Source organism: Sorex fumeus, unplaced genomic scaffold (genome assembly GCF_029834395.1).
Source record: "Sorex fumeus unplaced genomic scaffold, SorFum_2.1 ptg000063l, whole genome shotgun sequence".
NCBI lineage: Eukaryota > Metazoa > Chordata > Mammalia > Eulipotyphla > Soricidae > Sorex > Sorex fumeus.
In genome coordinates this window covers 12695385-12839563 of record NW_026606120.1, presented here as the reverse complement: position 1 = coordinate 12839563, position 144179 = coordinate 12695385, and the positions used below count along the sequence as shown (strand labels likewise).

Genomic DNA, 144179 nt, shown 5'->3' with positions numbered 1-144179 from the left:
TAACAGTATCTTTGGTTCATGCTAACAACAGTGTCCTGATATGTGAGGTATGCTGTGGGGGTGGGGTGGGGGGAGGGAAACTGGGGACACTGGTGTTAGGAAATGTACACTAGTGAAGGAACCGGTGTTGGAACATTGTATGACCAAACCCAATCATGAACAACTTTGTAACAGTGTATCTCACAGTGATTCAACTAAAAAAATAATAAAGATTTTAAAAAGAAAGAAAGCAAATGGGGCCAGAGTACAGCAGGTAATGCATGGGCATAGAACCACAGCTGACTTGGGTTCAATGCCCAGCACCAAAAAATAAACAAAATGGCTAAAACGGTATTTGGGGGGTGAAGGTGTGGGGGGGGCTACACCTGGTGATGCTCAGGGGTAATTACTGGCTCTGCACTCAGGAATCACTTCTGACAGGCTCAGGGGACCATTATTTGGTGCTGGGATAGAACCTGGGTTGGCCACATGCAAGGGAAGTGCCCTCCCCATTGTACTATGGCTGTGACATATTCTTTTATTTTTAAAAAATTTTTTTAAAGTTGTTCACAATATTTGATTACATGTAATATTCAAACACCAATCCGACCAATTCCACCACCATTACACCTTCCCAACACCATATTTCCATCCAGAATCCCAAACCCTGGCCCCAAAGCAGAACTGGAATAATTTATTTGGTATTGTTTGTTATGAATAATCCACTAACAATAAGACAAGAAAGGTTTCTTAGAGGAAAATGTGTAAAGATTGTTGTATTTCACCCAGGGCCATTATGCCCTTCTTTAAGAGATTAGTAACATGTTAAAGTTGAGTCTTGCGTGTATATATATATATATATATATATATATATATATATATATATATATATATATAACTTGTCACTTGTCATCCCGTTGATCATCAATTTATTTGCGCGAGCACCAGTAATGACTCCATTCATCCCTGTCATATGCTAGTGTAGCCCAATGGCGTACTGGGGGCTCTTTCAAGGTCAGGGTAGTGAGGCCTGTTATTGTTAGTTTTTGGCATATCGAATATGCCACAGGTATCTTGCCAGGTTCTGTATAAATATATATCTGTATAAATATATTTCCCCCTAAGATTGGTTGTCCTCTACTTTAAATCTTATCAAATGTGGTATGCTACCCTTGGTATATTGGTGGTGTAAAATATGAAATGTAGAATAGATTCACTCATGGGTGAGACTCGTCCGAGCATGTGGAGAGAGACTGTGAGCATGGCAGAAATTGAGTTCTGGAGGTTTTTGGCTGCCGGGGCTGAGTCCCTTAGGGCAGAGAGAGGTCTCACCTGCCCCCTCCGGGTTACCCCAAATGAAACAGCCTGGCACGGGGTCCAGCAGCATGGCTGTGGTGTCTCATTTTGTGTTCTCTTCCAAAAGATTTACAATGATTCTCTGGATCATGGCCATTGATGAGATTATATGGCGCCAGTGGCAGCTTTATGGGTGTGACTGCCAAGCTACCAGAAAAGGGGGGAGATGGGGGAGGACACCTATTCCTGGTTCCATTGAGCCTGGAGTTTTCAGTTACAAGTCCCACATACCTGGGTTTTTCTGCGGATATACTCATAGGTGAGGCTCATCCTAGCATGTGGAGAGTGGTCCAACCCATTATTTATTATTGTACACGCTGACTTCCTATGCAGACACACACACATACACACACACAGTGCACACACAGTGCACCCCCTATTCTCACTCGAGCACTGTCTCCCCAGTTCCTCCCTTAGCTATTTAGCTGTGCCAGTCCAATGGAACCCCCTGCCTCCCCTCTTTCCAGGGAAACTTCCATTCCATACCTGTGACAACCAGGGACATGAGCCTCTCCAACAAGAATGCCAGCACCAGGATTTGGAGACCAAGAACCCTGGAACATTGGCCAACACCTTTCGTGAGATGGGTTTGCAAGAACTCCTCAACAGTTGTTTGTGAGTTGACCGATTTTCGTTCCCATAATTCAGGGAGAAAGCAGCAGCTCAGGCTTTCGTGGACATGGTCCTGCCAGAGTGGCTTTTGTCCTTTGTTCCTCACATGACAGGATGTGCTCACTGCATCAACTTGTCATGCATACTCATGTCCATAATGATTACAAGAAGTCTCCACAAGAGAGGGACTTCAAAACAGCAGAATAGGAAACCCCAGACCTTGATTTTCCCCAGAGACAACCAACTGAATGGTGATATATGGCCCCCAAAGCCTTTATGGGACCCCATAAATATTTGAAACAGGCAAGAAGTTGAGGGCCCTTAGTTCTTCCTCCAACCACATGTACAAGAAAAAGTACCCAGCATGCATTTTTCCTCCAAAAAAGAAAGAATGGGGGTGTTTGCAACATTCCAGTTTTGGGGAGAGCGCTATCCTGGGCAGGGGTTCTGGTGGGTCCTGCCTGGTTGAACATGCTGATGGAACCAGCAGGCTGTGACGGCCCAAGGTGAGAAAAGAACTTGGAAACTTGAGGTGACAAAGAATGTGAAGTACCAGAGACAGGCGCCAGAGGGAGCAAGAGAATGCATGCTTCTAAAAAAAAAGAAAGAAAAGAAAAAAGAAAACCGGAACCTTAATTGGGACACTAGGGTTGCAGGGGTGCACACAGAGAAGAAACATCTCCAGAAAAGGTTGGAGAGACTCTTCGAGTCTCTAATCGTCTTTCCCGTATAAAAGGAATCTGACAAGATCTCTTTGTTCCCTGACCTCCAGCCAAAAAGCACACGAAGGAACAGGAAAATACAGCCCAAAGGGGAGATGGGGGTGGTCCCCAGAAACCAATACCTCACTCAGAAAGAATCCAGAATAGTCCCATTAAAAGAGTCCAATGTGCTATGAAAGAATACAGAGATAGTAGGGCTGGAGTGATGATAGTACAGTGGGTAGGGCGTTTGCCTTGCACGTGCCTGACCTGGGTTCAATCCCCAGCATCCCATATGGTCCCCCACGCACTGCTAGGAGTAATTCCTGAGTACAGAGCCAGAAGTAACCCCTGTGCATCTCAGGGTATGACCCAAAAAGCAAAAGGAAAAAAGAATACAGAGAAAAAAATTAAACAGAATCATGGAAATGACACCTGAACAAAAAAGGGGATATAGACAGAGACCACCAAAACTGCAAAGACAGACTAGCCATGGGTCTGGGAGAGATGGAAGAGCCGGGAGATCTGCTCCCCCACAGACACACACCTAAATAATAACTGGGAGATCAAACTATCCGAGATTTCACGTGTTACTGGAGAAGCTTGTAAACTTGTCGGGGTGGGCATAAAAGACCATGTTCTCCAAACACTGGGCCTACTTGTCGGTTGCTTCTGACCACGGAGACACACATAAAGAAGTGGGCAGCAGTTACTTAAACAGACTCCCAACACTGAAGCAGCTTCTAAGATATATAAAGGATCTGTGACCGGGTGGGGAATGTACACTGGTGAAGGGACAGATGTCGGAACATTGTATGACTGAAACCCAATCATAAACAACTTTATAAGTGTATATCTCACAGTGTTTTAATTTAAAAAAGGGGGGGGTAGAATTAATTTTTTTAAAAAGGAGATTCATAAATAAATCTTGAAAGAGATAGATAAGCTGCAGAGATTCCTCCAGACCCGTGCCAGGCTGAGTCTCATCCGGAGCACCCCAAAGGAGGGCAGGTGAGTCCACAATCTGCCCAAACAGAGCCCCAACGGCTGAAAACCTCCATAACCCAATTGCCGCCATGCTCACAGCTGGCTCCATAGGCTTGGGACGAGCCTCATCCAGGAATGAGTCTTGAAAAACTCAAGTATGTAGATTTTGTGACCGAAATCTCCAGGCTGTCATGGAGTTGGGGAATGGGTGAACTCCTCCCATTCCCCTCTTCTTCCAGGATTCAATCATGCCTCTGGTGCCATATAAGCTCTTTCAAAGGCCATGATCCATTCATAAATAAATTTCAAAAGATATCAACAAGCTGCAGAGATGCCTCTGGATGCCAATGTCACCATTCAGTAAAAAATTCAGTAAAAAATTTAACTCCAGCTGTATTACCTCAACTCAAAATTTTATAATTCACAGCCACATAACATCTCAGTAAGCTGGTAGTAAGAGCTTGGCCCCAAAACCAACAATAAACCAATGATATACCAGGTGTACCACACCACATTGAATGGGATGTAAAGTAGAAGGAACCAATTTCAATTAAGAAAATATTAACACACAAGGCTTAGCCTGTAACAACATGCTAGTAATCTTATATACAAGGGCTTAATGGTTCCAGGATGAGATACTACAATCTTCACACACTTCCTTCTAATAAAGGCCTTTATGATCATTTTTAGTGAATTATTAATAATAAACAATACAAAATAAATTATTTAGGGCCTACTATTGGGGTAGGCTTGGGTGGTGGTTGGAAAAATTGGAAATAATGGTGGTGGGATTGGTATTGGAATATTGAATGTAATAAATCATTGTGAACAACTTTATAAAAACAAAATAAAAAATTTTAAAGGCCCAATGTCCTTTTTATTCCCTATATTTACCATTTCCCCTTCTATGAGTTAGATATAAAACATAAGGATATTTTAAAAGTTACTGCATATATACAGATTAAGAAGTGACCTTACTTACAGCCAAAGAGATAGTACAGTGGGTAGCATGCTTGCCTTACACACAGCTGACCCAGCATCACCTATGGTCCCCCAATCCCTTCCAGGAGTGATTGCTGAGCACAGAGTCAGGAATAATCTTTGAGCACTGCTGGGTGTGTGCCCCTTCCACCAAAATATGAAGTGACTTTACTGCCCAGAGAAAACCTCTGAAAAGACCTGTTAATACTTAAGTTTACAGTTCAGATTGATCCTTGACACAGCATTGTCTGTAGCACTGTCCTCCCACTGTTCATCGATTTGCTTGAGCGGGCACCAGTAATGTCTCCATTGTGAGACTTGTTACTGTTTTTGGCATATTGAATATGCCTTGGGGAGCTTGCCAGGCTCTTCTGTGAGGGCAGGATACTCTAGGTAGCTTGCTGGGCTCTCCAAGAGGGATGGAGGAATCGAACCTGGGTCGGCCACGTGCAAGGCAAACGCCCTACCCACTGTGCTATCACTCCAGCCCTCTTAACACAGAGGGGGGAAAAGATACTCAGACAAAAGAATAATGAAATTCACAATAACAAGTAACTGGAAAGAAAAATGGGATGCAAAGGCAGGAATGATCAGGGAGAAGAAAGAATTAACGAACTTGAGGATGGCACCATAGGAATTAGTGACCCTGAGGAACTGAAAGGAAATGAAAAAATTGAAACAAGCCTAAGGGGCCTGTGAGACCCCACCAAGAGAGCAGCATAAGCACTGTGGGTGCTCGTAAGAGGAGAGAAATGAGAGAGGTGCAGCGGATATTTTGAGAAATGATGGCTGACACTTTTACAGATTTGATGCAAAGACATGGGACATCCTAGAAGCTCAGAGAACTTTCACATAAAATGAACACTGGAAAAATACACATTGAAACTTCAGAAGGATACACGTTTAAATACATGACATCATTCCTCAGCTAAAAACAACAGACTTCTGGCAGTTTCTTCGCAGAAACTTGAGGTCATAAAGCGGTAGGAAAATTAATTGTCCAAGTGCTAAAAGAAAAAAGAAATTTTCAACCAACAATCCTGTAGCAGGCAGGAAAAACCATCCTCAAAGGAAAAAAAAGGAGAAACAATAGCATGCCAGATTGGACAAAACTGAGAATGGGGGCCAGAGAGATGGTACAGTAGGTAGGGCACTTACTCTGAACATGGATGACCATGCTGATCGACTCATATGGTCTCCCATGTCCCACCAAGAGTGACCCCTGCGCACAGAGCAGCAGTAAGAGTGTGTCCCCAAAATCAACAATAACAAACTGAGGCTGTCTGTGACCACTAGGCTTTCCCTTAATAAAATGCTCAAGCGAGGCATGAAGGCATAAGAAAAAAGACGTTCCACCTGACTTGAAGGCAATTAAAGCAATCAGGATATCAATAAATGCATGAGCATCTTTGGACCCCTCCACCCACTCATATGTTTCTTTGAATCTTTTATTTAACAAGCAGCAAACTGTGACATGTGTCGTCCCAGTTCTCATGAAAACTCACTTCTGTTCTCTGTACTCTCCTTTCCTCCTCCACTCAGGCATAGGTTCTACAGGGTGGAATTACTATTTTGGTTTTTTTTATAATTTGTTTTGTATGTCTTTTTTGTATATTTTTGTATGTATTGTTGTCTTAGGGCCACAAATGGTCATGCTCCTGACTCTGCATTCAGGAATCACTCCTGGGTGGAACTTGTGTACCTTGTGCAATGCCAGGGATCGAACCTGGGCCGGCTGTGTACAAGGTAAGCATCCTAACCTACAGTACTCTCTCCAGCGAAAATTTTATAGCAGTCGCTCCCAACAATATCTTTGCTCTGTATATGATTGAATAAATGAAAAACTGAAAAGATAGTTAATAATCTAAAAGTCACTAATAGTGTAACTTTGTAGCTCCAAAATTTTTTTGGACATAATTAAGACAGTAATGCACTTCGTGGAATTATTACTTGGTGTTTCGGGGCATATAATGTATAACAAAGGAATTTTATAAACCAACAATTGAAGGAAGTAGAACGAAGTTATTGGGAAGTAGACATTGATTTTTTTTTTTGCAGTTCTGGGGATCCAACCCAGGGTCTTTATTCATGTGAGGCATGTGATCTGTCTGTAAGCCTAGCCAAAACTGGAGACATTTTCTATGTCACTAAAATCATACTGCTATCAGGTTAAAATGTGAGTAACTTTTTTTGTAACTAAATATAACCCTGGTGGTAGTCACAAGGAAAGCAGCTTCTGTATCTACACAAAAAGACATTTAAACATTTCACTACAGAAATAAACACAAAGCAGAAGAATAGCAATGCAGAAAATCTGGGACAAAAATACTGTAATGGTTGAAGACTTAGGGGTCAGTGAACCTCTTTCTTGTTCAGGATATAGAGCAACACCCCATATCCCCTAGCCCACCCAGAAACCTCTCAGCAAAAAAAAAAAAAAGACCCGGAACTGAGCAAAACATTTCCTCCCTGATCACACGGCACCTGAAGTAAAACTAAATTTTAGGGTTTTTAGGTGAAATACAAAGTTAGCAAGACATGTGTCCCTTTCTGCATTTTTAATTCTGGGCCGTGGTGAGAGCAGGTCCCTCCACGTCGCTCCCAGAGGAGCCTCCAGGCTCTGTGTGCTCATGTCTTTGAGAGTTTTCTCCACTGTGTCCTTTGAGGCTGAGGCATCTTCCAGGGAGACAAGGGAGTGAGTTCACTGGACAGTGCCAGTTCCTGGTCAGGAGCACCTCTAGGCAAGAGCTAAGCAAGTCCCAGTGCATGTATGTTCATATAAATGTATATATGTATATATGTGTGTGTATATACGTACATATAAATGTATAAATGTATATGAGTGCATATGTGGGTATATGTGTGCGTGTGTGTACATGTGTGCATGTGCATATACATGTGTATATATGTGCATGTGTGCATGTCTGTATGTGTGCATATGTGTGTATATGTGTGTGCATGTGCATGTTTGTATATGCATATGTGTGTTTGCATATGCATATGTGTATATACATGTGTGTATGTGTTTATATGTGTGTGCATATATGTGTATATGTGTGTGTACGTGTATGTGCATGTGTGTATGCATTTTGAACTCCTTAGAAGAATGACAAGCAAGAGGCTTCAGGGACATCACTCAACTCTCTCTGTGACAAAATCCTTCCCAGGCAGGAGCTCAGGGCCCCCAACATTGAAAGGAGCCTGCGAGATTACTGTGAGAGACGGGAATGCTGGTCTTCTGGGCCCCTTTCGGCATTTTCTGTGCACCAGAGAGAAACACACAGAGTTGCTCAGATACACACTAAAGAGGGCCCCTCACAAGCACAGCGGCCTGTCCGCGAGAGACTATAATTGGGACCCCCGTGGGGTTTTGTCTCCAAGACCTGTGGCAGCATAAAGGCTGTGGCGCGCCTCACAGGCAACCCTGTGGCCTTGCTGAGTGTGTGTGTGTGGCATGAAGCTCCGCTGAGGCCCAGCCATCAGAGCTGGTGACGTGATGGTAACAGAAGAGAAACTCTGAAGGGCGGATAAAGAATGGGGAGAAAATGCCAGACAAGGAGTCTGTCAGCTTTCACTGTGTGGGAGATTCAAAACAAGCAGCCAGAAAGTGCAGAGAGGTGAATGGTCTCCTGCTGGCTACGGGTGGTGGGTCTCTGCCCTCGCCCACAGAGCAGCAGCAGAGGGGGCAAAGCTGCATCCGAATGCCTCTACCTGGACCAAACCCCACGGCCTGCATTGGCCACATGACTACACAGGCCCAGGCCCACACAGCCCACATAGGCCCAAGCTGGCCTAAACTGACCAACTGATCCATGTTGACCCACACTGGCCACACTGGCCACACTGGCCCTTGCGGACCCTACTGGCTGCACTAGCTCATACGGGCCAGAAGCTCATACTGTCTCATACTTGTTCACATTGACCACATGACCAAACTGTCTCCATTAACCTGAGGTCCACACTTGTCCAGACCCTGGATTCCATGACTGGAATCCACTTCTTGTTGACCCCTCCCAACCTGCAGGAACCCATGGCACCATGACATCTGGGAGAGCACAACATCAGAGAGTCAATGAGGCGTTCCTCTGGGCAGCTCTGTACAGGGTGGCGGGCAGTGTGCTCGGGGCCCCACAGGCCACCTCAACAACAGTAACCACAATGACCTGTGCCCCGTCAGCCTCTCAGGGCTGGGCCTCTGCCATTCCCAACTGCACAAACTCGGCCAGGAACTCTTCCCCCGTAAAAGGTCGCAGAGTGGCCCACACAGTCGGGGGGTTTGAATATTTATTGTGAGCTCCCATATTCTCCCCCAGGACTGACAAAGATTGCAATTATCTTGTTCCCGCTGGAAACTCGGGGCTGTCACCTCTTTCACAGGGCTGGTGGGAAAGGAGAGTTTCTTTAACTCGCTTTGCCCTGGGACGCAATTACCACCTCATTCAGGGCCCTTTGTGGCCACCTAATCTGGCCGATTATGCACGGGTGACATGGCCACAAAGCACATGACTGACGTACCTGACAGCTCTGTCTGGGACAGGGCCGTCACAAAGACGAACGCGGGTCCTTTGTGAGGTGCTGGGAGGAAAGGGGAGGCGCTGACATCTTTCCTTGACCCCACTGTGTCCTTGGGTAGCCGTGTGGCACTGAACACCCAGAGGGAGTCGGCGGGATCGCCCTGGCACGCGCCTGCCTGACCATTCAGCTGCACACGAGGAAACAGCAAGACCTGGGGCGGGGGCTGGAGAGTTGGATTCACTTAGGTCTGGGGTGCAATTACCACCTCACTGGGAGTCACCTGAGGGGGGGGTCCTGCCTCCCCCACCAGGCTGTTGGTGAGAACCTCACTGGGAACCACCACTGCAGGTCCTCTTCCTCAGGGCCCCAAGGAGAAGTTTCTGGATGGCAGAGCCGCTGCATGGTGCTTTGGACTGGACATCCTCTCTGACTCCTGGTTCCATGTCAAAGCACAGAAACAACACCTACCTGTTCTTCATAAGAAGCACACCCCTTCCTGTGACATCTCCTGCTTCTCTGCACAATGCGCTCTTACTTCCTAACATCTAATCCTTCTTAGCACTTATTTTTCTTACCAAAAAGGATCACACCATAAAAATGGTTTACGGGGCTGGAGCAATAGCACAGTGGGTAGGGCATTTGCCTTGCATGCGGCCGACCCGGGTTCAAGTCCCAGCATCCCATATGGTCCCCTGAGTGCAGAGCCAGGAGTAACCCCTGTGCATTGCTGGGTGTGACCCAAGAAGAAAAAAAAAAACAATGGTTTACAAGGTGCCTTTCCCCTTTCTTTTCTCCTCAACCATTTTCACATGATTTAGGTTTCTGGTCACTGACCTTTAATTGATTTTAGTGAACATGTAACAACAGGGCAACCAAGAGCATGTGCAAGGGAGTAGCTTTTCCTGCCTGTCCTCTCCCACCCCCTTCCCTGCCCTCCCTTCCCTCTCCTCTCCCTTCTTTTCCCTACCTCTCCTCTCTTCTCCACCTTTATTCCCTCCTCTTCTCTCCTTTTTCTCTCTCCTCTCCCCTATTCTCCTCGCTTCTCCCCGCCTCTCCTTTATTCTCTCCTTCCTCTCCCCCTCTCCTCTCCTTTCTCCCTTCCCCCCCACTCCTTTATTCCCCTCCTTCACCTCCCCCTCGTGACCCTCCTTTCCTCTCCCTACTCCTATTTTCCTCTCTTCTCTCTTCTTTTCGCCTCTCTCTCTCTCTCTCTCTTTCTCTCTCTCTCTCTCTCTCTCTCTCTCTCTCTCTCTCTCTCTCTCTCTCTCCTCTCTCCTTTGATTCTCTCCTCTCCCTTTCTCTATCCCTCACCCCATAGGTCTGTGACTCAGGGCCACTCCACCCACCAGCCTGAGCTCTCTTTAGCTCTGCGGAAGCCCCCCGCCACCCCTATATAACCTAACTCAGTAGGCTGTTAATGTTTCAGCCTTTTATCCCTTGTTTCATTTTTGTCATTACTTGGTGATGGGCTAGAGTGATAGAACAGTGGCTAGGGCATTTGCCTTGCATGCACTGACCTGGCTAACCCGAGTTCGATTCCTTCACCTTCGATTCCTCCGCCCCTCTTGGAGAGCCCGGCAAGCTATGGAGAGTATCTTGCCCGCAGGGCAAAGCCTGGCAAGCTACCCGTGACGTATTTGATATGCCAAACACAGTAACAACAAGTCTCTCACAATGAAGACGTTACTGGTGCCTGCTCAAGAAAATCAATGAACAACAGGAGGACAAGGACAGTCACAGTAACATTACTTGATAGTGGTACCTGCTGGTGCACCAAATGGTGGAGGAGGCTTTGGTTATTTGACCCCCGTGAATGGTTTTATAAGGGATGCTGGGCACAGTGGGACCCTGGCAGAGAAGTTGGCCCTTGGGAGCAAGGTTTTTAGAGGGATGTGGTCTCACCCCTACAGCCCTAGTGGACTGGTGGATGGAAAGTTCCACATTCATGGATCAGCTACTGACCACCTCATCAGTGAGAGTGAGCGACCAAACTGCTTAGTGCTGGACAGGGCTGACTCCCATTTTGGAAGTTATTGGGGAAAGTCACAGAGAAAGAGCGGATGCTGAGTCCTGCCCAACTTCTGCCTTCAGCTCACTCATTTCACAGGGGTTGCTTTCAAGAAACTCATGAGAAATGTCAAAGTTGGTTAAAGTTTTGTTTGGGGCAGAGGTGTTCTTGAAACCATCCTTGTATTTAAACCATAAGCCCAGATATATTGAAAAGAACCAATTTTTTCCTAAAACTACATTTTAACTTATAACATGAGCCTTTAAGAAAATATTATGATCTATGCTTATTAGCTTCATAGCATGAGTTTTATTACTAGCATGGGTATTCATGTCTTATTTGTTGAGATTCATTTCCATATTGCTATATTTGTAAAGACAAACAAGCAATTAAAATGTGTCTGATATCACTCATATGTGGTATTTAGAATAACTGGATGAGGGAATGAAATGTTTTAAAGGGCTGTGGGAATGTGTCTGTTTTAAAGGGGGGGATGATCCTATAGGCCAAGGATCAACCTTGGCCCCAAGGTATAGGCAGGAGAAGGAAAGAAAGAGTGGAGGGAGGGCAGAAGAGACAGATGAGAAACAATGGGACCCAGATCAGGGGATTGAGGTACAAAGGTGTTAAGGAATGACAGAGCCAAATATCCAAACCACAGAGTCTAGAACACTGAAATAAAGAGGCCCAAACTTTACCAACCAAACTCAGAAAGATGCCTGTCATGAGGGCAGGCTGGAGACAGGGATGGGGGGGGCAGGCAGGGAGGAGGGGGAAATAAGGGAGGAGGGAGGTTGGAACATGAGGGAATTTGACACAGGTGATGGGGAAAAGTGCTGCAAAACTGTATGTCTAAAACTATGAATAACTGAAAACCACAGTGCCCTCATTAAAAATGGGCTGTGGGAATGTGTCTGTTTCAAACACCTTAGTTATTTCATAGAAAAAGTGTGAGGATGCATGAGAATGAATTGGCTGAAGAACCCAGGTATTGGACCGCGTGGTCGCATTCACAGCCACGTGACACATCATAAGACACACCCTACCCACTTAATCACTTAACTTCCCATTAGTCGTCGATTTGCTCGAGCGGGCGCCAGTAAAGTCTCCATTTGTGCCTGTCGCGTGCTAGTGTAGCCCAATGGCATCTGTTAGCTCCGGGAACATGAAGAGCCTCAAACTGATCGTTCATGATCTTGACGAAGAAGCCTGACCATCTGGTAGGCGGGCGGCCACGCGGTCTTTTGACATCCCGTGGAATCCAGTCGGTAACAGCTCTAGTCCAGCGGTCGTCTTTAAATCTCATTACGTGACCAGCCCATCTGATTTTTGACACCTTGGCAAATGAGACAGCGTCCCTGATTCTTGATCGTCGACGGATGTCGGAACTCCGGATTCTTTCTCTCATTTGAGTGAAACGTGATATTCCAAGCATAGCTCTTTCTATTCTTCTTTGGGAGACCTGAATAGCATTCTCATCTTGTTTGCGTAGGGCCCAGGTCTCTGAGGCATATGTTAATGCAAGAAGAACAGTGGAATCAAAGAGATGTGCCCGGAGCCGGAGGTTCTTCGTCCTCTTAGCTATTTCTTCGATGTTCTTGAAGGCGTTCCAAGCCGCTCTCTTCCTCCTGCGCAGCTCGGGTGCCAGGTCATTTGTCATGTTGACTTCTCGACCTAGGTACACATAGCTGTTGCATTCAGAGATGGTCGTTCCGTTGAGAGCGAATGGGGCATCAGGAACAAGGCTGTTTCTCATAAATATTGTCTTCATAAGATTCAGCTGTAGTCCTACCTTTCCACACTCACGGTCAAAGTCGGTCAGCATTTGTGCCGCTTGGCTGATGTTTGGTGTTATTAAAACAATGTCATCAGCAAAGCGGAGGTGGTGTAGTTGCCGACCATCTATCTTCACTCCCATTCCTTCCCATTCCAGTCGTCGCATGATGTTCTTGAGAGTGGCACTGAAGAGTTTCGGTGAAATAGTATCACCCTGCCGAACCCCTCTCTTGACATCAACGATCACTTCTTTGTAGAATGGTGAGATTCTGGTAGTGAATCCGCAATACAGCTCACGGAGGATCTTGGTGTATTGGGCTTGAATGCCCTGATTGGCTAGGGCTTCAATGACCGCTTCCGTCTCAACAGAATCAAAGGCCTTCTTTAAATCAATGAACGTTAAACAGAGCGGCATCTTGAACTCCCGAGAAACCTCAATGAGCTTGGTTATCATGTGGATATGGTCGATGGTGCTGAATCCTTTGTGGAACCCGGCTTGCTCGCATGGTTGTCCTTCATCTAGTGTTCTGCCAATCCTATTTAGGATGACTCGAGTGAACAATTTGTAGATGACAGACAATAGGCAGATCGGGCGATAGTTGCCAATGTCATGGATGTCTCCCTTCTTGAACAGTAGTACGGTCCTGCTGGTTTTCCATTGGGACGGAACCTTGCATTCAGACAGGTAGCGAGTGAAGAGCCGAGCCAGTGTATTGATGAGTACTGACGGCAGGTTCTTCAGGTGTTCAGGTCTTATCTTGTCTGGGCCGGGTGCTGTTTGTTTCTTTACCGACGAAATGGCGTGTCGGATTTCGGAAGGGAGAACGTTGGGAACGACATATCCATTCTGTGGAATTTGGTATGTCGGCAAGTGGACATGGCTATCGAAGAGATTTGAGTAGAAGTCATGGATAATCTTCTCCATTGCCATTCTGGAGGATGTGATGGATCCATCAGGACGTCGGAGGGCAGTTATCTTGGTCTTGTAGTTGGCGAAGGACAGGCGGGCCTTACGAATACTTTTCTCAGCTTCTGCCGCATCTACCAGTACTTCTGCTCTTCTCTCTTTGAGTTCTTCCTTGATTGCATCTCTGCACTGCTTTGCGAGCTCGGACAATAGCTTGCGGTTGCCTGAGGCATGCGCCAAACCACGCTGGTGAATTAGTTCAAGAGTTTTCGAAGACAGGCGATTTTTTGTGGCTGTCTCTCTCTTGGCGTTCCTCGCACATTCATGGAGGTGCTGAACCAGTTGATAGTATTCCTCGTCAATGTTGTCAACAATGGCATCTTCCCATGTTGCCGCAATAGTGTCAGAGTTCCCAGTTGGTGGTCGTTCTGGGAGTTCTCTTTTTGAACTTTGCAGCCCTTTCTCCCCGCTCTGTGAAGTAGAATTTTGCACAAAGGAGACAGTGGTCTGATCCCGTTCGAAATTTTGCGACAACAGCGACATCAGTCAGGCAAAACCGTTGATTGAATATGATGTGGTCTATTTCATTGTGGAATCGTCCACCGGGAGACTCCCATGTCCAATGTTTAGATTCTGCCTTCTGGAACTGTGAGTTACCATGGATGGTCTTGGTCGACATGATGAACTCAGACTCACTCCCTACCCATCCTCCATAAATACCACACCACATTTGATGGGGTTCAAATAATAGGTAACAAGTCATAGAGGGAAATATATATATATATGAATATATACATAGAGTCATATATATAAACGAAAGCTCACATCACTCAACCTTTAACAACATGTTAGTGATATTCTAAAGAATGTCTTAATGGACCTGCCAAAATAGAAAAATCTTCACACTATCTCCTCTATGGATACTTTTTAATAGCATTTTCAGCGGTTTTCCATAAGAGACAATACAAAATATATCTTTTCCGTTGTGCTTTAGGACAGGGCTTAGGGCTTGGGATGGAACTATCCCAAATTTGGTGGTGGGAAGGTGTAATGATGGTGGGATTGGTGTTTGAATATTAACAGTAATCAAATATTGTAAATCTCCTTATAAAAAAAAGAAAAAAAAGAAGAACCGAGGTATGCAGGTTTTGTGGCTGAAATCTCCAGGCTCACACTCAGTCGGGAATGGACCTCTCCTCCCATTTCCCTGTACTTCCGGGTCCCTGGCAGACATGCCTACAAACTGCCTCTGGGCACCATATAAGCTCACTGACAGCCATGACCCAAAGACTCACAAATAAATCTCGCAAGAGAGCAACACCCTGCAGAGATGCCTCCAGACTCCAAAATCAGTTAAAAATTTAACTCCAGCTCCAGAACCCACCCATTTTAAAATTTTAGAATTCCTTGAGCGCATGGAACATCTCATACTCTACACCACTGATACACCAAGAGTAGCACACCACATTTGATGGGATGTAAGGTAGAAGGCAACTGATCTTGATAAAATATATACATATACATATATAGAAGGCCCTCCCATTGTTCATCGATTTGCTCGAGCGGGCCCAGTAACATCTCCATTGGAGATTTTGTTGTTACTGTGTTTGGCATATCGAATACATCACGGGTGGCTTGCCAGGCTCTGCCGTGCGGGCGAGATACTCTCGGTAGCTTGCCGGGCTCTCCGAGAGGGGTGGAGGAATTGAACTCGGGTTGGCCATGTTGGCCGCTTGTAAGGCAAATGCCCTACCACTGTGCTATTGCATATATAAGGCTCAACCTGTAACAACATATTAGTGATCTCTAACATGGGGCTTAATGGCTCCAAAGTGATATACAACACTTTTCACACACTTTCCTATAAGGAAATATTTTTGGATCATTTTTAGTCAATTATTCATAACAAGCAATACAAAATAAATTATTTAGCATCTGCTTTTGGGGCAGGATTGGGTGGTAGTGGGAAAATTCTAAATAATGGTGGTGATTAGGTGTAACGATGATGGGATCAGTGTTGAAATATTGAATATAATAAACTATTATACATGATTTTATAAACTATAAAATTTTATAAAAATAATTTTTTTAAAGTATGCAGGGCTGGAGCAATAGTACAGTGGGTAGGGAGTTTGTCTTGCACATGACTGACCTAGGTTTGATCCCCAGCATTTCATATGATCCCTCAAGTACTGCTTTCAAGCTTTCAGGTTTGAATTTCAGTCACACAATGATCAAACACTCATCCCTCCACCAGTGCACATTTTCTACCAGCAGTGTCCCCAGTATCCCCCCACCCCATCCCACTCCTCCCCCTGCCTCTATGCGGATAATTTACCCGATACTCTCTACTTTTGGGCATTATGGTTTGCAACTATAGATACTGAGAGGCTATCACGTTTGGTTCTTTAACTACTTTCAGTACACATCTGCCATCCAGAACGATCCCTCCAACCATCATTGACTTAGTGATCCCTTCTCTATTCCAGCTGCCTTCTCCCCCAGCTCATGAGCCAGGCTTCCAGCTATGAAGCAATATTCCTGGCCCTTGTGTCTACTGTCTTGGGTGTCAGTCTCATGTTATTTTATATTTCACAAACGAGTGCAGTCATTCTATGCCTGTTCCCTCTCTCTTTCGGACTCATTTCACTTAGCATTATACTCTCCATGACCATACACTTATAAGCAAATTTCATGACTTCATCTTTCATAACAGCTGCATAGTATGCCATTGTGGAGATGTACCAAAGTTTCTTTAACCAGCTGTCTGTTCTCGGGCACTCATGTTGTTTACAGCTTCTGGCTATTGTGAACAGTGCTGCAATGAACATGCAGGTGCAGATATCATTTCTATTGTTTTTGCACCCTCAGGATATATTCCCAGAAGTGGTATTATGGGGTCATATGGAAGCTCAATTTTCAGTTTTTGAAGGAATGCCCATATTGTTTTCCAAAAAGTCTGGATCAGTCAGCATTTCCACCAACAGTGAAAGAGCATCCCTTTCTCCCCACATTGGTGCCAGCCCTGGTCATTCTTGTTCTTTTTGATGTGTGCCAGTCTCTGTGGTTTGAGATGGCATCTCATTGTTGTTTTGATTTGCATCTTCCTGATGATTAGCAATGAAGAGCATTTTTTCATGTGCCTTTTGGCCATTTGTATTTCTTTTTTTAATGAAACTTCTGTTCATTTCTTTCCCCATTTTTAAAAATGGGGTTGGAGGTTTATTTCTTGTACAATTCTACTAGTGTCTTTGTACAATTCTACTAGTGTCTTATATGTCCTGGATATTAACCCCTTATCAGATGGATATTGGGTAAATATTCTTTCCCATTCTGTGGGCTCGCTCTGAATCTTGGTCACTGTTTCCATTGAGGTGCAGAAGCTTCTTAGTTTAATGTAGTCCCATTTGTTTATGTTTGCACTTGCTTGGTCATCCTTAAAGATGCTTTCAGCTTCAGTGTCATGGAGGGTTCTGCCTACAGGACTTTTCTCTTATGTGATAGCATTTAATTAAGATTCCTTTTTTTTAAAACATAGTGATTACAGTCACCAACTGAATCTAGTTTAAGTCACAGAGGAGTTTGGTATATAATGGAGCAGGTGTGTAGCTGTAGGTAGGACAGAAGCCAGGAGAGACAGAAAAGGAGGGATTGGCCACTCACTTGGTGACTTCTTCAATCTGATGGTTTCTTGTCTCTGTTATTCTCTTCCTTTTAACAATGCATCTTTCCAAATCATCTTTCTCCTTTGTGCATCCTCATTAATATCTCTATTCTCCTCTGTATGGGCTTCAAAGTTTCCCCCAGTTTGTCATTTGTCTTTTCATTATGAGTCTGCCTTTTTCCCACTCAGAAAACTTTAATATGTCTGCAGTTGAATCCTTTCAATCCTGCTTATGGCTTGGTGTTTGTTATAATCAGCACTTTATGGCTGAAATTGCTTTTTCGGTATTTTCTTCTGAAAGTTTCATTTTATTCTGAGTATATGACATCCCAAAGATGTATTGGAGTAACCTATCCTTTATTCCCCCTAAAATACCCCCTTGACCATGCTAGCAAATTTCTGCATGCATTGGGATCTCTCTGAAATCTGTTCTCTCACACTCCTCTTTTTCCAAGTTATCCAGGTTGTTCTAATGTTGTTAGGATTTTACACAGAGTTACACCGTCAACCTCTGCATACAAATTTCTGCCACCTGAGAGGAGATACAGCTCCTGGCAGGTGGACAATGAAACTGGAGCCTCCTGTTGTCTGGTGCCTCTGGAATTTCTGAGCAGCAGATTCCAGCCAGCAGAAGGCTTTCCTTGGGCAGGAGGCTGAGTCCTGAGGCAGACACCTGGAGACAGAGAGCCCAGGACAATGTCTCACTTGTGGGGGAGGAAGAGGGTAAGGAAGCATGAAGTATTCTTCTGCTCCCCCACTTTTTTTAGAGGGGTATGTCTGCCCCATCCTCATTCTCAGAAGACTTGATCAACTTCCAACCAGCACTGTCCTGGGTGTGTGTGTGCGTGTGTGTGTGTGTGTGTGTGTGTGTGTGTGTGTGTGTGTGTTAGGGCAGTGGCGGGGGTGGGGGTTGCTCCTATCATTCTCAATTCACATTCCCACTTAAAACCATTTAGGCACCATTTATTGTTACAAAGCTATTTCAATAGAAATTAGGGAGAACTGATAGATTTCAAATCGCCTTCAAAATGCAACAGATGTAATCCTAACAAGCTCCCCGTTTGCACACCCCATTGGGATAATGAGAAAAGTGGCATTTGAGAACCAACTGCTTAGAATTCATGCATGGAACACTGTAGTGGTTTTAATTATTGTTATGCCCTGTCCTCAGAAAATTCTAGTTGAGGGGTTGGACAGATAGTACAGTGGTTAGAGCATTTGTCTTGCACATGGCAGACCTGGGTTTGATCCCAACATACTATGTGGTCCCCTGAGCACTACCAGGAGTAATTCCTGAGTGCAGATCCAGAAATAACCCCAAAGCATTGCTGGATGTGTGGCCCTAAACCACCACCACACCTCCCCCCCCCCAAAAAAAAAAATTCTAGTTGAGTTAAAAAGACATGTAGTTGCAATAATGTATGTATGAAAGTATTAACAATATTGCAAACAATGGTACCTTATAAAGATGAGGGGGGACATTTAAAGACACAAAAATAAGAAAATAAAAAGAAAATTAAAAATAAAAAATGAAGAAAAGGAAGGAAGACTTATAACCACGGTGTTTAAATAAAGTAAGAGTTTAAATAAAGAAAGGAAGGAAAGAAAGATAATAAAAAGAGTTTTAATTAAAATCCTAATAAAGATACATGGTACATGTAGGCTTGGGAGTTACACCCCCAGTGAACTCGGGGGCTATTCCCTGGGGAAGCGAATAAGAGGGCCAAAAAGTGGGTAGGGAATCAGACTGATGAAAGATTCTCGAAGGCTGAGTCAGAGCAGGGAGGCTACGGGTGGAGGGGCAACTGCAGGCTCAGCTGAAAAGGCAACAAGGCAGAAGGCTTGGTGGCAGTGTGTGTGAGGAGGCCGTGGGCATGCATGGAGGAACAGCAGAGCCTGGTGCTGCGCAGATGAGTCAGTTCTGGGGAAAAAGCGACCTCAGCAATAGGGACTGAAAAGCTCTCGCACAAGCAGATGCTTGCGGTTCCTCCCATTCAGATCTCATTCTAGAGAGTCAATCCAGGGCCAGGGCACTTGCCTGCATACAGCCAAGCCCAGTTTCATCTCGAGCACTGCTTGGGCTCCTCCACGAGTGACCCCTGAGCACAGCCGAGTGCTCCCCAACACCATTCCCCACTCCCCCACCCCAAATATAAACAAATATCCAGTCACATTACTGTATCCTCTTCTTGTCTATCTTTTTAAGGGGATTCTCGTGGATTCCCATCTGAACCATTCCATCACCTACCACCCACTCCTCCCTCACCGTTCCCACCCCATGCCCTGGGGGCCACAGCAGGGTCTGACATTCCAGACTCCTGCACAGTCAGGGAGTCTCCCTTAGCACAACTCATTCTGGACTTGAACTATGAAGGGATTATGTTAAGGCAGCGTCCACCCAGCTCTTCCTTATTATAGTAGCTATATTCATAATAGCTTCCTTGCAATAGGAAGGCAGAGAAGTCCAAGCATGTGTCTGTGTTCCACAAGCCTTAGTACGCTGGGCACAAGGCTGGTTCCAAGGACTCTTCTCTTTGAATGGAGGGGACCTGGCAGCAAAGGACGCTCAGAACTCACCTACTCAGGAGGGGCCCCCCCCAGGGCCTGCCTGGGGATGCTCACCACGAGGGATGGAACTTGGGGGAGATGCACCCAGAGACGGACACACCTGTGGAAGAGCAAATGACAGGATACCAGAGGATACCAGGCCCACCATAGACTCTGTCCCTCCTTCCCTGCCTGGTGCCTACTCAGGTGTGCTTTGGGAGTTTGTTTTAAAAAATTTTTCTGGAGTTTGGGCCACACCTGTGCTCAAGGCTCACTCCTGGCTCTGCACTTAGAGAACATTCCTGATGGGCGGGGTGGGTGGGTGGGGAGGGGTAATATGGGGCACCAGGAATTGAACTGAGGTTGGCTACTGGCAAGATTAACACCTTACCTGCTGTTCTATTACTCCAGACCTCTCTGAAGAGTCCAACATAGACATTTCCAAAGAAACTGCTGGGGATCTGGCTTCCAAGACTGAAAATAGATGCTCTGCCTTTAGAGGCAGCCCTCTCTGAAACTCCTTTTGGATAATCTGGTTCCTGGTCCCCAGCTTCCTTCCACCTCCCTGTAGTCTGACATCCCCTCTGAACACATCCAGAGGAAAATGGGTCTTTCATGTCCACCTTGAAAACTTTCAGCAGGTAGAGCGTTTGTCTTGCATGCAGTCAATTCAGGTTCAATCCACAGCACCCCATATGGTCCCCCAAGCATTGCCAGGCTTGTCATTCCTGAGTGCACAGCCAGGAGTAAACCCAGAGCATAGTCAGGCAGGACCCAAAAAGAAAACAATAAACAAAACATCACCCAAACTTTCAGGATTGGGGTCAGGGAGATAGCATAGGGGTCATAGCTGCTCGGTCCAGCCCTGGCACTGCATGTCCTCCCCCTCCCTCTCTCCCCAGCATTGCCAAGTGAACCCGTCATGCAGGCCCCAAGCAACACATCTTCAGGCCCAGCACTGAACCACCAACCCAATGGCTGAACACCCCTGAGCACAGAGCACTGCTTGGAAGACCCCTTCCCCTCAAATGAAGACTTTCTGGAGTTCAATTTCACATCGAGCAAAGTGCTCAGGCATATTCTACACAGGGTCATTTTTGGCAACAACCAAACAGGAAAATCTGACCCAATTAAACAGTAAGGAAGTGACGTCATGAAGGAAGTTGCCCTGGCACTCCCTGTTCTCCCTCCCTGCTTGAGGACAAATACAAGATCTATCTTTCGGGGTGGGGTGGGGGTGTAGCTAGAGATATAAACTAAAAGAAATGAAAATGATGCTGAGGACTAAATTTCCTACCTGGTTCCTCAGTGCCGTGTTCTGTGCTCAGTGCTGCTCAGCTGTCAACTTCTGGGGTCCTGTGAGGGGTGTCGGGCCACCGCTATCTCCATCCCAGATAGCACACCCTGTTGGAGCAGGCTGAACCCTCAAGGGACAAAATATGACAAAAAAGGTGACACTGACTTCAAGGGACAAAATATGACAAAAAAGGTGACACTGACTTCAAGGGACAAAATATGACAAAAAAGGTGACACTGACTTCTGTCTTTTTAGTGTTCAGTAATCTTTAAATGTTCAATCACCGTCTGGGCCAGGATGATAAGTACAGCAGGTAGGGTACTTGCCTTGTAAGCAACTGATCCAAGTCTAATCCCTGGTACCCCATATGGTCCCTGAACCCCACCTGGAGCCAGGAGTGGGCCCCAAGCACTTCTGGCTGTGGCACAGAAACAAAAACAATTTACGGGCTAGAGTGATAGCATAGTGGGTAGGGCGTCTGCCTTGCACATGGCTGACTCGGGTTTGATTCTCAGCATCCCATATGGTCCCCTGAGCAACTGCCAGGAGTGATTCCTGAGTGCAAAGCCAGGAGTAACTCCTGAGTACCACCGGGTGTGACCCTAAAAGCAAAATAATAACTAAAAAACAAGAACAAGTTAGGTCACCTTTTAAATGCGTGCACACTTATAAATGGATTTTCAGCTTGCTCTTCAAGCCCTTGAACACATCTCTTGCTTGCTCGTCAATCTGGTTCCACTGCTTCCCTCTTTTCACTCTGGAGTAGCCTGTGTTCTCTTCCAATTATGTACTTCTCCCTCTTCCCCCTCACATCTTTCTAAGTAAGTTTCAATAAAAACTACATTGCTTCACCAAAAAAGTAAAACTTCTAGGGAGGGTTCTTGGTTCAAATATATCTAGATCTTTCCCTGGGCATGAAGTTTTTTGTTGTTGCTGTTGTTTTGGCCACAACCAGCAGTGCTCAGGAGCTCCTCCTGGCTCTGTGCTCAGGGATCTTTCCTGGTGGTGCTTGGGGGAACCACATGATACCAGGGATGGAATTAAGATTGGCCACATGCAAGACCAGCACCTTAACCCCCATGATATCTTTCCATCCCCACAAAATTAAGCATTTAAAGATAAAACAAAGCAAGGGCAGTCTGTTTCATTTACATGTAAAAGAGATTTTGTTTATTCAACAAGGTTTGCTCAGGGGCTCCCTCCAATTGTAGGGGTTGTGTCCTATCTTCACAGTGCTGGGGACTGAACCGGGGCCTCCCCCAGGCAAAGCTTACACATGAGCATCTGCACTACGTCCCTGGCTTCTGAGTTTCTTTGAGATGAGTAGTTGTTGGATCATTGAGGTTTTTGGTAGTTTTTAACCAATGTGTCTGATTTGTGTGTGTGCGCCAGATGCTGTCTTTTTTTTTTAAGCACCTCACTGTGTGGCCATTGCTGCCTAGATTACCGGAAGCCTGATGACTTCAATTATCAGCCTTTATGGTCTCAGCGCGAGAGGGTGAGGAATCTAAGCTCTAATGAGCCAGGGATGATCTGAGGCCCTCTGTAGACAGTCTTTCCCAGACTGACATCAGGGGACTGGCCAGGACTAGGGTTTTCCTGAAAGCTCAGAGTGTTGGGGCCGACTAGGCTGTCAGGATGAGCCCATGTAGATTGTCCCACAAATGGGCAGGAACACAGGACCCGTGAAAATGGACGCGATTACTTGTGTGCCCTGACTGGTTTGGATGAGGTTGAACGTCTCTTTCTTTTTAAGCTGCCTTCAGTAAATAACATAAATTTCAGTATACTGAAATAGTCAGTCTTCCTCTTCTCACAGATTCCAGGTGCTTGCCCAGCCTGTCTTTGACATGCAGATCCCAGGTGCTTGTTCAGCTTGTCTTTGGTATGCCTAGGTACTTGTAACCCAGGAAAGCTTTCAGCTTTGTATTTCTTTCCAGAGGCAGAAAATCAGACTTGCAGACATAAGGAAACAATGTATGCTTTACTGACTCAATGTTCTCTCTGATGGCGTCACTGTATCGAGCCCTTGAGTTATATATGGTACGATGGTAATAAAAGGAGACCTCAAGATGCACTACCTTTTGTCACAGGGTCTGAGTGAACACATGATCCTCCATGAAAAATAATTTCTCTGGTATTCCTTGTCTCAGTACCTCCAACTGAACAAATATTCACACAACACAGAGGAAAAGGAACCACTTTCCAGCTCTTTCAACAGGTTGGCTGGCAAGATTCACTTCCTGCCGGTCAGTAAAACAGTCCCTCAGCTACTGACTGGTCCCCCTGGATTCTATGGCACATGGCTCTTCTCAGGAGAGCAGCTTGTTTCAACTAAAGCCAGGGAGTGGGATCGAAGCAACAGTACAGGAGGAAGGGTTCCTGCCTTGTGCTTGGCCAACCCCATTTCGATCCCTGAGACCTTTTATGGTCCTTTGAGCCCCACCAGGAGTGATCCTGAGCACAGAGCCAGGAGCAAGTCCTGAGCACTGCTGGGTATGACCCAGCAAATAAAGCCAGTGAGAGACTGGAAGCTGGAATTCAATGTTTTAAAATTTTATCATGAAGCCATACTTCACTGAGACTGAGGTCGTGCTATTGGGTAGAAGCAGGTTTGAAGCAGGTTTGAGTGTGTGTAGGGGGTCACTCAGGATCATAAAGAGCAGGAGGAGGGGCTCCCGAGGGTGATCGATTGTATGAGACGCTTTGACACCGGTGCTGCATTTTGTGTTCATTACCTCACCCCTAGGTGTGAGCCACTGGTGGGGCAGACAAGGTCACACTAATACTCCTTATTACCAAAGCTGCTATTTTAAGAATGCCACAGCTCTGAGCATTTGGGACATGGTCTGCTCATTTTCTTCTCCAGAGTTGTAGAGAAAATGCATAGGAACACAAAAGCATCTGACTCAGCCTTCTATAAAGTAACTAGACTGCTTGCTTCCACTAAATGAGTATGTCACTAGCCTGCTGACAACGACAGATGTAACGATATGTTCAGAAATTCAGTTCTTTCGGATTTGGAGGTTGAGATATCTGGGGTTCATGGTTAGTGATACTGCAGGGGTGACTTGGCAAGAAGTGAGCCTGGGATGGGCAGGAACTCAGCTGGCATTTTGAAATTCAATAAAAGCTGACTAACAACCTGCAAAGATACCACTTGATTACAATATAAAAAGTAAAATGTCTCGTAGATGCCAAATGAGGGGGCTGTTGGAGCCAGGGACCAACAATATGAAATCTGTTTATGTTAACCAAGTCGAGTGTTCAGAACGTGTGGCAGCCAAGACATGTAAGAACCAATAAGCTAATGTGGTCTACATTAAAGTCGATATGTCTTTTAAATATAAACACAAAATATAGATACAAAAATAAATCTCATCTAGAGAAATGCTGGGAAAATTACTTAGCTCAGGAAAAAATATTTCTATCAGACATCTATGAAATAATTATCTAATTCTACCTTTTCTAATGAGAATCTACACAAAAATTCCAAAGACCGAATTGAAAAGGAAGGAAAGCCATTGAAGAAATGGCTCCAAGAGAACAAATACATATTTATGAGAAACAGTCCAATTTAATTACACCCAGAGATGGTGTCCTATCAAACAAATGCATTGTGCATACAAAATCATCCCTACCTCTAAGTGTAACTGAAGACTAAAAACAGATGCCCTCTTAGCCAGTCTCATTTCTGGACTAATTAAATCAGTAATGAGACCCATTAATCATTCCCGAGTTCTAGAGAACTTCAGGGCTGGTCTGCTGAATGTCTGGCCTCTCTGACAAGCAGAACTGTGTGTCAAACATGCTCACCCAGTTGGGAACCAGATTTTTGATCTGAGATTGCTGGTTTTTCCACTAGGACTTTTCAAAGCACACACACAAATGCATGTTGACTTTTCTCTATTTCTTTTTAAAATGGTTTCTGTTTTGTGCCACCAGGTCCCCAAAATTCAGGGAAAAAAAATCAAAGTTTGGCTTGCAGTTCCCACTCTTTCCAACTTCTTTGATCCATTTGGTGAATCCTTGACTTGTGTGTTCATCCACCCCAGGTCTGGCCATCCTTTCACCTCTATGGGCTCAGCGGTGTCAATGCTAGCCATCCAGCAGGATGAAGAGCCTGGAGACTGCAGGGTGACCGTCTCACTTCCCTAACTAAAGGGCATGACTCGACACAACTGCCAACAATGAAAAGTTGACTGTGCAGAGAAACCGCGGTTGCCTGGCACATGCAGAAAGCACTTGACGAACACTGTGGTTATGAGGAAGCCCAAGGTGATGCCCACCGGGAGCGGTGAGAGTGGGCAGAGCAGTGAACACACACCCGACCCAGACCGTGAACAAGTCCGGAGTGTGGTAGTCTGCTGTCCAGGTTGGGAACTTTCTGCAGAATGGGGATGCAGGTGTGTGTGCCCACGCTTATGTTCTAGAGAGCAAGGTGAGCAGGTAGAGAAGAGCAATATGCAAATGAAGCAGTGTGGGAGGTTTATGATAGGAATTTATGTATCTCTGATTTTAAAACTGATTTATAGAATGGATTTAAAAGAGATGACTTGGATTGTGGGGAAAGTTTTAAAAAGATGTCCACCCTGTCTGAACTGGGGATGCGCTTCCCCATTTTAAGCTCAGAGAATGCCAGCAGGGAACGCTGCTGCAGCAAATTGTATAATTCCACACTGGGAAGATGCCGTCATGTGTGTCAAAACCACCATGCATTAATGCCCGATAAAAACAGGCTCTGGGACCCTTGAGCTTTGTCTATGGCTTCGAATGCTGTCTGAACTCACTGATCTGATCGGCAGAGTAATAAAGACCTTGTTCCCCCGCCAGGAACTGTCTCGGACTGCCTGATTCACTGATCACCCTGTTACAACAGGGTGAAGAGTGAGGGGGTTACCTTGGAAAAGACGGAGGGTCGGGTCAGCAGAGGCAGCATGGATGCAGCCCTCCCTGAGAGAACCTGGAGAGCATGAGCAGTCGGGGGCTTCGTGCTAGCAGAGGTGAGTGCCACACTGGAACTGCTGGAGGGATGGGAGCGGGTATCTGAAGGGTCAGAGGGTGAGTTAGGCCGCAGAGGGAGGCAGGACCCACATAAGGATGAAGACAGGATGGGATTCCCGGGGCAGATGCTGGGGCAGGCTTCCAGCTGCAGGTGATGCAATTATATAAATAAAGGAGCTTGGTTCTGGTGGACAGTTTCAAGAATGCAAACTATGTTCAGGTGGGGAAGAGGTTCAAGAGTCCAGAGCAGAAGCAGCCATCTGGTGAGATGACTCTAGGATGTGAAGTAGAACAAATACACTTAGGAATCAATAAACCAGTCATTCTAACCAATGTTGTTTAAAAGGCAGTATTAGGGGCTAGAGCTATAGTGTTATTGTGGGGAGGGCATCTGTCTGGCACACAGCTGACCCGGGTTCGATCCCTGGTATCCCATATAGTCCCCGAGCACCGTGAGGAGTAACTCCCGAGCATCAATGGGTGTGATGCTCCTCTCTCCCACAAAGAAGGTAATATTACTGGGGGAAGGGGAATAAAATAAAGGCGATATTACTGTTTTATAAGTTTGAGGCTGATGGTTGTCCAGTAAAACCATATTTGATATACAAAGTGTATATCAGGACTAGGACTGGAAGGGGGCAAGACCAGTGAATTTAACAATTGTGTTAACTTCTAAAAAATGTTTTCCAACTTGATTTCTAGAATTTCTAAAGCAAAAGAAAAATTATGTGGGAAAAGACACAGGAAATGGTTTCTTCAACTCAAGCTCACAATCCCTGGTTTGAATAAATGAATGGTTCATGTCAATCAGGACACTTTAGACACAGTTCCCAGTTTGTGCTCCATCCATAATATCCAATTGAAGAGAGAAATGGTACAGCAGGTAGGATGCTTGCCTTGCATGCTGTTGATCCAGGTTTGATCCCCAGCACCATATATGGTCCCCCTAAGCCCCACCAATAGTGATTCTTGAGCACAGAGCCAGGAGTAAATCCTGAACATCACTGAGTGTGGCAGAAAAAAAAAAAAGCAATGGTGATTAAATTATGTATGGGATCAGATGTGGGGGCTGTTATAGCGACCCTCCCCCCCCCACACACACACTCACACATACCTCAACACACACACTAAACACAGTCTGAGATTCTGTTGCTTCAGTGGAGACAGCCGGGGCTCAGAAAATTTTAATGGCTGAAAAGCAATTAGTGAACATATTCCTCCTGGGTGAAACCAGATCACCAAGGCACCTTCTCTACCTCCACATGTGCCAAAGCTCAAGAGTTGACACTGGGGGCTGGAGTGATAGCACAGCGGGTAGGACGTTTGCCTTGCACGTGGCCGACCTGAGTTCAATTCCCAGCATCCCATATGGTCCCCTGAGCACCGCCAGGAGTATTTCCTGAGTGCAAAGTCAGGAGTAACCCCTGTGCATTGCTGGGTGTGACCCAAAAAGAAAAAAAAAATCAAGAGTTGATACAAGAAGAGCTCGTCTGTCCCCTGAGCAACTCTTTCACCGTATCCCTCCCTCCTGCTGCATCTCACTGGCTGCCCACTGCAAACTGTCCCTTCTAGGCTGGATTCTGGGTACTTGCCCTGACTCAGTTCCAAGACAAGCACCATCTTAAACTCTATCAACCTTACCAGTGGATCTGTGCTTCTCCCCACCCTCGAAAAAAGCAATTTCTTTGAAAGGAAGTTTTCCCTTTTACTCCAGGCAACTTGTAAAAGACAGAAGGAACAGAGAAGGAATTTCTTGGGGAAAACAAAACTAATGAAGGAGAGAAAAGGCAAAGAACAGATGTTGGAGCTTGGAAATGATTAGCAAAATAAAGCAACATTCTGATTTCTGCAAAAAACCATTTTAAAAAAAGCTAAGTTTTGTGCAAATTAGGTTTATTTCTGATGTGCCACATTAAAATATATGCCACATTTATTAAAAAGATCATAATCAATACATAAATAAAATTCTCTTCTCCCTGTAAAAGTTAAGTATAATACTGTAGCTACATACATGATATTTGTAGTCGTCAGCATTAGCTTCTCAGAAAAAAAATAGGAACTAACTATACCTATCTAACTTATCATACAAAATATATACAGATAAAGCATAATTGTAGTGTAAGACAAAGTTACCAAAATATAACTTTTGCTGTTTCCATAAAATGTATTAATTCTTTCCAAGCGCTTCACCAAAGAGCCGAATAGCGATACTCTTGTTTTCATCTGTTTGAATAACGAGCAAAGCATCAAATTTGCCCGCCGACTTCGGTTTGAACTGTATAGGCATGTTGATGTAATGCTGGGCTCTGGAAGAGAAGAGAAATGTCAGGAGCATGACTTCAAGCAAGCACATGCCGGCCACAGTGTGCAGTGGCCGTGGCAGAGAACCAAACTTCCACCGAAAAGAACCTGGTCAGGGGAGACTCAGTTTTCCTTTAGCTCTCATTGGGGAAGAAGACAACCCTAGATCCAGGCTGTGCTACATGCAGTCCCCAACAGAAGGGAGTGAATGGAAGAGGTAAAGAGGGGTCCCCTTCCTCAGACAGCAAACCCAAATGGGGTGAAAGAGCAACGTGGCCTGGTGATCAACAGGAAGAGAGTAGTACAGATTTTTGTTCTGAAATTCACGGGAAACTTAACTGAGAAACCTTTTGGAAAACTTACTTTCAGATTATATTGTGCCAGGTAATGAGGGCCTTATACTGAAAAAAGGCTGTTTTTCTTCATAAAATGAAGTCCCTGAATTTTTAAGACTACACTGTGACTGCTGTGGTCAATCAGACCCCCATTTTATCACAGCCTGTGAGATGTCCTCCAAGCTCAGACTGGGGTTTAAGGGAGTATTTTATAGCTTTTAGACTTTCCTCAGAATGAAGAGGTTGTTCATCCTTATTGCAACCTCAAAGGTATGTTTTTAGGCCTGGGATTGTTTGATTTTAGTTTTGGGGCCCACGCCTGGCTGTGCTCAGTGCTGCCTCCTGGCTCTGTGCTCAGGGATCACTCCTGAGAGTGCTCAGGAGACCATATGGTATGCTGGGGATTGAATCCGGGTTGGCAGTGAGCAACACGGGCTCTACCCACTATATTATTGTGCCAGTCCTCAGAGGTATGTTTTCAAAGGTCAACCATTGGAATGATACACACTTTTGTTTGCTGATTAAATCCCCGGCGTTAGCTTTTGGGTGCACAGTAGCATAGACGACTAGACATTCTGGAAATATTTAATATTTTAAAGCCTGTTTCTCCAGGAATGCGCAACACACAAAGTCTGTTTGTTATTAGACCCATTTTCCCATGTGACATAAAAAAAAAGTGGTATCCAGTCCATGAAATTTCCAACTATAGCTGTTTCTTTTGTGTTAGAATTTTAGTTCCAAGAGTAATGTAGTACTGTTTGCCAACTTAAAGGACCATTTTGTAATTTATGAATCACTAATATAGTATCTGGAAACAAATCGTTAGAAGATCCCATTCCCAAACAAATCTCTAGAATCCCATGGTTCTATCAGCGGCCAGAGTAATAGTATAGAGGGGAGGTGTTTGTTTGCACTTGGCCGACCTGGGTTGGATCCTCAGCATCCCATAAGGTCCCCCAGTACTGTCAGGAGTAACTCCTGAGTGAGAAGCCAAGAGAAACCCCTGAGTAATGCCAGGTGTGATCCAAAACAAACAAACAACAAACAAAAGAACGGTTCTATATTCAACCGAGGAACTGGGAACTATTGGGCTACTTCTCCCACCACCGCCCCCCCCCCCCCCCCCCCCGCTGCCTACCAGTCCCCCAGCCCCCCACTACCAGCAATTTCTTTTTCTTTTGGAGCTGAGGAAACAAGTGACAACAGTGTATAGTGTACAAAGTTACTGTCCTTCCACCACCACTAAAATGGCCCAGACTCTACCACTGTGCGGTGGCATTTTTAAAGTATATTGGGGCAGTGGTAACAATACTAACAAGACTACAATAAATATAAAAAATATTGTATTAATCATGTCATCACAAGCTCTACTTCTTTAAATTGTTATGGGAAACTCCTGCTGTGCTCAGGGTGGGGGCCACACACATACAAGCCTGAGCCACATTCCTGGTCCCCATTGCCTTCACATGTAAAGAATAACCTAAGTATGATTTAAGAAAAGAATCATGACCTAAGAAAAGAATCACGATGTGCTATATAACACTAAATAATCAATTTTCTTGATTTTAAATATTTTGATAGTTAAAAAAAAAATAAAATCCACAGGGGCCAGAGAGATAGTACAGCAGGTAGGGCACTTGTCTTGCATGCTGTCAAACTGGGGGTTGATTCCCAGCATCGCATATGGTCTACTGAGCACCACCAGAAATGATCTCTGAGTGCAGAGCCAGTAGTAAACACTAAGCACTGGAGAGTGAGTGTGGCCCCCAAACAAAAAAAATTTTTAAAAAATATTAGCACAATCAAGTTTCTGTGATTCAGAGAAATGGAAAAGGAACCAAGTCCTTGGTTCCTGCATGTCAGTGAGGAGTGATGGAGTCATGAGCATGAGCGCTTGGCAGTGCCGTGCTTCCCCAGCCCAGCAGAGGAAAACACTGTGCTATGAAGTCTCAGTCGAGAAAAAAAGATAATGTAATAGGTGAATGGAAGGGGCCTTTCCAAGGCACATTTGGAAGATGAGCGTGTTCTTCTTAAAGAAATGAGAAAGTGGTAACTGCTTAAGACCCCCTAGGATCCAACAACTCCTTCTCCCTGTTACTCTGTGATCTAGCACTTTCAGTGAGCTGAGGGACACAAGCTAAGCTGGCTCACAGCACCCCCTTTTCAAGAAACAACAAATTAACCAGTGAAGAACCACCCTAGAAGTCTTCAATGAACAAACAGGAAGCGCCCCCCAAATGACCACACCCCAGGCTACTACAACGGCCCTGTGTCATTCCAGTGCCTTCCCACCAGGGGGCAGCATCGCCTACTTGGTGCAACAGCTCTGGAGGAACTTGTAAGGATGTTTTTAGAACAGTCTCTGAATACTAAGATGAAAGACATTACAGTAATCAAATGGCTTAACTAAAGATTTAATCACTTAATCACTTAACTTCCCGTTAGTCGTCGATTTGCTCGAGCGGGCGCCAGTAACGTCTCCATTTGTCCCTGTCGCGTGCTAGTGTAGCCCAATGGCATCTCTTCGCTCCGGGAACATGGAGGGCCTCAAACCGATCGTTCATGACCTTGACAAAGAAGTCTGACCATCTGGTAGGTGGGCGGCCACGCGGTCTCTTGACATCCCGTGGAATCCAATCAGTAACAGCTCTAGTCCAACGGTCGTCTTTAAATCTCATTACGTGACCAGCCCATCTGATTTTCGACACCTTGGCAAATGAGACAGCGTCCCTGATCCTTGATCGTCGACGGATGTCAGAACTCCGGATTCGTTCTCTCATTTGAGTGAAACGTGATATTCCAAGCATAGCTCTTTCTATTCTTCTTTGGGAGACCTGAATGGCGTTCTCATCTTGTTTGCGTAGGGCCCAGGTCTCTGAGGCATATGTTAATGCAGGAAGAACAGTGGAATCAAAGAGATGTGCCCGGAGCCGGAGGTTCTTCGTCCTCTTAGCTATTTCTTCGACGTTCTTGAAGGCGTTCCAAGCCGCTCTCTTCCTCCTGCGCAGCTCGGGTGCCAGGTCATTTGTCATGTTGACCTCTCGACCTAGGTACACATAGCTGTTGCATTCGGAGATGGTCGTTCCATTGAGAGCGAATGGGGCGTCAGGAACAAGGCTGTTTCTCATAAACATTGTCTTCGTAAGATTCAGCTGTAGTCCTACCTTTCCACACTCACGGTCAAAGTCGGCCAGCATTTGTGCCGCTTGGCTGATGTTTGGTGTTATTAAAACAATGTCATCAGCAAAGCGGAGGTGGTGTAGTTGCCGACCATCTATCTTCACTCCCATTCCTTTCCATTCCAGTCGTCGCATGATGTTCTCGAGGGTGGCACTGAAGAGTTTTGGTGAAATGGTATCACCCTGCCGCACCCCTCTCTTGACATCAACGATCACTTCTTTGTAGAATGGTGAGATCCTGGTAGTGAATCCGCAATACAGCTCACGGAGGATCCTGATGTATTGGGCTTGAATGCCCTGATTGGCTAGGGCTTCAATGACCGCTTCCGTCTCAACAGAATCAAAGGCCTTCTTTAAATCAATGAACGTTAAGCAGAGCGGCATCTTGGACTCCCGAGAAACCTCAATGAGTTTGGTTATCGTGTGGATATGGTCGATGGTGCTGAATCCTTTGCGGAACCCTGCTTGCTCACATGGTTGTCCTTCATCTAGTGTTCTGCCAATCCTATTCAGGATGACTCGAGTGAACAACTTGTAGATGACAGACAATAGGCAGATCGGGCGATAGTTGCCAATGTCATGGATGTCTCCCTTCTTGAACAGTAGTACGGTCCTGCTGGTTTTCCATTGAGATGGAACCTTGCATTCAGACAGGTAGCGAGTGAAGAGCCGAGCCAGTGTATTGATGAGTACTGACGGCAGGTTCTTCAGGTGTTCAGGTCTGACCTTGTCTGGGCCGGGTGCTGTTTGCTTCTTTACTGACGAAATGGCGTGTCGGATTTCGGAAGGGAGAACGTTGGGAACGACATACCCATCCTGTGGAATTTGGTATGTCGGCAAGTGGACATGGCTATCGAAGAGATTTGAGTAGAAGTCATGGATAATCTTCTCCATTGCCGTTCTGGAGGATGTGATGGATCCATCAGGACGTCGGAGGGCAGTCATCTTGGTCTTATAGTTGGCGAAGGACAGGCGGGCGTTACGAATACTTTTCCCGGCTTCTGCCGCATCTACCAGTACTTCTGCTCTTCTCTCTTTGAGGTTTTCCTTGATCGCATCTCTGCACTGCTTTGCAAGCTCGGACGTTAGCTTGCGGTTGCCTGAGGCATGCGCCAAACCACGCTGGCGAATTAGCTCAAGAGTTTTCGAAGATAGGCGACTTTTTGTGGCTATCTCTCTCTTGGCGTTCCTCGCACATTCATGGAGGTGCTGAACCAGTCGATCGTATTCCTCGTCAATGTTGTCAACAATGGCATCTTCCCATGTTGCCGCAATAGTACCAAAGAGTTCCCAGTTGGTGGTCGTTCTGGGAGTTCTCTTTTTGAACTTTGCAGCCCTTTCTCCCCGCTCTGTGAAGTAGAATTTTGCACGAAGGAGACGGTGGTCCGATCCCGTTCGAAATTTTGGGACAACAGCGACATCAGTCAGGCAAAACCGTCGATTGAATATGATGTGGTCTATTTCGTTGTGGAATCGTCCACCGGGAGACTCCCATGTCCATCGTTTAGATTCTGCCTTCTGGAACTGTGAGTTACCATGAATGGTCTTGGTCGACATGATGAACTCAGACAGTCTCTCACCCTGTTCGTTCCATTCTAGGCCATGGGTTCCGATGTGAAGTTCTTCAGCTGATCTTCTCGGTCCTATCTTGGCATTAAAATCACCCACAATGATCTTGTAGAAGGTGTGGTCTTCTTTATAGAACTTCTCTAGCTCCATGTAGAACTTCTCGATTTCTCTTTCATCATAATGAGATGTTGGTGCGTAGACAACGAAGATAGAAACTGCAGGCAGTGAGCCACATCTATTCAAATGTAAACGTCCGATTCGGATTGCTAGGCATTCGAATGAATCAATGCTCTTGGCCAAGTTTGTGTTGACAAGGACACCGACGCCTCCAACACCTCTTTTATCGCATGTTCCGAGGAACAATTCTTCTCCAGTGTCGAAAACGGCATGGTGAGATTCGTGTCTTCTTGTCTCGGTCAGACCAATGATGTCGTACTTGATCATTCGCGCTTGTACCATCAGGTCCTCGATGGATGCATCTGATGCTAGCGTACGTGCATTGAAAGTACAGACGATCATTTTTGTCTTCCTTCGTTGTGGCAGCCTAGGTTGGCCTTGAGATTTTGTCGGCCTCTCCTTTCTCATCCTTCTCAGTGCTGCCATGTCGGTGAAGCCTTCAGGGTCAGGTGAATGAGACCAGTTGTAGTTACTGGTTTTGGCATATCGAATACACAGCGGATAGCTTGCCAGGCTCTTCCGTGCGGGCGGAATACTCTCGGTAGCTTGCCAGTCTTTCCGAGAGGTATAGAGGCTTTTGGGGTGACCTCTAATCACCCTACTAATCACCTCTAATCACACTACTTCCACTACCCAGCCGTCGCCACACTCCAGGACGCTTTCCGGACCCGCGCGGCAGCTCCGGCCGAGACCCACGCACAACTGAAGACCCACAGAACAAGGGATCGAATTGTGCACAGGAGACCCACCCTACCCAGATAAATACCCCACTGGCAGACTTCCACTCTCGACACTACTTCCACTACCCAGCCGTCGCCACACTCCAGGACGCTTTCCGGACCCGCGCGGCAGCTCCGGCCGAGACCCACGCACAACTGAAGACCCACAGAACAAGGTAAGCGGAACTCTCTGAGACCTTGGACTCCAGGCTCGGCGGACCCAGGGACAGAGCTTCTCTGCTTGCTCCCACCACCACAGGTGACAAAGGGATTCTAATCAGGAGCCCCACCCTACCCTGCCCTGTCTGCTTCCATCAACCACCCAGGGATCGAATTGTGCACAGGAGACCCACCCTACCCAGATAAATACCCCACTGGCAGACTTCCACTCTCGACACTACTTCCACTACCCAGCCGTCGCCACACTCCAGGACGCTTTCCGGACCCGCGCGGCAGCTCCGGCCGAGACCCACGCACAACTGAAGACCCACAGAACAAGGTAAGCGGAACTCTCTGAGACCTTGGACTCCAGGCTCGGCGGACCCAGGGACAGAGCTTCTCTGCTTGCTCCCACCACCACAGGTGACAAAGGGATTCTAATCAGGAGCCCCACCCTACCCTGCCCTGTCTGCTTCCATCAACCACCCAGGGACCGAATTGTGCACAGGAGACCCACCCTACCCAGATAAATACCCCACTGGCAGACTTCCACTCTCGACACTACTTCCACTACCCAGCCGTCGCCACACTCCAGGACGCTTTCCGGACCCGCGCGGCAGCTCCGGCCGAGACCCACGCACAACTGAAGACCCACAGAACAAGGTAAGCGGAACTCTCTGAGACCTTGGACTCCAGGCTCGGCGGACCCAGGGACAGAGCTTCTCTGCTTGCTCCCACCACCACAGGTGACAAAGGGATTCTAATCAGGAGCCCCACCCTACCCTGCCCTGTCTGCTTCCATCAACCACCCAGGGATCGAATTGTGCACAGGAGACCCACCCTACCCAGATAAATACCCCACTGGCAGACTTCCACTCTCGACACTACTTCCACTACCCAGCCGTCGCCACACTCCAGGACGCTTTCCGGACCCGCGCGGCAGCTCCGGCCGAGACCCACGCACAACTGAAGACCCACAGAACAAGGTAAGCGGAACTCTCTGAGACCTTGGACTCCAGGCTCGGCGGACCCAGGGACAGAGCTTCTCTGCTTGCTCCCACCACCACAGGTGACAAAGGGATTCTAATCAGGAGCCCCACCCTACCCTGCCCTGTCTGCTTCCATCAACCACCCAGGGATCGAATTGTGCACAGGAGACCCACCCTACCCAGATAAATACCCCACTGGCAGACTTCCACTCTCGACACTACTTCCACTACCCAGCCGTCGCCACACTCCAGGACGCTTTCCGGACCCGCGCGGCAGCTCCGGCCGAGACCCACGCACAACTGAAGACCCACAGAACAAGGTAAGCGGAACTCTCTGAGACCTTGGACTCCAGGCTCGGCGGACCCAGGGACAGAGCTTCTCTGCTTGCTCCCACCACCACAGGTGACAAAGGGATTCTAATCAGGAGCCCCACCCTACCCTGCCCTGTCTGCTTCCATCAACCACCCAGGGATCGAATTGTGCACAGGAGACCCACCCTACCCAGATAAATACCCCACTGGCAGACTTCCACTCTCGACACTACTTCCACTACCCAGCCGTCGCCACACTCCAGGACGCTTTCCGGACCCGCGCGGCAGCTCCGGCCGAGACCCACGCACAACTGAAGACCCACAGAACAAGGTAAGCGGAACTCTCTGAGACCTTGGACTCCAGGCTCGGCGGACCCAGGGACAGAGCTTCTCTGCTTGCTCCCACCACCACAGGTGACAAAGGGATTCTAATCAGGAGCCCCACCCTACCCTGCCCTGTCTGCTTCCATCAACCACCCAGGGATCGAATTGTGCACAGGAGACCCACCCTACCCAGATAAATACCCCACTGGCAGACTTCCACTCTCGACACTACTTCCACTACCCAGCCGTCGCCACACTCCAGGACGCTTTCCGGACCCGCGCGGCAGCTCCGGCCGAGACCCACGCACAACTGAAGACCCACAGAACAAGGTAAGCGGAACTCTCTGAGACCTTGGACTCCAGGCTCGGCGGACCCAGGGACAGAGCTTCTCTGCTTGCTCCCACCACCACAGGTGACAAAGGGATTCTAATCAGGAGCCCCACCCTACCCTGCCCTGTCTGCTTCCATCAACCACCCAGGGATCGAATTGTGCACAGGAGACCCACCCTACCCAGATAAATACCCCACTGGCAGACTTCCACTCTCGACACTACTTCCACTACCCAGCCGTCGCCACACTCCAGGACGCTTTCCGGACCCGCGCGGCAGCTCCGGCCGAGACCCACGCACAACTGAAGACCCACAGAACAAGGTAAGCGGAACTCTCTGAGACCTTGGACTCCAGGCTCGGCGGACCCAGGGACAGAGCTTCTCTGCTTGCTCCCACCACCACAGGTGACAAAGGGATTCTAATCAGGAGCCCCACCCTACCCTGCCCTGTCTGCTTCCATCAACCACCCAGGGATCGAATTGTGCACAGGAGACCCACCCTACCCAGATAAATACCCCACTGGCAGACTTCCACTCTCGACACTACTTCCACTACCCAGCCGTCGCCACACTCCAGGACGCTTTCCGGACCCGCGCGGCAGCTCCGGCCGAGACCCACGCACAACTGAAGACCCACAGAACAAGGTAAGCGGAACTCTCTGAGACCTTGGACTCCAGGCTCGGCGGACCCAGGGACAGAGCTTCTCTGCTTGCTCCCACCACCACAGGTGACAAAGGGATTCTAATCAGGAGCCCCACCCTACCCTGCCCTGTCTGCTTCCATCAACCACCCAGGGATCGAATTGTGCACAGGAGACCCACCCTACCCAGATAAATACCCCACTGGCAGACTTCCACTCTCGACACTACTTCCACTACCCAGCCGTCGCCACACTCCAGGACGCTTTCCGGACCCGCGCGGCAGCTCCGGCCGAGACCCACGCACAACTGAAGACCCACAGAACAAGGTAAGCGGAACTCTCTGAGACCTTGGACTCCAGGCTCGGCGGACCCAGGGACAGAGCTTCTCTGCTTGCTCCCACCACCACAGGTGACAAAGGGATTCTAATCAGGAGCCCCACCCTACCCTGCCCTGTCTGCTTCCATCAACCACCCAGGGATCGAATTGTGCACAGGAGACCCACCCTACCCAGATAAATACCCCACTGGCAGACTTCCACTCTCGACACTACTTCCACTACCCAGCCGTCGCCACACTCCAGGACGCTTTCCGGACCCGCGCGGCAGCTCCGGCCGAGACCCACGCACAACTGAAGACCCACAGAACAAGGTAAGCGGAACTCTCTGAGACCTTGGACTCCAGGCTCGGCGGACCCAGGGACAGAGCTTCTCTGCTTGCTCCCACCACCACAGGTGACAAAGGGATTCTAATCAGGAGCCCCACCCTACCCTGCCCTGTCTGCTTCCATCAACCACCCAGGGATCGAATTGTGCACAGGAGACCCACCCTACCCAGATAAATACCCCACTGGCAGACTTCCACTCTCGACACTACTTCCACTACCCAGCCGTCGCCACACTCCAGGACGCTTTCCGGACCCGCGCGGCAGCTCCGGCCGAGACCCACGCACAACTGAAGACCCACAGAACAAGGTAAGCGGAACTCTCTGAGACCTTGGACTCCAGGCTCGGCGGACCCAGGGACAGAGCTTCTCTGCTTGCTCCCACCACCACAGGTGACAAAGGGATTCTAATCAGGAGCCCCACCCTACCCTGCCCTGTCTGCTTCCATCAACCACCCAGGGATCGAATTGTGCACAGGAGACCCACCCTACCCAGATAAATACCCCACTGGCAGACTTCCACTCTCGACACTACTTCCACTACCCAGCCGTCGCCACACTCCAGGACGCTTTCCGGACCCGCGCGGCAGCTCCGGCCGAGACCCACGCACAACTGAAGACCCACAGAACAAGGTAAGCGGAACTCTCTGAGACCTTGGACTCCAGGCTCGGCGGACCCAGGGACAGAGCTTCTCTGCTTGCTCCCACCACCACAGGTGACAAAGGGATTCTAATCAGGAGCCCCACCCTACCCTGCCCTGTCTGCTTCCATCAACCACCCAGGGATCGAATTGTGCACAGGAGACCCACCCTACCCAGATAAATACCCCACTGGCAGACTTCCACTCTCGACACTACTTCCACTACCCAGCCGTCGCCACACTCCAGGACGCTTTCCGGACCCGCGCGGCAGCTCCGGCCGAGACCCACGCACAACTGAAGACCCACAGAACAAGGTAAGCGGAACTCTCTGAGACCTTGGACTCCAGGCTCGGCGGACCCAGGGACAGAGCTTCTCTGCTTGCTCCCACCACCACAGGTGACAAAGGGATTCTAATCAGGAGCCCCACCCTACCCTGCCCTGTCTGCTTCCATCAACCACCCAGGGATCGAATTGTGCACAGGAGACCCACCCTACCCAGATAAATACCCCACTGGCAGACTTCCACTCTCGACACTACTTCCACTACCCAGCCGTCGCCACACTCCAGGACGCTTTCCGGACCCGCGCGGCAGCTCCGGCCGAGACCCACGCACAACTGAAGACCCACAGAACAAGGTAAGCGGAACTCTCTGAGACCTTGGACTCCAGGCTCGGCGGACCCAGGGACAGAGCTTCTCTGCTTGCTCCCACCACCACAGGTGACAAAGGGATTCTAATCAGGAGCCCCACCCTACCCTGCCCTGTCTGCTTCCATCAACCACCCAGGGATCGAATTGTGCACAGGAGACCCACCCTACCCAGATAAATACCCCACTGGCAGACTTCCACTCTCGACACTACTTCCACTACCCAGCCGTCGCCACACTCCAGGACGCTTTCCGGACCCGCGCGGCAGCTCCGGCCGAGACCCACGCACAACTGAAGACCCACAGAACAAGGTAAGCGGAACTCTCTGAGACCTTGGACTCCAGGCTCGGCGGACCCAGGGACAGAGCTTCTCTGCTTGCTCCCACCACCACAGGTGACAAAGGGATTCTAATCAGGAGCCCCACCCTACCCTGCCCTGTCTGCTTCCATCAACCACCCAGGGATCGAATTGTGCACAGGAGACCCACCCTACCCAGATAAATACCCCACTGGCAGACTTCCACTCTCGACACTACTTCCACTACCCAGCCGTCGCCACACTCCAGGACGCTTTCCGGACCCGCGCGGCAGCTCCGGCCGAGACCCACGCACAACTGAAGACCCACAGAACAAGGTAAGCGGAACTCTCTGAGACCTTGGACTCCAGGCTCGGCGGACCCAGGGACAGAGCTTCTCTGCTTGCTCCCACCACCACAGGTGACAAAGGGATTCTAATCAGGAGCCCCACCCTACCCTGCCCTGTCTGCTTCCATCAACCACCCAGGGATCGAATTGTGCACAGGAGACCCACCCTACCCAGATAAATACCCCACTGGCAGACTTCCACTCTCGACACTACTTCCACTACCCAGCCGTCGCCACACTCCAGGACGCTTTCTGGACCCGCGCGGCCGCAAGCGGCCGCGCGACACATCATAAGACACTAAATACCCGTCTTCTGGAATTGTTGTACCATATTTGATAGGGTTCAAATATGGTAACACCTACAACTAAAGATTTAAAGATAAAATTATCCATTATTACATCCAATAGAACCCCCTGTTGGGTTTATTATTAAATCTAATAGTACCTAAAACTTAGAAACAACAGTGATGCGGTCAGAGCAATGGTACAGCGGGCAGGGCATTTGCCTTGCATGTGGCTGATGTGGTTAGATTCCTGCGTGGTCTCCTAAGCATCACCGCCAGAAGTTATATCCTGAGTGCAGAGTCGGGAGTAACCCCTGAACATTGCCGGTGTGACCCAAACCCCATCACCCGACAACCCCCCCACTCCGCCGCCAAAGGAAACAACAGTGACAATCCAGTTTGAGATATCAACCTAAATGTACATCACCAGGAAAAAGGAGAAAGAAAATTAGTAAAGATAAGAAATTGAAACCCTGCTATAATAAAAACATAAAGCATTCGAAGAATGAAAACCAGAAAAAGAACATTGAAAAAAAAGTTCCCCATTTGGCAGGGAGAGGTGGGATCGATCAGGACAGGGACCACTATGACACTCTGGAAGAGGACCAGGAGCTAAAAGGAGATAAAGTGACAAGCATGATGCCCCATCAGTGACAGCATGGTGTCTGAAAGAGGGAAAAAAAGAATAAAGTGCCTGCCACAGAGGCTGGCTGCAGGGGTGGGAGGGAAACTGGGGCTCTGGGGGAGGGACGTGTATATGGATGAAGGGAGTGGGGTTGGAACATTCAAAGCCTGAAACCCAATCATGAATAACTTTGTAACTCATGGCGATTCAATACTTTTTTTTAAACTTCCCCATTAATCTGGGACAGTCTTGTCTCAAGCAATGAAAATCTAAAAAAACAAACAAAAAATTCTAACAAAAATAAATAAATAAGAAAATTTAAGTCCCCAATTCTCAGCATTGTGAAAATAACATTTAAAGAGGAAATTGTGAAAGTAAACATTTAAAGAGGAAATTATTCTAAAGTGAATCACAAAATAAAGTTCCATGTTTTTATTTTTTGGGGGGGTAACTGAAAAAATATCAGGAATCATAAGCTGAATTTAAAATACTGCCCCAAATTCAGGCTGCTCTACAGAGGGTGTCACACAGACTCCTTATCACCTGCTCTACAGATTCACAAGTGGGGGCTTTGCGCTCTGCTGTTGATGACAAAGAGGGATACAAGAGAAGATCCCAATTCCCTATGAAAGTGGAAAGCTTGATGTCTTGGAAACAAAGCATTGAACATTGTGATATATAACAAACTTACCTCAAGGAGTATTTTGAATGTTTGACATAGAAGGGTTCTCTGGGGCTTAAAAACTTCAGCTGGAATTTATAGGAAACGTACAAAGTTAGGCAAATTAGATATTTGAACATAAATAAAACATTCCATGCATTTAATTAAGGGTAGATTTTATAAATATAAGAGCAAGACAAATGTTCATAGGATAAAAACACATTTAGGAGAATTCGAATAAGAATTTATACTAGTTGTGACTAGTCAGTGTACCAGATATATCTGGATATGACAGAAGTGAAAATAAATAAAAAGTTTTAAAAGTGAAAAATATAAAATATTTTCCACTTTCAGTTATGAGGTTTTTTGTTTTTTTTTTTTAAATACAGCACTAAGGCCACTGGAACATTAACTCATTATTACAACTTTAACATAATCCATAAATTAAAAAACAACTTACTGGTGACCATGAAAATGGTTATCAAATAGGGGAGAACATTCTAATGAGACACGTTAATATTTCTAATAACTTACCATATGCGTAATAAAGGAATTATTTCGCAGATTTATTTTTAACGTCTTTGACTCCCCAACTCGAGTTGGCAAAAAGCAATACACGTCTTTTGGGGCATAAACTCCACGGTGAGTCAAGTCAAGCTGACTGCTTTGGAAAAAGATTTGAAAGTTACCACCTAAAATGCACAGTAATTAAACCACTGATATGTATGACAAAGTGCTGCTTTAGTTTGCTTTTAGTCACGACTTAGAGCAATGTTGACGGTGGGCGTCTGCTCTTTCTCAGAGCAGCCGGCAGCTCCCTTAGTAAGGCTCCCTAATGTGGTGCAATGATAACTTGCATAATAGCAGCAAGTTATCACTTTCACCTCAGAGCAGTCTTTCTTCATTGTTACAAGGAGACTGACTCCTCTGAGTCTGTGTCACAAACTCTGGCCTTTAGCAGCACTTGGTAGCAGTCATTTCTTCTTGCCTTGGCTTCCTGCATCCACACTGCTGACTTGCCCTTCTCCTCAGTCCAGGCAGGCTCACATCCACATGCTCATACACGGGGCTCCTATCCCACAAGGGCTGGGCATGGATGGACATCCCTAACTGCTCACACCACACTCTTTCAGAGACCTTCTCACCCCAGGGAAGACTGTCCCCTCACATCACATGGATTCCCAGATTAGTATCTTAGCTCAAACCGAGTCTCTGGGGACCATACCTACATAGCCAGACACCTCTCAACTATCTCCTCTTCGAACTCAATGAGAAACTTATACTCCCCTTTTCCGGAATAGCACCCAGGAGCCCACTTTTATCTATCCACTGGAGTCCTTCATCTTTCCTTCCTCTATACTTGCCAAATTTGTTCATCTCTCTTCTTCTCAGACTTGACCATAGTCTTGAATTTTTACTACAGCCTCTAATTCATCTTAACATGTCCACTTTTGCCTCCTCCTAATCAGAGAGACTACAGGTGGAAAGATTTTCCATAAATACTGGAATCATGAAGATGATACCAACTGATCTTCCCAGAGTTCTGGGCTGAGAACTCTGGAGTCTTCTCAAAATGGGGGGCGGGGGGGGGGGGGTTCAGAAAGGGTCCCCTTTCTGCCTGGAGACCCAGAAATCCACAGCCATACTCGACATCCTCTGATATAGAAACGGCCCAGCTCCACAACTGAATCTTATAAAACTGCCACGCCACCAAATTGTTCCAGATCCAAGGCTCCAGGACACCTCCAAATTTCATAGTACTGTCAGCCCAGTAGGATTACAGCAAATCTGATGGAAAGTTGCACGGAAGACCACCAAGCTCAACGAGCCTAAACAATAACACAGAAGGCTCAACTAACACTAACCAGCACAGCAGATCCTCAGACAATGACCTCGAAACATCACTGTGAGGTAGAACAATTATCACAAGTTGACTGATTGACCCCAGATTTGATAACTCCATTTACATTTGTGTTGTAACAAACAATATGAAGTAAATTTGATTGCCCCTGCAAGGGGGCAGGCTAGGGTGCTGAGTGGGAAACTGGGAATAGCAGAGGAGGGAAGGACACACTTATGGTGGGATTGGTGTTGGAACATTTAATTCCCGAAACAACTAATTATGAGTAACTTGGTAAATAAGAGTTTCAATTTTTTGAAAAAAAGATAAAATGAAACATGTATTTACTAGGTGATCCAGCAATTCTAATTCAGCTATTCACACCCCAATCTAAAGACAAGGTCAAGAAGATATCTAAAGGCTAGTGTTCTTGTGAGGGGAACAAGTGCGATCACCAAAGGACCACCAGGATAGACCTTTAAACAGGGAGTTGTGACTTGCTCCTGAGCAATGCTGGGTGTCACCCCAAATATATATATACATATAAATATAAATATATATATATTTGGAAAAGCAGCTTCATTCATATCTCCAAATAAGAAGCTACCAAGATATGAACAGGATCCCAAAAAATGTTATGTTAAGTAAAAGAAGACACAAAGAATGTGTATGTATATGAAATTCGAGCAAAGCCAATCTATGGCAGTAGACTGGGGTGAGAGTGGGTGTTGACTGAAAAAAAAAATGTAAGAATTAAGAGGTGAAAGAAAACTTCTCTATCTTGGTTGGAATGGTAATACATGTAAACTCAGATGTAGTAACTGAATATTCTACTGAATACACACATCAATAACAAATCCTTAAGAATGACAAAAATCAACATACTTAGGTATGACAGCGGAGGTTTCCGACACTGCTCTTCTTTGCGGCTTAACTAAATTATCTATTTTAATGAGACTACTCGTGGAGCTGGATGATTTTACAGGCTTGTTTTCTGCTTTGACACTCTGTTTAAAAAAAGATCATGGGGTGAGGGAGGAGAAATAATCACTCTAAGTGATAATACAAGCCTTTACCTACTTCTATTTCCTTCGTAATTTTTAAAAAGGAAACTTAAGGCTTCCCTCTGCCCGCCCCCCTCCACACACACATACACACATACACACACACTTAAATTTAACATGGATTTCAGAGACAAACCCAGACCTCAAACATACCAATCAAGAGACAAGTGAGAAAATGAAAATTATAGGGCTGTACTACAGAACCACTGAGATTAAAATAACACTGGGGAAATATCCACATTTTCAGCCCAGTTTATCAGATCACAGTTTCAGTTTGCTGAAAACAGACAGAAAGACAGACACACACACACACACATACACACACACAACTGACTTGAATTCAGTGTAACACAAACCTGTCCAGTAAGCTGAAATCTTAAGGTGTGTTTCATATGAGACTCTTTAAGGGGGTGACACTCAACATCCCAAAATTGGGCATAGTCCCCTCGATCTCTGGGCAAAAATGTGATGGAGACCTACAAAAACAATACACCCCAGAAAAAAAATGTAGACGGTGAGAATCACACACAAGCAAATCACATTTATTGCTATTACAAGATATACTTCCATTTGCTGGTATGAAAAATTAAGGACAAAAAATGTTTTTACATGGGCTAGCTTTGCCACTAATTGAAAAAGAATCCAAATAATTCACTTTTGAGTGGGAGGGTTGCAATGCCAGATCCCAAACCCATTCTCTTTTCATGGCAGATAAGAGGAATGTTTATATAAAAGAAGTTACCTAAAAATTGTAAGACTAAACAATGTTAAGATCTCAGTGAGGACCCACCAAGCCCTGAAAAATAATCTTTCACTCTGGTGCTACAGAACCCTCTGCTGGCCAACTGGCAAAGGAAGAACTAATAAAGGGGACCAAAAGAATACATAGTAAGGATGCAGAAAAAAGGTAGCACAAGTCACATACTAATAACTCCAATGAACTACAGAATGTTGTCATAACCAGTTACCTTTTATAGACAGACCTCAAGTCCAGGGACACAACCTCTAAAAAAGCTCAAGAATGATTACAGTGTCGCATTTTAAGAAGTCTGCCAGTGTTGAGTTTTCTTTATAAGAAGTGTTAAAGTGTTACAATGCTGGGCCAGGAGAGCACACAAGGAGCTGGAGCCTGAGTTCAGTCCCCACTACTAGGCGGTCTCGAGAGGACTTAGATGGGAGAATCCCCTGAGATCACTGGGGCAGATCACTCTCTGCCTCCTGCAAAAAGCACTGACAACTAGTTAGGTGAACAGTTCATCTTTTGAGTCTGGACTTGACACTGACATTTAAGTGAAGTGACTTCTGCCAAACCTGAACATAAGAAGCAATGCAGGCAGCAGGCCCATGAGCAGGAAGGCAAAAGCAAGAAGAAAATCAGTGGCTGACAAGATGAGGTCGTTAAAATTAGAGAATGACCAGGCTGCAGCAATAGTGTAGTGGGTATGTTGCTTGCTTTGCACGCTTCCAACCTGGATTTAATCCCTGGCACTACCTATGGTTCCGTATGCACTACCAGGAGCAAGCCCTGTCCACAGAAGCAGGAGTAAGCTCCAAGTATCGCCAAATGTGGCCAAAATCCAAAACAAAAAATTTGAGTATGACAATGTTACAGATGAAATGGACATTGAGAGCACGCAGAAAGAAAAGGAAACAGCCAAGTCCTCCTTGAAAAGTTTCAAATGATTTAGAGCCCCTGGGGATGAACATATCATATATTCTACAAATCCCATTTACACCTTCATCCAACAATCAAAAACTAAGTCTAAAGGAAGGAGGAAAAAACCAAAAACTATGACTTGTTCTACACTGGGGACATAATGAGAAATTACACATTCATGAGCTTCTTTAAACACAGATCAACTGAACAATGTTGAAAAAGGGATTGTATTTCTTACTTTAATAGGTTATAACTGAGATATTTACTTTTTGAATCACTACTGTATTCATCAATAATTATGCTATTTAATAATTCTTCCCCCAACAGTCAATCCTCTGGGTTAAAATCAGATGCAACATGTCAGGCTAGTCAGCACTATGACCTTAACCCTCTGAGCTGTGAGGCAAAGGTAAGGCTCACCTTTTGGATGCCATGGCTCTCCAGTATGCCAGAAATAGGGGAGCAGATGAATGCAGCATAGGTAGCTCTGAAAACATCTCCACTCTCATCAACTCCCTTTAAGACATCATTTAAAATGAGGATGTTAGGCTCATTTATATGGAAAATCAAGTAAATTAGTGTATCAATTCTTAAGTATGCACTGGGACCACAGAACCTTACCCAGGTAAGGCATGCATTCTCCCACTGAACTTCACCCCAAATTCCAAGACTTCAGTTTTTAAAAACAATGAATAAAGTTTACGGATGAAAACAAATAAATCTGAGGTGATTATTACTGACCTTGACATAAGGTGGAGCTAAAGATGACAGATGCCACTTCACTTCTGTGTTACCACGATTCTCAAGTTCCAGACAATTTTCTAAAAGGAATAGATGTGTAACAACTCAAACTCTTGGGGAAGCAAGTGACCAACACATCACTGAGATAATTACGATGACCACAAAATAATCTAATCATTAGGTTAGTATGAGTCCAAGAAAAGTTACATTACTTTCTAACAAACACAAGTGTGATTAACAAACTAGTTTCGATCTAATAAAATGCAATTATGAGATTATGGAAAGGCATTTTTCTTGGGGGAAGGCAGAGATGGGGTGTTTGGGGGCCATATCTGCTGTGCTCAGGACTCACTCTTGACTCTGTGCCCAGAGAATTACTCTGGCAGTTCTAAGACTGAACTGGGATCAGTAGGGTTCAAGGCAAATGCTTAAGTTCCCTGTACTATTTCTCTGGCCCATGAGCTTGACAGACATGCCATCTGTAGTTCTATGTTCATTGTAGCACTATTCACAATAGTCAGAATCTGTAAACAAATCGAGTGCCTGAGAACAGATGCATTAATAAAGAAACTATGGTACATCTACACAATGGAATACTATGCAGCCACCAGGAAAAATGAAGCTACAAAATTCACTTATAAGTGGATGGACATGAAGAGTATCATGCTGAGCGAAATGAGTCAGAGGGAGAGGAAAAGACATAGAATGATTGCACTCACTTGTAGGGTATAAAAAAATAAACAGTATAAGACTAATACCCAAGGACAGTAGAACAAGGAATGGAGGACTGGTTCACTGTTAGAAGTTTGCCACAAGTGTGGGGGAGAGGGCAGTTAGGACAGAGAAGGGACCATTATGAAATGACAGTTGGAAATAATTACAAACGATAATGCAAGGAAGGCAGGAAGGCAGAAAGGTAGGCAGGAAGGTAGGCAGGAAGGGAAAGGGAAAGGGAAAAGGAAAGGGAAAGGGAAAGGGGAAAGGATCCCAAGTCCTTTCTATTAGGTCCCATGTACAACTTTTGTCAATGACACTGAGTTGTCAATGGCGGGGGTGGAGACTAAAAACAGTCATCTGAGGACACCGAGTATGCCAGTAGATAACAGGATATACTGAGTGATTTACGAATATTATTTTACTTATTCCTCAATCTATGTGTTAACAACAATAGTCATTTTCAAACAGGGAAACTGAGAAAGTTTATTTACCCACTCTAGACACCCCAAATTACACTAGTTAGAAACAGAGCCAGTTTCTAATCACTTTTCTCTCCTCTTTGGCTATTTATTAGTTCTTCTCATCAAATATATAGTAAGAATTGGATAGGAATGGTTCTAACCAACAAAATGAAAGGTTCTTGGAATATCACTTGATCACTTGACTTCCCATTAATCATCAATTTGCTCAAGTGGGCGCCAGTAATGTCTCCATTTGTCCCTGTCGCATGCTAGTGTAGCCCAATGGTGTCTGTTCGTTCTAGGAACATGAAGAGCCTCAAACCGATGGTTCAGGGTCTTGACGAAGAAGTCTGACCATCTTGTAGGTGGGTGGCCATGTGATCTTTTGACATCCCATGGAATCCAGTCGGTAATGGCTCTAGTCTAGCGGTCGTCTCCAATTCGCATTACATGTCCAGTCCATCAGATTTTCAAAGTCTTCGCAAATGAGACAGCGTCCCTGATTCTTGACCATCAACAGAGGTTGGAACTCCGGATTCCTTCTCTCATTTGAGTGAAATGTGATACTCCAAGCAAAGTTCTTTCAATTCCTCTTTGGGAGACCCGAATAGAGTTTTGATCCTGTTTTCTTAGGGCCCAGGTCTCTGAGGCGTATGTTAATGCAGGAAAAACAGTGGAATCGAAGAGATGTGCCTGGAGCCGGAGGTTCTTCATCCTCTTAGCTATTTCTTTGACATTCCTGAAGGCGTTCCAAGCTGTTCTCTTCCTCCTGCGCAACTCAGGTGCCAGGTCATTCGTCATGTTGACTTCTCCACCTAGGTACACATAACTATTGCATTCGGAGATGTTTGTCCCATTGAGAGTGAATGGAACATCAGGAACAAGACCGTTTCTCATAAACATTGTCTTCATGAGATTCAGCTGTAGTCAGACCTTTCCACACTCACAGTTGAAGTCGGCCAGCATTTGTGCTGCTTGGCTAATGTTTGGTGTTATTAGAACGATGTCATCAGCAAAACGGAGGTAGTGTAGTTGCCGACTGTCTATCTTCACTCCCATTCCTTCCCATTCCAGTCGTTGCATGATGTTCTCGAGGGTGGCACTGAAGAGTTTCAGTGAAATGGTATCACCCTGCTGAACCCCTCTCTTGACATGGATGATCACATCTTTGTAGAATGGTGAGATCCTGGTAGTGAATCCGCAATACAGCTCACAGAGGATCCTGATGTATTGAGTTTGAATGCCCTCATTGGCGAGGGCTTCAAAGACCGCTTACATCTCAACAGAATCAAAGGCCTTCTTTAAATCAATGAACGTTAGACAGAGTGGCATCTTGAACTCCCGAGAAACCTCAATAAGCTTGGTTATCGTGTGGATATGGCCAATCATGCTGAATCCTTTTCGGAAACCAGCTTGCTCACATGGTTGTCCTTCATGTAGTGTTCTGCCAATCCTATTCAGGATGATTCGAGTAAACAGCTTGTAGATGACAGAAAATAGGCAGATTGGGGGATAGTTGCTAATGTCGTGGATGTCTCCCTTCTTGTACAGTAGTACAGTCCTGCTGGTTTTCCATTGGGATGGAACCTTGCATTTAGACAGGTAGCGCATGAAGAGCCGAGCCAGCGTATTGATGAGTACGGATGGCAGGTTCTTCAGGTCTGACCTTGTCTGGGCCAGGTGCTGTTCGTTTCTTTACCGATGAAATGGCGTGTCGGATTTCAGAAGGGAGAACGTTGGGAATGACATATCCATCCTGTGGAATTTGGTATGTCGGCAGGTGGACGTGGCTATGGAAGAGATCTGAGTAGAAGTCATAGATAATCTTCTCCATTGCCCTTCTGGAAGATGTGATAGATCCATCAGGACGTCGAAGGGCAGCCATCTTGGTCTTTTAGTTGGTGAAGGACAGGCAGGCGTTACCAATGCTTTTCCTGGCTTCTGCCGCATCTACCAGCACTTCTGCTCTTCTCTCTTCCTGTATCACATGTCTGCACTGCTTTGCGAGCTCGGACGTTAGCTTGTGGTTGCCTGAGGCAAACCACATTGGAGAATAAGCTCGAGTTTTCGAAGACAGGCGTTTTTTGTGGCCATCTTTCTCTTGGTGTTGCTCGCACAATCATGGAGGTGTTGAACCAGTCAATCGTATTCCTCATCAATGTTGTCAAGGACGGCATCTTCCCATGTTGCAACAATAGTACCAAAGAGCTCCCAGTTGGTGGTCGTTCTGGGAGTTCTCTTCTTAAACTTTGCAGCCCTTTCTCCCTGCTGTGAAGTAGAATTTTGCACGAAGGAAAAAGTAGTCCGATCCCGTTTGGAATTTTGGGACAACAGTGACATCGGTCAGGCAAAATCATCAATTAAATATGATGTGGTGAATTTTGTTGTGGAACCATCCACCGGCAAACTCCCATGTCCAATTTTTAGATTCGGCCTTCTGAAACTGTGAGTTACCATGGATGGTCTCGGTTGACATGATGAACTTAGACAGTCTCTCACCCTGTTCGTTCCATTCTAGGCCATGGGTCCCGGTCCTATCTTGACATTAAAATCACGGACAATGATCTTGTAGAAGGTGTGGTCTACTGTATAGAACTTCTCCAACTCCATGTAGAACTTCTCAATTTCTCCTTCATCATAACTGGATGTTGGTGCATAGACAACGAAGATAGAAACTGCAGGCAGTGAGCCACATCTATTCACGTGTAATCGTCCAATTCGGGTTGTTAGGCACTCGAATGAATCAATGCTCATGGCCAAGTTCCTGTTGACAAGGACACTGACGCCTCTTTTATCACATGTTCCGAGGAACAGTTCTTCTTCAGTGTCGAAAAGTGTGATGTGATTTATGCCATCTTGTCTTGGTCAGACCAATGATGTCGTACTTGATCTTTTGCACTTGTACCATCAGGTCCTTGATGGATGCATCTGATGCCAGCGTACGTGCATTGCAAGTACGATCATTTTTGTCTTTCTTCGTTTTTGCAGCCTAGTTCGGCCTTGAGATTTTATCGGCCTCTCCTTCCACATCCTCCTCAACACTGCCATATTGGTGACTCCTTCAGAGTCGGGGGAATGAGACCCTTGTAATCTTGGAATATAGCAATATTAAATACCGAGGTTTAACTTTAACTATTTTTGAGTCCTCCAAATCCAGCCATAACTGATGCGACTATCGCACAGCAGGTAGGGCGTTCGCCTTACAAGCGGCCAACATGGCCGACCCGAGTTCGATTCCTCCGCCCCTCTCGGAGAGCCCGGCAAGCTACCGAGAGTATTCGATATGCCAGACACAGTAACAACAAAGTCTCCAATGGAGACGTTACTGGACCCGCTCGAGCAAATCGACGATCAACGGGAGGGCCTTTACCTTTACCTTTATCAGGATGATTACATTAGCTCCTGAATGGGGGAAATTGGTATCTGTAATAACTATGGGAAATTACAAAAATAACATAGACCATATCAGATTATTCATTGCATAACCTAATACAATACCTGAAGTGTTACCAGGTTCTGTTGTAGGAAAAGTAACACTCTTGTTTCTTATTTCAACTTTTGTGGAAGGTGGTTTTGGCAGTAATTTTGTCAGATGACTAAGAGCTCCTGTGTTCATGATTCCAAATGAGGGAGTGGAGAAACGAGTGAGTTCTTCTTGTGCCAAGTCTTCTCGAATCTGAACTTTCACAACTTTCTGAAATGAGCCAGCAAAAGAATTACACATAAATATATCTATGATATTTAGCAACAATTCTTATCTTTAAATTCCTACTTTAGATAAGAGGCCAAACAAATGAAACACAAAAAACCTTAAAAATACTTTTCAGACCTCAGAGTAAATCTTTGATTATATCCCCTCTTTCTGCCAACACCCTTTCCTTTCTTGTAGAGACAAATTAGAAACCTGACAATGACTTTCATGAGAGAAAAAGGCTTTGAGACCCCACTCTGCACTTTTTTTTAAATTTTATTTTTATAAAGTAGTTCACAATATTTGATTACATTTAATATTACATTTAATATTGCTGCTACAGAGCAATCTCACCACCAATCTCACCACCATTACACCCTCCCACCACCACATTTTGAAGGTTTCCATCCCAAACTCAACCCCTCCCCCAAAGCAGAACTGAAATAACTTATTTCATATTGTTTGTTATGAATAAACTGCTGAAAATGTTCCAAAAACTTTCCTTAGAGGAAAGTATGTGAAGACTGTTGTATTTCACCCAGGGGCCATTAAGCCCTTCTATAAGAGATTACTAATATGTTGTTGAGCCTTGTGTGCATATATATACATATATAAACATATTTCTAAGATTGGTTGCCTTCTACTTTAAACCCCATCAAATGTGGCATGCTACTCTTGAAGTATGAATGATGTGAGGTATGAGCTGCTGCGCGGCTGCATCCAGGGATAAGTTTACTCGTGGGTGAGGCTTGTCCGAAGGTATGGAGAGTGGCTGTGAGCATGACGGAGGTTGAGTTCTGGAGGTTTCTGGCTGCTGGGGCTAGGTCCCTTGGGGCGAAGGGATCTTACCTGTCCCCCTGCAGGGTGCCCCAAATGAAACTTCCTGGCCCGGGGCCCATGTATGGCATGTCATTTTATGCTCTCTTCTGAGAGAGGCCCACTCTGCACTCTTGACCAATCTCAGCCCATTCCTGGAGAATAATTCTTTCTACTCACTAATAGGAAAGCTTGATTTCAAATGCTCTCAGATCTCCATTAAATACACCTGGGGTTGAAAACACCTTCACTTCATTTCTCACTCCTGAGTACTAGTACGAACTTAAGCTGCAAAAAAGAGAAATGTTGCTAACAAACGCTTTAAAAAGTACCTTCTGTCCATTGTCACAGTGTACGTAGATCACGCCATTCCAAGGGATCATTGACTGGTTTGTGGATAAGGAGGAATTAGGACTCACAAGAATTTGTAATTTACTCCTTTAAAAAAAGAATTTAATAATGAACATGAAGAATGCTCTGTAGCAGCAATAATCACAATCTAATCCCATGGCTAACAAAAAGGTAAGTGGAGGAAACCTATCAATTAAGGGCAAATCTTATGAAAACCAACCATGCCAGGGAAATTCTATTTTAAAAGCAATTCAAAATAAAATTTTGCAGCAAAAGACCAATACTCAACAACTCTGAGCCACATGGCAATTAAGAATGATTTATAGTACAAAAGAGTAACAGCTATGAAACTGAAAGAAAAAGGAAGATGGAAAAGGAAAGAAAAATTGTTTCCTTTGTACCCAGTTGCAAATTTTTTCTGTTGTTCACAGTTACCTTCACGCATCATAGAATCCAAGAGTTTTAAATTTGGACAATGCAATCATATTTGTGATATGAAAAAAATTCCCAAGTATAAACGGTAATCTGATACACATCAAAAACAGCTGAGCAAGGTAAGTTTCCATCACTAATAGTGAAACACATGTGAAAACCCCGTCCTATCATTTCCTTATCTTTATAAACTTAATAAGTAAATGCTTAACGGATAGCAATATTTTATTACAGTGACCTAACCGTGATTTAAGCTCAGTCTTAGTCAAATAAATGCTCCTAAAATGCATACAATTTCACAGATAAATAAACTTCACCTTGGTCTTCTGCAAAACTGATCATTGCAAATATAAAGCAATTTTCAGATGAAGCCCCCTAAGAATATGTAGAGTTGTAGCTATTAAAAATCAGCAGAGGGCAGCTGCTCGTCAACATTTGGCCCCTGAGACTTACTTCTCTCTTAGGATATTCTTTGTGGAAAACAGCAAACTAGGTTACGGCTCAGATATACTAAAAATCAGGAAGTTTTTTCTTGAAATTTTATCCTTTAGACAAAACCAGGAGAACAAATGAGCCAAACCCAGTGGCTGCTGACATTTACAGACACCCCCCCACCCCCCCTAAATGTACGACTGAACTCCTTCGTTCATAATTTTGTAGGCACAGAGCCATGCCTGATGTCTCTCGCTCCAGGAAAACTTTCCCATCTCATACCTCTCTCTTTACCCTTTTAAATTAAACCACAACTGGTTGTACAAATGCAATGGCCCAAGCTTCACCTATGGTGGTCTCACAGGATCACTTGTGGCACGCTGTACCCGACTAAGCACAGTGCAAAATTCTACAGAATCAATTAAAACAACTTATTAAGCATGATACCCACACCAGCCTACGATATGACTAGCACCCAGAAAAAGGAAGTCACACTTACTCTGGAGAGATAAATCCATGCTGCGGAGTTACTGTAAGGCAATGTGCTGGCCAGTACAGCTCAAATCTCAGTAACCTAGTAGAATGATTTAAAATCTGGAAATGCCCCGTCCTTGCCAGGTCACCTAGGATTTATCAGATAAACCAAGTATTACTAAACTTACATTTAGCACTAGTAGAAAGGCCAAATGTAAACAGCAAAAATAAATTATACTAGTGTGTTATTGAGGAATTTCAAATCCCTGGTAAGCCAAGACCATTTGCTTACTCCTGGAAAAGTATCATGGTACTGAAAAAAAGTGCCAATCCTAAACAAAATCAGAAAGAAAAAGGAAATTCAGAAGTAAGTAGTTATCACCGACCTCACCTTGGAGCCATATACAGGTACAAAATTTGCTCCTACTCTAAAACCACACCATACAGAACAACAGAGGCCATTGCCCAGTGAGCACTATGGGGCAGGGAATGTGGTGGAGGGAAGGGTCGGCCATAGGAGGGCTGGGAGTTAACTGAGGAACGCAGCCTTACAGGCCTCTGGTTAAGAACCCTGCTCTGAACAAGTCTGAGCCAGGCCTCTAGGCCAGTGCTGTGGCGGTCACTGAGGCAGGACATCCATCTGTATAACCAACAAGAGTCCCAGAAGCAGAAGGACAGCTTGGGTTCCCAGGGGGCATTTCAGCAGAACCAGCCCAGATACTCACTTGGAGACGGGACCACCAAAATTAGGTGTTCAGGTTGGACAGTCAACGTTTCTTCAGGGTCAGACTTATCCTGAGGCGGGTGAACAGCTTGAGAAAGTGGAGAGCCTTGAGGACCTTTAACCGGTAAAACATCCAAGGAAATACTGCCACCATGTTTCCCGGAACTGTCAGATGAAGAGGAAAGGAGTGTGCAAATGAGAGAAATGAAACATGAGGAAAAGCAGATTACATCACGGTTTTATTAATTTTTCATAAATTAACATTTATATAAGACTAAAAATATCACTATCACCCCATTGTTCATCGATTTGCTCAAGCAGGCGCCAGTAACGTCTCTATTCCTACCTGTCATGTGCTAGTGTAGCCTGATGGCATATTGGGGGCTCTTTCAGGATCAGAGGAATGACGACCATCATTGTTACTGTTTTTGGCACATCGCGTATGCCACGGGTAGCTTGCTATGCTCTGCCATAACTAAAAATATACTGTGTATTTTTAAGTGAATAAAAATCCTTCACAAATACTGTATACACTAATTATATAAATGGTAAAAAAAATGTCATTTTGGTCAAATAGTAAGAAACTTTAACTAGAACACTCAGTTAATTTCTTCCTGCTCCTGATGTCTGCATACCATCTGAAGTTTCAAAGAATTACTAGACCACTACCCAATATGAAGAATTTAAAGAAACTGAAAAACTCTGAATGGAGCCTAAACTACAATAGTATACATGAATATTAATATCTTAATGCCCTATTCTTGATGGGCTTACCATGGGCCTGTATGAAAGCATTTAGGGAATTTAAAAGTTAGCAGGCCTTCACTTTACTCATAAATGGCTCAGAAGTTACAAATACTTTTTTTTAAAAAAAGGCAAATGTGACAATATGTTATATAACAAAGTTAAGTCTGAAGTAGATGAAATATACTGTATATCATTTAAAAATTTTTCTTGGAGTGTGAAATTATTTCAACTTAAACTGAAAAATAAAGGTGAAATAATAAACATTTTGTAACAAAAATAAAAGCGGAGCGGGAAAGATCAACTCTAATTTGAATCAAATCATCTCAAAATCTGATGAAAGGCTTTAATCTTACCTTTGAGATTCTAAACTAGCTCTGGTGGAAAACTTTACAAATTCTCTTCTGGAAACAGAATCTTTAAATTCTCCAATTACTGAAAGCACCATTTTACGCATATTTCCATAAAAGAGCTGGATGTCATTAGGTCGCTGGGGAAAATCATACACTGAAACAGAAAATAATATTTGAGATAAATAAGCTTTATATAATCACTCAGTATTCATAAACTTAAAGAGTGCCCCAGCAATGTTATATTCCTGGGTGAGAAGTAGCGTTTTGGGGGTATGGTGCCACCAGCAGGTCAATCTGTACCTGTGAGGCAAGTGCATCAGCAGCCTGATGGCGCCTTCAGACTTCCAAATATCCCAAAATTGCTGCTGTGCCTTTGGCCAGACCCCAAAAACTTGGGGCAAAGTTTACCAAGAAAGTAAACAGCCAAAAGTTAGGTATGTGGGAGACACACACACAAACCACCATCGGCTCAGCTATATAATTGGAGGCATGGTCTCTCTGGTTCCTGATTGAACTGCTTAATGGCCATGATCCCTGGGACTCAGAAACAAATCTCGAAACCCAACGGCATTTGGCAGAAATGCGTCGGTCCAGTCCCTATAGTAAGTTACAGGAGCTGGGCCACCCCAGGTGGGAATAGGTTTCGTGCCTTCGCCTGTTCCCCCTGGAGGCCTAGTGGTCACCATCTTCCAGAGGCCACTGAACAGTCAGGTTTGGGCCCGCAGTGACGAGACACGTGGGGCCTCATGGGATGGGGGTGGAGCTAGCCCTGTCCTCCCTGTCCCAACAAGACCCCGAGTATCCGCCCATGAATGGCCTCTCTGGCTCCTGATCAAGCTGCTTAACGGCCATGATGCCAGAGACTCAAAACAAATCTCTAAACGCAGCAGCATTTGGCAGAAATGCATCGAGACTGCACAGTAGGTTACTGTTGCCGGGCCACCCCAGCGGGGAAATGGTGCTGTCCCTCCGCCTGCTCCCCCTTGGCAGCTCGGTGGCCGCCATCCGCCAGAGGCCACTGGACAGTCAGGTTTGGGCCCACAGTGACAACACACGCGGGGCCTCACGGAATGGGTGTGAAGCCAGCCTCTTCCTCCTCACCCCAACGAGAACCAAGTTGCCGCCAACGACTGGCCTCTCTGGCTCCTGATCAAGATATTTAATGGCCATGATTCAAGAGACTCAGAAACAAATCGCAGAACCCATCAGCTTTTGGCAGAAATGCATCCAGTCCCTGCAATAGGTTACCGGCACTGGGCCACTCCAGGTGGGAATAGGTTTCGTGCTTTGGCCTATTCCCCCTGGCAGCCCAGTGGCCGCTATCCTCCAGAGGCCACTGGACAGTCAGGTTTGGGCCTGCAGAGATGAGACACGCGGGGCCTCATGGGATGGGGGTGGAGCCGGCCCTTTCCTGCCCGTCACAACGAGACCCTGAGTTGTCGCCCACAAACCTCTCTGGCCCTGATCAAGCTGCTTAACAGCCATGATCCCAGAGACTCAGAAAGAAATCTTGAAACCAGCGGCTTTTGGCAGAAATGCATCTGGACTGCGCAGTAGGTTACTGTCACCGGGGCACCCCAGGGGCGAAAGGGTGCTGTCCCTCCACCTGCTCTCCCTTGGCGGCTCAGTGGACGCCATCCGCCAGAGGCCATTGGACACTCAGGTTGGGGCCTGCAGTGACGAGACAGACGGGGCCTCACGGGATGGGGGTGGAGCCGACCCTTTCCTCCCCACCCCAACAAGACCCTGAGTTGCCGCCCACGAACGGCCTCTCTGGCTCCTGATCAAGCTGCTTAATGGCGATGATACCAGAGACTAAGAAACAAATCTTGGAAGTCAGTGGCTTTTGGCAGAAATGTGTTCGGACCCCGCAGTAGGTTACTGTCACCAGGCTATTTCAGGGGGAAAAGGGTGCTGTCCCTCTGCCTGCTCCCCCTAGGCGGCTCAGTGGCCGCCATCCTCCAGAGGCCATTGGACAGTCAGGTTTGGGCCATCACTAAGGGCCATCATCCAAGAGACTCGGAACAAATCTCGGAACCCAGCAGGTTTCGGCAGAAATCCCTCCAGACTTAATTGTTAAAATTTCAAAATTTCAAAATTGTGCGGCCACTACTGCAGCCACACAACATCATGTTATTCATAACTAGCAATAGAAAACAACTTGTCTACTGTTGCCTTTTCAGCAGATCTGAGTGTTGGGGTAAAATCCCAAATAATAATGGTGGGTCTGGTGTCAAAATATTGAATGTAATCAAAATAGAGAGTAATGTGGAAATCATCTGCCCCACAGGTAGGGGGAGGGTGTAGGATGGGGGTATACTGGAGTATTGGGGGGTGGAGAATGGGCCTTGGTGAAGGTACAGGTGTTTCATTGTATGACTGAGACTTAAACCCGAAAGCTTTGTAACTACTCTCACGGTGATTCAATAAATGAAATTATAAAACATGAAAAAAAAAAAGGTGGAGTTCATGCCCAATTCAATCAGCTAATCAGTGGCTGAATAAATAGCAGTACTACTACATTAAAAAAAAAAAAAGAAGTAGTGTTTTATTCTTAATGATGATGACAGCGTGAAGTGGACACAGCAGCTCAGCCTCATGTCCGGCTCTTGCCCTAGACCAGAATGCTGCTAACTTATCTCTGACCTTCGCCAATTCAGTCTTCTTAAGTATAATATGGAGTGACAATCTACTCAGGGGTTGCTGTGAGCATATGGAATAAGTGTATTTATGAAAGGCATGTGGTAACAAGCATGTGTATAAATGCATACTGTGGCCAGATCCTGTTCTAATTTCTTTGTGTATAGAAACCTAGTTTCAAAACTCTGAGATAGGTATATTCTTACCTCAAAGATGAAGAATCTGCAGCACAGAGTCAAAGGGATACAATTTATAAGTGGTAGTTCACAGATACTGCAATTCATGCAAACCTAAAAACTAGGCCGCTCTACAAACTAAATATTGTAGGCAGATAAATTTTTATTATCTGTATTGCAAACTTTATAGGGAAGGCCTAACAGGGGAGGGGGGGGGGAGGGAGGGAGAGGGAGAGAGAGAGAGGGAGAGAGAGAGAAAGAAACAGAGAGAGAGAGAGAGAGAGAGAGAGAGATGCTTGTGAGAGAGAGAGAGAGAGAGAGAGAGAGAGAGAGATGCTTGCCATTGTGGCAGGCAGTACAATGGGGTGCGGGAGGGAAACTGGGACCATTGGTGGTAGAAAAAGTACATTGGTGAAGGGATGTGTGATGAAACCTTATATGACTAAAATCCCATCATGAACATTTGTAAATGTGTATATTACTGTGATTCAATTAAAAAAAAATAAATTAGAATCTGGTGACCATGAGCTTCTACAAGCATGGCTCTGGCATGCGGGTCCCAGGACATTTTTTCCAAACTGCAATGGAGCCACCCCGGCTCCCAGGCAACTTCTGATTACGGAAGTCATGCCCATAACTCACCCCCCAGCACCATCTTACAGCACACAGCAACAAAAAAGAAAACCGGCTGTAGGATCCCACAGCTCCCGGAGAATGCTACGGGCCCCAGAACCGATATCACCGGGAGGTCCCAGATGGGGTAGGTGCTGCCGTTCCGCCTTCTCCAGATGGAATCCCGGTGACCATGAGCTTCTACAAGCATGGCTCTGGCATGCGGGTACCAGGACATTTTTTCCTAACCGCACGGCATGCAAAGTGATCAATGGAAAGTAAATCATCCAACACAACACCCAGAAGGAGAGAGAGAACAAAGGGGAATGCCCTGCCACAGAGGCAAGGTGGGATGGGTGGGATGGGGGGTGGGAGGGATACTGGGATCCGTGGTGGTGGGAAATGGGCACTGGTGGAGGGATGGGTATTTGATCATTGTATAATTGAAATCCAAGCACAAAATTTTTAAGTTTACAACTGTACCTCATGGTGTCTCACTAACAAAAATTAGAAAAAATAAATTAAAAATAAACATTTCATTCATTCATTCATTCATCATCCTGTTAATCGTCGATTGCCTCGAGCAGGCCCCAGTAACGTCTCTTTCATCCTAGCCCTGAGATTATATTCAAGGCTTTTTAGGAGAATGAGACCCATCATTGTTACTGGTATTTGGCATATTTGGTGCGCCACGGGGAGTTTGCCAGACTCTGCCCTGTGGGCAGGCTATATTCGATAGCCTGCAAGTTTGTCCAGAGTAGGAATGAGATAATGAGAAATATAAAAATAGAAAAATAAACATTGTAGGTAAATTAAAATATTACTGGAGCTGCACATCTCTCTATCAAAGCATAAAACGAAAAAATTTATACAAGCTATACAGAGATTAAAAATTACAAAAAAATGGAAATCTAAATTTCAAAAACACACAGTGTCATTTTAAATTGATAACAATCAAAATACCCAACCATTAAGTCAACTGCTAAAAATATGCTACTAAGCACGTATTTGGAAGAGGGTAAAATACTTGTGATTGCAGTATATTCTAGCAAATATTACTCAAATTGTTCAAATAACCATAAGTTCAACTGCAACAGACATATCGGTGAACTATTAACCAATACAAAACAGGCGGAACTGACTCTTCCCATAGCTGAGAGATGCTGCTCCAGACAATACAAAAATTCTCTCAAGGAAGCCAGTAATCCTGAGGGGAAAGTTGTCACTCCCCATTTGATCTCAAATCTCAATTCAATCCTGTCTTTGATGGGTGACATCATCAGCAGGTTATTTGAGTTCTTGATTGAAATTGTCCCTGAGTGCAGAACCAGGAGTAAGCCTGAACACTGGCCAGCTGTGACCCAAACACAAATAAAACATTCCATTATTCTTGGATCTCTAGATTAAAATCTCACTTCTTGCTATTATATGCAATACTGGAAAATCTATTATATGCAATATAAGAAAATCTGCTCAGATAATTTTATATGTCTGAATATCCACATATATTTGTCACTGAGGGATCACTCCTATCGTTGCTCAGGGAACCACATAGAGCCTGGAATTGAACCACTGTTAACTACATACAAGCTAACAGTGAACAAGCTCCTGTTGTTCATCGATCTGCTCAAGCGGGCCCAGTAACGTCTCCATTGTGACACTTGTTACTGTGTTTGGCATATCAAATACGTCACGGGTAGCTTGCCAGGCTTTGCCATGAGGGCGAGATACTCTCAGTAGCTTGCCAGGCTCTCCAAGGGCGTAGGAATCGAACCTGGGTCAGCTAGGTCAGCTGCGTTCAAGGCAAACACCCTACCCACTGTGCTATTGCTCCAACCCGCATATATTTGTATCAGTAATAAATATTAGATATTTGAATTGTTTAGATCCAACAGGGAAACAGATTGCAGAAATTCCACACCATCTATTTTAGGTTATGGAAGGAGTGGACATTTGGGTCACACTGGGTCATGCTCAGGGCTTGCTTCTGACTCTTTGCTGAGGGATCACTCCTATCGTTGCTCAGGGAACCACATAGAACCTGGAATTGAACCACTGTTAACTACATACAAGCTAACCCCTATACTCTTTCCACCCCTTATTTTGGGGGTCACATACTACACGTTCCCATATACACATTCACTACTTCCTGCATGAGTTGTAAAGTAAGCATAACAGCAAACAAAATTCAAATAAAATAGCGGAAAAGCAAATGGCAAATGAAATTCAAAGTTTATAATCATTAAATTCTAAATAGTAATTCATTTGAGTTTAGTAAGAGATCTACTCATAGAAGAGATGCAATAATATCTAACCTATACATAGAAGAACTCTCATTTGACCTCATAACAACCCTGCATGAACAAGAAGTTCAAAAAGGAAAGTTTCAGCACAGAACCCATACAATCACATCATAGAGCTATGCCCTAATCCAGCCTAATGCCATTATCTACACTTAACGCTCTTGAAATCGATGAATCTAAATAATACTACAAATGATCCATGTCATTTGATTTCTGAAAATTCTTAATTTCGAGGAGAAAAATTAAAACTGTTTAAAGTATGTTTGAGTTCTTACCTTCAGTTACAAGTAGCTCATCTTCAAATGTTTCAGCAAAATCAATGTTATGTAGCATGTTGTTTTCTGGAAGTATTTGTTCTAGAATCTCTGGTTTATGCAACAGGGCTCTGTCAATAGATTTTTATTTGAATGTGGTCCCATATATAAAATTATCTTAATAATATTTTTAAACGTTTTTAAAAATTAAAAAAAATCATGAATTAGTTACGAAATTATTTATGATGAGTTTCAGGTGCATAGTGTTTCACCAATCCCTTCACCAGTACCCACTTCCCTCAAATCCTACAAATAGCATGAATGCATTTGTTCATCTTAGACCCTAATATAAGCAAGTTTAAAAAGATGATGTTTTGGAAGTTCCTTTGTTTTTAATTTCCTTTTCATATTGTTTTATTATTTTTAATTTTTTTATTGTAGAAAGTAGTTCACAATATCTGATTATACTTAATATTCAAACACCAATTTCACCACCATTACACCTTCCCACCACCATATTTCAGATGTTTTCAACCCAAACCTCAACTCCTGCTCCAAAGCAGAACCGAAATAATATATTTTGTATTGTTATAAAAAACGCTGGAGGCTGGAGTGATAGTGTTTGCCTTGCACGCGGCCAATCCGGATTCGATTCCCAGCATCCCATATGGTCCCCTGAGCACTGCCAGGTGTAATTCCTGAGTGCAGAACCAGGAGTAACCCTGAGCATTGCTGGGTGTGACCCAAAAAGCAAAAAACAAACAAACAAACAAAAAAAAACCCGCTGAAAATACTACAAAAAGGTTTCCTTAGAGGAGAGCGTGTGAAGATTGTTGTATTTCACCAACGGGCCATTAGCCCTTCTGTAGGGTAAAACTTTTTTGTCCTTCCTCAGGTAGCTTAGATTTATCGGGTCACACCCATCCCAGTCTCATTCTTTTGTTTATTTGTAACTACTTCTCTATGCTCTCTTCCCCAAACAGTTAATCAGCTTATTCCCCTAATCAATTTCTGTTAATTTGTAAGGTTAGATCTTTCTAGAACACTGAACTTATATTGTAAGTTAATATTGCCTTTCTCCTCTATGTCTTTTGAATAGTTTACCTTAAAGCAATGTCCTTTTGTATCGACACAAGAAGACAATATATGCTTTTGTAACTTGGGATTTAACTGGCTCCGAATATTATTCATTCCTGGGCATCTGCTTTCTCAACTTAAGCCTCAGTTGCCCTCACTTCCTAGCGCCCCCAAAAGCAGAGTCCCGACGAGGGACAGGATGGAACCAGGGCAAGTGGTAAGCTATGTGCTACCCTGGCATCGAGATAGGCCTGGCCAAAGTGCCACAATTCTTAACTATAAGTTAAGAGGTTGATCATGACAAATGCTGTGATGATCCAAAAGTAATGACGAGACTATGACGCTGCTGGGATAGCAAAGACTAATCTGGTCTGAGCACTGTAGTCTGAGATAGAGATGACCCCAGGAGAGCAATTTTATAAGCTTAATGCATCTCTGTGTCCATACAAAATGATTAATATTATGAGTGCTTATATTGTTGGACAAGGAGAGGAGAAACACCACCTTGGGTGGGTGGTCCTGCTGAAAGAGAATCTGTCCTAGAAGCAGCATCCCCTCAGGGGAAGAAGTTTAACCCTACTGATTGTGACCACACCTATGTGTAAGCCCAGCCCCTCAAGGTTGTGGGGATTTAACTTGACTGTAATGATGGGTCTCATTCTCCTAACCCTGAAAGAACCTTGAATATGGCACTTTTTAAAAAATCTCAAGGCTAGGACGAAGGAGATGTTACTGGGGCCTGCTCGAGGCAATCGACAAACAACAGGATGGTCCTGATAGTGATCGTAAGAGGGGGCTAGGAGAGAAGATCAGGATCAAGATACAGAGCCAGAGCCAGGAAAGAGGGGTTCCAGATCAGGGGCCGAGAGAGGAGAGAGAGAAACAGAAGTGAACAGGGATGAGAATGGAATAAACAGCATCTGATCCATCAACTGGCGTGGCCCTCACTTCCTCAGCTGTGTGCTTCAGGGCCCAGGCCCACCCCGAACGTGGGCGGCTAGGGGCAGAGCCATTGGGGCCTTCCCCTGGCCGCCCTTAAAGATTTTTACACCCTTCTATAAGAGATGACTAACATATTGTTGAAGGTTGAGTCTTGTATGCTTTTATACACACACACACACACACACATGCCTGTAGAAAAAAAATATTCCCCTCTAAGACTGGTTGTCTCCTACTTTGAATCCCATCAAATGTGGTGTTATACTCTTGGAGTATGGGTAGGATGTGTGGTATGAAGTGTCGTGTGGTAGCAAATGCGGCCACATGGTTGGACAGTCCTTTGAAAAGTGATACATGGTAGTATATAATTACCAATTTTATTTTGATGTTATCGAAACAGAACTACAGAGCAAGAGAAGAGAGAGGAATAAAATTAGATTCTTTTCAGGTTTTACATTTTCATAATTTTTAATAATCTGTCATAATTAGAAACTTGTCTCAGGAAAAAATATGCCAAGAAAATGATACAAATCAGACGGGAATTAAACTATCATGTATCTTTGGTTATTTCTCCTCTTGCAGAGAATCTTTGTGATAAGAGAACTAAAAATTTTTCCTGTAATATTCAAATTTTCAGAAGAAATTTTGTTACTAGAAATTTTTAGCAGAGTTGTTCAAAAATATTCTGTGTCTATGCCCAATAGAGAAAACAAATAAAACAAAATGCCTATTAGCCTAATTTCTCCGAATATTAATTTTAATTCCTAAAATACTCAACTGCAAATAAAATCACCTTCAAAGTTGAGTAGTATGCCTGAACATACAAATAGAAAATGAACATCAAAATTCATTTTAGGTACACCCCCACCCCCAAACTGTGAGTTAATGACTTCCTGCAAACAAATGAAACACCTTGAGCTTTATTTGTTTTATGTGCAAATTCTCTAAACTAGGAAACTGTAGGATAACACTGGTTTGTCCTTTCTCCCTTGCCACAGGGAGCTTAGGTTTATTGGGTTACCCCCAACAGTGCTCTTGAGTCACTCCCATTTCTTTCCTTATCTTTCCTACCTCTTTGTGCTCTGCTTCCACAACCACTCTATCACCTTTTCCCTCTAATCAGACTCTGTTAACTTGTAAGGTCAGATCTTTCTAAGGACATTGAACTTGTATTACAAGTTAAATATTGCCTTTCTCCTTCCCTTATGTCTTTTGCATAGTTACTACAGAATAATGTTCTTTTTGTATAGACACAGGAAGACAGTTAATATTCTGCTTTTTTGTAACTTGGGAGTTAACTGACTCCAAATAATAGTCACTCCTGGGCATCTGCTTTCTCAATTTATGCCTCAGTTGCCCTTAGTTCTTAGCACCCCAAAAGCAAGGTCCCGACGAGAGACTGGATGGCCCAGGGCAAGCTGTGAACTACCCTGGCATCGAAATGGGCCAGGTCAAAATACCATAATACCTTAACTATAAGTTAAGAGCATGATCATGAACAAATTCTGTCATAATCCAAAAAGTAACAACTGAATTAGGACCCTGCTAGGATTAGGAAAGACTAATCTGGCCTGAGCACTGTAGTCTGAGATCTATAGCGAGATGGCCCCAGGAGAGCAATCCCATAAGCTTAAAGTATCTCTTACTATGTCCATACAAAATGACTAATATTATAAATGTTTATATGTTTTTTGGGCTAAGGAAAGGAGAAACACACCCATTGGTGAAATTTCACTCCTGGGTGGGTTGTCTTACTGAGTTTGCCCTAGAAGCTTTCCCTGAGAGAAGGACTTTACCTCTGCTGATTATATGACCACACCTACATGTAATTATTACCCCAACCTGCATGATTTGGGATTTAACTAAGGCTATAAGAGTAGGCTGAGGGAAGTAGATGCAGAAGGAGAATCCAGGAGAAGTATGAAGGAGCAGGATCCAAGAGGAGGATGAGAGGGATCGAGGAAAGAGAAGATCCGGGGGAGAATGGAGATGAGATTGGAATAATCTGTAGTTGATACCAACTAGCCTGGCCCTCATTCCCTCCTTCGTCTGCCTATCGCCACTGGCCACTCCAGGTGGGGGAAGCAGTGTGAGAGACCCACTGTGGCCATTCGTATTTATTTTTTGATTACACAGGAAACAAAATCAGTAATACAAGAAGTTTGAATTCAGCATATAAGCATATCACCAATGTTTAAATCACATCTAGACATAAATTTGATAATGCTTCCAATTAATCTATATTTTAATTGGTGTACCACATTTTCTAGACTTGGCTAGTTGCATTAAATATCCTACACATTTCTAGTATCACTTGATCCTTTTAAATAATTCACAATATTCCTAAAAAATTCCAAGTAATGTGTGTTTATTCAATATACTATTTCAGAAATCTTACATCTTTTCTAAAATCGATGGTCCTAACACAGTCTGAGGCTCATATTTGAGTAAACAGAAAGAGGATTAATGTGTGTCTCAAAAAGAAGATACAGTGAGTGAGAGAGCTCGGGCTCCAGAGATCCAGAGTCAGAGCCAGAAGGAGAGAGCTTCCAAGACTGGGGCCCAGGAGAGAAGGAGGCAGAGAAAGACAGGAGTGAAGAGGATTGGAATAAACTACTATTGATATAGACCGGCCTGGCCCCCGTTTTTTCTTCCGTCTGCCCTTGGCCAACAGCCGTTCCGATCCAGGCCACACACAGTGGCTCAAGAGCACCGAACGCAGGCGGTGAAACAGTGCCGTCCAGTGAGCCCGTGAACATACAACCTTCGGCGTGATAAGATTTTACAACAGTGCAAGAAAATACAGAAAATGAATTTCCTACAGGTATTTCATTCTCATATTATGTAGCTCACATTATGTAGCCACACCAATTTCACCATGATAAAAGATTATTCATTTACTGACTCATAAGTAGTGAAATATAATTTATAAACTCCAAATTCCAATTTATTTAGCCTTCATTTTTACTGAATTATCATCTTAGGGACCTTACCTTCGAAACCGCTGCCTTAAAATTTCATCTCCACTAAAGAAGTATATTGTTGACATTTCTGTTGTAGTTTGATAATTACATTCTCGGTCTGATGGGTTATATATTATAGTGACATCCTGATGTCAAGAGAAAAACGAAATCAAGAGTGAATATTAAATACTCTCCTAAATAGTCCACATAGACATAAATGCACATGTGCAACATAAGATTAGGCATTTCTATTATTTTCAATTAATAGTGTAGCTTTTAGTCACAAAAAACACATACAAATCATTAACTTAAAAATGAATCCATTTCTATTTTTTTCCTTTTTTATCATTGGACTAGACAGAGCTTGCTGGTGTACCATGCTAGTGTGGCAAGGCATGAGCACCAGCCCTTTGAGTTCTCTAGCCCCAAGTTCCTGTTTCCAATCTAAATGAGTTCATATCTAATAATAAATGTCTAGAATAACAATATATAATGTTATATTAAAGTCTAATTAAGGTTCTTAACAAATAATCTAAAAACAAGTTATTTACTAAATAAGAGACTTTCATACTTACTTCCTGTGTTCTTTCCTTGAGCACAAATTTATTGGGAAGAATACTTAACACTTGAGGATCCAGCAAAAGTTTTTTCTGAGAATCCTTAAAACCTACTACTTTAACAAAAGCTGCCCGAGAACCAGTGTTACGAACAGAAAAAACAACTCTGCATTCTTGGCCAGGTATTAGATCTTTCACTGTTACCATGTAGCTGTCCGATAATTTTTTAACATTTTCCAAAATAAGATTACTTGTTCCTCCGTAGCCAGACAAAGGTATCTAAAAGCACAGCATATATACATTCAAAATTACTTTTATGTAAACAGAAACATAATTGTAGTCTGAGAAGAAAACACAGATTTAATACAATTCAAGTCACTAATCTTTATGTACTCTTGCTCAGAGTTAGCCCACACCTCCTGTCCAGCAACAGATTTAAGAGAAAATACAAATCAGAGAATTGTGAACTCATGTTCTTTCCAGTACAGAATCATTAATTAGAGGATGAAGGAAAAATTTTAAAGATTAGTTCAGACATGGTTGCTTAAGAAGTGTTCGGGTGAAGCATGCTGATGCATTTGAAATGCATACAAAACTGATGAATGTTTTCGAGGTGTGATTTAAAAGTAAAACTATAATCTAGACTATGTGACTTCACCATGTAATTCCATTAAATTTTCAGTAATTCTTAACTTTCAACATGAAGTATTGGGGCATGAGGGTGAGTGGGGATGGGTGGAGTGCGGTGGTGGAATAGATCCTGGTAGTGTTTGGCCTAGTATAGACAGCAGGCAGCATGCAAAAGGGACCACACAGATGCCAATAACTCTAACCAGTCTGACTCTGGAAGCAAAGGTGCAGACTGAGCCAGGCTTGGAGGTGCCAAACGTCACTGTTCAGTGGCCAGATTGCTTTCAAGAGTCTATTAGAAGAGTGCTATCAGAAACCAGGATCCACAGAATAAACTGCAAACGAAATCTAGGAAATCAGGGCACTCCTAGATAAAAACAATTTTCATACCCTTTAAAATGCATCCCTTGGAGGGAGCCCAAAACTAAATACATTCTTTCAAATATTATTTCATGCCTAATCACATAGGTCCCAAAGAATCCTTTCACAAACTAGAAGACATCAATGACGTATTTAAGTTTATTATGTGCTTAATCCAAATACCTTGAAAATTAAATGCTGGTTCCTCATAAATGTGTTGGCTTGCCTTTTGATACAAATTAATAAAGGGCATCAAATATAAAGCACCCACAAATGCTCTAATGCTCACTCATTAAAAGTGAGCTCTGCTAAATTTCAAGTGACATAAGTATTATCTACTTATCTACTTTGCTTAAGTCTAATAATCATATATAACTAATAAGCAGATTTCAGAAAAAGAATGAAGAGATCTAATTAATACTAATATATCCAAAATTTCAAGAAAAATTTCAGGAAAAACCAATACTTCCTATGGACCTTGGCATTAAGGACATTTCGTGTGGTTCTCTTGGGGGGTCATCTTCAGTAGCCACAATCCCAGTCTCTACTCACTACAGACCAGTCACACCCCCTTTCCTGCCCACAATTCTGAAAATCAAAAATGCCTCACAAAGTTTCCAAAGCTCTCTGCCTCTGGTGAGAACTACCAGCTACTGCCTAAACAAATCACAGTGGAATTATAGTCAGATGCCTGGATACAAATATGCCTGCACCAATTCCTGGCACTGAAGGCATGTGACCAGGGTAGGCATTTCTCTAGGCCTCAGTATCTAGGTGTATAAAATGGAGAGAAGGACATGAGTTCCAGAGTTGTTTCCAAAATGGACACAATTATCCACAGTGAATGAGTACATTGCTGAAACAGCATGCAATAAATATGTTTTGATTGCAGGCCTATCATCCTTTATAGTATATGAATTACAAAGCACTTCATTGGTTCTTCAGACTAAAACAAGAAGATGAACTGGCAAGCAGCAGCAGCATTTCAGATCAGAGGCTGACATGACAAATGCAGGGTGAGTATGAAGACATCTCATCCCTGGAGAACAGTGTACTGGTACTGACCCAATAAGCTAATTTCACAGACATATCATTATTAAATCAAGCCTTTTTGTGAGATGAAAGTCATACACAATTGTTGACTTGGGTCCTCAGTCAACCTATCTGAGAAAAGACAGGGAACCACCTACCACATTACAACTTCCACTAAAGTACTGATCTCTCTCATTAGGATATCAGTTTTGGCATGGCTCAAAACTGTGACTTAATTAGGACTTCTCCAGAAACAAAAATAGCCTCAAAATCTTGGCTGGCAGACCTAGATGCAAATTTCATGATTCCATCTTTTCGAACAGCAGCATAGATTTCCATTGTGTAGATGCACCAAAGTTTTTTAAACCAGTCATCTGTTCTTGGGTACTCGGGTTTTTTCCAGATTCTGGCTATTGTAAACAGTGCTGCCACAGAGGTGGGGTGGGGTGAAGGGGACGGGCAGGGGTGCTGAAAGGGATGCTGGGACCATTGGTGGTGGAAAATGGACACTGGTGGAGGGATGGGTACTAGACCATTGTATGACTGAAACACAAGCATGGAAGTTTGTAAGTCTGTAAATGTACCTCACGGTGATTCACTAATAAGGTAAAGGTAAAGGCCCTCCCGTTGATCGTCGATTTGCTCGAGCGGGCCCAGTAACGTCTCCATTGGAGACTTTGTTGTTACTGTGTTTGACATATCGAATACTCTCGGTAGCTTGCCAGGCTCTCCGAGAGGGGCGGAGGAATCGAACTCAGGTCGGCCATGTTGGCCACTTGTAAGGCAAACGCCCGACCCGCTGTGCTATCGCTCCAAATTAAAAAAAAATTCTTGACTGGTAAACCTTAAATTCATCAAAACATACTCCTGAGGGTCTGAAAAAAATGTTGTTTTTGAGCCATACCTGGTGGTGCTCAGGGCTCCCTCCTGGTGGGGCTTAGGGGACCACATCGGATGTCCATATAGGATGAACCCTGGTTGGCCACAGGCAAATCAAGTGTTTTACCCACTATACTATTAGTTCTGGTCCCAAAGTTTAGCTTTTATGTAGCAGGTTTCATTTCTATCTCACTTTACCTGACAGCACCCTTCTCAATGAATTTTCACGATAGCACAGTGGGTAGGGTATTTGCCTTGCACATGGCCGACCTGGGTTTGATTCCTCCGTCCCTCTCGGAGAGCCTGGCAAGCAACCGAGAGTATCCCGCCCGCACAGCAGTGCCTGGCGAGCAAGCTCCCTGTATAATACTCGATATGCCAAAAACAGTAACAACAAGTTTCACAATAGAGATGTTACTGGTGCCCACTTGACCAAAACGATGAACAACGGGAGGACAGTGCTACCGTGCATATTTTACCATGCTCTGAATACATCCATAAAAATGACTTAAACGTCTTTAAAAAAAATAAAACAGGTTAGGTAGGGAAGAAGCAAAACATAGAAACACTCATTTTGTGTCCTGCAAAGAGTGTCCAATAAAAAAATCCCCAGAACTGAAAGAATGTAATTTACTCAGAAGAGACAAGCTAATGAAACTCCCAGACAGATTCATCGCTGGGCTTAGAACACTGGGGTTTTCTCAGGATGGGGGGTAGGCCAAGTACCCGCTTTCCTAAGTCCCAGCAGCCCCTCCCACACCCCACATCCTCTGGTATATAAAAAACCTAGCCTCACTGCTTCATATCCCATTTTTGATGAGATGCCACGCTGCCAAATCATCCCAGTTCTACAGCTGCTCTAGCACATAGTCACATATGCACAAACCTCCAAATTTCACAACAGGGACAGTCATGTAGGAGTGTAGGAAGTTATATGGGAAAGCTGCGTAGAAGACCACGAAGCTCAATAAGCAAAACCAGTGACACAGAAGGTTCAATTAGTAACAAATATCTCAGTAAATCCTCAATGATTTTAATAACAACATTGTGAGATCTAAAAATTTTCACAAATTTTCTTTTAGTATTTTTTGATCTCTTCGATTCCACTGTTCTTCCTTCATTAACATACACCTCAGAGACCGGGGCCCTACGAAAGCAGGATGAGAACACTATTCCGGTCTCCCAAAGAGGAATCGAAAGAGCTATGCTTGGAGTAAATTGCTTCATTCAAATGAGAGAAAGAATCCGGAGTTCCGACCTCCATCGACAATCAAGAATCAGGGACGCTGTCTCATTTGCCAAGGCGTCAAAAATCAGATGGGCTGGACACCAAATGAGATTTGGAGTCAACTGCTGGACTAGGGCCATTATCGACTGGATTCCATGGGATGTCAAAAGACCGTGTGGCCACCCACCTACAAGATGGTCAGACTTCTTTATCAAGACACTGAATGATCAGTTTGAGGCTCTTCATGTTCCTAGAATAAGCAGACACCATTGGGCTACACTAGCACGCGACAGGGACAAATGGAGTCGTTACTGGTGCCCACTTGAGCAAATCGATGAGTAACGGGATGTCAAGTGATCAAGTGATTTTTTGATGATTCCATTTTGCTGTAACAAGCAATATAAAATTAATTGTTTTTTCCCAATAAGGGAAAAGGCTTGACAGGTGGATGGGAAACTAGAGATACTGGTGGAGGGAAGGTCACCATGGTGGTGGGATTGGTGCTGGAACACTGAATGTCTCAAACAACAGTATTATGATCTATTTTGTAAACCGCAGTGTTTAAATAAAGTTAAAAAAATTTTTTTCAAAAGAATGCAGCTCAGAATAACAGCATCTTAGTCCCACCCCTGTCCCATTTGCCAGCCTCCTGCCTGAGGTTTCTCCAGCCCAGCTGATTAAGAGACCTTAAGGGCGTGAAGAGAGCCCTTCTTTCACTGTCCCCTAATCAAATACTGAACCTGAGACTTCTGTTTCTTCAGCCTCACAATGAAGACACCAATCTTACATGGAAGGCCTCAATCCAGGGCTATCCCTCATTGTCTCAGGGGCTGAGTCAAATACTCAGAGCACTCTCACAGGAGTGAGCTACAAAGATTCACCGGAGTATAGTGAGGAAGTGGCACAAGAGCCCACCAAACTGAAGAAAACCAATCATCCTGAAGGTGCTCCCAGCACCAACCAGCTCCAGGAACACTCAGATAGATTTTAGGGACACCAGGATGCAGCTCAAAGAAATGATGATACTTGTCATTTGTCACTTGTCATCCCGTTGATATCTGATTTGCTTGAGCGGGCGCCAGTCGTCCATTCGTCCCTGTTGAGTCCCAGTGTAGCCCAATGGCATCTGCTCGCTCCAGGAACACCGAAGAGTCTCAATCCTTTTGTTTAGGTTTTGACGAAAAAGTCTGACCATCTCGTAGGTGGGCAGCCATATGTCCTTTTGACATCCTGTGGAATCCAGTAGGTAACAGTTCTAGTCCAGTGGTCATCTCTAAATTGCATTTTGTGTTTGGCCCATCTGATTTTCGACAACTTGGCAAACGAGACAGTGTCCCTGATTCTTGATCATCGACGGAGGTCGGAACACCAGATTCCTTCTCTCACTTGAGTGAAGTGTGATACTCCAAGCATAGCTCTTTCGATTCCTCTTTGGGATATCTGAATAGCGTTCTCGTCCTGTTTTCGTAGGGCCCAAATCTCTGAGGAGTATGTTAGTGCAGGAAGAACTAACATTCAATGATATTCGTGTTCATATTCATATCGATATTCATATTCTATATGAATAAATGAACATTCATTCGATGATACAGATACAAAAAAAATGTTCTCAGAAATGAGAAAACTAAGACCAAATGTGATAAAACTAAAGGGTATGGCAAGTGAAGTTAAAACAAAAACAATGAGTAAAATGGGTACATTTCAAAATTCTCTAACTAAAATGAATCTTAAAAAGCATTAGAAGAGACTTGTTACCCACAGGAATGCAATGATGCCTGCTTTTATAAGATGACACTTCTATAAAATATATAGTGATTTCCTAACTAGCTTGTAATCTAGATAATCACATGTTTTGACTGACAAAAGAAGTAGTGTGTATATAATTTGCCACTATTAAATCAATAGTTATGATATATCATTAACTCTATGGGAGGTAAAAAAAAGGAAAAAGAAAGCAGTAAAATTATCTTACTGTAAACTTAATGCCTGGTTGAGATCGAATCCCAAGATTCTTAATTTCCAGTTTAGCCAGCATACAGGATAATCGAGTAGGTGTAAATAACACAGAAATATTAATGTCTTCCTTTGGACGAATTCTGATCTCACAGTTACTGGTCAATCGCTCTTCAGAACCAAAAGTGTGTTGGAGCTACAATATAAAAATAATTACTGAATAAACCAGAGCAGGAACACACACACACACACACACACACACACACACACACACACACACACACCCTGACCATTAACACAAGCTCTTCAAAGACGAGTAAGATAAAAACGGTTTGCAAATATAAGTATTCTAGAGACCTACAAACCTGGAAGCAGTCTTGATCTTGTCCTCTAATCACCAATCGTAAATGCTGGGTCTCAGAGGCAGAATTATTTCTTAAAGTCAGTTTCTGAAGCCTAGAAACAATGATGTATTTTATATGGGGGTTCCCTCCATAAACATTACCACACATATAACAAGTAAAGCCAGTCAAACCCAGCTGTAATGTCCAGAGAAAGACTGATTGCATGTGCTTTCTAGGGAGCTTAGATATGACTCTTCCCACTCCTGGCAGGCTTAAGACTTGGGCCTAAGCAACAGTACAGGGTAAGGTGCTTGCCTTACATGTAGCCAACCCAAGGCCAATGCCTGGCACCCCATTTGGTCTCCAAGTCCCTCCAGGAGTAATCTGACAGACTTCATGTTCGTTCCCTGCATACATCTGCTAGACAAGAAGGATGTCCAAGAGCCTCCAGAGGGAAATGGAGGCAAGAAATGAAAAGAGGTAGCCTGGAGGTCCCTCACTTACAGACTGTGCTAGGCCCCTGTCCAATCTAAAAGTCTAAAAAGAATGCCCACTGCCAAGTTTAAAAGCATGACAGCATACTCGACAATGCCCCTAATTATTACCTTCATGAATACAATTTTTAATTTAAAAACAAAGTAAGTTTAGCACTAGTTTGTCTTAGATGAGCTATGAGCTTTCAGTCTGGCATGGCCTCAGTGGAGCAGGTCAATCTTAAGAATAGTTGTATTAGTCATTTATTATAAGCAGAAACACAAGGTGGGGAATTCTATCAGGAATAATTTAGGGATGATGTGAAGTTCTTTTCCTCTACCACCCAGTAGATCATGCTTTTCTTTCCTTAACACCTCTCCTGAGTCTACTGGGAATGGCCATGCTTGCTCTGCAATGAGAGTGTGCCCTGATCTCTGAGACAGCATCATGAGGAAGCCCCGGGTCCATGCCCTGATCTGAGTATAAGGAAGTGTACAGGCTACAAGAGACCCTCCAGGGGCTACTGTTATGGTGACTCTGCCTCACTTTCCATATGAGGCATTTCCTACTACAGCCCTTTAAACCCTACTCAGAGCTAATAAAAAGGTAAAGGTCCTCCCGTTGTTCGTCGATTTGCTCGAGCGGACCCAGTAATGTCTCCATTGGAGACTTTGTTGTTACTGTGTTTGGCATACCGAATACGTCACGGGGAGCTTGCCAGGCTCTGCCATGCAGGCGAGATACTCTCGGTAGCTTGCCGGGCTCTCCGAGAGGGGCGGAGGAATCGAACTCGGGTCGGCCATGTTGGCTGCGTGCAAGGCAAACGCCCTACCGCTGTGCTATCGCTCTCGCCCTACCATTTATACAGAAGACTATATAAATGGTTAAGCAGATGGATAAAATCTAAAAAAGTAGGATGGGGACTTGGAGAGATAAATTCCAAAGGTTAGAGGGTGAGTTTAGCACTCTTCATACTGGAATATATAAGGCACCTTAAACCCTTACTACTTTCTGTGCAGAAAATACAGTCTCTATCAGAACTCTTATACTAATACTCTTCGCATTCACCAACTAACTAGTAAACTCCTAAAAAGAATACATTATTTCTTCCTCCTATATACTAGAAAAGAAATGCAAATATTATTAATTACCAAATTTTTGTAATTAGCATCGAATTCATCAGAAACTTTAAAAAAAAATTCACAACTTTTTCTCTTTTTATTTGGGGGCAAAGCACGAACACCCAACTGTGCTCAGGGCTTCCTCCTGGTTCTCTGCTCAGGGATCACTCCTGGCAGTTCTCCAGGGACCATTTGAGATATCGGGGATCAAACGCAGGTAGGGCACTTGCAAGGCAAGTACTCACTGTACTATCGCTCAGACCCTCCATTGCTTTTTAAACAGAGGTGAAAATTGTCATTAAAAACTTAAAGGTTAGGATAGAAATTATGTTGTGGTTATAATGAACATAATGGAGGTAACAGTGACATGTTCCTGTGCAGAGTTAGGGATATACTCACTGTGTTATACCAAGAGGGACACCTCCCCAAGTCAGAAACTGCTTGTTGGATAAAATGGATGGAACAACTGAACAGCCCGGTTCTGATGTCGGAGGGTTGGTTCCCAAAGACACTACTTCCCCTTTCAAGGCTACTTCATACTGAGGTCCAAAGGGTTGCACAAATATCTTTAGGACCCTAACAGAGAAAACAATGTAAACTGAAACCCCAGAATGCAAGTCTTCAGGCAATTATTTCTCAATATGCATTATTTATCCGAGACATGAAACTAGGTATGGAGGTTATGATGCTGTTCCCTGCTCAGAGCTTCTAGTCAAGAGGAGAAGACAGGGGAGGAAAGGGCAGGTCAGAAAGCCAGCTCCATGGCAGAAAAAGGAGTTCATGGGCTACAGGAAGACCAGTAAGCAGTGCTGATGGGAAACGTGAGGAGCACTAAGGAAAGCATCTCAGTGAAGGAATAGAGCCAGTCAAGTTGCAGGAGGGCTTCAGAGGTATAAGTATCGGCATGTGTGCAGGACAATGCTTCTCTGATGGTCACAAAGCATGAGTATACAAAGGCATTCCCTAACCTTCCATAACCACTGAGTCAGGAGAGTGAACTTCTCAGGTGTAGGACCCAAACTCAACTAGTCATGACAGGGGTGCTCTGACCAATGGAGGATTGACTTGTGATTTACCACAGGCCTGAAGCAAGAAGGAAAAGGAGAAGGATCTTAAATGAACACCTACTTAACCAGTGGTGTCATTGGAAAGGAAACACTCAGAAAATTAAAGTCGTCATTATTACTTGTGTCAGAAATTATTTGCAAACAAGGATTTCTAAACTTCTTAATAGGTGGTTTAAGGTATTTTTATAAGAAAAAAGCAAAACTGAGGCTAAACTAAAGAGGTTAAACAGCTATCCCCTTTATTAGATGAGTCTAAGTAAAGGATTTACTGTGATTTCAAGGGCATCTAACAGAGTGACTTGATAGATGAGTGAAAACATGTTATTACCTTTCCTCACAGGGTTTGGGGTCCTTAGGAGTAAACGAAACTAGAACATCATATTCTTCTCCAGGTTTAAGGAAGAGCTTCTCTGGATCCACTGAAAAGTCACTTCCTTGATCTGAGATCTAAATATTTATATAATTTTAACTGTATGATGACTTATACAATATAGTTTTTACTCATTTGCTTTCTTATGTGCTTTTCCTATTTACTGATAGCTTTCTGCCACCCTCCTCCCCCCTTACCATTCCTCCCACCTGTCAACAAATGCTCTACCTTGTCTTGCTCTCTTGTTGGGCACTGTTCCTCCTTCCTCTTCCATATCAAACTTACATCCACCTCATCCCAAAGTGCCATCTTCGTTACCTTCTCTTCCATCCTCAGATTAATGTCTACCTGTGTGGTTCACTCTCGTCCATGTCCACCCAACATCACACATACAAATCTTTCAGGAACCAAAGTAGAATTTAGTTCTGTTTGCTAGCTGTCAAAGTTACCACTTCTCACCATTTTATCCTAACACAGCAACCAGCTCTGAAAGCACTTAACCAGATGCTTTCTCAGCTCCCTACAATACTTTCACACAGTAGGTGAGCAGATACCAAGAAAAGGCTTGGTACAGCACCCTGACACAAATCCTTACCTTGATATCTAAGGAAACACCAATATTTCCAGCATTTTTCAAAGGTAAGTGCTGTTTTGTTGAAGAAGTCACACTGGCAAACAAATGCATAGTCTGGAGGATAGAGTAAACCGGGTCTTTAGAACAGTGTCAGGATTAGAATGAAATCAACCAGAATACAATATAATGGCAAAGAGTTGAGGTACCTGTAGGTCTTTTGGAGCATGTATCCTAGCTATTCCGGTTCTTGCTCGAAGAGCAACACTTTTAATGACTGGTGTTGGGTTTGGGCTATCAACTTCTATATCAACACTTGCCAGGAATTCCTCGGCTGAGTCCAGAACCTCTACAGAAATGCATTCTTTTAGTACAAATACAAGTTATTTAATTCTAAATTTCCTTAGTGTCCTAATACTATGACCAAGAAATCACAAGAAAATTTTAGAAAGATTTTCTAACGTATTTACTTGGGCTGGGGGCCACACCCACAGTCCTCAGGGGCTTTTATCACACTGAGCTCAGTAGTGTTCTCTGGCTACACTGGGGATTCAAACTGGGACTGCCATATGCAAGGCAAACGCCTTATCCCCGACACTCTCTCTGGCCATCAAGATGATTTTTTTTTATTCACAGAACAGCTACATGCAAAAAAAAATGAGCTCAAACCTCTATCTAAGACCATGCACAAAAGTCAGATCAAAATGGATTAAAGACCTCAACATCGGAACAGAATTCAGAAGGCACATGGAAGAAAGGGTAGGCAAAACCCCTCCACAATATTGATAGCTAAAGCTATCTTCAAAGATGAAATGCACTGACCAAGCAAGTGGAAGCAAAGATAAACAAATGGGACAACTTTAAACCAAGAAGCTTCTACAACTCAAAAGAAATAGTGAGGCCAGATAATCTTGTCATCAGCCACCATCCAGATCACACGGCTACTTCTCCCGGGAGGGAGCATAACATGAGGCCCCTATAGTCATGTCACCAAACTCTGCGTCAGGCTGTTCCACTCTGGGCGCCCCAGAGGAGGACGGGTGAGAGCTCTACCTGCCCCAAGGGACCCAGCTCCAGCAGCCAAAAACCTCCACAACCCAGCCACTACCATACTCAAGGCCGCTCCCCACACGCTCAGGCAGAGCCTCACATATAAATGAACATATTCTTAGACAGCGTAATACATCATAAGACACTCTCTACCCATTCTCCCATAATTACCACAGCATATGGTGGGGTTCAGATAATGGGCAACAAATCATAGAGGAAAATATATATGTGTGTGTATATATATATGTATGTATGTATGCATATATACATATTTTCAGATAGATATACCAAAGCTCACATCACCCAAACTTTAACAACGTGTTATTGATATCCTGTAGAATGTCTTAATGGCTCCTGCCAAAGTAGAACAATCTTCACACTGTTTCCTATATGAACACTTTTTTGTAAGCATGGTCAGCAGTTCTTCATAACAGACAATACGAAATATATTATTTCGGTTGTGTTTTGGGAGAGATTGGGGCTTGGGATGGAAACATCCCGAATTTGGTGGTGGGAAGGTGTAATGGTGGTGGGATTGGTGTTTGTTTGAATATTAAATGTAATCAAATATTGTGAACTAACTTATAAAATTAAAAAAATTAAAAAAAAAACTAGTGACCAGAATACAAAAATAGCCTACGGAATGGGAAAAGGTATTCAACCAACACCCTTCTGCTAAGGGGTTAATATCATAGATATACAAGGTAATGGTTGAATTCTACAAGAAAAAATCATCCAACCCCATCAGAAAATGGGGCAATGAAATGAACAGAAACTTTCTCAGAGATGAAATTAGAATGGCCAAAAGGCACATGAAAAAATGCTCTTCATCACTATCATCAGGGAGATGCAAATCAAAACAACAATGAGATATCATCTCATACCACAGTGACTGACACACATCCAAAAGAACAAGAGTATTCAGTGCTGGCGCGGATGTGGGGAAAAAAGGGATTCTCTTTCATTGTTGGTGGGAATGCCGACTGGTTCAGCCTTTCTGGCAAACAATATGGACATTCCTCAAAAATTAGAAACTGAGTTCTTATTTGACCCAGCAATACCACTTCTGGGAATAAGCCCTAGGGACTCCCCCCCCCCCAAAAAAAAAAACAGCAGAAACACTATCTACAATCCTATGTTCATTACAGCACTATTCACCATAGCTAGTACTGGAAACAACCTGAGTGCTCAACAACAGACAAAGGGATAAAGAAAATATGGCACATCTACGTAGTGGAATACTATGCAACTGTTAGGAAAAATGAAGTAATGAAATTTGACTATAAATGGATGAGTATAGGAGAGTATCATGTTGAGTGAGTCAAGAGAGCGACAGATATAGAATGACTGCATTTACTTATAAGGTAAAGGTAAAGGCCCTCCCGTTGATCGTCGATTTGCTCGAGCGGGCCCAGTAACGTCTCCATTGGAGACTTTGTTGTTACTGTGTCTGGCATATCCAATACTCTCGGTAGCTTGCCGGGCTCTCCGAGAGGGGCGGAGGAATCGAACTCGGGTCGGCCATGTTGGCCGCTTGTAAGGCGAACGCCCTACCCGCTGTGCTATCGCTCCAGCCCATAAGGGATGCTAGGAATCGAACCCAGGTCAGCCACGTGTGAGACAAATGCCCTACCCGCTGTACTATGGCTCCAGTCCCATTTACTTATAGTATACAAAATATAAATACATAATATAAATACATTATATATAATATCTACTTATCTATACACACATACACATATATATACATATATATGAAGACTAATATCCACAGCCAGGGAAAACAAAGGACTGGTCAACAGTTGGAATTAACCACAAGTGTGTGTGGGGCAGAGGGTAGGTAAGATAGAGAAGGGAACAGTAGGACAGTAATAGCTGGAAATGATCATGTTGGATAAGAACTGAGCGCTAAAAGTAGGTAAAGGGATATTCCTGATAAACTTTCAGTATCTGTATTGCAAACCACAAAACGCCCCAAACAGGGGGCGGGGGGGGGGGGGTGGAGAGCGAGAGAGAGAGAGAGAGAGAGAGAGAGAGAGAGAGAGAGGAAAAGTGCCTGGGATCATGGCCATTAAGCGGCTCAATCAGTAGCCAGAGGGCTTGTTCATGGGCTGCGACTCAGGGTCTCTTAGGGGTGCGGGTGGGGGAGTGGGAAAGGGCTGGCTCCACCCCCATCCCATGAGGCCCCATTTCTTATCACCGTGGTTCCCTACCTGGCTGTCCATAGGCCTCTGGAAGATGGTGGCGACCGAGGTGGGGTTTATGGTTATGTGAGGGAAACTGGGACACTGTTGCTGGGAAATGTATTGTGGTAGAAGGATGGGTGTTGGAACAATGTATGGCTGAAACCTAATCATAAACAGCTTTATAAGGGTCTATCTCACAGTGATTCAATAAAAAAAATTTTTTGAAAGAATATCTCAAAAGAAACACAATCCAAAAGTAAATAAGTAAATAAAATCACAGAAGAGGAGTGAATGGAGAAGAAAAAGACAAGAAAAACATCTACATCTTGATCAAATCAAGAAAAAATTTCCAGAAGTTCTCAGAGGAGCCTATTTGGATTATTCACATTTACATGGACCGGACCCCCCACAAATAATATCAATATCTGAAAAACTACTCAAGTATTTACATTTACTGACAATATTTACTCAATTTTGTAGTTCATTTAACTATAGAGCAATACAATTTACCCCAAACATAAACAAGGTACCTGAAGAACTAATCTGCTTCTTTGGACTATGAAAAAGAACCCAAACTGTCTGAGATTCTGGATCCTGTAAAAATTAGAAAAAAAAAAAGTTAATATACACTGGCATTAGAAAGACTAAGATGTAAGATTATTTCTACTGTGCTTTTTTGCATCCTCGGGATATATTCCAAGAAGTGGTATTGCGGGGTCATACGGAAGCTCAATTTCAAGTTTTTGAAGGACTGTCCATATTGTTTTCCAGAAATGTTGGACTAGTGGGCATTCCCACCAACAGTGAAAGAGTGTCCCTTTTCCCCCACATCCACGCCAGCACTGGTTGCTTTTGTTCTTTTGAATGTGTGCCAGTCTCTGTGGAGTGAAATGATATCTCATTGTTGTTTTGATTTGCACATTCCTGATGGCTAGCGATGTGGAGCAATTTCTCATGTGCCTTTTGGCCATTTGTATTTCTTTTTTGAGGAAACTTTTGTTCATTTCAAACCATAAAGGTAAAGGTAAAGGCCCTCCCGTTGATTGTCGATTTGCTCGAGCGGGCCCAGTAACGTCTCCATTGGAGATTTTGTTGTTACTGTGTTTGGCATATCAAATACATCACGGGTGGCTTGCCAGGCTCTGCCGTGTGGGCGAGATCCCATAATGCCCAAAAGTAGAGAGAGATTATGGGGAATACTGTCTGCCATGGAGGCAGGGGAAGGGTGGGAAAGGGGGCTATACTGGGGATATTGGTGGTGGGAATGTACACTGGTGGAGGGATGGGTGTTTGATCACTGTGTGATTGTAACCCAAACGTGAAAGCTTGTAACTATCTCACGGTGATTCTGATTCAATAAAATTTTTTAAAAAATGATATAAGATTAAACGAAAAGCTCTCTGGCTACTGATTGAGCTATTTAATGGCCATGATCCCAGAGACTTAGAAAAAAATCTCAGAACCCAGTAGCTTTTGGGCCAAATATGTCTGGACTTCACATTAGGTTTCCACAGACCACCCCAGGTGGGAACAGGTTTTGTGCCTTGGCCTATTCCCCCTGGCGGCTCGGTCGCCACCATCTTCTGGAGGCCTATGGACAGCCAGGTAGGGAACCACAGTAACGAGAAACACTGGGCCTCATGGGATGGAGGTGGAGCCAGCCCTTTCCTACCTCCCAACCCCCACCCCTAAAGACCTGGAGTCGCAGCCCATGAACGAGCCCTCTGGCAACTGATTGAGCTGCTTAATAGCCATGATCCCAGAGACTCAGAAACAAATCTCGGAACCCAGCAGCATTGGGCAGAAATCCTCTAGATTTAATTATGAAAACTTCAGAATTCCAAAATTGTGTGGCATCTTTCACAGCTGCAAGACACCATATGCAATTCATAATCAGCAACAGAAAAAAAATGTCTAGTGTTGCCTTTTCAGCAGATTTGAGTATTGGGGTAAAATACCAAATAATAATGGTGGGTCTGGTGTCAAAATCTTGAATGTAATCAAAGTAGAGAGAGAGTAATGTGGAAATCATCTGCCCCACAGGTAGGAAGAGGGTGTGAGATGGGGGGTATTCTGGGGTTTTTGGTAGTGGAAAACGTGCACTGCTGAAAGGATGGGTGTTTCATCATTGTATGACTGAGACTTAAACTGAAAAATTTCTAACTGCTCTCATGGTGAATCAATCAATCAATCAATCAATAAAAAGATATAAGATTAAGATACTCAGAAAGGAAATCTAATTCAGAACCTTTAATTCTAGGGTCCGGAGTGATAGTACAGTGGGTAGAGAGTTTGCTTTGCATGCAGCTGACCCGGGTTTGATCCCCAGCATCCCATATGGTCCCCCAAGCACCGTCAGGAGTGATTCCTGAGTGCAGAGCCAGAAGTAACCCCTGAGCATCACTGGGTGTGACCCAAAAAGAAAAAAAAAAACCACAACCTTAAATTCTAAACCAGTTGTTGCATCTGCCCCACTCACCTGCCCCTCAGAACTAGCAGGCATCATGAGGTTGATGACTGAAGGGGTTGCCAGCTGGGCAAGTACATCAGCATAAGGAGCAGCTTTCAGAGAAGCAAGGATGGGATCCTTGGACAACGTGAAGCAGCGCCAGGCTAAGGCATTCTGTTCGAAAGAGAAGTATCAAAGGTTAGAGAGACAGCACAGCAGGTAAAGTGACTGTCTTGCATGCAGCCAACCTGAATTCACTCGCCAGCATCCCATATGGTGATCCCTGAACATAAAGCCAGGAGTAAGCCCTGAGCACTGCCAGGTGTGGTCAAACACCAAGACCCAAAAAGAAAGAGAACTATCGGTTTCTGAAATGCCAATAGAGAAATGCTGCTGCAGTGTAAATTTGCTGAAAATTTACTAACAAAAGGATTAGCACTGTAGCACTGTCTGTAGCACTGCCTTCCCGTTGTTCACCAATTTGTTCGAATGGGCCCAGTAACGTCTCCATTGTGATACTTGTTACTGTGTTTGGCATATCGAATATGTCACAGGGAGCTTGCTGTGAGGGTGAGATACTCTCAGTAGCCTGCCGGGCTCTCCCAGAGGGGCGGAGGAATCGAGCCCGGGTCTGCCGGGTTAGCCGAGAGCAAGGCAAATGCCCTACCTGATGTGCTATCGCTCAAGAATTTTATTTTTATTTTATTTTGTTTATTATTATTATTATTATTATTATTATTATTATTATTTTGCTTTTGGGGTCACACCTGGCGATGCACAGGGGTTCCTCCTGATTCTGCACTCAGGAGTTACTCCTGGCGGTGCTCAGGGGACCATATGGGATGCTGGGAATCGAACCCGGGTCAGCCGCGTGCAAGGCAAACACCCTACCCGCTGTGCTATCTCTCCAGCCCCTCGCTCAAGAATTTTAAATGTGTCAATCTCAGAGGCATATGAGCCATAAAAGGCTTCTAACTGTATGTGCATACTTACAGCATTAATTAGAAGTCTAATTGGCACAGAGGCATGTGTCTTGTTTATAAGTTTTAACGGGAGAGCTTTCCAGCCTCCATATATTATGTCGCCAAAATCAAGACCATCTTTCTTTTCTGTTTCCACCTAGATATGAAAAAGGCAAAACAAGCACAAGGCATGGTTATTGAAAGAGCATGTTAATGCCCCAACTTATATTCAGGCTGCCATCACAGCCAGCCAGCATTAAAAGTAAAAGAGTCAATGCCTTCCCAAGTATTTATAACTGCTATTTTCCACAAAAGCAAATACTAAATTCTTTCTCTGAGGTTGTCTATGCAGCCACACCTCATAGAAAAGACTTTTTGGCTAAACTTAATATAGAAATCTTTAACAATGTACAATAAATAGCAGACTATATTCATTGGCTTTGTTACAGAGTATGGAATGCAACATAATATTTAAAAGCACATAATTATAGAAATCTTATCATTTCCACTTCCCATATGAATCATTAGTTCTGCAACTACTAAGTGAGCTTCTATTGTGTGCCCAGGATTATTACTTAGCAGAAAACACTGTTTAATGTCATTCTGCTTGATAGACAGCAAGTACACCTGCATAAGACAACAAAAATCATTTTAAATGTTGGAATATTAAGAATTGAAGAACCTAGGTAAATCTTGATAGTAACTGTGGCACATTTTCCTACAAATTCACTTTCTCCCAAAGATAACTTCAAAGGTAAACAGACTTCATTAAAACCACCAACTATGACCAAGTTCGTCTAAATAGTTACCTCTATCATGGGGGCCTCAGCAATAGCTGTGAGAACAACTCTGCTTGCCAAGGCTTCTGCTTGCATTATTGTGTCAGCATCAGCTGAAAACCGCCAAGAGGCAACACTGAATATACATCTGAAAATTCCAGCACTGCACGGTATGAAAAGTATTTTCATGTCTTCTGTGGCATAAGGTCGAATGATGGCTTTATTCTTGAAAACTAAACAAGGATGTGTGGAAAGATCCACCTTAAAGAGAGAGCCACATGGTTAAGAAATGGCTCCACATGGAAAAACCAGAAATAGAATCAACTAGTTTAAAATCCCTTTTCCAAATCACCAGAATTATCACTAATAACCTCTTTGTAAATATCCAAGTCTTATTCATTACCTATAAACTACCATTAATCAAATGATAAAGACTTATGAAGATACGTTGAAACTTAAAGTCTCCAGGCTATTTTAAAGCAACTGGTTATCTGCCCCATCACTTTTCTTAAAAAGGGCTCAGTAGACGGCCCAAGTACCTACCAATGCTGGGTGCAACCAGCTTAGACTGATTGACAAGGTCCTTGTCAAGTCTACTAGTCTCCGGATTCCACACTCCAATCAGCCTCCCTTTAGTCTCAATGAAACCCATCCCTTTGACTTCACTCCCAGAGGCAATCACATTCCCTGCATACCCCTAAAACAGGTTCTGAATCCATCTCTTTCCAACCAAACTCCTCTCCTTCACTCACCTGCTTTTCATCTAATCTTGGGAGCAGAGAGGAAAGGTTAGGAGAAGAAGAGAGAAAGAATAGGATTTCATTTTTCCAGGTAAATAAGATCATTATTATAACTATTACTAGGAACTCTGAGGTAAATTCCTCCACTGCAGTGTAAGCAGTCTCAGGCCAGAAGCTGCTGCCCATACTTCCTGCTCCCCACACTCACTGAAGCTCACAGGGTCACACAATTAGGGAAGGAGACTTACAGAGTACAGAACTTCAGTCTGTGTAAATCAATTCAGAAACCTGGCCAGGAGCAATGCTAAAATTGTCATCCCAAGTTTTTTAATTTTTTTTTAAAAGATTGTATTAAAATATGATCAGATACGTTAGTTTAAAAAAAAACACCACTAAAATAAAAGAGAAACAGAAGATCCATGCATGCCATAGAGGCAGGCTGGGGGTGGGCGGGAGGGAAATAGGACACTAGTGGTGGGAAATGTACACTGATGAAGTGATGGGTGTTAGAACATTGTATGACTGAAACCCAATCATGAACAACTTTGTAATTGTGTATCTCATAGTGATTCAATTTTAAAAAGGAAAAAAAGAAAAAAAAAATAGACTCCACTTAGTAAATGAAGCACAGGTCTCCAAGACAGCTTTTTCTGGTTTTTTTTGTTTTGTTTTGTTTTGTTTCTATATTAACTTATATTCAATCACATTTACAAAACTGAACAGGATCCGAAAAATTCATGGCTTTATGTGATTTAAATTGTAGCACTAAAAGCACATTTATATGATATTATAATAATGAAATAAAGTGATTAAAAAAAATATTGACTTTTCATCTCTTACATTCAAAGAACAAAAGGGAGACCAGGAAAAAGGTGCCATTTTTGATATTACACAAGGCACAAAGAAACCTGGAGGGTAGAGGCGGATATTCCCCAGCATAAAAGGAAGCGCTAGTAAAAAGGGGGGGGAGAATTAAATTAGAATCAATGAAATAGTTAAGGGGTATAGGGCACTCAATGTGCACTCTGCCAAACTATTCGATCCCCACCATCACATATGATCTTCTGAGCACCGTCAGGAGTGATTCCTGAGCACAGAGGTAGGAATAAGACCTGAGCACTGCCAAGTGTGGCCCAAAGCAAAACAAAAGAAATTAAAAGCTAAGTCAGAGGGAGAAGAGATTAAAAGAAAAACAACAACAACAACAAAAAGCTTACCTTTTCATTATTAATACTAACACTGAGAACCCCAATGCTGACCTGTAGCCAGCGGTCAGTGGGATTCAGCAAACTGAGGACAGTCTGTGAAGCAATGCCAAGACAGCATGCATGAGGAAACTTCAATTCTTCAGGCACTCTAACTTTCCCTGGATAAGAACAAAACACAACCAAAATAAGAGTCGTGTCAAATACCCAACTATAAGCACAGTAAGCTAAAAGGAACTTTCGGATTATCTGTTTAGATAGAGGTATACCTGTATATAAAGAAACTTAAATATGATGCTAGAATACATGAAGTGTATGCATAAAATTTTAAACAGAACATTATTCTTACAGTAATATTATATAATCTTTGAATTTTAACTATCATCAAATATTTTGTATTATATTAGAATATTATATGTATATTATTTGAGAATATTTTGTATATTATGTTAGTTTTTGAGCACAGTATTATTTATTTGGTTTGGGGGCCTCACCTTGTAGTGTTCAGGGATCACTCCTGGCTCTACGCTCAGGGATCAGGGATCTCTCCTTGCTGGTTTGGGGAACCTTCTCAGGTACCAGAAATTGAACCCACATCAGTCACATGCAAGGGAAATGCCTATCTGCTGTACTATTGCTCTAGCCCATAGAACTATTTATGAATTTAAGAGAAAAAGATACTGTATTGGGTATTATTTTTATGATACTCGCTGAAGTTTTAGTTTACAGCTTTTCTAAAATTTTTATTGAATATCTGTGAGAAAAACAATTACAAATCTGTTCATGATTGGGTTTCAGTCAATGATCCAATACTCATCCCTCCACCAGTATACATTTCCCACCACCAATGTCCCCCGTTTCCCTATCTCCTAACCCTCCCACCCCCCACCCCCCACCAGCCTGCCTCTATGGCAGGTACCTTTTTTCTCTCTCTCCCCATTTGTACATTACAGTTTGCAATACAGGTACTAAAAGGTCATCATGTTTGTTCAGGGCATTTAGTATTATCGGGACAGTAAGGTTGGAGTAGCTTTTTTAACTGGCTTTCAGCTTTGGGGTATGGACATGACCGCTGAGGCTGGAAGTACAAAGATATAGCACATCCTGATCCTAAGAAGGTCTGGAGATTTCAGTCACAAAATCTGCATACCAGAATGTTCAGCAGATTGTATCTCAGTGAGGACTGTCCTGTCCTGAGATGGAGTCCAGCCGTGGGCATGGCTAGCTGAAATTTTATCAGTTGCTTTATAGTAGATCAAAGACAATTTGTTCTTCCTAAATTGCTAAGTTTGCACCCTACATGGATACTGATTTTGTTGCAGGCTCTCTTTGCATATGACCATGTGACCATACAATTGTTCTACCAGGGATGATTTATGACGAACAGATACTATACATTGCTATAATAAGACTCACTCTATCTCTTGCAAACCACAACACCCTAAAGGAAAGACAGAGTAAAAAGGAATGCCCTGCCACAAAGGCGTCGTGGGGTGGGGGATGGAGTGGGGGGGGGTGGGAGGATTACTGGGATCATTGGTGGTGGAGAATGGGCACTGGGGAGGGAGGGGTACTTGATCAATGTATAACTGAAACCCAAGCATGAATGTTTCTAAGTCTACAACTGTACCTCATGGTGTTTCACTAATAAAAAGAAAACTCACTCTATCTTGATTTATATAGGAATGGCTTGACATGTAAAAGCAACAGGGTGTAACTCCCTGTTTAGGAGGTGAGGTACTTGCCCTGCAAGGAGCTGCAACAATTTAATCCTGGTTCAAATCTACTATCAGGAATAGCCCCTGAACACTGAGAACTTATAACATAAGGCTCAACTATTTAGCTATCCTTACATGAGATAGAATTTCCTTGAGAAGAAAAAGGACAGAAGATGGCACCAGGAGTGGTTTGCACAGCACCCAGTCAAAGGATTCTCAGCCACGAATAGGCACCTTCCCATGGACAGGAAAGGAAGCAGGCATCTGTCATGCCCTCAAAATCCAAACTCCTAAAAACTGATGGGAAACTGAAAGGGCAAGGACTTCTGTAGGAAGCTGATTGAAGCTGGCCACCCCCGGTCTTTCAACCCATCCCAGGGCAAAGCAAGCAGGAGCATTCATCCATGCATATTTCATATTTTTCTAAGATCACTTCAGGGAACTATATGGCAGCCTGTATCTGAAAATTCAGGATAGAGGAAAAAACATACAAGAAACTCAAAGCAACTAGTATCTCATAACTCCTCGGAGCTAGTTTTGCAGTTTCTGCAAATTCCAATTTTTTTTTCATAACTCGTTGGAGCTAGTGTTGCAGTTTCTGAAAATTTCAATTTTTTTTTTTAAACAAGAGGAGGATCAGAGGAAATTGTTAACAGTAAGCGAAAATAGAAAGAAAAAAAAGTGTCTTACCAGACTCCGAAATCACTTCTGAATCCCAGCGTTCAACAGCATAATTTGCACCAACAGACTGCACGGGCAAATGGTTTGCTGTACTTAGGAGATTCTGATCTAAGGTATGAGAATACAAGTCACAAACGGAGGAGGACCCCAGGAGTCCAGAGCTGACATTTTGTCCAAGACAGATCCCCAGGGCCACTGAGTTGTGCACCTGCTCCCCTGTGACGGGAGGGTAGGGGCAGCTTCCCAGCAATCCACAGACAGCACTGCTGCTGGCGTGGCACAGAGGCAGAGCAGCATTTCCAGTAGAAGGAACTGCACCCAAATACTTCAGGGCAAAAGGAAGTGTGGGGACAGGATGCTGAGTGGAAAGTGCGGGGACCTCAGTGGGCACACCCTGCCTCTGAGGTATAGCATCTGGCCCCACCGTGCTGAGCAGAGAGGGACAGTGACTCCCAGGGGCCGTGGTATCAAGAGTCTGGCCACTTGGCAAATTGTGGGCGGCTGATGAGTCGTTATTTTTTGGCCCTTCCTCCACAGACACTGGCAGTGATGGAGTCGGATGTGCTGGCCCTGGCCTTGCAGGGTGGCCGAGGCCAGCTCTACTCTGGACCACTTGGTTGACCTCTTCACTGGGGTCAGAGGTCACACCCACAGCAACCATCTCAGAGTTGGCTCCACTTTCCAAGGTAAGAGTTTTCCTCAATCTCAAGGCAGGTTTCAGAGCTTCAGATTGGCTCTTCAGGAGAGGAGTGGCACCCACTTTGTCCACATCCTCATTCTTCTGGAGAGGCAGTGCTAAGGCTCCTTGTCCTCCACTTGAAAATGAAACTTCATCTCTGAATTTTTCCACACCCTGTTCCTCCAATGGGACTGGACCAGCTCGAATAAATGTGGTGCTCAACTCACTGGTGATGTTACTCTGAGTCTTAATTAAAAAAAAAAAAAATTCCAGTTTAGAGCATTGCAAATTCAAATAACCCTGATATCATCTCAACAAACATCATAAAGAAATCTACATGGTATTAACACATACACACACACACACACACACACACACACACACACACACACTCAGTTTAAACAAAGAAAAGCAGTTTTATAGCTGTGAAACCAGAATCAGAATTAGAAAACTTACTCATTTTTTTTCTTTTGTGGACAGAGCATTTGAGGCTATACTGTGCAGTGCAACTGGGTGACTCTCAGCTCTTTGTCCAGAAATGAAACCCTAGAAGTGCTCAGGAGACCACACGTGGTACCGGGGATCAAAGCAGGGTTGGCTGCAAGGCAAGCACCTGACCTCTGGCACTCTCTCCTGCCCCTTAGTTTGCATAAGTAATATTATGTGGAAACTAAAGGAGATGTAAGCCAATATATCTCTGAAAAATGTACATAGATAAAAGACCAAAGGAAGTAATTTTGTGTAAAATTTAAAGAATTTGGGGAAGATAAACTGATGGTAAAAAATGGAATTAAATTGATTTAAAAAAGAAAAGAAAATGATGGGGAACAGAAGAACTTTCAAATGATATTGACATGTTAGCAATCAACAAAAAGCTGTCCACTAACTCTTCCATCCACTGTCCATACCATTGCAGATGCACTGAAAAAGACTAATTTTGAATGTACACTAAGTCTTTTCCTTTGTCTAGTTAACAGTTTTGTGTTCTTCATAAAAAATAAAATAAAATAAAATAAAATAAAATAAAATAAAAAGTAGTAGCTCTAGACCAGGGCTTCTAAAACTTTTATTACTCATGACCTCTTTTCGCCTAAAAAAATTCTTACATAACCCCAGGCATACAGTTGTAACATATACTTATTATACATCACAAAGAAATCTATTTGGGGGGGGGGGGAGAATAAATACAGCAGGTATGGTGCTTGTCTTGCATGTGACTGACCAGACCTGAGTTTGATCCCTGGCCTCCCGTACAGTCCTCTGAGCTCACCAGGAGTGATCCCTGAGTGCTGAACCAGGAGTAAGTCTGGAGCACCTCTGGGTGTGACCCCAAAACAAAATCAAACTTGAAACAAATTTTAAGATTTTTCATGATCTCCACATTGTTATCAACTACATACCCACAGTTCAAGAAGTCTAGAGAGAGAGTTTAATAGGCTGAGCACATGTTTTTTATACAGGAGGACCAGGTTTGATCATGGCACCATCAAGTTCCTAAGCACTCCTGGGAGCAAACCCGAGCACCACTGGGTATGGCCAAAAACAAACAAAAAAGCAGGTAGGTGCTGATCAATATTGATATGTTCATTTCTTTATAAAATATATTTTTAAAATTATATGAATATATATATAAATGATACAAAGAAAATTTATATAATTCACCTTAGGGGCGGGCTGGAGTGATAGCACAGCAGTAGGGCATTTGCCTTGCACACGGCTGACCCAGCAGACCTGAGTTCGATTCCTCCGCCCCTCTTGGAGAGACGGCAAGCTACTGAGAGTATCTCGCTCGAACAACAAAGCCTGACAAGCTACCCATGACGTATTCGATATGCCAAACACAGTAACAACAAGTCTCACGATGGAGACGTTACTGGACCCACTCGAGCAAATCGATGAATAACAGGAGGACAGTACTACCTTAGGGGTGATATCTCCAGCTCTGTAGGGCAGAGCAGCTTGAGTATACAAATTCAGAAGAACTGTTAACCCTTACTGATTATTCATGGTAGGTGGTTTGGAAAGAATTCCTGGATCAAAGTTTTAAAAACAAAATATACTGAAAAACAAAACCCAAATTATCTTGACAGTCATCAGTATCAATGACAACAAGAGAATGTATGTACTAAGTTGTGACTTATTAGTGGCAGCCCTGTCCTCATACACACACCCCTCATGCTTTCTCCTTACAGATGAAAAAAAAAATATGCTGGGGGAGTTCATAAGGTGTCAAAAAGAGAAAAGGTCATCACCACTATGCTAATAACACAGGAACCCCGTATCTAACCACATCATCAAAAGACAACTTTCAGGGAAATGGGAGTGATGGTTTGTTTAACAGGGTATCATATATTTAGAACTTAATGGTTATATCGCTGTAAGTTATAAGTCATAAAAAAAAGTTACACTTGCAAGACAAGCATAAAGGTTTTTCTTTTTAAAATCTAGTGTTTCCTATATAAATCTCTCTGATCTACTTCTCTTTCATCTCCACCACTGTTGGATACCATTGGTTTGTCCTTGCTTCTCCAAAGGGAGCATAGGTTTATTGAATTATTCCCACAACAGTGCTCTAAGGCATACCCAATTCCACCAGGCACTAATAATCCTATATTGCTTTTGAGTGATTTAGCAATGTCCTTTTGTATAGACACAGGATGACGTTGATGCTATGCTTTTGTAACATGGGAGTTACTTGACTCCAAAATAATATTTACTCCTGGGCATCCATACTTACCTGACTTAAACCTCGGTTGCCCTTACTGCTTAACACCTCCCAGAAGCAGGTCCCAGCAAGGGACAAGGATGGAATGAGGGCAAGCCACAAGCAACCCTTGTATTGAAAAGAGACAAGCTAAGCACCATAAGTATAATAAATTAAGAGCACAGTCACGGAACAAACTCTGTCATGACCCAGAAAGAAGTAACTGAATAAGGACCCTGATGGGTTTAGGAAAGACTAACCTGGCCTGAGAACTGTAGTCTGGGATATATAGCGAGATGTACCCAGGAAGAGCCAACCTTTAAGCTACTTATTTCTCTTACTGTGTTTATACAAACTGACTAGAAATATTAGTCATGGTCACGGTCCTCCCGCTGTTCATCGATTTGCACAAGCGGGCCCAGTAACATCGTGAGACTTGTTACTGTGTTTGGCATATAGAATACATCCTGGGTAGCTTGCCAGGCTTTGCCATGCGGGCGAGATACTCTCGGTAGCTTGCCGGGCTCTCTGAGGGGGTGGAGGAATCGAATTCGGGTCAGCCATGTTGGCTGCATGTAAGGTAAACGCCTTACCCGCTGTGCTATCGCTCCAGCCCAGAAATACTAGTAAGAAGTAAATTTACTATGATTGTTTAAATGGATTACTAGCTGATGAAAGGAGAAAGCAATACTCCCTAGATGGGATCCTACTCTTGAGCTGATCTCCTAATAATCTAGGGTGCTGAACCCTCAGATGAGATTTTGTCCTTGAGTTAATCTCCTAGAACTTCCCCTGAAGGAGTGGCTTGATATCTTTCTGTTGTTATGACAATGTTCAACCCCAACTATGTGTACCCCCACCCTTCATGATTTCTATATAACTGTGCTGTAAGGAGTGAGGAGAGAGAGAGATCTAACTATGCTGGGGAAGAAATAACTATGCTGTGAAGGAAGAAGTAACTATATTGTAAGAGAGAAGCAGGAGAATGAAGCTGTAAGAGAAGGAGAAGAAATAAACAGACCCTGATTACTAACCAGCCTGGGGCCCTGTTCCTCCACTCCCCTATTCCTCTACCCTTTGTCACCGTGGGCCAGCCAGAACAGTTATCAGCCACCAAATGCTCGAATGCTCTTGTCCCTCACGCCCAAGCTCTCTGAACTCACAAACCACCACCATTCCGAGTCCAAGCCCACACTGCCTCTCACCTGACCCATAATAGCAGCACCCTGTCATATCCTGATTCTAATCTGCCTCCACCCCACTCCATGCTTCCTATCCTTACTGCTACTGGAATGCACTCTCAGAACACAGACACAGAGGCTAGAGAGATAGCACAGCAGGCAAGGTACTTGCCCTGCACACAGCTAACTTGGGTTCATCCACTGCACCCCAAATGGTCCCCTGATACACAATGGAAGTGATTCCTGAGCATAGTACCAGGAATAAGCCCTGAGCACTACAAGATGTGACCAAAAAAGCAAACAAAAAAGAACACCGACACAGCATGTCAGTGTTCCCGGTTCCAGTCTGCAAACTACTCAGCAATACAGCTGCATTTCTTCACTTTCCTAAGTACACAACTCTTGCAATCCCTCATATGCAATCTCTATGCATTGTGTATTTTATAGTTCTGGACCTTCCCCACTGGTTTCTAAATTATCCTGCAAATTAGGCCTCCTATATATTCCTCTCATAAATCATTGCTGACCCATCACCACTCAGTCAATTTGGAATTACCACCCCAGGTAATTTTTAGTTACCTCCTTCTGAATCCTCACAGCAAGCCCTAGTCTGATGTACTTCATTACAGTGTATTCGCAGCTGTCGTCCACCACAATGAGAACTACTATAGAGCAGATAATTAAATGTTTGTACCTCTATGCGTACAAACACAAACATATACACTTTAAAGGTAAAATCAACAGGGGCCAGAGAGATAGTGTAGCAGATAGAGCACTTGTCTTATACACAGTCAACCCGGGTTCAATCCCCAGCATCTCATCCCTGAGCACCACCAGGAGTGATTCCTGAGTGCACAGCCTGGAAAAAACCAAACCACCCTCTACCCACCCACCCCCCCTCCCCACCCCCAAAAAATGGTAAAAAGCAACAGAAATTATATTCAGGCCTGAATATCAGTGTGAGTCCAACCCAGTTATCATTAACAACTGGCAGTTTTGCTCAAAATGACCAAAGCGTTGCCCACCTTGCGGTCCTCAAGACCCAGGGGTGTGACTGTGTTGGGCGACGTGCTCTCCCAGTCGGACACGTACGTCAGGCGCATTGAAGGGCATGGCTCACTCTCACGGGCAGACCTCTGAGGAGGAGCAGCTGAATCGAAAGACTCCAAGGCACACCTGAAAGAAAGAACGGCCAGTGATGGAGCCCTCATTCCTTGACATCATTTTCACCAAGGAAACAGCACTGCTGTTTGCTGCTTGACTCCAACCCTGCTAGTCTCCATCAGGCTCTGCTCTAGGTAGCACACCCAACTCGGCCACAAATTTATGTTTCAGCCCTTAGTATCTAAAATTGTAAAGCATATTCCTGTTGAGTGAAGCATATCTGGGGGGCCAAACATAAAAAATAATGGGACACATTCATGAAAAGATCCTATTTATATGGAAGATATGTGCCTTGGTATGAAAACATAGCAATATTAATGATTCATTCACTAAAAATTTATTAAACATTTGATTTAAAAAAAAAAAGGCAAGCAGCAAGCTTCCTGTACTTGGGTCAGTCAGACTGAAAATCTGAACACAGATTAGATCAAAACCAGCCAAGGCAAACAGAAACAAAGATCAGTGATGTGTAAGCCAGTTACTCCTAGGTTACCTGACACCCAATAGGCAAAAGATTAACCCTCTTCCAGCTCTTGCCCCTTTGGAGAAGCCCCTGATCTCCCTCCTATTTCTCTAAACTATTCTGCTTCAAAAAGTAATCTTTGGGGGGTGGATAAACAGTACATCAGATAGGACGCTTTCCTTGCAGGTGGATGCTGACCCAGGTTTGATCTCCGGCACTCCATGTGGTCCCTAAGCACCACCAGGAGTACTTCTTGAGGGCAGAGCTGGGAGTAACCCCCTAAGCATCACCAGGTATGGCCCAAAACAACAACTACAGCACTGTCCTCCCCGTTGTCCATCGATTTGCTTAAGCAAGCCCAGTAATGTCTCCATCGTGAGACTTGTTGTTACTATGTTTGACATATCAAATATGTCATGGTTAGCTTGCCAGGCTTTGCTGTGCAGGTAAGATACTCTCAGTAGCTTGCCAGGCTCTCCGAGAGGGGCGGAGGAATCGAACCCGGGTCAGCCGGGCAGGTCGCATGCAAGGCAAACGCCCTACCGCTGTGCTATCACTCCAGCACAACAACAACAACAACAAAAAACAGAAGACCTTTTAAGGGTAGCCATATATCCAAAACACAGACTCAATAAAACTGAAAACATGAGTCCTAAGCAGGACTGCTACTGAATTATTGTATGCCTAAAAGTCAACTATCAGTAACTTTGTAAATCATTGGCTTTTTAATAAAAATTTTAAAAAATAAAATAAAATAATTTAAAAACAAATTATTTTTGCATACGAGAGCCTTAAAATGTCTTATTCCTGACCTGATAATTTCACTTTAAGATATCTTAAACAATCAATAATCAAAACACAGAATTTTAGTGGCCATTTCAGTATCACTAAAATGGCAGAAAACTAAGTTTCCAGTAGCAGTATCAAATACACCAAGACTGATCCATTATGCAGTCTGTAACATTACTAATGTTCCTTTCAAAAAGAAAACTGGTATGGTTTATAGGGGGGGAAATAAAATCAAGCAATCTATAAAAATGCACCCAAAAATGTCAAAATTTATGAAACAGTTATCATTGTTCCCTTTAAGAGTTCAAACTATAGATGATTTTCTTCATTTTCCTCCTACTTTTCCTACCCTGACCGTGTAACTATTTTATTATTTTTTAAAGGGAGGTAATTACCTACCCTGGTAAACTTGTTCCAGAAGTCTCACTTGGAGAAGAATGACTCAGTGGTAAAGTGGAAGGTCTGAAGCTGTCCAGTTCATCCTCTGAGATGCACACACCATGCTTGGAAGAGTTGTTCTTCAAGTCTATGAAAAATGTGTATTTTCCAATGAGAAAAGAAAAACAACATAATTATATTGTACAGCTTTGTGCATATGATCAATTCCTTCGATACTTACCAACAATTTTGGGTGAGAGTATGGACTGTTTATCAAAAGCCACATGCTTTTCACTGTTGCTTATTTCATTGACATGCTCATTTTGCCGCTGCTCTTTTCCACTTTTATTCTGAAACTCTTCACATAACCAGAGGGAAGCTATTCTGGAACTTCTTTCTAATGAAGTACTATTAGAGGATGGAATAGACACTGAGGTAGTAGCTTTTTCACCAGTACCAATAGATGGCACTCTGTGGTCAATGAGCTGTGTCATTCCGTCCCCCTTTGTACTCTCCCTCTCACTTGTATTTGCAGGACCTGAAGGCTCTACTGTTCTCAGTGTTTCCTGGCTCTTGCTCTGTCCATTTCCACCATGAGAAGTAGCTGCTGTGTTTTCTCCTGATTTCCTTGTACTTACATCAGCAGCCCCTAGGTGCACTGAAGAAATCTCCTGTACAGACTGTTCTTTAGGCAAAGATAAGTTCCAAATACTGGACACACCAGCTCTTGAAAAGTTTTCCAGTCCACCTTCATATCTACTAACTTCCGTTTTTTTAAGGTATTTCTCCATATCAAATACATTGGATCCATTGCTTCTTTCTAAATCATTAGGCAAGAAAGAAGACAAAGTAGAACAATCCTTTGGTTTATCATCGTCCTGAAAATTCTCCTCTCTGGGTTTATTTGAGAGTGCCTTAATCATGGCAGCAAACTGGAAAGGATCAGTGCTCACTGATGCATTTGCAATGGCTGAGGCAATGGTGCTTATCCTAAGCACAGAATCATCACCATCATCTAGCTTGCTTTTGTCTCTTCGGGGTTTGCTACTTATGAAGAAAGTGTCCTAGAAATTGAGAAAATATACAGCAGGTAAGTTAGCCTCAGTTCCAGACACAGGCCTATCTCTACAACTTCTTATTTACAAATGCTATCTAAGAGTGAACAGCAGTGCAATTGGAACTGACGAGCACCGAGCGCGCTGCCAAGTGATAGGGATGAGGGGCTCTGGGAAATGGAGTGCAGAGACCCTACTGGCATCTGAGCTCAGAGAGGAACTCTATGATGCCAATGATGATGACCATCTGAAGGGAAAAAAAAAAAAATCAAATGATTTTCCAAAATGGGATCCCATGGCTCTGCAATTGGTGCGACATTTTATTAAGCAATTTGGATTCCTACTTTTTAAACAAAGATGTAACCTCAGAATAACAGGTGCCTATAGCAGATCTGCCTCAGACGAAACTGTAGAGCAATGTCTTATTCAGAGGAAAAGAACGCATCTCAAGATATGCTTAGGAAGGAAAAAAAGCCAGCTGCTGGCTAGGCTCTCTTCTTTGACCTGGGCTGTGCATGGTGCCCAAGCTGTGACAAGTCATTGGTTGTAAATTTGCTTTATAAACTCTTATATGCTTATTATGCATTAATATAGGTGTTTTGTTTTGTTTGGGGAGAGGGCTCATCCAGCAATGCTCAGGGCTTACTCTTGGGATCACTTCTGGTGGGCTCAGGGGACCAGGGATGCTGGGGATTGAACCTGGGTCAGCTGTGTGTAAGGCACCCAACCCTACTCACTGTACTATTGCTCCAGCCCCATGAAGGTTTTTTTTATTATTATTTTTTGCTTTGGGGGTCACACCCAGTGATGCACAGGGGTTATTCCTGGCTCATGTACTCGGGAATCACTTCTGGCAGTGCTCAGGGGACCATATGGGATGCTGGGAATTGAACCTGGGTTGGCTACATGCAAGGCTAACGCCCTACCAGCTGTGTTATTGCTCCAGCCCCCAATTAAAGTATTTTTAAAAGAAATCTTGTACTTGAAATAAAACTGAAACCAGGAAAAAATGGTTACAGATTTTTCATGTTACCTTATCCTGACCATAATGAGAACTATAGTTTTACTTTTTCTTCATAAAAAGGCTTAAAATACCTCTGTTCTGCCTTTCTGGGTAGTCAGTGTCACATCGTTTTCATCCACTTGAGAATCAGTCTCCAGATCTTCAGCCTGAAGTGTAACTGATCCTTCACTTGGTTGGGACCTGGATCGTTCATGTGCATCTCCTATAGAAAACATAGAATATTCAATTGAAATCTCTATGCTCTCAGTGGTATTCAACCTTTTCCCACATGTGAAACAGAAAAGATTGGGCCGGCCACTGACAACCACTGCTGTACCTCACAGCACGGATCTGTAAAATGAGAACAAGCAGCATAATAAACTGTCAGGGAAGAGGTTCTTAGATCCTAAATATCAGTCTTCTTCATAAAAACTGCTTAAATGGGCACTAAGACCAAAGACCAAAGCAATGTTGATTTGGCTCAATTCCATAAATCAAAACACTGAAAAAAGATTGTGGATTTCAGTATTTTCCCTTGCAAATATTGACATTTAAAATTCTGGGCTTTCAGGGTTAGGGAGATAGCTCAACAGGTAGGAGTGCATACCTTGTAGGCAGGGGTCTCTGAGTTTGATTCCTGGCATAACAAGGCACCCCAAAGCACCACCAGGTATTGCTCTGATGGCTCTAGTCCCTTTGCCTCTACTTGGGAATGCACCACCATAGCCCCCACCCACACACACACAACTGAGCTTTAAGATTTTAACAAATGCTACACTGAAACTCTTTACAATAACAGAAAATTAGCTAACCATCTACATGGAATCTCTTAAAACAAATTCCCTTTAAATTATTAGAATTATTAGAATATTTAAATTATTTTAAGTATTAGAATGAATATCCTTTAAAAATCTGGAGCATATGGCTGTTCTCCACATTTCCTTCACAAAAAAGGCTTAAAACACCTCTGTTCTGCCTTTCTGGGTAGTCAATATCACATCGTTTTCATCAACCTCTTAATATTTTAAGAGGTTTAAGGCCAAGAGTTACCCAATGAATGAATTCGCAGAAAACCCAGGTATGCAGGGCTTGTGACCGAAAACTCCGGGTTCAACTAAACAGGCAATGGGTGACCTCCCCCAATATCCCCATTTCTGGCAACTTGGCAGTCACACCCACAAGCCACCTCTGGCTGGTGCCAGATAATCTCATCAATAGCCATGATTCAGAGACTCGTATAAATCTTTTGAAAGAGAGCATAAAACGACACACCATAGCCAAACCACTGGACCCCACGCCAGGCTGTTTCATTTGGAGCAACCAGAGAGGGGCGGGTGAGACCGCTCCCCGCCCCAAGGGACCCAGCCCCCTCAGCTGAAAACCTCCAGAACTCAACTGCCACCATGCTCACAGCACTCTCCACAAGCTCAGGCCGAGCCTCACCCATGAGTGAACCTATTCCTGGACCACACAGCCACGAATCTTCTCATATCTCACAGCACTAATATTCCAAGAGCAGTGCACCACATTTGATGGGGTTTAAACTAGAAGGCAATCAATCTTAGAAATATGTTTTTACAGGTATATATATATGCAATATATACATATATATGCACACAAGGCTCAACCTTTAACATGTTAGTAACCTCTTATAGAAGGGCTTAATGGCCCCTGTATGAAATACAACAATCTTCACACCCTTTCCTCTAAAGAAACTTTCTTGGATTATTTTCAGCTGTTTATTCATGAAAAACAATACAATATATTGTTTTACTTCTGCTTTGGGGCAGGGGTTGGGGTTCTGGAAGGAAATATCCGAAATCTGGTGATGGGAAGGTGTAATGGTGATGAGATTGGTGTTTGAATATTAAAAGTAATCAAATATTGTGAACTATTTTATAAAAATAAAATAAAATTTTTAAAAAGTGTCTGGAACACATCTTACCTAATTTTGTATGATCTGTAACACCAGGCACTATAATAGCAAAAAGTAGGTAAATATTTCTGATCATTGAAAAACATTAAGAGTTTCATTTTAAAGATTTGATTTTACAAATCTGTCATATTTAGATTTATTATAGTCCTCTTTAATTAAAAGTCTAAGTTAGAAACACCTCTGTAACTCACTATTAACTCACTATTTAATTAGGCCAAAGTTAACCAGCCAATTATCTGTATGAACTTTGTTTTTTAATGGAAGGATTCGGGTATGTTTTGGGATAATTTGTTCCCACTTTAGATTGAAAAGGCAATGCAGAGTAATATAAAAATTAAATTTAAAAAAACAAAGCATGTTTCATACTCACCCAGCCACTAACTTACTTAAGTCTGAAAATAAAAATGAGTAAAATCAAGTCTCCATTACCTGAGATTTGCTCCTGACCAAGCTGACTTGTTTCTTTTTCCAACTCACTTCCAGATAGAACCGATTTCCTTATTAAAGCCACAGGCTCTCTCATCTCCGGTGACGTTATGAAATAACCAAATGATGGCTACAAATCAAACATGTGGATAATTTCTTTAGTATTCAGATCTTAACAACCCTTAATTTAACAACTGCAACAAAATCATTCTGTTCTTTCCACTTAAGTTACTAGAGATTTAAAAAAAAAAAAAAACAGGCAGAGTCTTTTATTTCCTTCTTGCTATCTTTGATCTTTAGAACTAATACTGTCAATGTTGCTTGTACTAAGAAATCCAAATTAAAACAAACCTGAAATGACACTTCTTTCCTCTAATCATCGAGTACCGAGAACGTCAGGGACTATTAATCATCAGTGACATGTTGGTGAGAAAATAAAAAAAATTTTCTGCCTTCATGGAACTTGCAACATGTAAATATTTTTGTTTTTTGAATATTTTAAAAAATATTTTCAAGCACATGCTTGAAAATCTTTATGAAGATTAGTATGTCACTACTGACTTAGAGAATAGATTCAGAAAGACTTACATTCAAGGAAATTGATAAAGGTTAACAAATGCCTATTTGCTTATCTTAAATTTTTTTCATATAGAAAATCTTAATCTATGAACTTGAACAAAAGTAGTATTTCATACCTATCACCAAAACAGAAATTCTGGTTAGGGTATATACCTATTTTCCATGGTTTCGTTTCACAGTTAAGCTTTAAAAGTAAATTGTGAATTCCAACACTCTAGTTGTTATTTTAAATTATTAGGAGTTCTAGTTTGAATAACCACTCCCTCCATGAACCATAACTCACTCCCTATTACTGGGATCTAATTTTAAGTTCATTAACTCCACCTCCAAAATAAACCGTGCTTTTTCTGTTTCATCCTGTTTTCTGAAGGCTCTACCTACTTCCCCAGTGCCCTGAGGCTTCACTGACCAGCACGCCAATGCCTGGGGCCTCCAGTGACCTCCTCTCTTGTCTAGAAATGCATTTGAGCACCATGGTCAGGTTTATTTCAATTCTTTTGAAAGAAACACGGGTCCTATAAGGGCCCCTTACAATCTGGGCCACTCATACTTCAAGTCCACCTACCCCTCACATTCCACTGCCATCCCCAGTAGTTCGAAAAGCCCGCTTTCTCTTCCTGAGACCTTTCCTTATATAGCACCCCTTGCAGGGAATAGGTTTCCTCTAGATCTTTTGGTGTCTGCCCTTCCTCATTATTCAGGACCTAACTCAGTGTAGTTACCCTCACAGAACCCTGAGCACCATCACAAAAATAACCAGGAGATAGTCCTGCAGTTGAGATGCATGCATGCGCCCCAATCTGGGTATGATCCCCAGCACCACAATGACCCCCCCAAGCATGGGGGAGTATAGTCCTAGAGGCTCTCAAATATTATCACACATGGCCCTAAGGCCTCTGAGAGTCCCTGGAGTGGTTCTGGTGGTTGCCAGCACTGCAGGGCCTGAACAACACCACATACCTTAGGCCTGAGCACTGAACCAGCAATCCAGTTGCCCAGGTATCATTAGGAATGACCCCAGGGCTCCCTAAGCACCATTTGGAAACCCCCTACCCATGCCAAAAAAATAAAATGACTCCTTCTCACACTATCCTTCATAGTATATACCACTACTGATTAGTTTTTAATTTTTACATCTATTACATCTCATTAAGCTGAAACACTACTATATTTCACACTTTTAAAATGGGTTTAGAAAAAACGAATCTTTCCCACAAGTAATGATGTAACAATAGCAACAAACCGGCCTTGAATACTACCTTAGGCTTATTCTAAATACACTATATGATTCATCACACTTAATAGACAGAACCCTGTAAGATAGGATCCCATTACAGAAATTGGAAAATCAAGCACTGTGGAGTCAAAGAATGAATTAGTCAGGGTGGAGAGAGAGCTCATCAGGCGGAAGCACATGTACGCAGGAGGCCCGGGCTTGATCCCTGGCATAGAATGGTTTTGAGCACAGCTAGGAGCAGCTCCTGAGTAGTGAGCTAGAAGTAACCCCTGGGGTGAAGGGGGGGATGGAGTGGGAGAGAGAGGGAGAGAGAGAGAATAGGAGAGGGAGAGGGGGAGGAGGAAGGAGAGGCGGGGGGGGGGGGGGGCGGGGGAGAGAAGAGAGAGTCAAGAGAGAGAGAGAGACACAGACCAAAAAGCAGGGCTAGGACTAAAGTCACTGACTGAATGTCTCCTAAACCTAAGCTTTGATTACAATTCTATTATCCCCCAGGTCTGCCTCAGTTTGGAAAGTTCTGTGCTTAGCAGAACTCTCAGACCACTCAAAATAGCAAGGCTGGAGACTTTACTTCTGGCTTATATCATACTTACTCTCTTCACATTGTATCCACCACCAAGACAACCCAGAGCTTCAGATCTTTGAGCAAAGAACTCTCCTAAAGATAGATGTAAATAACTGGAATCCTCATTGTCCGTGTCTGATGTGCCAGGTGATTTCCTTAACAGACTGTAATTGACTGAAGTTCGCCAGAATTTATCTCCTTGTACAAGCGATGTGTTCTGGGTATCTATAATTTCTTCCTAGAAAGAAAATTATTGTTTCATTTTAATTTTTAATTTTTTTAATGAATCACCATGAGGTATAGTTAGACTTATAAACTTTCATGCTTACGTTTCAGTCATACAATGATCGAGTACCCATCCCTCCACCAGTGGCCATTTCCCACCACCAATGTTCCCAGTATCCCTCCCACTACTCCCCCAAACTGTTTCATTTCTTTACCCCAATAAGTCTTCCTTCTATTCTAATATGCCACAAAAAATAAAAAATAAAATAAAAACTTAAAGAAAATGTCAACTGTTTAAAAATTGGACACAAGTTTTGGACACATTCAAGTGTAAGTATCAAAGAAATGAAATCCAGAAGAAGAAAAATTTACTTGTGAATAATTGCATTATAAGATGCATTCTTTTAATATACTGCCTAAACATATCATGAGTGTCTTAGTCAATCTGCAAAAGAAGTCGCCAATAAAAACAAAAATAATTACCTAATTTTAAAACATGATTAAAATCTCAAGTCAAATTAAGGCAGTTTTAAATGAATTAAAAAATTTCAGTGTATCATAAAGTAAAGAAAAACAAAATATAATTCTAACTATATACTTATTCAGAAAAAAATTAACATATGGCCTACATTTCAAGAAACACAAGATGTGGGGAGGGGCGGGCAGAGCCAGGGATCAAACTTAGGGTCTCACAAACGCAAGGCAGGTGCTCTACCACTGAGCTATATATATCCATCCCCAATATACTATAAATCGTAAACTTGAGTGAATGTCAATAAATTACAAACCTGCATAAATTGATGCTCTTTATTGAATTCTTCTTCATCATGTGCAATCAAATCCAAAGCTTCAGCTTAAAAACGGGATTTTTTAAAAATTAATAATGTACTAACACCTATTAAATACTAGCATGAAAACAAAACTTAGCTAGCTAGAACAATGAAATATTAAAGAAACAATTGAAATCACTATATAAAATCTCCTATGACTATGCATCTGTACCACGTATATCTATCTGTGGCTGTCAAAAGTCTGTGTTTGTTTTTTTTTTTAAGTTATTTACCTGCTCTAGCTTTCAAAAGGGACCTTATACAGGGCATATTTTTTTCTTTTTTGTGGGGCAGGTTGGGGGGAGGGGTCAGTTTGGGCCACATCTGGCAATGTTCAGGAATTTCAACTGGGAACACTGAACAATCCCAGCCATTTGCTAACAAGTCAACACACAGAAGCCTGCTCAGAACTGTTCACATTTAGAAAGAGAAGTCCCAACTACCGGAAACCCCAAAAGTTGTCTGACAAAGATAAGTCCTCAAAGCTCCTATTGCGCGCATCAGCTCAACTCACAAAATGAGTATCAGACCATTCATACGGAGACGGACAATCTCCAGCCATGACCATCAACTACAATAGATGCTCCCAGTCCTGCTTTCCTTTGACCATCCTTTGTTATCTCCCATCAAACTTTTTTTTTTTGCTTTTTGGGTCACACCTGGCAATGCTCAGGGCCTTCTCCTGGCTCTGCACTCAGGAATTATTCCTGGCGGTGTTCAGGGGACCATATGGGATGCTGGAAATCGAACCCAGGTCAGCTGTGTGCAAGGCAAACGCCCTTCCAGCTGCACTATTGCTCCAGCCCTCCATCAAACTTTTTAGTAGTCCCCGATTTTTTTGCATAACAAAAGAAACTCAGACTAAAAAAAAAAACCTACTGAGGCTAGAGAGGTAGTACACCAGGTCAGGTGCTTGCCTTGCATTCAGCCCACCCAGGTTCAATTCCCAGCATACCATATTGTCCAAAGCACCACTAGGCATGATTACAGAGTGCAGAGCCAAGAATAAGCCCTGAGCACAGCCAGGTGTAGCACCAAACCCAAAACTATTTCCATATCTTCTCCCTACTGAATGGGAAAAAATATTCGAACATCATCTATCAGATAAAAGTCTGTATGTCTATAAGTCAAGATATAGATACTGAACATCTTCCTTAAGTCTAGGAGTCTCAGCACAAGGCTTAGCAGCACAGCAAAATCTTGAAAGACTAAGGCTCAAAATCATGTTCTACAGACCCAGTTTTTACTTTCGCTGTCAAAGCACCTCTTGTTTGTTTGGGGGCAACACTGGCAGTGCTTAGGGCTTATTCCTAGCTCTCAGTTCAGGGATCACTCCTGATGGGCTTGGGGGGTCATGATGATAGGGGTCAAATCAGGGTCGGTCGTGTGCAAGGCTGTTGCCTCACCCAGTGTACTAGCTCTCCAAACCTCTCCCATCATTTATACCATAGTTCATAGCTTTTACACCAAATCGATTGGTTTTTCTAATTGCCTATCTAGCACAGCATTTCTTTTCTTTTGGTTTTGGGATCATACCAGGTTGTACTCAGGACTTGCTGGCTCTGTACTCTCTCACTATTCCTGGCAGGGAACAGGGAATCATATGCGGTGCCAAGGACTGAACTGAGCCACATGCAAGATAAGTGCTATACTATCTTACCTGCTATACTATCTCTTAAGTCCCCATTTGGCATTTCTTTTGTTTAAGACATAATTTTAAAACTGAGAAAGTTAAGTAAAGTCACTTTCAATTCTGCAATATGGTGGTTCTAAAAAGATGGGCGGCGAGATACTTCAAAGAACGAAATTGCATAGTTTTCATGAGAACCCTCAATTCAATCCCCTGCACTCCATGGTTCCCAAGAACCAGTGGGAAGAACAACTCCTAAGCAATAAGTCAAAAGAGCCCCCAAAGACCACCAGGTTTGGTCTAAAACCACCCAAAATTTAAAAATTAAAATAAAAAAGATCTAAAATTGTTTGTCTAACTCCCTCCCCTTGCTTAAGGAAAAGGCTCAACTCATTCTGCAACGTTAGCTTTAACTCAAGTCTTTATTCATATAAAAATGAGAAAATGCCAAAGTATTATTTCTATATTTCAGACAGGATTTGACACAGTCAATGAATATATACTGAATAATCATAGGACACCATGAGAAAATATAAGAGTGCAAAATAAAGTAGAAGTCAATATACTTACAACCACATTGAAAATCTTCATTCATTTCATTAGTCTGAATACTTATATCTTGTTCATTATTGAAAGATGTATAATAGGCAAGATCAGTGACCCATTTGCCCTCTTCATTTTGGTAGACCACACTCTGTTTTTTCAGATCCATTTCTAAAATTCCAAAAATATCTGATGATGCATGCAATTTTAAAAACAATACCCCTAACTTTAGTTAGCTGAGTTGTTAATAGTACTGAAATCTGCCCCCAAACTAGACTGAAAACAGAAAAGACATTTTCCAAAAGAAATTATCTCTCTTATGGCAGAGAAGCCAGCACTAATCATAATAAAAGTTGCTGGTGGAAAAGAGGGAAAAAGAAAATGAAAACTGGGACTGGAGTGATAGCACAGTGAGCAGGGTGTTTTCCTTGCACGCAACCGACCCAGGTTTGATCCCCAGCATCCCACATGGTCCCCCAGCACCACCAGGAGAAATTCCTGAGTGCAGAGCCAGGAGCAACCCCTGAGCATCTCTGGGTGTGACCCAAAAAAGCAAAAAAGCAAAAAAAAGAAAACTAGGCAACTAGGCTTTGAAAGGCATATTTTCAATATGATGTCTGAATAATATCATCTTTTGATCTTTAAAATATGTACCTAGGGGCTGGAAAAATAGCACAGCGGGTAGGGCGTTTGCCTTGCACACGGCTGACCCAGGTTCGAGTCCCAGCATCCCATATGGGACCCTGAGCACCGCCAGGAGTAACTCCTGAGTGCAGAGCCAGGAGTAGCCCCTGTGCATTGCCGGGTGTGACCCAAAAAGCAAAAAAATAAAAAATAAAATAAAATATCTACCTATTCTAGGGGTTGGAGAGATAGTACAGTGTGCTTGCCTTGCAAACTGCTGACCTGGGTTCAATCCCCAGCATCCCATCTGGTCCCCAAGCACCGCAAGGAGAGATTCCTGAGTGCAGAGCCAGAAGTAACTCTTTAGATTGTGGCCCCCCTCTCCGATCTATTTTAATAATGATTACTTATCTATTTTCATAATGATTAGGCAAGTTCCATTTGGGAACATATTCTATTAAAAATACACAATATTTTATATAGCTTACTTACGGTCATTACTCTTTTCAATGGTCTTATTATGTTCACATATTTGCCTTTTACTAGCTGGTGACTGAAGAGTATCGGAGGAATTCATTCCATTGTCACTAATAGGCTCCGAAGATGCCAAATCCATAGGCTTTTGAAGGGCGCTTTTAGAAGTCTCAGTGTCTAAACAACTATCCACTGGCAAAGCGATTTCTGAATTTGATGCCAAACTCTTATTATCATGAAGAGAGCCTTCCTCCTGTTTCAAATGATACATCAAGTCACTATCACCACTACTGGTATTGATGTCATGACATAAAATAGGATTCTCATTAGTAATCCTGATAGACTTCAGAACAATTTCTCTTGAGCTTTCCTTTAAAAGTCAGTAACAGGGGCAACTCGCAGCCTCATAGGATGGGGAGTGGAACCAGCTTGTCCTTCATGCCCTACTGGGCCATCTCACTCCTGGAGATGGGAGGTTTCTTGCTCCACAACCAGTAGGATCAATTAATAAACTACACGAACCTGGGCACTGAGGCTGAGGGTGAGTCTGAGGCACTCCCTTCCCCTCACTGACTTAACACAAACTGTTCACAAGGAGACAAAGGAGAATCCTGCTTCAATGGACAAAGGAAAGAGAAATACTTCGGGAAATGCACTGAAAGTGGTTTTGTCATATTACCTGGATCCCCAGAGATGAGAGAGAAGAGTAGTGTGTCAAATACAAATTTAGGTACTCTCCCACCCCCCAAGTTTCACCACATTCTTGATAGTGCTGGACTCTCCTGTGCCCATTCCTCCACCTTACTGACATTAACTGAAAACAAAATTCCAGTTCTACAGAAGCTGGGAAAGGCCAGAAAAAAAAAAAATCAAACCAAGTAAAATAAAACTTAAGATACCACGACCTTTTGGGAAAGTTAAAAAAAATAAAAAAGTTAAATAAAAGTTAAAATTAATGAAATAAATAATGACAATTTAGAGTATAAAATGTACTGACCAGAAATATACATATATCAACCAGAGACTTCAAGGATATAACATCACAAGGAGAAAACAATGGCATGAGATTATAGGCAGAGATAAGATAGAGGTAAGATTGATACACTAAATTCAAAAAGATGTAGAAGAAAACTCAGAAGGGTAGCTTAAGGTGATAAAACTCAGAAAAGATAATCAGAATTATGGCAAAGTCACAATAAAATTAGTGAGTTTAGAAGTAAAATTGACAAGAAGAGGGTACACATTAATGTTGTAAACAAGAAATAGTCAATTCAGAATATGAAGAGCTCATGACAGAACAAAAGTTTTAGAGAATGCTACAGAGATAGAATAGACGAAATGGGAAACCATATCAGGTACTTTGAAATACTATATTTAGGCAGAAATAATGTATATTGGACTGGAGCAATAGCACAGCGGGTAGGGCGTTTACCTTGCACACGGCCAACCCAGGTTCAATTTCTCCATCCCTCTCAGAGAGCCAAGCAAGCTACAGAGAGAATCCCGCCCGCACAGCAGAGCCCGGCAAGCTCCTTGTAGCATATTCGATATGCCAAAAACAGTAACAAGTCTCACAATGGAGACGTTACTGGTGTCCGCTCAAGCAAATCAATGAACAATGGGAGGACAGTGCTACAGTGCTATTCTTTGCTTAGTTGTTTGTGAACTATTTCTCTTATTTTCACCAGTCTAAGGTTAAAAACTGCATTCTAGATTGATTATAAATGAACAAATACTAAGCAATTTACCAAAAACAAGTTCATAATGTGCTCACAGCAAAGGTAAGTTGACAGATTCAGATAGCAAGTGCATCCAACAAGGTATAAGAAATGTCAGTTTAACATTTATAATAATCACTAAAAGTCTCTTCAATGGTGTATAAGCCAAATAGTTTGACCAATCTTATAAACTGAATGTAACAACACATGAAAACTCAAATATTACTTAATTTTAAATAGGATTGAAACAGTAAATATTAAAAAACATCCCTAAAAAAACCAATAACAGCTGCAACAGAAACAGCAAATTAAGCCAGTATCTCAAAACCAAGCTCCCCAACAAATTCTCCCAAATGGTGCTTCTTATTCTTTCCTAGCATAACAATTCCTGAAAGAGGGTTAAGGCCTATGATACTCCTAAACATTCAACTACAACCAATTATCTCAAGTCATTACTAAGCCTGAATAGTTTTCTTTTCTGCTATAAGATGTGTTGACAAAGAAAGGCTTGTAGGCCACTTTTTTAAGTCTAAATACCTAAAGGTGGTAACTCTATCAAAAAGTAAAAATAATGATTTTGAAGGAAGATTTAGGTTTAAATCCTAGTGCCACCATGTCATCTGGACAACATGCCAAAATTATTATAAAGATGATAAACTTGGGGCTGGAGTGATAGCACAGTGGGTAGGGCGCTTGCCTTGCACGCAGCCAACTCGGGTTCGATTCCCAGCATCCCATATGATCCCCCAAGCACTGCCAGGAGTAATTCCTGAGTGCAGAGCCAGGAGTAACCTTGAGCATCGCTGGGTGTGACCCAAAAAGGAAAACAAGACAAAAAAAAAAAAAGATAAACTTTTTCACCACCTATTAGCACAAAGCAGGTACCTTAAAAATACCAGTTAGTGGACTCAGCCTTGAATCCCAGAAGACAACAGCTCTCTGGAGATTTCTCCAAACCCCAGGCCAAACCCATTTCACCGAGGCACCTGAAATGGAGCAGGTGTCCTCTCTCTGCCCACTACAAATGAATGCCTGGTGACCACAAACTTCTAGAAGAAAAACTCAGGTATGTGGGATCAGTAACTGAAGACTCCAAGCCACAGGGGACGGGCAGCCCGCTCCTGCAGGATCCTGGCTTCACACCCACGAATGGCCTCCGGGTGCCTTTTAAGCTCATTAACAGCCTTGATCCAGAGACTCACAAATTAATCTCAGAATAAATTAGCTCCCTACAGAGATGTCTCCAGACCCCAATCGTTTACAATTTTAAAATCCCAGGAGTGCGTGGCCACAAAAACGGCGACAGGATCTCTCATGATATTCATAATAAGCAACAGAAGCAGGATTGAATGGTGGTGGGAAAATTAAAAATAATGGTGGTGGGATGGATGGAACTGGTGTTGAAATATTGAATGTAATCAATTAATGTGAACAACCTTATGAAAATAAAATTTAAAAATTAAAAAAGAAATACCAGTTAGCTTAAAAATTTAGATGTAAAAGCTCTATAAGAAAACACCAATGGATAGTTTTGTGTTCTTCTGTGGATAACAACTTCTAAACTTAACACTCATAGAAGTTAAATTGTGTCTCTTAAAAAAAGCTGTGTCTGAGTCTAACCCAAAGAACCTCGAAACCTTAGGAAAAAAGGCTCCTTGCAGAGGTAGTAGTGAAGTATTTTAAAATGAGCACATTCTGGGTCTGTGATGGGCCTTACCCCTAATAAGCAACAGGATCTTTATAAGGGAAGAAGAAAATTTCAGAAGTGATAAAAACACAGGAAGGGAAGGTGACGTGAAGATAAAGCTTTAGATTAATTGCCAGTCACTGGGAACTTCATCCAGTAGATTCTGTGAAGGTCAATAACCAGGATTCTGCTTTTACAGCTAAGCATTTTTTAAAACTGCCTATGACTTTCATGATGAGAAATGATCTCTGTATGAACTACAACACTAAGCATCATATCTTCCACTAAGAAATTTCCCAATCATTGTTTCTGTTGAAATGACCAAAATGCTTAGCAATTTAGTTAATACTAAAAATATAAACAGATACCAGAGCAATAGTACAGTAGTAGGGAGCTTGCCCTGCATGTAGCCGACCCAGGTTTAATCCCTGGTATTCGATATTATCCCTGAGCACCACCACAAATGATTCCGAGTGCAGAGCCAGGAATAACCCCTGAGCACTGCAGGATATGGCCCCTAAGCCAAAAACTAAAATATAATAATGTTCAGTTATCACTAAAGAAATAATTACTGTATTATAACAGAATGTAGTTCTTATATATATAAATCCCCAAATTAAATGGGCACAGACATGTTTAGAAAATTTATTGTGGAGCATGGCAATAGGCACTGGAGCAGATTAGACCTGACCTTGCAGAGTAGCCCAGAAACTAAGACTCACAAGAGGGAATATCTGGGCAAAGTTGGCAAGAACTGGGTGTCAGCACGGGTGTTTGACCTTGAGCCCCACTCAACTTCCTAATCACATGCACCAAAGACACAGAAACTGTCATGTATGCTTAGCACGTCATCCTAACCACAGTATCTAGCCTCGACTGGGATTGGACCAGGGCAAAGCAGAGTAGGAGAGGTGATAGGCCAATAGTGCTAAACTTTATGTGATTGGATCTTCCTGTAAGCCAAGACCCTCTACAAAAATCTGTGTGTATTAGGCAATAAAGTGAACAGCCATCAGCTGCTCCCCGGAGGCTGTTTCTCCATGCGCTCGTCATCCTTTGCCCCACATCTGTCCAGACCTGGTGTCCAATGTGTCCGGGCACACTGGGGAAAAACTGTTTCCCAAAAATTTTTTATAAATTTCCGCACTGTAATAAAACCAGTAAGATGCTGTTTACCTTTTCTTTCTTGCTTAGCTACCTCTAAGGTGCTAAAAGCTGTAATTCTATTAACCTGGTATCATTGTAAGTCTACAATGATCAATGGCTATACAAGTGATCAAGCTGTATTATGAAAGAAATTCTATCAACCCCAAATTCTGGTTACCAACCAGGCTTTATACTCTATATAACTAGTTTCGGGTATGGTCCAAACCCTTGTCCCCTTGAACTCAAAAATAGGGCAATGTCAACCGTTTCGTAATCTAATCTGATAAATTAATTCTTTCTTTTCTTCCTTTTTGGGCCACACCTGGTGATGCTCAGGAGTTACCTCTGGCTCAGTGCTTAGGAATCACTCCTGGCAGTGCTTGGGGAACCAGACGGAATACTGGGGAATGAACCCAGGTCAGTTACATGCAAGGTAAGTGTCCCACCCATTGTACTCTCTCTCTCTGGCCCCAAGTAACAAATTGTTGAACTTGCTGACTAGGTAACTTCTACTTGCGACATTTTAAAATATACTAAAATACTGTATCAAATAAATAAAATACTGTATTGTATAATACAGTGCAGAGTCTCCTGCCCCCACGGCTGGCTGTCCTCACCAGGGCCCCTTGGAGAGGGGCAGGTTGAGTTTCCCTCCCCGCCCCGAGGAGAATCCCAACAGCCAAAGACCTCTAGAACCAGCCACAGTCATGCTTAAGACCACTTTCCACATGTTCGGATGAGCCTCATGCATGAAAGAACTGGCAGAGGAACCCAGGCATGTGGGACCCGGAGCTGAGATCTCCAAGTCTGCTCGGATTGGAACTGGTCCTCCTCCACCCAGATCCCCCATCTTCCAGTAGGTAGGTGTTACACCCACTAATTGCTCCCGGCCCTGTGTTATCCCATAAATGGCCAAGACCCAGAGACTTTAAAACCCAGCTCCCAGACATCTTATTATCTATTTCTTACTTTTGGGAGAACAAAGCAGGCTACCAAGAGTAACCTGCGCACACGGCAGAGTCTGGCAAACTCCCCGTGGCATATTCTATATGCCAAAACCCAGTAGCAATGATGGGTTTTATTCCCCTGACCCTCGAATGTGGCACTTTGTAAAATCTCAGGGCTAGGACGAAAGAGACATTACTAGTGCCTGCTCGAGGAAATCCACAAACAACAGGATGACAGAATTTTATGGGAAAAACATTTGAAATGCATAAGAACTTACTCTGCGAAAATCGGAAACAGTGCTCTTCAAATTTTCTGCACTTTGTTTTTCTTCAGATCTCAAAGAACCAGAGGAAAACAGTGACACAACTAAAATACAATAAAACAGGAAAAAATAAAAAGCAATATCAGGCCAGAGAGATAGAGGTTTAGATGCTTATAAGGTTTAGATGCTTATAAGGTTTAGATCTTATAAGCAGCTGTTCCCAGTTCAATTCATGGCACCACATATGATCCCCCAAACATTGTCAAGAGTGATTCTTACTTCTGGGAATATATCCTGAGGATGCAAAAAAGCACAGCAGAAATGACATCTGTACCTATATGTTCACTGCAGCACTGTTCACAACAGCCAAAATCTGGAAACAACCCAAGTGCCCTACAACAGATGACTGGTTAAATAAAGTTTGGTACATCTACACAATGGAATACTATGCAGCTGTTAAGAGAGATGAAGTCATGAAATTTGCTTATAAATGGATAGACATAGAGAATATCATGCTAAGTGAAATGAGTCAGAAAGAGAGGGACAGACATAGAAGGACTGCACTCATTTGTGGAGTATAAAACAACATAACTTGAGGCCGACTCCTAAGGATAGTAGATACACGGGACAGGAAGATTGCTCTATAGCTGGAAGCCTGCCTCATGAGCTAAGGGGAGAAGGCAGCTGGAATAGAGAAGGGATCACTAAGAAAATGATGGCTTAAGGAACCATTTGGAATGTGCTGAAAGTAGATAAAAGACCAAACATGATAACCTCTCAGTATCTGCATTGCAAACCATAATGCCCAAAAGTAGAGAGAGAGTATAGGAATATTGTCTGCCATCGAGGCAGGGGGAGGGTGTGAAAGGGGGGGTATACCAGGGATATTGGTGGTGGGGAATGTGCACTGGTGGAGGGATGGGTGTTTGATCATTGTGTGATTGTAACCCAAACTGAAAGCTTGTAACTATCTCACAGTGATTCAATAAATTGTTTTTAAAAAACTGATTCTTGAGCACTGTGCCAACTTAAGCCCTGAGCAAAATCGGGTACAGTTCAAACTCTTGCCCTCTTGAATTCAAAAGTAGAGCTGTGACAACCATTTAGTAATCTAATGTAATATATGCGCCTTGCTATTTGAATTATTTTATATAACTTAATACTAGGCATTCCCATACAAACACTGCATTTTGCACAGAAGACAAAATAACCCTCAATAAGAGGCAACAGTGACAGACCGCCCACCATTCAGAGGATTCATTTCTAATTTTCAAATGTCTGCACAAAACCCAATCTTTTTTTTTAAAACCCAATCATTTATAACAGACACAAACTATTTCTAATAATACTAATGCATTTGATTACCAAAAGCTATCTTGAAGTTTTCAACTGTTTAAATATTTGAGAGTGGGGATCTCTGTCATTACAAACTTCATAAATAATAAAAAAAAATTATTTCAATACTTACTGGTCCCAGGTACACAAACAATATGATCTTCCTCAGACTTTTTGTGGGGCCTTTCAGAAATCCCCAAAGAGTATGAGCCATGAGAAAGCAAAGAGCCATTATTTTCTGATTGAAATTTACTGCTGCAGTTAGAATTTTCATTTGCCTGTTGGAAGAATAAGGTTTATTATTTTTTCAAATAAAAACAAACATTTTGAGAGGAAAAATGGGTAGCAGAGACTACCTTCCTTACAGAAGGATGTTAGATACTTAATACAGAAGGAACTGGAAAAGTTGTCATTGTAACCACCAATGCAACCCACTCTTTCTGGAAGGCTTCAGAAGTGATATTTAAACTAACTTCTGAAAGATGTTCAGGAACAGTATGTTCATGAATGACATTAAAGTACGGGAAAAGAAAAGAAACTTCATGAGACAATCTGGCCCATACTACTTTAACCATCGGTACCAACTGGCATAACCAGTAGTGGGGTAGCCAGAATTATATCTTCAAGTATGATGCAATTAGTGCACCATATCACTGCTATTTAATCTGATTCTGCTGGGAAAAAACATGTGAATTCTTGCCACAATGTTTCATCTAACCAGGAGAAAAAATAAAGCAGTTGGATATATCTAGTGTATGGGTTGTTCTACAAAACACTCAGATTTTCTAAACATATTTAATGACATAAAAGGAGGTCTCATGAAGAAAAAATGCAAGTATAATTATTTTTATTAGCTTTTTTGTTTGTTTGTTTGTTTTGTTTTTTTGGGGTCACACCCGGCGATGCACAGGAATTACTCCTGGTTCATGCACTCAGGAACTGCTCCTGGCGGTGCTCGGGGGACCACCTGGGATGCTGGGAATTGAACCTAGGTCGGCTGCGTGCAAGGCAAATGCCCTACCCGCTGTGCTATTGCTCCAGAACCCCACAAGTATAATTCTTGATTAAATCCTGGATCGAAAACAATGAAAGAGAAAAGGAGTCAGAGAGATAGTAGAGCAGGCAGGGCTCTTGTCTTGCATGCAACGAATCTAGGTTCAGTCCCTAGCATCCTATATGGTCCCCTGTGCCTCTCCAGGAGTGATCCCTGAGTAGAGAGCCAGGAACAAGCCTTGAGGACAACTGAACATGGCCCCGAAACCAAAAAGAAACAATGTGGAGCCTGTTGGTTAAATCTGAGTACAGATGCATTATGATTTAAATACCAAAGGGGCCACAGAGATAGTACAGCAAGTAGGGTGTTTGCTTTGCCCACGGCTAATCTGAGTTCATTCCCCAGCACTACATAAGGTCCTCCAAGCCCACAAGGAGTGACCCCTGAGTGCAGAGCCAGGAGTAAATGCTGAGTACAGTCAGGTGTGGCCCCAAAACTAAAGAAACATTGTATTTAAGTTAGAAAATTATGTTTAGGGGGCCCAAAGAGAGTACAGCAGGCAGGGTGTTTGCATTCAGCTGACCTGGGTTCAACCCTCAGCACCCCATATGATTCTCCAGAACCACCAGGAACAACTCCTGAGTATAGAGCCAGGAGTAAGCCCTGAGCACTGCCGGGCATGGTCCACAAGCCAAAAACAGAAAAAGAAAAAAGAAAAAGAAAATTGTGTTAAGGAAAATGTCCTCATTCACATGAGATAAATGCTAAAGTATAATGCTGAATGTCATAATAACCACAATTTATTTTTCAAGCTGCTAGCAAAACAGGATTATGAAGGAATAACGAAAATGCAAAGATGTTAAAATGATAGCAACTGATTAATCTGGATGAGACTCGGAATATAGATGTTCATGGTACTGTTTTTCCATTTTTCTGTGGCTGAACAAAAGGTAAGAGAAGTAGGAACTGAAAAGATATTTCTTATAGTTCCTAGCTTGATTACTATATTGATATCGAATAGTCATGCAATTTTATGTTCAAATTTCTGTAAAACCACACAATTAGAACATACCTGACTAGAATCATTGGTGGGTAACTTAAAATCTTTTTCTGAAGATCCCTGTCCTTCTAGGTCTTCATATATCATTCCAGGAATTGCTAATTGTTCAAAATAAGCCTCCAAATGATCATCATAAAACTCTTCATCATCAATATCATCATCTTTGAATAAAATGGAGAAAAAATATGACGGGCTTTGAAGCAGTGATGAACTATGACTCATTTACTGATTTATTTAACAGTTCCAGGGATCAAACTCAGGACCACAGACATCAAAGAAAATGCTCTACTGTTGAGCTCCATCCCCGCCCTGAACTAAAACACTTCGCCAAAAAGGTTAGTAAAACAAAAATGGGTCAATGGTCCATATGCTGTTAATATTTGATAAGAAAACAACTAATGTAATTTCAGCCTATAAATCACCATAAGCATTCAAATAAAAGTGATATCTTTAATCTCTTTTGGAACACAGCACAGAAACAAATCCTGGTGCACATATATATATGCGCACACACACATACTTACACATATATACATATACATGTGTACACATATGTAGATATACACATATATATGTGTATATATATCCAAAATTAGGATATGACCGCATCTCAGATCAGCGGGATCTGAGGTCAGATTATTCAAAAACCAGCGTGACGAGGAGGAAATTAGCAAGAACAAAATAAGCCTATCATAGGAGAAACAAATAAATTTAACAAAAATAATAGTTTAATGTAAAATGAGCCCTTAAAAAGTGCTATGGTCCCCTGAGCACAGCCAGGAGTAATTCCTGAGTGCATGAGCCAGGAGTAACCCGCATCACCGGGTGTGACCCAAAAAGCAAAAAAAAAAAAAAGCCATGATAAAGTTGAACACTGATAGCTATGATTCAGAACTATTCAACCTCCACTCTTTTTAAGTGAAGCAAGACAGTTATTATTGAACAAAATTTTCTTAGAAAGATGTGAGTGGAGAGAAATAAAAAGTATTCAAAAAAGAACATGGACTTTTTCAGAGTAGAAAAAAACAAGCTTAGAGACAAGCAAGTGAGAAATGTGTTTAAGGGAGAACCAGGGCTTGAAGGACAAGCTTCTAACTCCACTTTGAAGACACCAGCACTGCAAGGAAACAAGGGAACCAACCCTAGCAGTGGTTTCAAGTAAACTAATACCCAGTTCAGCAAGAGCAACATAAAATAAGACTAATAGTGACAGTGATGGTGTCACAGGTTTCCCCTGCCTTGTTATCTCATGTCTCCCCTCCTTTCCCTTTTGTGACTGTGGTGCCCAGTGGCCAGTTGTCACACACACTTGGTTGTGGAGCCACAAAGGGTTACACTTTGCTGATGCCAGGGATCACAGGTGAGTAGGCTGTGTCAGTGTGGCACCACCTGCAGCATGTAGGGGCAGTGCCAAAATGTTCTTAGGCCAGCAAGGCAAGCTGCTCTCCCAATGAGATTCCCCCAACCCCCACTCTCACTGGAGTATAAAAGGATTGTTTTGTCTTCAACACTGAGTCTTAAAACTGCTCACCACTTACACGTGGCCATTTTACCTGAGAATCTGGCCTCAAAACATTGGCAGCAAGATCTGCCTGAACGTCTAGTTTTAGCCCATTAGCCTGGTCTTTCAAGTCATGAATAATCTGGCTTGATAATCTTGTCTTGGTTTACTCCTGATCCAGTCTCCTGCTAGTGCCATCAACCTCCTTGCCAAAACCATGGCTATAACCCAAACGTGTGTCTCTGCCACACCCAAGAGTCTTTGCTGAAACCGTTTCTACTTTCTCAAAGGTCTTGTCTTCCTATTCTCTACATTAAGACCTAGCACAAGTCTTTCCAAAAGAAACGACTGCATCCTCTTTAGAAAGCAACCCAGACACATTCCTCAATCAGAAACTTTCCCATAATTGTTAGAGATTAAGTAGTCAAGTAAGTGTTTATAGAGTCGAGTATTCCTTGATGTATCTCTTTGGCAGGGGGGGTAAGGGGGGGGTTGCAATTGTGGTTTCAGGTATTTTGTGGATTGGTGGTTGTTGGGGGGGCAGGGGGAAGAGGCACAACCAGCTGTGCTCAGGGATCATTCCTGGCAGTATTCAGTGGACCATTTGTAGTGCCAGGAATAGATCCTAGGTTGAGCCACCTGCAAGAGAAATGCTGTACGTGCTATATGATCTCTCCAGCCCCCTTAGCAGGTGTTTTGGAGAATAAGGATATAAATAAATACTTCAATGTGCCTCTAATTACTAAGCTTTATACTGAGTAGCATTTAAGATTTTATACTTTAATATTAAACTGATAAGTATAATCATTATCAGAATTGACGAACAAGAACTAAATCCAAAAAAATGTGGACTTTTTTTCATCCTATTGTTTTTGACACATTATTTGTTAACAAATGTATATAACCATATCCTACTTTGAAACTTAAATCATTTTTCTTTTTGTCCAGATCTTCCTTAAAGAGAACATAAACTTCACCTCCACAAGCCTGTGTGTGTATATATATATAAAATAGTTCCTCCTCTTTCAGTTCCGATTGGATTGGTTTGCAATATCTATACCGCCCCCACACCACCGTGTTTTTATCATTTAATAACCGAGGTGGGGTGTCGAAATGTTGTTTTTTTCTTTTTAATTGTACAGTAAGTAACACAGTTACAATAGCATGAACATCTATGTTTTTGATGTCAAAAGTCACTTCAGTTTCACCACTATCAAAGAGCCCAAAAGCCTTCATATTCCTCCTTCTGTCCTTCTCGTCTGCCTCTCCCATATCCTAACTCCTCCCACTCCTTGATAATTTCTGTTTCATAATCAAAGGCTAAGAACTTGTTATTATTCTATACTTCTATTCCTGGGGCCAGCGCGACAGCACAGCAGGCAGAGTGTATGCTTTGCATTTGGTCAACCTGTGTTTGCCAAGTCTACCAGGAGTGATCCCTGAGCACAGAATCAGAAATAAGTCCTGAACACCACTAAGTGTGGCCCAAACACCAAAAAATAACATATAGTAAAATATACTGTCTATTCCCTTGCTTTATTTCTACAAAAAAGTTTTAAAGACCTCCATAATGTCACAAAAGCAGCCATTTGCATGCTAGGAAGTAGTAGGGAAAGGAAAAGCAAAGAAATAAAAGCCTGGCACAGTCATTTCACCCACAAGTGAGTACCAAGACATAGACTAAAGAAAACCTAAGTTGCTTTACAATACCAGAAGAATCTTCCATGCTGCTCAGTGACACAAGTTTCTCATTTTCTAATAAACTAGCATGGGGTAAGTCACTGTTTAGAATCTTCTCTTCAAAATGTTTTCCAGTATCAGGAAGAGTAATCTATAAGAGATAAAAATCCAAGTAAGAGAATGTACTCACCACTTTAAAGACTATGATGCAAGCCTGCCAAAATAAGTCCTCTGTTATTGCTCTGTAATTCCATAATTCAGGCTTTGAAAGGCTGCTTCATAACTTTCTTTCTGCCCATATCACCACCCTTAAGATCTAAGATCTCATACTGCATATTCTCGGAGAACATAAGAATAGCATTAGAATACTATATTAAATTAAACAACACAGGCCTGCAATAGGAAATGAATATAAAAACAAAACTGAACTTAGCCTAACACTGGACAGACTAGATTTTTCACTCTTCAATGCAGGGACCAAGTGTCAGATATTTTTTTTCTCTTATTTCTTCTCCATCCCACCTGTGGGACGCAAGGCAAGTGCCTTAACCCATAGACTATCTTTCTGACTCATATTTCTATCATTTATCTCATGCTTCTACACTTGCTTTATTACCAATGAATTCTAATACTTTTAGAAATCCATCTTCAACCTGCTTTAAGAAATAAATTACAGCTCTATATTCAGAGTACACAACCTTAAATCCAACCAATTACATATGAAAAATTAGTGCTACATGATTAATTTTACAATGGTTACATATGTAGCAAGCTACCGAGAGTATTCGATATGCCAAACACAGTAACAACAAAGTCTCCAATGGAGACGTTACTGGGCCCGCTCGAGCAAATCGACGATCAACGGGAGGGCCTTTACCTTTACCTTTTACCTTTACATATGTAGCAAACACATGTCATTCTCTAAACAATTTAGTATAAACAAATATACACATACCATTTATACAGCATTAATTCATATAAGTAACTCAGAAATTATTTTATGTGTCCAGGGGGATATATATAGGTTATAAACAAATACAACATAATATATATTTTGTACTTAAAATATGTTGTATTTAAAGGAACTTAAATATATGAGGGTCACAGACACTGAGAAATGACATGACATTAATATTAATTTAGTTTCTCCCAGGTAAGAACTTTCACCCTTTAGTAATATACCCCAGAATGGATAAGATTACCTTATTTTCCATATTATTCATCCATGATGGTAAACAAAAAACAATAGGTGAATCTGTAAGAAAACAAAAACAGTAACTGAAAGGCCACATTATTTTATCAATGAAATATTCAATGCTATAAAATGAATCATAATACTTTTCCATATAAAAAAAAAACCACTGTTATTTACTTTGGAGGGAGATTTTGGACCTAGTGATACTCAGAGCTACTCCTGGCTCTGTGCTCAGGACCTTATATTATATAGTGCTGGGATTCAAATCAGGGTCAACCTCAGACAAGGCAAGATCCTTATCTTTAGTACAACCTCCTTTATCTTAAAAAATACCATTTTAGGGACTGGAGTGATGGCACAGTAGGTAGGGCGTTTGCCTTGCATGCGGCTGACCCGGGTTCGATTCCCAGCATCCCATATGGTCTCCTAAGTACCACCAGGAGTAATTCCTGAGTGAAGAGCCAGGAATAACCCCTGTGCATTGCCAGGTGTGACCCAAAAAGCTTAAAAAAAAACATTTTAATTATTTTCCCTTTTTTTATTATTATTATTAATTTATTGGTTTGAGGGCCACACTCAGCTGTGCTCAGGGATCACTCCTAGTAAGGTTCAGAGGCTATATGCCCTGACTGCATGCAAAGCAAGCACTTTCCCTGCTATACTATCTCTCTGACCCCTGAAAGACCACTCTTAAATGATATATGGGTCAATTAAATTAAAAAATGTCAAGAGAAAAAAAGCAGAAAATATTATTTACAAGGTGCCTAAGCTGGGGGGGGAGGAGTAAATGGGACGGGGGCGGGGGGGAAATCAACATTACATCAGTAAAAAACCTCAAAACCTGAAAATTGACAATAGAAAAAGTTACATGTGTGGGGAATAAAGCAGATATAGCAAAAACTATAAATGGAATGGACAGGTGACAGGTACATGGGGATTTTGTTTTGTTTTAACTGATAGAGAGTCGGGCTGTAGATGACTCGCAGCTAAAAGCACCTTCCTTGCCAAGGGTGAGGTCATGAATTTGATTCCTGGTGCAAACTGAGCACAGTTCCAGGGGCTCTGCTCTCTGGGATCAGAGGGTATATGACAGAATGTGACGTCCGTACACAACCAGGTGGGTGTGAGCACAACTAAGGGGTGAGCATATGTACCAATACCACAACTATACAGGAAGCTCCCCGACAAGCACCATACCAATGACACAACATCGGGTCATCCCAACAGAAGCAGAGAGAAGCAAAGGAGGGAGCTTTTTTGGTTTTTTGCTTTTTGGGTCACACCTGATGATACTCAGGGATTAGTCCTGGCTCTGCACTCAGGAATCACTCCTGGCGGTGCTCAGGGAATATATGAGATGCAGGGGATCAAACCTGGGTTGGCTGCACAAAAGACAAACACCCTCTCCTCTGGACTATTAACTCCAGCCCAGGAGGGAGGGTTTTAATTCAAGTAATGATCATTGAATTAGTACAATCAAATGTAATATAACTTCACTGATAGCTTATAGACCATAATTACCTTTTTAAAAGCATACAATTTTGTGGTTCTCAGTATATTCACAAATTATACAAGTACCACCATAATTATTTTCACCCCTCCAAAAAGAAATAATTCATTCACAGTGACATCCCATTCTGCCCTCCCCTGTAGGAAATAGCAACCATGAATCTACTTTCTGTCTCTGAATTTGCCTGTTCAGCATTTACAGATTTATTGACTCTAACCCTAATCCTCCTTATGTCCCTCCTTCTTCTGTCCCTCCCTCCATCTAGGGGGGAGTGAGCAGCCAAGCAGTGCTTACTTGACCTGCAAGTACAGGGATCACTGTCACTCTAGACTGTGTTTAGAGGACCATGAAATACCATTTTGATTCCATGCATGACCTCTTATGACTATCTCCTTGATACAGATTTCTAAGTGCATCAATACATCAGCTTTTGCAGGAGAAGGGGGTAGGAGACACCAACAAGTGCTTGCGTGCAACTCCCAGCACAGGGATCACTGTCACTCTAGACACTCTAGTGTTTGGGGGACCATGACATACAGCAATGAAACCCAAGTACCTCTATAGGTGGCCCCTAGCGGGAGGGAGGGACAGAAGGAGGGTTAGGGTGAGGTAAGGAGGAAGGAGGAAGGAATTCTAACAGATGAGTACCTTGCTCCTGTTCCAGTGGTGAAATCCTATTAAAAAGATCTTGGCTCTGAGGGGAATTGACAGTTTGCACAATTTTGTCTTGCTCCTTTTCTTTTCTGGCTCCATCACTATGAAAAGCTGACTCACTGAGAAGAGACCCTGACACATGTCGACTCTTTGTACAGCTCTTCTTCCTAGAAACAGAATGTCTTTAATTAGGGTACAGAACAACAAAATAGTTAATCACTTATCACTTAATCCCCGTTATTCATCAATTTACTCGAGCGGGTGCCAGTAACGTCTCCATTCATCCCGGTTGCGTGCTAGCGTAGCCTAATGGTATCTGTTCATTCTAGGAACATGCAGAGCCTCAAACCGATCATTCAGGGTCTTGACGAAGAAGTCTGACCATCTTGTAGGTGGGCGTCCACGTGCTCTTTTGATGCCCCGTGGAATCCAATCAGTAATGGCTCTAGTCCAGCGGTTGTCTGTAAATCTCATTACGTGTCCAGCCCATCTGATTTCTGATGTCTTGGCAAATGAGACAGCGTCCCTGATTCTTGAGCGTTGACGAAGATCAGAACTCCGGATTCTATCTCTCATTTGTGTGAATCGTGATATTCCAAGCATAGCTCTTTCAATTCCTCTTTGAGAGACCCGAATAGCTTTCTCATCCTGTTTTCGTAGGGTCCAGGTCTCTGAGGCATATGTTCAACCTCTGATGCAAGGTTCCATCCCAATGGAAAACCAGCAGGACTATACTACTATACAAGAAGGGAGACATCCACGACATTGGCAACTATCGCCCAATCTGCCTATTGTCTGTCGTCTACAAACTGTTCACTCGAGTCATCCTGAATAGGATTAGCAGAACACTAGATGAAGGACAACCATGTGAACAAGTCGGATTCCGAAAAGGATTCAGTACCATCGACCATATCCACACGATTACTAAGCTCATTGAGGTTTCTCGGGAGTTCAAGATGCTGCTCTGTCTAACGTTCATTGATTTAAAGAAGGCCTTTGATTCTGTTGAGATAGAAGCGGTCATAGAAGCCCTAGCCAATCAGGGAGTACAAACTCAATACATCAGGATCCTTCGTGAGCTCTATTGCAGATTCACTACCAAGATCTCACCATTCTACAAAGAAGTAATCATCTATATCAAGAGAGGGGTTCGGCAAGGTGATACCATTTCACCAAAACTCTTCAGTGCCACCTCGAGAATATCATGCGACGACTGGAATGGGAAAGCATGGGAGTGAAGATAGATGGTTGGCAACTACACCACCTCCGCTTTGCTGATGACATCGTTCTAATAACACCAAACGTCAGCCAAGTGGCACAAATGCTGAACGACTTTAACCGTGAATGTGGAAAGGTCGGACTACAGCTGAATCTTACGAAGACAATGTTTATGAGAAACAGCCTTGTTCCTGACGCTCCATTCGCTCTCAACGGAACCACCATCTCCGAATGCAACAGTTATATATACCTAGGTCGAGAAATCAACATGATGAATGACCTGGCACCTGAGTTGTGCAGGAGGAAGAGAGCGGCTTGGAATGCCTTCAAGAACGTTGAAGAAATAACTAAAAGGACAAAGAACCCCCAGCTACGAGCACATCTCTTTGATTCCACTGTTCTTCCTGCATTAACAAAATAGTTAACTTGGGTAAAAGTATAAGTCATCCATTAATCAGTTATGTACTTCATCTCTCAAGAGGGGGGAAAAAATGGGTGCAGTAAATCTTTCATTCCTGAGATTAATACTTTCATTTAAGGTCCCAGAGACATACCATAATTTTTCTACCAAAAATCAAAATTTCCTTTCCAAATTAAGTATCTCTAAATCTATTGAAGTAAAGGAAAAAGCCTCTATACCTCTCGGAAAGACTGGCAAGCTACCGAGAGTATTCCGCCCGCACGGAAGAGCCTGGCAAGCTATCCGCTGTGTATTCGATATGCCAAAACCAGTAACTACAACTGGTCTCATTCACCTGACCCTGAAGGCTTCACCGACATGGCAGCACTGAGAAGGATGAGAAAGGAGAGGCCGACAAAATCTCAAGGCCGACCTAGGCTGCCACAACGAAGGAAGACAAAAATGATCGTCTGTACTTTCAATGCACGTACGCTAGCATCAGATGCATCCATCGAGGACCTGATGGTACAAGCGCGAATGATCAAGTACGACATCATTGGTCTGACCGAGACAAGAAGACACGAATCTCACCATGCCGTTTTCGACACTGGAGAAGAATTGTTCCTCGGAACATGCGATAAAAGAGGTGTTGGAGGCGTCGGTGTCCTTGTCAACACAAACTTGGCCAAGAGCATTGATTCATTCGAATGCCTAACAACCCGAATCGGACGTTTACATTTGAATAGATGTGGCTCACTGCCTGCAGTTTCTATCTTCGTTGTCTACGCACCAACATCTCATTATGATGAAAGAGAAATCGAGAAGTTCTACATGGAGCTAGAGAAGTTCTATAAAGAAGACCACACCTTCTACAAGATCATTGTGGGTGATTTTAATGCCAAGATAGGACCGAGAAGATCAGCTGAAGAACTTCACATCGGAACCCATGGCCTAGAATGGAACGAACAGGGTGAGAGACTGTCTGAGTTCATCATGTCGACCAAGACCATTCATGGTAACTCACAGTTCCAGAAGGCAGAATCTAAACGATGGACATGGGAGTCTCCCGGTGGACGATTCCACAACGAAATAGACCACATCATATTCAATCGACGGTTTTGCCTGACTGATGTCGCTGTTGTCCCAAAATTTCGAACGGGATCGGACCACCATCTCCTTCGTGCAAAATTCTACTTCACAGAGCGGGGAGAAAGGGCTGCAAAGTTCAAAAAGAGAACTCCCAGAACGACCACCAACTGGGAACTCTTTGGTACTATTGCGGCAACATGGGAAGATGCCATTGTTGACAACATTGACGAGGAATACGATCGACTGGTTCAGCACCTCCATGAATGTGCGAGGAACGCCAAGAGAGAGATAGCCACAAAAAGTCGCCTATCTTCGAAAACTCTTGAGCTAATTCGCCAGCGTGGTTTGGCGCATGCCTCAGGCAACCGCAAGCTAACGTCCGAGCTCGCAAAGCAGTGCAGAGATGCGATCAAGGAAGACCTCAAAGAGAGAAGAGCAGAAGTACTGGTAGATGCGGCAGAAGCCGGGAAAAGTATTCGTAACGCCCGCCTGTCCTTCGCCAACTATAAGACCAAGATGACTGCCCTCCGACGTCCTGATGGATCCATCACATCCTCCAGAACGGCAATGGAGAAGATTATCCATGACTTCTACTCAAATCTCTTCGATAGCCATGTCCACTTGCCGACATACCAAATTCCACAGGATGGGTATGTCGTTCCCAACGTTCTCCCTTCCGAAATCCGACACGCCATTTCGTCGGTAAAGAAACAAACAGCACCCGGCCCAGACAAGGTCAGACCTGAACACCTGAAGAACCTGCCGTCAGTACTCATCAATACACTGGCTCGGCTCTTCACTCGCTACCTGTCTGAATGCAAGGTTCCATCTCAATGGAAAACCAGCAGGACCGTACTACTGTTCAAGAAGGGAGACATCCATGACATTGGCAACTATCGCCCGATCTGCCTATTGTCTGTCATCTACAAGTTGTTCACTCGAGTCATCCTGAATAGGATTGGCAGAACACTAGATGAAGGACAACCATGTGAGCAAGCAGGGTTCCGCAAAGGATTCAGCACCATCGACCATATCCACACGATAACCAAACTCATTGAGGTTTCTCGGGAGTTCAAGATGCCGCTCTGCTTAACGTTCATTGATTTAAAGAAGGCCTTTGATTCTGTTGAGACGGAAGCGGTCATTGAAGCCCTAGCCAATGAGGGCATTCAAGCCCAATACATCAGGATCCTCCGTGAGCTGTATTGCGGATTCACTACCAGGATCTCACCATTCTACAAAGAAGTGATCGTTGATGTCAAGAGAGGGGTGCGGCAGGGTGATACCATTTCACCGAAACTCTTCAGTGCCACCCTCGAGAACATCATGCGACGACTAGAATGGGAAGGAATGGGAGTGAAGATAGATGGTCGGCAACTACACCACCTCCGCTTTGCTGATGACATTGTTTTAATAACACCAAACATCAGCCAAGCGGCACAAATGCTGGCCGACTTTGACCGTGAGTGTGGAAAGGTAGGACTACAGCTGAATCTTACGAAGACAATGTTTATGAGAAACAGCCTTGTTCCTGATGCCCCATTCGCTCTCAATGGAACGACCATCTCCGAATGCAACAGCTATGTCTACCTAGGTCGAGAGGTCAACATGACAAATGACCTGGCACCCGAGCTGCGCAGGAGGAAGAGAGCGGCTTGGAACGCCTTCAAGAACGTCGAAGAAATAGCTAAGAGGACGAAGAACCTCCGGCTCCGGGCACATCTCTTTGATTCCACTGTTCTTCCTGCATTAACATATGCCTCAGAGACCTGGGCCCTACGCAAACAAGATGAGAACGCCATTCAGGTCTCCCAAAGAAGAATAGAAAGAGCTATGCTTGGAATATCACGTTTCACTCAAATGAGAGAACGAATCCGGAGTTCTGACATCCGTCGACGATCAAGGATCAGGGACGCTGTCTCATTTGCCAAGGTGTCGAAAATCAGATGGGCTGGTCACGTAATGAGATTTAAAGACGACCATTGGACTAGAGCTGTCACTGATTGGATTCCACGGGATGTCAAGAGACCGCGTGGCCGCCCACCTACCAGATGGTCAGACTTCTTTGTCAAGGTCATGAACGATCGGTTTGAGGCCCTCCATGTTCCCGGAGCGAAGAGATGCCATTGGGCTACACTAGCACGCGACAGGGACAAATGGAGACGTTACTGGCGCCCGCTCGAGCAAATCGACGACTAACGGGAAGTTAAGTGATTAAGTGATTAAGTGAAAGGAAAATAAGGATTTCTAATAGTAAAAGACAAATGATATTGATTTAGCTTCCCAAATAAGTCATTACCTAAATACTAAAGATTTGTAATGTTCTCTGACAGCCCCACCCCTCTCCTTGGTCTCCTTTTGCACCTTATCCACTGAACAATCATTCCAACCCCAGTCCTCCTCTTTCTATCCTCCTCCTCATATGTAGATGAAAATGTTCTCCCTTCAATGCAGTTTTCCTCCCAATCTACAAATCTCCTGGTCGTGTCATAGTCCACTCCAATCTCTACACTAAAAAGAAAAATCAGAAAAGAACTTCAGAAAAATCAACACATATCATGGGTCAGTCTTCAATCTGGCCAGGATCCAGAGCACTGGCATCACAAACTGCTTTCTTTCCTTCCCGACAAAATCTACTCCACCTTCTTGAAGGCCCTGGATCACCAACATCTTGCTATTACAGAACCCCATCCCTCAATATTCTTTTTTACTTCACTGCTTCAGTGAATACCAAGAGGGCACAGTCCCCCTAAAGCCCTACCAAACAGGGACTACTGCCTCTCCAAAGCCGTGTTATCATAGAGGAGAGATGAAATATGTACGCATGTGAGCTCCCTAGTACCACTTCAAGATACCTCTCCCTAAAGCTCCCCAGATGTATATGACTCGCTCGAGCGGGCCCAGTAACATCTCCATTGGACACTTTGTTGTTACTGTGTTTGGCATATGGAATACTCTCAGTAGCTTGCCGGGCTCTCCGAGAGGGGCGGAGGAATCGAACTCGGGTCAGCCATGTTGGCCGCTTGTAAGGCGAACGCCCTACCCGCTGTGCTATCCATGCCCTTTTTATCTGCCTGTATATCAAAGCTCTGAGCTTATGAATCAACTCAAGCATCCAATCCATTCACATACCCACATTTCACTCATCCAAATCTCACTGATCTCCACTCCTCTTCCATAACCCAAACCCCAAGGCCAAATCATCATTTACTCTCAATTCCCTTGTCCCGCTGAGCCTTTATCAATTCAATTCTTGAGTAAGCCCAACTCCTGACCTACTCTTCGCATGCACTCCAGCAGTTGTACTGAATACAGTTGGGACAAACATCACTATCCCACAAGCAGTCTCACACTAACCCTCATGACCACAAACATTCAGAGATTGGGCTCGGAGTGTTGTCTGACAACAGTATTCCCTTGCCCATTCACTTTCCCATAATGCCACATAACTGTTTTAATGCAGCTTCCAAAAATCACCAGCTTGGAATTTCTACTCCACTCACTAAGTCTATGGCCTCAGTCTCCTATGGCACTGAGAAACCTGAAGCGAAGCACTGAAAAGTAAACGTCCATAGAATCTCATTACCACCATCCACCTCTGAACCTGTTCCTGCAGAGGAACTGTCCAAGGTGCTATCCATCCAAAGGCCTTCCCTTCACCACCCTAGTGGCTAGTGTATGCAGACATTCCTCCAGCCATTCTCTCCTCAGTACAGTTCAAAAGGAGATAAATTTTTCCCTTTGCAACAGATCATTCCTATTATACAAATATTCAAAGAAAACAGCAAATACCCTATTTCCACCATAAAGCATTACACCACTATTCAGTCCAAAAAATCGGTCAAACGTCTTAAGTAGCTATCATATAAAATACCTAAATGATTTTTTTTTTTGCTTTTTTGGGTCACACCCCACCGATGCTCAGGGATTACTCCTGGCTCTGCACTCAGGAATCACTCCTGGCAGTACTTGGGGGACCATATGGGATGCTAGGAATCGAACCCAGGTCAGCCGCGTGCAAGGCAAACGCCCTACCCGCTGTGCTATTGCTCCAGCCTCCCTAAATGATTTTTAGTACACTATTGCACCAGCAGGTCAATCTGTACCTGTGAGGCGAGTGAATCAGCAGCCTGGTGGTGCCTTCACACTTCTAGATACCCCAAAATTGCTTCTGTGCCTTTGGTCAGACCCCAACAACTTGGGGCCAAGTTTACCAAGAAAGTAAATGGCCAAAAGTTAGCTATGTGGGAGCTACACCCACAAACTACCTCCGGCTCAGCTATATAATTGGAGGCAAGGCCTCTCTGGTTCCTGATCAAACTGCTTAACGGCCATGATCCCAGAGGCTCAGAAACAAATCTCAGAACAGAGGTTTTTGGCAGAAATACGTTCTGGTTACCAGAGCAGGGTCACCCAACTGGGAATAGGTTTTGTCCCTCTGCCTGTTCCCCCTTGGTGGGTCAGTGGTCGCCATCCTCCAGAGGCCATCCTCCAGAGTCAGGTTTGGGCCCACAATGACGAGATACATGGGACCTCACGGGAAGGGGGTGGAACTGGCCCTTTCCTCCCCGCCCCAACGAGACCCCAGGTCGCCGCCCACAAACAGCCTCTCTGGCTCCTGATGAAGCTGCTTAATGGCCATGATCCCAGAGATCAGGAACAAATCTCAGAACACAGTAGGTTTGGGCAGAAATTCCTCCAGATTTAATTGTTAAAATTATCCCAAAATCGCACTGCCACCACTGCAGCTGCATGACATCATATGTTATTCATAACCACAGTAGAAAACAAATTGTCTACGGTTGCCTTTTCAAGGGTGTGGGATGGGGGGTATAGTGGGGTTTTTGGTGGTGAAAAATGGGAACTGGTGGAAGGACAGGTGTTTCATCATTGTATAACCGAGACTTATACCTGAAAGCTTTGTAATTGCTCTCACAGTGATTCAATAAATTTATAAAAACGAAAAAGTAAGGTGGAGTTCATGCCCAATTCAATCAGCCTAATCAATGGCTGAATAAATAGCGATACTCCTACATTTAAAAAAAATACACAATTTTTCTAAAATTTCACATAATGGTCACATTCCACTTTTCTACAAACAAAAAAAAAACCCCAAAAATCATAAAATCTGCCACCATTATGTGGTGAAATACAGAACTTCTCTCAACTATCTACATGAACCAACTCTCAGTTCCATTCCTTTGCTTACTTTTGTGACAAAACTCAACCCTCCACCCCACTTGTATCTTGAATTCATTCTGCCTCTTTGGGGTTACTCCTCCTACTTTTGTCATGGTTATTAATGACTGAGCCTATCGCTAGGTTACTTTTTTGTTTTTGTTTGGGGGAGGGCACACCAAGCAATGCTCAGGGGTTACTCCTGACTCAACAGTCAAGAAATTACTCCTGGCAGTACTTGGGGGACCATATCAAATACTGAGAATTGAGCCTGGGTTGACCGTGTGCAAGGGAAGTGCACTACCTGCTCTGGCCACATGCTACATTACTTCTTAATCCTCATATTGACACAATTTAGATTACTCACTCTTTATAGATTTCTTTAGGTAGCGTTTAAGACGCTGTCCTCTTCCTACCTTTGACAACTATTCCTAATGTGTGTTTATTTCTCCTTTCCTTAATGTTAATGAGTCCCCCCACCCCCAGCCCACCAAATCAAGCCAGAGTATTCCTCTCCTTCATTTGCTTGACTCCTTTAATAATCCATCTTCCTGGGTGGTCTTTCTGCTTATGGTCTTGTCTCCCAGTAGTCTATTCTCCACAAGGCAGCCAAAGTGAGCCTTGTAGAACATTATTCAGCATGAACCTCTAATCATTTCCTATCTCACTCAAAGTCCTTATTCACCCAACTCCAGCTTTCTTCCTGCTCTTTACACTCACTATCTTGCGCTACCTTAGTGCCTTTCCACTGGCTGTAAACACAACCTCACATTCTGCACCAGCTCACCCCCACAGAGCCAACTCCCTCCCAATCTTTGCATAGCCTCTAAGAGACTCATACTGGCCACTCGCTAATAACCCTCCTAATCATCATGTCTCTTTTCTTTCTAAGATACTAGAGAGTCGGTCTATTTTAGCATCCATACTATTTACTGGTATGTCCTAAGCACTTAAAAAAGTACCAAGTTTATAATAAGCATCCAATAACAACAACAACAACAAAATACACACTGAGAAGTAAATAAACGAAAAGGGATTTTATCTAGAGAGCACTTACATCTAAGTGCTGCCAAGGAGCATTTTACAACAGAAACATGTGATTAATGAACATGAAAGTATACTCAATCCCTTGGTACCAGACCAATAGTACAGCAGGTAGGCTCCGAGCCTTAAATAGGGCCATCTAGGTTCAATCCCAGGCATCCCATATGGTCCTCCAAGCCTGCCAGGAGTGATCCCTGAGTGCAGAGCTAAAAGTAAGCCCTGAGCACAGCCAGGTATAACACAAAAAAACAGCAAAAATCAAAAGTATATTCAATCCCTATTCAATTATGAATTCAAACAAAATCAGTATCATGATCAAAAGAAATAACTACCAGACTCATTTGGGGTTAGAGACTTACAAAATTTTTCTTCTTCTTCTAGACTGCTTTCTGCGCATTTAAGCATGTGTACTGTTTCTCTTTTTTTCATTTTTAAAAGCAAAGATTAAAGATTCTACAGGGAGCCAGAGCAATAGTACAGCAGGTAAAGCATTTGCCTTGTATGCAGCCAACTCCTGACCTACTCTTTACGTGAACTCCAGCAGCTGTACTGAATATAGTTGGTTCAATCTCTGGCAACACATGATACCCCAAGCACTGCCAGGAGTGATTCCTGAGTACAGAGCTAAGAGTAACGCCTGAGCATCGCCAGGTGTGACCCAAAAAGAAAAATAATACACAGGGTTGGACATGAGAGATAATACAGCAGGTAGGGTACTTGCCTTGCACATGGCTGACACAGGTACAATCCCCAGCATCTGACAGGTACAAGCTGCCCACAATTCTCAGAACCTAACCCTGCCAGGAATGATCTTTGAGCAAAACCAAAGTACTACAGTACTAGTACAAGGGCTATGACTCAGTAGCAGAGTACTGGGTTCAATCTTTGGCACCTTAAAAATAAAAACTGTGGGGCTAACACGATAGCACAGTGGGTAGGGCATTTGCCTTGCATGTGGCTGACCCAGGTTCGATTGCCAGCGTCCCATATGGTCCCCTGAGCACTGCCAGGAGTAATTCCTGAGTGCAGAGCCAGGAGTAATCCCCGTTCATCATGAGGTGTGACCCAAAAAGCAAAAAAGATAAAAATTTTAAAAAAATAAAAAACTGAGTGAACATAAATCTTTTAAAGATCCATGTGGTCAATGGATTTAAATATTTAAAATTAAATGTTCTTAACTGAGGAATTTCAATCATAGGAATTTATGTTAATGTTTTTCTAATATGCAAAATACATATATTATTATGTTCACAAAACTTATAGCAAAAGTCCAATCTAAATATCTAATATTGTATAATCATCAACATTATGATTTTAATTAATTATAATTATAATATTTTATGTATTAGTTATATCTGAAAGATGAGCACAATATATTAATTTTAAAGCTAGGTGCCATGGCAATAGTATAGTGGGTATGAAGTATGCTTTGCACTAGGCCAATTCAAGTTCTATCCCCGGCTTCCCATAGGGTTCCCTGAGCTCACTAGGAGTGATCCTTGGGCACATTGTCAGAAGTAAGTCTGAATACTTCAAAGTGTGCCCCCCCCAAAAAAGAAACTAATATAAAAACAAAATTATAAATAACATGTATGGCTTAACCATACCACTGTAAAAAATACCTTAATATAAATATATAAGTGCAAAAAAAAAGTCTGGAAGACTAGAATAAAAGCTCAATTGACTGCAATTCTCTAGATCTTTATTGTCTTGCATATATTTCCTAGCTTTTCCAATGAGTATATAAGACTTTCAGAGATCAGAAAAAAAAGTGTTTTAAACAATTAAAACTATGATTTAAATCATTTAAATAAATTTTAAGGATTCTTAAAATGGGGTCCAGAGTGGAGTACATGGATTAAGATACAAGCCTTGCATGCAGCAGGCCCTGGTGTGATCCTTTGCACCACGCAGTGCCCTAAGCATTGCCAACTGTAGCCCTAGGACCTGACAACTCTGGGTATGATCCCAGAAGCCCCTGGCCATCTCGAGGGATGCCTGGGAAAACCCTCAGGGCCCAAGCAACATGGTATCCTCAAGTCCTGACATGAACTGCATGCCTAGTTCTCCAGGAACTGCCCAGAAGGGTCTCAGACCTCCAGAGCACCATTTGGGAGGCAGCACCAACAAAACCACCCTACCAAGAAAAAATAGATTTTTAGAATGAATTCATTAGAGAAACTTGATTTCACAATACTGAATATGGCTCACTTTTTGAAAGTGAATAAAGAATAAAATCATGAACTTACTCATCATCCTGAAAACTGAGCTGCAGCCGCTCCTTTGGTTCAGTTTCACTCTGGCTACTGGGAGAAGACTCAGATGGAAGTGAAAACCTCTCTTCTGCTAAAAATGATGCTTGGGCATCAGTGTACCTATACACACATACACACAAAATGGTTATTATTATTTTATTATTGATTTATTATTGGGCTGGATTGATAGCACAGCTGGTAGGGCGTTTGCCATTCCTCTGCCCCTCTCGGAGAACCCAGCAAACCACCAAGAGTATCTTGCCCGCACGGCAAAGCCTGGCAAGCTACCCATGACATATTCAATATGTCAAACATAGTAACAACAAGTCTCACAATGGAGATGTTACTGGGCCCGCTCGAGCAAATCTATGAACAACGGGAGGATAGTGCTAGTGCTAGTGCTAGATTTATTATTGCTTTTTTATACTAAGTGTTAATGTTCACGTTTAGGGTGCACAAAGTTATTGTATTTCCTTGCACCACCACCCCAAAAAGAAAAACTGACTTAGAAATAATTAAATGATGCTATGTCAAGGTCATCTGACACAGAGCTGTATGGGTATAAAGCAGCCACAAACAGGACCCGGGAGTTCAAAACTATATCCTATGTGGAATGCACTGTAAAGGGTTACTTATGGATTAAAAAGAGTCAAAAGTAGTCAGAGAAATCTGAAAGCCTCTAGAGGGCTGAGAGAATTAATTCTCTTCATTAATCCCTTCATTCCAATGGTGAAAGTGATACCTCTTAGCAAATATTTAGGTTGAGAGAAGAACAGGAATGCTGCTGAGATATTTAAGTAAAATGTTTTTAAATTTTTTAATTTCCTGGAGCATGCGGCCACAAACTCTACAACATCTCAAACTCTACAACACAGATAAACCAGGAGTAGCACACCAGATTGGATGGGATGTAATGTAGAAAGCAATCCATCTCAATTAACAAAATATAAACACGGGAGGCTTAAACTGTAACAATTTAGCAATCTCTTATAGAAGGGCTTACTGTCTCCATAGAGAAATACAACAATCTTCACTAACTTCTAAGGAAACATTTTTTGATTATTCTTTTATCAAATTATTTATAGCAAGAAATATAAAATAAATTATTGGGGGCCTGCTATGGAGGCAGACTTAAAGGTTGGTTGGGAAAATTGCAGATAATGGTGGTGGGAAGATGAGATGGTGGTGGGATTGGTATTGGTATATTGAATGTCTGTAACAAATTATCATGAGCAATTTTGTAAATCATAGTGTGTATATAGTGTAAGGGGTAAATAAAATTTTTAAAAAATCACATCATCACATAAGACGGGGTAAACTACATTGTCACATTTTGAAATACAACTCAAATTAGCCAGGGCCAGAAAAGCAAAACACTAGGACAGAAAAAACAATTAGCGGACCAAAAGGTTTAGTTTTTTAACTAATTAGTGCTCAATTCCAAACCCACCCACCGATCCTACTACTAATGCAATGGACTGAGAAAGGATATAGTAAATTTTTACCTTTTTCTATGTTAAATTTTATGTTATCTGGTCATCTCCCTTAGAAAAATTAAGCTCCTGTCTGAGAAATTGCTCAGAAATATCACTGTAAGTTTCATATGCCTACAAAGTAATCCTTTGTTTAAACAAATCTCACCTGTTATCATTGTTGGGTCTATTTTTAGCAAGAGTTGAAACTGCAACAGGTAAGCCAAGATTTGAAGCAATGGTGACATTTTCCAAAGTCCCACTATTGCCAAGTAATGAATTGGTTAAAAAACTTGGAAATAACTCTTCAGTTATACCTCGAAAATCTTCCATTTCGCTGTAACAATAAAAGCATCTTTCATAAACCGATTATTACAGTAAAATTCTTCCAGATAATTAAGAGCACTAATCTCACAAATCTTAAAAATCGGTAAATCTTAAAGGGGTGAAAAAGGCATCTTTTTGGCACAGCATTGAGGTAAACATTACTACTTTACAGCTGAGGAGATAAACACATAGTTATCCTCTTATAATTATCATAATTAAATACAACAAGCTTACTTTTAGTTTTCTATAGCAAGGAACGCAAACTACTACAAATGTATTTAACAAACAAGAGTCACAATAATGATGGGTACACACAGATGACTTTAGGGCACACTTCAAAATTATTAGTTGCGTTTTCACTCTCATACAGGAAAAAACAAAACTCTGGAAAACTATTCCTTGGTTTCAGAGATAACTATTAAGGACATGTACAGTTTTGAAAGTGAATTCGGGGCCAGAGAGATAACACAGTGGGTAAGACACTTAGCTTGCACGCAACTGACCAGCGTTCAATCCCAGCACACCATAGGGTTCCCTAAACCCTACTGGCAGTGATCCCTGAGCCCAGAGTCCCGAACACCCCTGGGTATGGCCCCCCGAAATAATGAGTCCATTCAAAGAAAAAAATCTTAGTTTAAATAAAGCATACTTGGTACACGGACAAGAAAAAAAGATGAAGCTAAATAAAATATATTCGGTATGGAGACCAGAAAAAAGTTGCTTTTACATGCAACCGAGTCTGGAAAACATGGGAACAAAATCTGTGTCTGTGCTTCTTATAGAGAATCGCCAAAATACACTAGTCACTGGATCAACACACTGGTCACTGGATCAACCTGACCCTGATCGAAGTATTGAGGAGCCAATTTAAAAATAGTCAGGGAGCCAGACTGAAGGCCAAACCCCGGCACAACATGGTCACCTCTGCTCAGGGCTTACACCTGGCTCTGTGCTTAGGAAACACTCCTGGTGGCTTTTTAGGCAGTGCCAGGGATCCAACTTGAGGCCAGCTGCATGCAAGGCAGTACGTTTCCCCAAAGACTCTCTCTCCAACCCCTGGAGATATAAATTTCTTATGGCATTAAAAATTTTGGAACTGAGGGCTGGAGCGATAGCATAGTGGGTAGGGCGTTTGCCCTGCAAGAGGCCGACCTGGGTTCGATTCCTCCTTCCCTCTCAGAGAGCCCAGCAAGCTACGGAGTGTATCCTGCCCACACGGCAGAGCCTGGCAAGCTTCCTGGCAAGCTTCCCGTGGCTTCTAGTATTCGATATGCCAAAAACAGTAACAAGTCTCACAATGGAGACGTTACTGGTGCCCGCTCAAGCATATCTATGAACAATGGGAGAACAGTGCTACCGGCATTCACCCTGAGAGGGTGGGTAGAACCCTGGAGCCTTCACCCTGTGAGAGGTCCATGAAGACAGGGAGGAAGTGGCCTAGAAGGAATAGCAGCAGCTGATGCTTGGTAAGAACCAACGGGCTTGTGTTTCAGAAACAAAGTGAAAGTAATTGTTCAAGGAAGAAGTCTGAATCCCATTCTTTGTTAAACTGAAGATGAGGACTGCAAAGCTATGATAGAATATGGGATATGGCAACAGGTAGATCAGAGGTTGTGCTCACAAAACTTGATTTGTCAAAGTGGTGGGACCTGAACACTGCCAGGTGTGGCCCCAAAAGGAAAAAACAAAATTTATGTCTCCAACCTAGAAATCTCCCTTGACCCTCAGATAGTCAACCGACCATTTGAGAGAAAATGGAGAAAATGCCAACTTGCTCAGAAGATCTCTAACAGAATTTTGATTCCTTCTTATTCCACCTCATTCAAGAAAAGCCTGCTTGGGGACAGGAGCGATAGCACAGGGGATAGAGCGTTTGCCTTGCACATGGCAATCCGGGTTCGATCCCCAGCATCCCGCCAGGGGTGATTCCTGAGTGCAGAGCCAGGAGTAACCCCTGTGCATCACCAGGTACGACCCAAAAAGCCAAAAAAAAAAAAAAGTAGATGCTAATAGTAAACTTCAGCAATTCTCCTCGTGTAGTCGTGGCATCTCAGGACATGGTTTGGGATGGGGTCAGCGTTTTGTCGTCTAACTTCCCGAGGCTTACCGTAAACCTTACCCCCACAAAACTGCTGTTCGGAAGAAAGGTTGCCTTCGGAGCAGTCCAAACTCAGTTAACTTCCAAACGAAACTCGAAATGTAAATTCTGTCATAAAAACAACCAAATCTCAAACGACTGCGGCGAAAAGGGGTCCCGCGTTGGACTCCAAGTCTGACGTGAAGAGCGAGGCCAAGGGAAAGTCCCACGTTCTGAACGCAAAGCCCGTGGGGGATGGAACCAGGCGTCAAACGTGGAGCCCCCGCACGGTGTGGCGTCTCCGGCGTTCCGTTAGCCACCTGACTGCCTGGGTCGGGATTTTAAGTTAAAAAAAAAAAAGAGGGGGAGGGGGCAAGGCGTCGTCCGGCACCGCGCACACCGCGACTCCACAGCGCCTGTGCGGCCCCAACTCCTGAGCGACAGGGCACAGCTGTCCCTCGAGTGAGTCGGCAGTGGCCCCACGTGAGTGGGGGGCTGAGGGGCCACTCCAAGAAGCGATCTCCCCGACCCCCCACACCCCCCAGCCCAAAGCCAAACCCGTGTCTCTCAGAAGCGATCTCTCATTCTGGGCGCAACCTCGGACATGGAGCAGAGTGCAATGAAGCTCACCCGGCCGGGCGCCACCGGGCAACTGCCGGGCTCCGGCCCGCACGAGCCACAGCCCCAGGCCGGCTGACGGGGGTCCCCGTCCGACCCCGACCCAACCGCCACTGGGCTTAAGTACGGCCCAGACGCTGGCGAAACGTGCCCCCGTCCGCCCCCCGCCCTCAGCCACGAGAAGGGCCCGAAGGCGCCCACTCACCGAGGGCCGGGCGCGCCGGCGGGAGCCCGCCGCCAGGTAGAACTCTCCGCAGGGGCGGGTAGGGGGCGGGTGGTCCCGCGGCCCAGCCAATGCGCGTGCGCGGATCCTCCGCCTGGGCAGCCGCCCGGCCCCCGGAGCCACAGGGTTTGCGGCTCTTCGCGGCCCGACCCGAAGGGCGGGACCCAGGAGTGTCTCGGATTGGACAGCACGAAGGGAAGAGGCGGGCAGAAGCCCGATGATTGGGCGAGGACGGCGCGTCCTGGATTTGAAGCGAGGAAGCGGCGCTCCTCAGGCAGTCTCGTCCGAAGCGGCCTGAAGCCCGGCGCGAGAGGTTTCCAGAGAGGCGGCGTCCAAGTGGAAAACCCCGTTACCTTCATACAATTTGTGGCTCCAGAGTACCGCCGCTCACCTGTACAGTAAGAACTCTGACCCAAAAATGACCGCCCACCCATCCCCGTCTGGTCCTGTTAACCGCTTTCCTGCCCTCTACAAAGCTTTTCTCTTCCGGCACCGTGTGGCAGGCGCTAGAAATGTGTCATTTGCCTTAACACACTGCTAAAAAGCTCCGAAGTCCTCACCCACTACTTTACTGAAGCCAGAGGAATTTTTCAAAAATTCTTCCATATAGCCTCCTGAGGGGTAAGTCCCAAAGCTAACGTCATTCGTTCAACACCCGATAGGATACTGGGCACTTGGGAGAAAAAGAAAAGAAAAAACACGAACTTAAGAGGTCCTACTTCTAATTTTAGTCTGACGGGTGGCGGGGGAGGTATATGTGTATGTGGTCTCTACTTCCAAAATACTGCAACTCTCGGGGCTGGAGCAATAGCACAGAGGGTAGGGCGTTTGCCTTGCACGCGGCCGACCCGGGTTCAATTCCCAGCATCCCATATGGTCCCCTGAGCACTGCCAGGAGTAACCCCTGTGCATCTCTGGGTGTGGCCCAAAATAAAACAGTAAAAAAAAATACTACAACTCTCATTCCCATATACGCTCTCCACTGGTCCGGTGCCTACATCATCATTTTGCATCTGTTCATTTAAAAAAATAAAACAATTTTTGTCTGGTGGTGAACAATTTTTGTCTGGTGGTACCTTAAGACCATTTCGTCCTTGCTTCACTGCCTCCATTTGCACACCTACTGCCAATAATTCCACTTTACCTGACTTGATCCAGGTGTCTTCATTTATAATGAATTGTCTAAGTTAAAAACTCAGTGACACCTGCGCGGTTCTTTTGCCAGCTCTGCTTGCAAAGTGGGATGCCCCCTTTACTACCCTAAACCATACTCAATGAACAAGATAAATGGAGAAAAATACTTACTACTCAATTCCTGGGACTTGGAGAAGTCCTGAAAAATAAACCAACTCCTCAATTCTAAAGCTGAAAGCATGTTAAGGAGAAGTCCTTGTTTTACAAAAATTCTCTTATTTCCTCTATCTATACCTTAGATGTGTTGGAGATAGACTGCTGCAATGTATCTACATGATCCACCCAGCATCTCTAGAAACCCAACTCAACAAAAGGTCTTCCCTTAAATGATTAAGGCACTCCCCACAACACAACCCGGTAGAAGTTCTCTGCAGGCAGCAGTCCTCAGACCAACACTGGGTTAGGTTAAATCTCAGTTCTGGCTCTTATTTTCTAGCTGTGGGCCAATTAGACAAATAGCTTTAAACTGCCAGTGTCTGAATTTGTAAAGTTGAGGAGAAAAAGCAGTGTACTTGGGCTAGGTTTGCTTTGAGAAGGCAATTAATCTCACAAAGAGAACTGGAACATGGAAGCTCTCCATAACAGAAGAAAACTAAGGCGCCATTATCAAACCTTACTTGCTATTTCAAGAGGAACTAAACCCCCACTGAGTTCCAAACCTTGGAACCGGAGTGATAGTTCAGCGGGGAAAGCTTTTACCTGGCATTAGGCTGACCCAGGTTTGATCCTTGGCATCCCATAATGTCCCCCAAGCACCACCAGGAGTAATTCCTGAGACAGGAGTAATCCTGACCATTGCTGGGTGGGACCCAAAAAGAAAAAAAAAAAAAGAATTCCAAACCTTCAGGAAGCACTTCCATGGATTTAGAATTGATGCCTATCCAGTTTAGACAAGACAGCAGTTGGGCCTGGAGGCAGTGGTATGCACGTTCTTATAGCACATTCTCACTCTTGGTTAGATCCTCACACTCCATGGTCCCCAGACACTGCTTAGCAATCCTGGAGTCCTCCGAATGCAGCTAGGTTGACTCAGGTAATAGCCAACATTGCAGATCCTGAGCAAGCGCAGCATCCACATACCCTTGCATTGAACCTCCCAGCCTCACTGGCCAAAAATCGCCAGTAGGTCCTAGTCTTCTGACAACTATTTGGGAAAGCCCCCAACCAAGACAGTCATCTTCTATAGTTCTCCTTTACTACTTTTAAGTGGTAAAACCCAACCACCAAAGCCCCAAACCTCTACAATGTTCACAAGGTATGATTCTAGAGTTTTAGATTAATCTCCCATACAGCCTGCAATTTAAATATACATAGCCCACTTTTACCTTTAGGTCATAAACTATTAATTTCTACCTTCCTCCAACTTCTTTTACCTGTTGAAATTTCCACATTTCTTCCAAATCATATCCTGAACATACCACTTTTATGTTACCTCTATTTTTAATATGCATCTAATTATCTCATAAACTCTACAATTCCTCCCAATAGAACATGCACTCAGGAATCACTCCTGGCAGTGCACAGGGGAGCATATGCAATGCCGAAAATCAAACCCGGGTCTGCCGCATGCAAGGCAAGTGCCCTACCTGCTGTACTACCACTCCAGCCCTTCCTTGCATACAAACTTTACAAATCCCAATGTTTAACAAAATACCTTGCATATGATATACAAGATTCATTAAGCAGGATTTCAGTCCATCATCCAATTTATAATTATTGAATTTTCAAAGACATGAATTGTTTTTGGGGGAAACACTTGCAGTGCCTGAAGGTAGCTCCTGGTAGTTCAAAGGAAATTGAGTGCCAGGGATCAAATCTAGAACTTCCATAAAACATGTACTCTTTGAGCCATCTCTCCAGCCCCTCACAGACATGAACTCTTAATTCTGAGCTGGATTCAACCATAAATTAAACCTCTTGATTAGAAACATAAGTCTGTGAGTCAGACACAGTTCAAGTGGTGGAATGCATGCCTAGCATGTGTGAGATCCACAGTTCCATCCCCAATAAATGACCCCCAGAGCTTCACTAGGGTAAGCACCTCCAGTGTGGTCACAAAATAAAACAGGAAGAAAAAAATCAGTTTTGTGTTTTCAGGGTTTTTTTTTTTTGTTTTTGTGCCACAACTATATTGCTGAGGACCAAATATAATGTGAGGGAATTAATCTCTGATCTCTCCAGTCCTGGAAATCTTCAAGTGTTTTAACAAAATATTAAGTCTATGAGACTTTAAAATCTAAGTCTTTCAAAAAATTAAGTCCTTCGAAACTTGGAAAGGATTTTGTTCTTCTTACATTTTGGAATGAGACTCATCATTGTTACTGGTATTTGGCATATTGGGTACACCACGGGGAGTTTGCCAGATTCTGCCGTGTGGGCAGGTTACATTCGGTAGCCTGTCAGGTTGTCCAAAGTAAGAATGAGATAATAAGATGTCGCTTCCAGAAGCTAGGTTTTATGGTCTCTGGGTCTTGGCTGTTGATGGGATTACACGGCGCCAGGGGGCCAGTTGGTGGGTGTGACACCTGCCTACTGGAAGATGAAAGACCTCGGTGGAGGATGCTCAGCCCCCATCCAAGCAGGCTTGGAGATCTCAGCCCCGGGACCCCCATGCCTTTGTTCCTCTGCCGGTACCTTCATGCGTGCGGAGAATATGGCACTTTTTAAAATCTCAGGGCTAGGACGAAGGAGATGTTATTGGTACCTGCTCGAGGCAATCGATGAACAACAGGATGATCGTGATCGTGACATTTTGGAAAGCTAAATGTTAACTTTACAGGCTAAAGAGTTCAGTGATTATACAAACCAGCCTCAAAATGTTCACTAAGATATTTATAAGCTATACAGACATAACAAAATATTCACTAAGACATTTGTAAGTCATACTATATGGAGCTGGAGAGATAGCACGGCGGGTAGGGCATTTGCCTTGCATGCGGCCGACCCGGGTTCGATTCCCAGAATCCCATATGGTCCCCTGAGCACCGCCAGGAGTAACTCCTGAGTGCAGAGCCAGGAGTAACCACTGTGCATCGCCAGGTGTGACCCAAAAACCAAAAAAAAAAAAAGATATACTATATGCCTTACTAGTTACTTTATCTTTACATCTTAAAAAGCTCTACGAGTGCAACACTATCATAAGAAAGGTGTCACTCCAATTAGTGGTAACCAGACAAGAAAGGAGATGTAATGAAGGGTGGGAAGAAAGGGAGAAGAATGACAGAACAAAAAGGAGAACCCTTTTCATTGGTGCCCAAATGAAATACTATATTTACATTGTAATAATGTTTCAATAAAATGTTTGAAAATTAATTCTAACAATCATTTATGATCAGCTTCTATTTGAATGAACTACTACACATATGAACTTCTATTCGAATGAAACACATCCCTTTCTATCCCTGAAATTATACTTGTCAGTTTCTGAGAAAAGTAAACCAAAACTACTACTAGTTTCACAGTTTTAAGGATTTTACCACAATTATTGTCACGTATACTTTGATTTCAAAATCTAAAAGAACATTAGATCATATAATGTTGTCTGACTGAACTGAAA

At 43.3% G+C, this 144179-nt stretch overlaps 1 protein-coding gene across 1 annotated transcript; it reads right to left on the bottom strand.

Moving 5' to 3' along the window:
* Positions 1-28221: 28221 nt before the first annotated feature.
* Positions 28222-136517, bottom strand: CEP192 (centrosomal protein 192). The gene is made up of 44 exons (XM_056126924.1): positions 136354-136517; positions 134707-134832; positions 123523-123695; positions 121372-121424; positions 120200-120320; positions 117001-117149; positions 115068-115212; positions 113615-113703; positions 107857-108091; positions 106768-106911; positions 104526-104590; positions 103541-103750; positions 101138-101264; positions 98865-98995; positions 96956-97778; positions 96736-96862; positions 94946-95096; positions 89366-90275; positions 86970-87118; positions 85043-85273; positions 84265-84390; positions 83302-83445; positions 81353-81416; positions 77796-77935; positions 77611-77703; positions 76974-77092; positions 75978-76154; positions 74005-74095; positions 73659-73835; positions 67576-67836; positions 67031-67146; positions 62043-62152; positions 56040-56190; positions 54941-55104; positions 54241-54364; positions 52859-52964; positions 51518-51713; positions 46842-46921; positions 46521-46616; positions 44800-44919; positions 44265-44386; positions 42074-42200; positions 41570-41628; positions 28222-28640 (listed from the first exon to the last, which is right to left on the bottom strand). The coding sequence occupies exons 1-44, from the start codon at positions 136515-136517 to the stop codon at positions 28502-28504; spliced, it is 7425 nt and encodes a 2474-aa protein (XP_055982899.1). The 3' UTR covers positions 28222-28501.
* Positions 136518-144179: the final 7662 nt, after the last annotated feature.

Bases quoted from the DNA above. Each gene is read 5' to 3' on its own strand.
- CEP192 (XM_056126924.1), bottom strand. From the start codon at position 136,517: ATGGAAGATTTTCGAGGTATAACTGAAGAGTTATTTCCAAGTTTTTTA. The intron at 120,321-121,371 runs GTAATCTTATCC...TATCTCTTATAG, and splicing joins TGAATAATATGGAAAATAAG to ATTACTCTTCCTGATACTGG. The intron at 98,996-101,137 runs GTAATGGAGACT...TGTTTTCTATAG, and splicing joins TGGTCAGGAGCAAATCTCAG to GAGATGCACATGAACGATCC.